The sequence below is a fragment of the Triplophysa rosa genome, linkage group LG4 (assembly GCF_024868665.1).
Source record: "Triplophysa rosa linkage group LG4, Trosa_1v2, whole genome shotgun sequence".
NCBI lineage: Eukaryota > Metazoa > Chordata > Actinopteri > Cypriniformes > Nemacheilidae > Triplophysa > Triplophysa rosa.
In genome coordinates this window covers 5236583-5361433 of record NC_079893.1, presented here as the reverse complement: position 1 = coordinate 5361433, position 124851 = coordinate 5236583, and the positions used below count along the sequence as shown (strand labels likewise).

Sequence of the window (124851 nt, the reverse complement as noted above, 5' to 3'; positions counted from 1 at the left end):
TGCGTTTTGTTGGTTTCTTGTTATTTCAGTCGTGCACTCCTTTTGCGTGATGTGCATGAGTCAGTTTCTAATAAAAGAGTTACGTCTTACATCTTGTGATTCCCATTTCAAGGTTCAGTGAATATAAAGGTTCGGGATTCCTAGAAGGAACATATTTGCAGAAGTGTAAGTAGGTGGGCAGCAGTTAGTGAAGTGAGACGCAAGAAACCTTGGTTTCATCGAAGGACCACTGCCAAATTCTAGTTAAAGGGCAGTTTTGTTGTTCACTATAGAGATGCCAGGAGACTAATGGCCCAGTTAACCGTGCAAAATGCAAATATTTAAAGTTCCAGTGTGTCATTTTTGGGGGGACCTATTGAGAGAAATGCAATACAATATACATAACTATGTCTTAAGAGGCGTGTAAAGACCTGAAGTGTTATGTTTTTCTTACCTAAGAACGAGCTATTTCTATCGAGATACACCGCGAGTCCCCTTGCATGGAATTTGCCATGTTGTTTCTACAATACAGTAGACCTAAACGGACAAACTGCTCTGCATAGCGTGTTTCGTAATGTGTTATCTCCTGCAACGAAGCGAAAACGTTACAACATCATAATGCTGTGTCAGCCAGCGTAGTGCTTCGAAAGGACGGAGGGGGGAGTGAACTGTTTGTTGTAGTTTGCAACCTCACCACTAGATGTCGCTACATTTCATACACTGGGCCTTTAATTAATATATATAAGTCATATGGCATTTAAGACAGGTGAGTGACTGAAAATAACCTGCTACAGAACAGGACCCTAAAAGCATTTTTCTCTATTGTATGTTTTTCCTTTAACCCCATTAAACTCTGAATCCTATCCTCATCACAGAAGGTTTGCAGAAATCTCTCCTACTCAAACAAAACCTTAGATTCCTTAGTTGCATTCAGCATCCAACAAGGTTTTGTTTGAGCAAGAGAGTCTGGTTCATTCACTAACCGAGCAGTGACATAGTACAGTGCCCAGCCGCTCAATTCAGTTTGCTTTTGCATTATACTGATTGGAAAAAGTTGAATATTTTCTGCATGCCTTGACATCACCTCTCTAGTTATGGTTCATTCGCTGGCTTTGTGTTCGTTTGTTTGTTGAACAAATCTGATAGACAGAAGGATAAGCCAGGTAAACAGCTTTATTCATGCTAAAGAAGCTATGTTTCATTCATGCCAAACCAGCTCTTCTTTTATGCCTCCCAAAGGGCTACAGTGGTATTTGTATTTTCAATAGAACATTAAATTCCTGATGAGTTTGTACATCTGTCATGCGTGTGGCACTGACATGGCTTCTGTTTAACATTGTGTTTGTATTATTAGATCCTTCAAACATGTTTGATCATTTACAGTGCCTGGTACTGTTTTTTCATTAGGAATCTGAATTTGGATCAGCATTTGAGCATGGACAAATGTAAACTTTAGTGGCCGTAAGCATTTGCCGGACGCTTTTATACACCGTGCATTTACTACATTTAAAGTCGTTATTTACATGATGCAGAACTTCCTGTAAATTAAACTAGGGCTGTCAAACGATTAATCGCATCCAGAATGAAAGTTTGTGTTTACATAGTATACAGTATGTCTGTGTACTGTGCATATTAATTTGGAATTTATAAAAAAACACACATACATGCATATATTTAAGAAAAATATCAAATGTAAAAGTGAATAAAGGTGTATATAAATATATATATAATTTCGATTATTGATGAACATAAATAAATACATCTAAATATTTCCTAAATATATACATGTATGTGTATGTTTTTGTTTATAAATACAAAACTATCATGCACAGTACATAGACATTTATAATATAAACAACTTTTATTCTGGATGCGATTAATAATCGCGATTAATCGTTCGACAGCCCTAAAATTAAACCCATGATCTTGGCATTGCTAGCACCATTCTTTACCAATTGACCATATTACAGATTTCAGAGAAGTAGTTTTTTTAGAGAAGTATTGGATGACTTCTTTCAATTTATTACTCAATGCTACATTTAAGTCACATTAGTTGGAATGTATCTTCCAAAGTGAAAGTAAGTCTGCATGGAAATGTACAGTTTAAAAGAACTGTGATCTGGAAACTGTCTCATCAGGCGTTACTTTCATTTCTCTAAAGTTACATATTTAGTGTCAGTCATGAATGATCTTGTTATTATGTCGCGCAACAGTTGCCACAGACAAATATAAAGTGATAAATAATTATATTTTTAATCTGCCTGTAATGCAAATGATTTTTTATACATTTTGTTCAGGCAAAAGAAACTGCCATATTTAGTAAACTAGCAGAAGTATTTGGTAATGTTTTTAGTCAGGGCATTTGCCACAAGGGGGCGTGCATCCTAATAAACTATTGACCCAATGTGTTAAATGTACCTAGATTTTTTACTCTTGGGTGGTGGTGAGTCAGAGATAGTAAACAATTTACAGATGCTAAACCATACTGTTTACCTTATATGCTCATAATGCTGTATTATGCTACAACAACGTCATTACATGTTACCTTGGGATAGTAAAAACATCAGATTCTTCAAGAGTAAGTTTACTTGGCAAATAAACTTGTCAGAATGAACACAAACACTCTCCAATAGACGCACAGTAGGTTTGGATTTGGAAAGAATTGGAGTTAATCCTGACAAAAAGCAAGTGTAGTGAGTTTTTATGAAAAATGTAGAGAATTTGAGTTAATGTTGTGTATAGGCTGTGTATAGTTTACAAGTCCACAGGGCAAATGTGACGGCACTCAATGCTTTTGATAAATATAAATTTATGACCAAACAGCATTGGTAGTAAAAAGGACATACTGTCAATCTGACAAAACCACAACATTGTCATGTTAATATAAAACCAGGTAGAGCTTGTGTGTCTATGTGCATTTCAGATTTTCTTTGTTTGCCTTCAAACACGTTTTCTTTATAAGTGTCTGGATCGATGAGGTAAATCCCCTGTAGCGCTTTGTCAGTTTACTCTGACAGACTGGTTACACCAGATACTGTTATTTAACAATTACAAGACAACAAATGTCAACTGCATGCTAATGTATGTGCGGTATATGTCAAAACAATCAATTATCACTTTGTGTTTTAACAAACTTAAGACTCTGTTTTGGACTCTATTATACTTTTAAAGTTAGCAGACAAACAGCAATGATGACAAAAGCTAAAAAATGATTCTGTCGTATGGTCCTTTATGTTGATTACAAGTCTGAGCATGTCAAATGTAACTTGATGTTAAGAAGAAATAACTAGATATTATTTGGGTGTGTTATTGCCATTCCCAGTTGTCCTAAAGGCTTGTGGTGTGTATGCAGTGTGTAATAGTGTGAATGTTTGCGTGTGTCTTGTTGGATCTTGTTGTGATTACAAATCAGACAATGTTACATCATGACATTTGCATGAATATCACACAAGATTTGTCTCTATAAATAATGCGTCCGAAGACGATTTAAAGACATACTTTGCGTTTATCTCAAATACCTCAAAACTCGACTGGTCAAAGTTTTAAACCTCAGCAAAGGATTTTTAAAAAAAATTATCCAAGAGCTGATAATAAAAGTGATTTGTCGATTAGAAGTGTTTCACTTTCACGCAGTTGATAAACACTTGTGACAAATCTTTGGATATGAATGCATATATATTTTTTAGGATCTTGAGACTAGCCGTGAGCTGCCGATCACTCTTTTTTTGTCACATTGTTACTATATAAAATTAATAAGTATCAGTTCTTTAAAACAATAATTGGGTAGTTGACAAATTTACTGTACACGTGTCCTATGTTGCGACAGCAAACATTTAGAAAAAAAACCTGTTAATAATATGTTATTTTAGATTATTAACATTATAAATATCATAAGAGAGATTTACAGTATCTTAATTGTTAGATTTTTTGCTGTCACACACATTTACGGTTTATTTGTCATCTACCCATTCTTAATTTTAACTTCTTTAGAAGTGTATATTCTAGAGGAATGAAACTAAGAATTTATTTATTTGTTGAGACAAACCCAGATGAATAATCTTAAAAACAATTCTGCATTCATAAAACTCTGTAAAATGCCCTATTCAAATGAAATACATTTTACTCTAATGCCCTCTGGTGGATGGTTGAGAAACTGGTTGAGGGTTCATTTGGATAGTTTTTTATTAATTCATGAGAGAGTTCTGCATCCAGGACAGAACCGATCTATAAATTTACATTATACGGATAAACCTGGGTGCACTGGGTGAACATTAAAAAAACTGATCGAGAATTACACGTAATTTATGTTGTAGAACAAAGAACAAAGTCTGTTCAAGTAAAGCAAACTACACACTTTAATTTACTCATAAATCACAAACCGCTATTCTAAAAACCCATTAGAGATTCTCGAGGAAAAACACGACTCATGCTAATCTCTTCTGGGTTTTAGGAGTACAAACCGAACGGTTGTAGATCTATACTGTAACAGCATCACGTAGCTCATACTCTGTAACATTATTGTGAAAATAAAAGATATAGTGATCATATATACAGTCCTGCTCACCATTATTGGCACCCTTGGTAAATATGAGCAAAGAAGGCTGTAAAAATAAATCTGCATTGTTTCTCCTTTTAATCTTTTATTTAAAAAATATACAATATTCCAACATTTCATTAAAGTAAAACAATTTGAAGTAGGGGGAATATTTTTTTCTCTAATACACCCAGGCCACAATTATTGGTACCCCTAGAAATTCTTATGAGTAAAATACCTCCCAAGTATATTCCCATTGATATTTACATAGCACACCAAGGTGACTAGAAACATGACGTTGTCCAGTTATGACTTCTTGTTGCACAGGAGAATGAATATTAGTAACACAAAGCCCAACCCACCTTAATCATTTATCACAATGGATAAAACCAAAGAATATAGTTCTGATGTGCAATATAGTTCTGTTGAGCTACACAAAATACAAAATGGCTTTAAGGAAATAGTTAAAACAATAAACAATGTCATTTCCAACATCAGGGCAATGATCAAGAAGTTTTAATGGACTGGAGATGTTGAAAATCAGCTTGAAACAGGATGTGTGTCTATATTGTCTCAATGCAAGAGTCTTCAAAGAGCACAGATGGAAAATTGCAGTAATCAGTTGAATTTTGGGGTCAGAAAGCATTTAATAAAAATAAAGGAAAACTGCACCTCCATCACCACAAGTTGTTTGGGACACTGTTCAAGAAACAAATCTTCTGCTCTTATGCAAAAATAAACTGCACCATATTAATCTGCCATACTGGACCTTCAACCAGGACTGGGGTCTATGGCCATATCGAATGAAAAAGAGTTTTTTTTGGCAGCAATAACACAAGATAGGTTTGGTGCACACAGGGATAAAAGAATGCCCCATGTCCACAGTTAAATATGTCACCAGACCTTCATTGTTGTGAACCTACTTTTATACCAGAGGTTCTGGACATTTTGTTAAGATAATGTCATCATGTTTTATATCAAATACCAACAAGTAAAAAAATCAAAACCTGACTTGCTTTGCTAGAAATATTATAATGGGTTGTGGTTAGATCGTCCATCAGCACATTGGTTCAAAATAAACATCAACATCAATAAAAAATGGGTCACTGAACACAAAATCAAGATACTGCCATATAGCCATACCAGTTCCCTGACCCGAACCCTATAGAAAATGAGTGATATGAACTGAAGAAGATGGAGGGACCAACATTTGAAGGATCTGGAGAAATTCTTTATGGAGGAATGGACTCAGATGACTCTCAATGTAATCTCAAACCTCATCAGACTGAAAAGAAAACACTCAGAGCTGATTTTCTTATAAATTAAGGTTGCGGGGTGAATTACATACAAGGGTGCCAATAATTGTGGCCAACATATATGGAAGAAAAACATTTTTTTCTCAATGTGATATTCCCCTCACTTCAAATTGTTTTCCTTCAACGAAATGTTGGAATTTTGTAGATTTTTTAAATAAAAGATTAAAAGGAGAAACAATGCAGATTTATTTTTACAGCCTTCTTTGCTCATATTTACCAAGGGTGCCAATAATGGTGAGCAGGACTGTATTGCGTTGTATTGTGCTCTGTAGCTCACAGATGGCATAAGTGTATTATTGCACATATGATTCTCTATCTTTGTGTTACCTCAGTCGGTCCCTCTGTGGCATCTGTCTTTTCTGTTTATACTTGCTACTGTATTTGTTCATCCACATGTCTGTTTATTTATTTGCCAGGCAAATTCCTTGTTCCCTGCATCTAGTCTAACATTAATATTTGCTTGTAGCCAATGTTGTCTTATCACTCACCTTCCCTCCCGTTCCAACAGTTTCGGATGGAGTCTGTAGTATAGGCAGATATAGTTGTCATTAGTCATTCTGATGATGATGATGATGAGAGCGAGAGAGAGAGCGAGAGAGAGGCTTTGAATGCATGTGAATGCATGTAATTTACTTTATCTCTCTGGAGTTTCAAGCAATGCAAACTGGCTGATTGCACCAAAAGAACACATACAAAATATATTTATTTTGTTAAATTGCACGCTTTGAATGGTGGTCAATAGAGGAAATGGTGTTGTTTTGACATCTACTGTACCAGCAGGAGATAACAGGCCCATGCTAACCAGCAATATTTGTCATGTTGTGTCTTAACACGGTTTTGTAAATGCTCCTCACTGGCCACATCTACAAGGCTCAAACTTGTGACTTCAGGCCCCAAAAAGTTTTTTTAATATATGCAATACCTCTGCAAACTTAGAATTTACTCACTGTGTCACTTGACTCAGACTTTAGCTGACGACTTACAGTGAGTCATTGCTCTACAGGCTGCACGTTGACTTTGCTACTATTTGCAGCTCACAAAAACTGTGCTGCAAGAATCTAAAGAATCTTATGCAAAACTACATACATGTATCTTTTTTAATATGAATGAAGATTCATAGCTAATGTAATTTACTTCAGTGGTTCTAAAACTGTTTCGTTGTAAGGCCCCCTTTGTGTAGAGTGCATCGCTTTGCGCCCCCCTCAAATAAAAACTTATAACCTTGATGTTTTTGGTTTAGTAATAATTCTATTCAGTTATACAATGCTGAAACATCAATACTTTTGGTGGTTGGTGGTCTTATTTTTCTGATGTTTGATTGCATAAAATCTATGATACATTTCTATATTTCATAAAATGCCACAAAATCTGTGGCCCCCCCGGATCCATCTTGGGGCCCCCTGTTTGAGAACCACTGATTTACTTATTTATATGGCATGTTATCAGAAATAATCTACAGGAACTCTATTCTTTGCGGATGTGTAACAGAAGTTACGTTTGGGCCACAAAAGCGTGCATAAAAAGTGGCTAAAACAACCCAGCATCGGTTATTTTACAACCCAACTGTTGGGTTTGTCCCTTTTTTATATTTTGACACCATGTTATGAATTAATTTTGCTTTTGCCATATGGTAATTATTTAATTTGCTTTAGCCTTTAAAAATGTGTTACTACTGTAGGTGGCCCACAACAACCTGAAAGAAGTCTCTTAGCACTGTGAAATTTGTAAACATTAGTTTTTACTTAGACTCTAAGATTCCAAGGCCTCTTGTTTATTCAAATCCTGTAATTTAGTTGTAAGGCCAAGTTTATTTTTCCATAAATTCTTGACATTTTTCTTTTTTCTTAAGACTCTCACAAGCAATACAATGATTACATTACGGTGGGGCGCTTGTGTGCTGAAATGTAATTGTATGCCTATAGCTGTGTGTATTTTGGTACATTCCATACATGTTATAGCAGACCAGATGGATAACACAGCATTTATATACTGTGCAGGAAATATTTGAGCTGGATAAGTCCACAGCCGAGCACTTTGGGGAAAACTGTCCCACAGATATAAAGTAGGTTATAAAGTATAATCAAGAATTACAAAGAAGAAATCCATCACACAAAAATACAGCGGTGTACAAAAGCTGGAGGACACATTAAAAAGCTCAGACTTTATTGGTTTTTCATTTAAACCTGGAAATAAACAGAAAGGGTTAGCATTTGAACATATTTAATATACAAAGAAAATATGTATTTTGGATATGTAGATCAATAAGCAAATGTAAGTACTATAAATTAGTGGCAGTGACCGGATTAAATCCTTTGTACCAAATGTCAAATCCATTGAAGCACATGAGCTCTTTGGATCGTTCTTAGCTCATGCTGGGATGACACTGACCATCAGGTTTTGCACAAACTTCAATGCCAGCTCCATTGCAAGCTCTCATTTATGCAAAAAAAAAGATTAAAATCTGTCATTTAACTGTTATTAAAATAGAAAATAATGTAAAATGTAAAATTGACTTGGACCCCACTGTAGATATGCAGAAAAGTACACACAGAAATGCCAATTTAATGTACTGTATGGACGAATCAGAACTAACAAAATATCAAAATTGAAATAAAAACCTGTCTTTCTGAATGTGTATGTGTGTTGTTCCTGGCTGTTGTCGGAGCTGTGGCGTATCCAGGACACCATGTGTGCGTTGCGTCAGAGTATGTGTTAGGCCCACGCTCGCTCCAGATACTGGCTCCATACCCGTCAGAACAGAAACTGTACCAAATGCTCGCTACCGTGAGCCGCTCAGCTTCACGAAGCCAACCGCACGACCCCAAACTAGTGGATCGAACCTGAATGCACACACACACATGAGCCCTCACGCAAACCCCCCATTAGATCCCCACGTTTCATAATAAATCATTATCAGACAGTACAATGCGTCTCCACTCTCAGCTTAATGGCTAGCTGACTTTTACAAATGTCTTTCCACACATCCTCCGGCCTAATGGCTAAAGAGCTTTGACACCAGGGTTGCGCCATTGTAAATCATTCAAGTTGGCGTCGAGCACCCCGATGATTTACACCCGTGGAGGGAGTGGGATTAAGCTTTAACGAACCCACTTTTGTGTTGTGGCATGCTAAAATATGTTGTATTGACTTGCTACGACCTTGATGACAGTCTTTAAAGAAGTCGGAAGGAAAGTTTAAGGGGAAGACTGGATGGGAGCCAAACCGATTCCTGTTGAGATTTAGTAGATTTTATTGGACTGTAGAGTAAGTCTGAGAGAAAGTTTAGTCTCTGTATGACTAGGAGTGTAATAGCTAAGCAAATTAGATTCAGAATTGACTTTAATACTTAAAAGCAAATTTTCGTGCATTTTGTGTGGTTGTGAAAGGCAACGTTTGTGAATCACGAGTTTGTGTGGGGTGCTTCAGGTGCAAATCTTGTGGGCAACATGTGGGAGCCCTAAACAAAGCGTTTGTAACATCAGACGGTGCAGTTGCTGCATGTATTCATTTTCTGCCTGTTTGTTTGATTAGGCTGATTTAACCAAGAGATCAGAGTTTGGCTGGTTAACATGGTCCACTTAGCCCCTGCCGGTACCGAAAATGCCTCAAATACAAGGTTATGTGGGCGGAAAACATCTTTTTCCATTAACGGTGATTCAAAAGAAAGTTTTCTGACAAAATTGTTCTTTTGCAAGCAACATGAAGCGCCTATCGTACACCCGGCGCCAGGCGTGACACAAGTGTATTTGGCTAGTTTCAGCCCGACGCAGTTATCATTTTCACATACTGCGCCACGTTGTTTAAATAGCACATGCACATCTGAAAACGGGGTGTGTTCAGGCGCACTGCTGTTGCGTTGCTATTTTGAGGCAGCTGAAATAGAGTGCGCTATTGACCGACTGAAACCTGGTCTAAAGTCAATGGAGCAATATTGTTTTGCTAATTAAAGTGCGCATTAGTAATCAAAGTGTGTCGCAACTCTGTTTTTCAACGGCTCTGGGTAAAGCCCTTTTGGACCATGCACCTTAGTGCGCCGACCATTTTTTTCACTGTTAAACTATATCAAAAGTGGATTCTGAAATAGACTTGCATTGAGTTAAATTGATTAGTCACATGATATTTACGGCACAGGTGATTGGCTGAAAACAAATTGCCTCCAGAATCGACAGCCCGTTAACTTAAGATGACTAGCGTTGAGGCAGCTATTGACATGAATGAAAATGTTGAAGGGATTGTTCACCCAAAAATGAAAATTATTTGATCATTTACTTACCCTCATGTTATTCCAAACCTGTATGACTTTATTTTTTCTGCGGAACATAAAAGAAGATATTTTGAAGAATGCTGGTAACCAAACAACATTGGTCCCCATTGACTTCTATTGAATGGACACAAAACCACTGAGACTTTTATCAAAATATCACAGAATATAGTTCTTTTGTGTTCCACACAAGAAAGTCATAAACAGGTTTTGAATGACATTAACGTTATTTTGGGATCCCTTTAATAGCTCACTTCAGGTATTAGACCTCCATGGGTATGACAGTTATTGCGTAAAAATGATTTGCAATTCAGATCATTATCTCTGCCTTGTTTGTGTTTTATCAGTGTGATAGGACTGATTACTGTTCTTGACTCTGGCTGCCTTATTAGTATAATTATTGGATTGCCGCTTTACTGCTTTGCATAGCAAATCCTCTTTCAATGGATTTTCAGTCTGTGTCGGAGTCTGATATGTTACAAGGAGGGTCAGCCAAGGCCGTTGTCGCACCGCGCGACTGTCAGGCTACCGGAATCGCTGAACTGCTCACACTGCACAATAATCTTTCTTGTCATCTGTCATGTCCTTGTCTTAGCAGTGTGCATACTACATGACAGAGTGCAGACAAGATGCAGGAATAACAAGATCTTTGTCAAACTGAAGAGACTAACAAACTGAAGACTGTATTCTGAAACCCGGCAACTGTTCTTTAAAAGACAAAATCAGTGTCAAATATTATTTTAAAGAACATGCCACGTGTAATATGATAAATATTCCATATTTTTAATCAAATGTAAGATGTTATGGTATCTACATCACGCTGTAGAAACAAAAAGAAGAATTCAATAATTATGAAATCATTTATATCTGGTATTTTGGCCAGTGAAGAGATGCCTGCTGAGCTTCAGATGTTACGCCGTGCTCTATGAGTTTCTGTAACGCACCTTGCACTTGCCCTTGATCATTTGTATTCAGAGGAGCTCTCAAATTCTCTCCCCATTCATCTCATTAATTGGCTCATCTGATGTAAATGACCACCTTCATAAGGGAAATTATAAGTGTGGTGACTGGTAGTCACATTTTGCCAGAACAGTAGTATTTTAGAACAGCAGATGTTGTAAAGGACATGTTGCAAACAAATCAGAATATGCGAAAACGGTCTCCGTCCTGGAAAAAGTCCCCTTATATGTGAAGTACACCTTTGTATTTGTGTATTTTGCTAAATAAACAAAACCTAGCTCATTATTTGGAATCGAAAAGAACTGCAAGTGAGAGACTTTGGAGTTTAATGTAGCCATGTGCTGAAAATTGAAAACACTGACAATCATTTATAATTTTGTTATTCTTAACAGCCAATTTTCATTCGGGTTTTGCTGATTTGTTTGCATTCTGTAGACTCCATATAAAAATATTGCAACCCCTTAGTCAACAACGTTAGCACACTATAAGGGACAGTTCATCACCCCCCCAAATAAAATCCATTACATTGTTACACCTTAATACCCTCAATGCCATCTTAGTTCACCCAAAAATGAAAAATTGTCATAATTTACTCGCCCGTTGTTACAAATCTGTATACATTTCTTTGTCCTGCTGAACACAGAGAAATATATTTGGAAAAATTATTGTAACCTAACAGTTCTTGGCCACTATTGACTACCATAGTAGGAAAAATTACAATGGAAGTCAAAAGTGCCCCTGAACTGTTTGCTTTCCTACATTCTTTTAAAATATCTTCAAAATATCTTCTTTTGTGTTCAACAGAAGAAAATAATGTTTTATAAATTTTTGTTCTGTTGAACACAAAATAAGATATCTTGAAGAATGTAGGAAAGCCAACACTTCTTGACCACCATTGAGAAGAAAAAAATTGCTTTATAAATTTCTGTTCTATGGTAGTCAATGGTGGTCAAGAAGTGTTTGCTTTCGTACATTCTTCAAAATATCTTCTTTTGTGTTTAACAGAACAAAGAAATTTTCAAAGCAATTTTACCTACTATGGTAGTCAGTGATGGCCAGGAACTGTATGGTTACAAGCATTCTTCCAAATATCTTTCATTGTGTTCATTAGAACAAAGAAATTTATACAGATTTGTAACAACTTGAGGGTGAGTAAATAAAGACAGAATTTCCATTTTTGGGTGAACTGTCCCTTTAAGACAGCAAGATTAAGGGTATTAAGAAAATAATGTTATACTGTCGATAAATCTGTTAACTGGCAACCTACAAAATGACTGATATCACATATGAATTTAGTGTCATAATGAATGTAGGGTCTGAAATTTCTAGTAAATAAATGACTTTGTTCAACAAAGACTTTTTTTCTCAAGCGTAAGGCTATGACAGATTCATTATGTGTACAGTATGTGCATGTTGTGAGAGGTCATGCATGTACACGAGGGCTCACGTGCAGTGTTGTTGTGTATGAAGATAGACGCAGAAGGATGTCTTAGAAGTGAGATTAGGAATAATTATTACTAATAAAGCCAATTTGCATAATTGCATAATTAAAGTAAACATTGCCTTCGTGTCTTGTTCTTAATTGTGCTCTTCTCACACTCCAATCTCTGTGGGATACAGTTTGAAGTGCTTTGAATATACAATAATTAAGTTAGACGACAACGTTGTGTTCTGTTTCGATGCATCATAGTCTGGACAAAACCATCAATGCAAATGCAATTGCAAATCACAGCTTCCCTATTAACTTAATGTATGTTTATGTGTGTCTGCGTGTGTGTGAGAGAGCACATTTGTCTGTGTGTGAAGGGGGGTGTAAATGTGTGTTTTATGTAATGTAGCATGGTCTGTTTGGTAACAAAAGTGGTGACACTGAAAATTGGGTTACCATGGAGACAGAATTTTCCCACTTTTTTCGTGCTCATGACAGACTCATGCAAAGACTTGCATTTCTTCCTCATTCATTCGTTTGTTAATTTTGTCTTCATTTACTTCTGCACTTCTGCATGTTTTTGGTTCTATGTAGCAATGATATAGTTTGATTTGTGTTTTTGAGTTTGAACTGCAACTTATGATGACGATAAACTGTAAACATGTTTAATGTCATTAAACAATTAAGGTTGTTCATTTTTGGATGGGGGTAAATAATGATGCGTGTTGAAACCGTCCAAGAAAATGGTCCGTGGTAACTCAGTTGCCAAGGAAAAAAACCTGTCTGAAATGCAACAGCCGTTCTCAATGGTAAAATTGTTTTATTATAGGCATTTTAGACAATTACCTGTGATTTTCATCAAGTCAGTTCTGGGCTCTCATGTAATAAGTAAACAACTCCTAAATTGACCCTGTTTAAATTGCAAAAAGTCTGATTTAATACATTGAAAATACATGTATCTTTGAGTGACATAATAAATAAAACATAATTTATGAATAAGTGTGTTGTTACAAATACTCTGGAGCTTTTATAGTGTTTCCATGCCCACACAGTACAGTACAACTTTATTAAAGTAATACTGAATAAAATGAGTAATTTTTTAGATATAATTTTTCTGTTCTGTATTTAGATATTGCGTTCTGTTTGTTACATATTTTATGTTCCGTTCTGTTACATATTTTAAGCTAGAATGTCTTGTCATGTGGAATGTCAGCCTAATGTGCTAAAATCACATTTGAATAGATATTTTATTGATAGGAGTACATGAATAGAACTGTTAATGATCTCATGAACTCATATCAACTACAGTACTGATTTTTCTTGGTTCAGATGTCCCTCCTGTCACAGATCTTTAATACGTAATGACAATGTTCTTTAAACTGTGTGAGAAAATGAATGATAGTCTACTGAAAGCCGTGACACAAAAATACGAACCCTTCACTTACATCCTGTGAAAAACACTCAAAAGATGCAACCAGTGCTGTAGTACTTGAGTCCGGAATCGAGACGTTTTTCTGTGGTCTCCCACTTGTCTTGGACTCGTTGGTATCTGCACTCGGACTTGTCTGGAGTCCCATGATATTTTCTCCTTCCAAACAAAACCATTGATGAAGCATTTATGTTTGCTTTATTTGGACTCTTGACTTTCATTAAGTTAATTCTCTTTCCTCTTGGAGTAGGTTACTTTTTGTGATGGGTGTCAAGCTGTAAAAAAAGATGATAAATAATACTAAATGGAATTATACAAAATGACTGATTTGAGTGTTGTGGTTCACCACGCTAAGATACTGTGGCAAATTAAACTGTTACTGTGATACTGTGCCTCAACAATTGTATTATAGCACACTGTTATAACAGACAATGTAAACCTAACGTTCAAACACAAGAATCAAGAACCCAACTAAAGAAATTACTGATCACAATAATGATGTCTGTTGAAACTTCTACATTCTTTCAACATTAATTGCGGTGGCAAAAGTGATGTTCAACAAGAATGGGAACATTTTCCATTGGAAGCCCAGAATGTGATTGTTACACTACAATAAAAAGACAAAAAATCTAAAGTAGCAATTCGGCTTTATGTGACTTTGGTGAAATTTCTATACCTAAATTAAATAAAATGACCTAATTTGATACACCTTTTTGATCGTTACAAATACAGTTTGTGGTCTTGATTTTTGAAGAGGATTCTTATTTCTGTCTCTGTCTGGACCGTCTCATTTGGACTTGGACTTGACTTGGACTCGAACCTCTTTAGACTCGGTCTCGACTAGTCCTGGTCTTGGACTCGACAAAGGTGGACTTGACTACAGCCCTGGGTGCAACTTATACAGCCCATGTTTGAAAAAAGCCGTTTTTGTACTCTGTGGTGAAGTTTGTATACAAATGTAAATTGTAAAAAACGGTGTTTGGCCATCATAAAAATATCAAGCCTGTCTTCAGAGAGCAAGACATACTATTCTGAAAAACAGTTAAATATGCCGACAAGTTCAAATGCGAAAATCTCTCCTTGCCAAAATGAATCAGAGCTTACCTTCAGTCATTTGGTATCCGCTCAAGCAAGCAGATAATAGGCATGGGTTTCCAAACTTAAGCAAACACACATGGATTGCCAATACACCCAGTATAGACATTCAAGTTTATGACTCATTAAAAATGTGTCTAGTGGTTTACATAGGCAAAATATTTTCAGGTGCATCTTTAAAAAACATGTAAGGAATGTAGGTTGTGAACATGTACATGCCGGGCTAGGCTTGTTAGAGGGATGTAATGATAATGGTATGGAATTTGCAAACAAAAAAATATTTACAAGGCATGATAATGTGTTAAATGTTTGTTCTGTGTTATCAGGTGTTGCGGTAACACAATAAGGTGCTATTTGTTAACAATTAGTTTATGCATTAGCTAACAATGAACAATACTTCTACAGCATTGATTAATATTAATTCATGTTAATTTTCATTTACTAATACATGATTAAAATCTAATGTTGTCACTGTTGACATTAGTTCATGCATGAACTAGCATTGCAAGCATTAATAAATGCTGAAAAACTAAATTGTTCATTGTTAGCTAATGCATTTACTAATGTAAACTAATATAGCACCTTATTGTAAAATGTTACCGGTGTTGCTTCACCTAGACTTTCTGAAAATGTTCTGGTGATAAGTAACAAGATATAGTGACAAGATACAGTCTGGTTGGTCTATAAAAGCTGTGCAAAGTGCTGCCAATGATTGCAAATTCCTAATGAAAATAACATGTGCATTTGCAATAACTCAAAGGTTTAGTCAAGTAACTTCAAAATGTATCTACACATATCCGTGTTGTTTTTATGCAGCAGCAATATGTCATTGGCATTGCACTCTGCCACCAATTGCACCTAATGTGTTGTGAAGTCTGAATGCCTTTAAATAGACTTGCATCAAACCGTTTTCTTGTGATTGAGTGAATGATCACAGCAGTAAAAGCCATAAAATCATTTGATTTAATTGCATGCGCTGGGGATCACCAAAGGCTCTTGTCGAGTTCATACAGGGAAATTACACAGCTGGGAGCGTCTGACTCATAACGAACCACCAATTTTGGGACAAATAGAGCAAGCCCAAAAATCACAGTTTTCATTCAGAAAGACAGGAGTCGGTTCGTTGAATTGTCTTGCTCTCTTTAGCACGTGGATGCGACGGTGGATGGGACGTGGTTTTGCAACATGGAGCGGGAAAATGACTTATTTAGTGAAGCGTCTTGCGATTGAGAATTTTCCACAGTTTTGACGCGCCCGTCGCGCGCAGGCACTGTTAATGGTTCTCATGATCATTTACGACTGTATGCATGTGCAACGCAATGTGTGAGAGGTTGTGAGTGAGTGAGAGAGAGAGTTTGTGGCGGAAAAAAAAGGTTTGAGGGAGTCAATGCAACGTTTACTCGATTCGTGGAGAGTGCATCTGAAACCAATGTTCTGAAAAGTTGCGTGCATATATTGACGCGCATCAAGTGCATAACCAAATGCTTTTTAAAATTTCTTCAAATTGACAGCGCAACAGCATAACGAAAGATGAAAGATAGCCCTATAAAACACACGTGTACGTTTAATTAGAGCGAATAAGGAAAACGAATTGTGTTGTATTTGGCGCGGAGCGCGTGGGAGGCATTGGCAAGAACAGTCTCAATTCCGCGCTGAGATGTTAAGGAGCGAATACGCGCTCGACACAGTTTTGACTGCGCTGATGTCTCGAGTTCAGTCGACGGTGTCGCAAAGGAATCTCTATCCAAAATAGACCCCAGCACCGTTATCGACGAATAAACCAGCGAATTGTTGTTTTCTCCAAAAGGATGTGATATTGACGGAAACCCACCAAGAGGACGCACGAGGACCTGTTCCACCAGCCCCATTGCGGAAAGCGCTCGAGACTCAAAAATAGAAGAGGAAAAAATAAAGGGGGGGAAATCCATTTGGATCGTTGTATTCCGACCGTACCACTGCACGTTTTTCCCTTTCCATTTTTGGCGAATCGCTTTAAGGAATGGTCACGGTAAACACAAGGGCACCGATGGAATTACACCGTTGAGAGCGCGGAACTTGACGGATTTGTTTATAAAGAGCAAGGTTATACAATGAAGAGTGGGGACACGGCGTAATTCTTTACTTGGAAATGTATAACCAGGATATCAGGTGAGTTGTTTTATTTTGACTTTAAATAAGATGGTGATAAATGTGAAATTCCCGGTTTATATGGCTAACCAAATGAGGGTTCGCTCTCTCGTGTTCAAAGGGAAGTCGTTGGAGCTTAACGTTGACGAAAGCGTCTGCTTATTTTTGTGTCGGTTGACATTATTTTAGCCGCCTTGATGCGCAACACCTGCTGCGCGAGCGAGCGCCCTACATAGAGACAAATCCAGCGCGCGTGAGGGGAATACCACACCGGTCGTCATTTAAACACGCCGGGTGTCTCGCTTACCTGCTTATCACTTACTGTCTTCTCAAAGCTAACTGACACTGATAATTTAAGAACCGTTATTTAGTGTTGCTGTCAGTCTACGAGGTTACTTGCGAGATATTTGGTTCTGTGCGGGGGAACCGTTACGCGTCCACGCAGATCAGTTTGCCCGCGAGCCCGTCGGTGTGCCATTTCTTTCATTATTCCACTGAACACGATGGAGAAGTTAGAAAAAATACACTGAATTGTCACATATATCTTAGCCTAGTTTAAGGATTTTCTTCGACTTTCTTTCAGAACACCGAACACTTAAGCTCCTGTCAAGGTGTCTCACAGAAGGTCTGAAAATGCGCCCGGGAACGCGCCTTCTTCTCTGTGAGGAAATCTTCGTGGATAAAATTCACAAAACGTCGCTCAGTTTCACAGATGGCACATTTCTACCTGGGCGAGTTTTCTTCACTGACACCTCGTGACACGCAAGGTAAGATACGTTTGAAATATTTAAGGTTGGTAATAGGTGCGAAGCGACTTGAGGGGAGATGCGACAGGCGGCGCCGTTGCTTCGCGTGTTCCGCCGACACGGGGAACGGGGGACTTGCAGATTTGGGTGCAGTCACGTTGTCCAAACACATTTTTGATGTTTTCCTCTTGCTTATAGGACCAGGCCTGAAATAGTCTTTCCTGCATAGGAGGATATAATTTTAGAAGCTGAAATATTCAAGAGCTTCCCTCCTCTATGAACACAGATACATATAGAGACACAGACGTATCTCTAGACAAATCAAACATTGACCTTATTTGAGTACAGAAATGTATAGCGTTAGATTTTTACGTTTGCTGTCAACTCCTGTAATATCTTAAACATAAGATTAGTGAGTAAGCAAACGGTTGGTCAAGAATAACAGATAGTGGTGGTTAGGAGGTCCTAGTACAGGTGAGTATTTTGAAGAGTATACTCGTAACTGTTGACCCCCACACAGTCAAACTCATAAATCCACCCACACTCGCTTGCGAAGTCACCTCAGCGGTGATGTTCTGCTAACAGAGGGGCCGGTCTGCGATTGGCATTTTACGCTGTGGTTTTGAATCATGAAAGATAGACTGTGACAGACCATCAGATCAGTGGTCTGTATACTTTGACGCAACGTGGAAATCTCGCTTGAAAACACTCATTGGCAAGACGTTTCTGGCACCTTTGCTAAAATTTTGGTGCGTAAAAAGCCACGTTTTTTTTTTGTGAAAGTTAACTTTGGACATTTGGCTGCCTTTCAACTATATGGGTTATGGGTATAGGTGGATCTCTAATGTGCTTGAAAACATGACACTTGTCTAACAAATCGTATAAGCGCACGAAGAATGAGTGGAGGAGTGATGCCTTGCATTTGCAAATGCTAAGTGCCACTCGAGGTTGGGCTTAAGGGCATGGGTGTTTTGGTGGGATAGCTCAGCGAGTATGCCAATTATGGACGGTAGCGAGTTTACTAAATGGGAAAGTTACAGGGCAACAGAGCACTGTCTGTCTCTTGAATCTCTAATGTGGTCATTGAGGCATGTACTGCTTTTGGACCCTCACAAACAACTGGTGCAACCATCAAGAAAGCAATTAGGGTAATTATGTGATTGGTACTAATTAGTATGCTCCACAATGCATCTGAAAGTTTTATCTGTCAAAAGCTAACCCGTTTAGTGTCTGTTGTTATTGTTTGCCAACAATTGGCAGCGCATCAATTCATTTTTGGTGTCGAACAAGTCCTTGCTTCATTTATGCAAATATTCCAGTTTAGGAGGATTATGCAATAAACCGCCAGTAAGCATCACCATCTTTTACACAAACATCATGATTCTTCTTAAAGTATTGCGAGGTATTATCCTGTGTGACATGCTACAATATACCGCATCAGTTGTACCATTTTAAATATCACTTTTCGAATTCTTTTATTATATTTGCTGTTGTTGAGCATATATTAAGAAAGAGATTTCAGTAAATAAAGACTTAAAAGTCGAATTTGTTACACTGCAGGACTGCTTTGGTTAAATGTAAAATGGTGAGTTAAAACTTAAAGCAGCCTTCAAAATGAAAATTCCACCATTTACAAGCCCGTTTGTCATTTCAAACCTGCATGACTTTCTTTTTTTCTGCAGAACAGAAAAGAAGATATTTTGAAAAATGTTGGTAACAGAAAACCATTGGTCCCGATTGACTTGCATTGGTTTTGTGTCCATACAATAGAAGTCAATGGGCAGCAATGGTTTTGGTTACCAACATTTTTCAAAATATCTTCTATCCATCTTTTGGGTTTTGCTGAAAAAAGAAAATCACACAGGGTGAGTAAATGATGATAGAATTTTCATTTTGAAGATGAACTGTTCCTTTAAGAAAAACACTGAGCTTCTAAAATACAGCTATACTTCAATATATTATTTAATATGTACTTTAAGAATAACCTATACCTTTCCTTATATAAATTAAAAAAAATCTCTTTTGCTAGAAAACCAAATTCACGTCCATGTTATTTTTCAGCTATACCTATATGTATGTAAATGCATGCATTTGTAGCGCATTTAGTGTAATACTTCAGGGTAAGATTGGCTTGTATTAGGATGGGTATTTATGAGGTTTTGTGATAAGCTCCATCTTTTCTTGAGGACTGGTGATATAAAATGGGAGTGCTCGCTGCAGCTGATGGTAGCACATTCTTATCACATCATTTAGGGCTGAGGACCCCAAACAAACTCACAAAATTCAAGCAAGCCTGTGGAGTTTATTTCATTTTATTGATTTCCGTGTCATGATAAATTCTGAAAAATTACATGCCCTGGGAAACCGATGCTATATACTAATACACATTTACGCTATATATAGTTGTGATTTTGTCAGTGGTTGAGAATGTTTTAGTTCTTGGTAACAGAGTTGGCATATACAGTATAAGCAGCATGATATTTGAATATAGTTAACTTTCCAAGTGTTGACCTTACATATTTTAGTTTGCATAGTTTTCCAAGTCTTCTGAGTACTTTATCATCTGTCATCGGTGGGTAAGGGCCAGAACTCTGCTTGTCGGTGAATGAAATGGAGGTACAAATATAACTGATGACTAAACTCCAGGAATGAAGGAGATGTATCCAGTGACATTTGTGATAGTGAGAAGTTGTGAAAAAGTGAATTTGCAAAGCTTATAGTCAAATTATACCTATACTTTACCTACACCTTTTCCATTTTTATTCCATGCAAATTCATGTCATATTCCAAAGCTTCATTTTGTGCCATTTTCTTATATTATCACAGAAAAGAGCAAAGTCACACAGGTGTGGAACAGTCTTTGGAAAGTCTCCCTTGTCTGACACGTCCTGTTCAATTCATGAATCTCTCCGCTAATGAGCTGATGATTCGAATCACATGTGTTAAATATAGAAGACCTACAAAACGTCCAGTGTTGTGGGTCCCCAGGACGAGGATTAAGAAGCACTATAGTTAAAACACAGCTACATCCGTACAGAGGTCGACTCTTGAGACTGAACCATCTTTAAGTGCGCCGTTGTCAGCGCATTAAATTTAACCACGTGTAAGCTGTTCCTCACTCATGAAGTTATAATGCATTTCAGTTAGTGCATGGTTTCATCAATTATTACTATAATTTAAGAGACAGCCACAGTAGCCATCTGGAGTCATCCAAGCTTCAAACGTAGCCCAGAACTGTAATAAACTATTGAGGAGTCCTATCGTTTAGGCAGGCCATTGAAATACGACCACATTGATATATTGTAAGATCACATCAGAGTTAATTGGTAATAAGTGAACCGCTGTTCCATGAAACTATTTAGACTAATTGAAAAGTATTGACTTTAAGTGATTGAGTAAAGATGAATGGAGTGGCATCCCATCGTAACCTTTAAAAGCTTGTCCTGCGCTTTTCGCTTCCCATTTCTTTTCAGTCCACTTATTGAATGTGGGAGCAAAGTAATGGGGTGGATGAAACGTATGTCATTGCATTGTTCGATTTGATCTAATTTACTGCCCCGAGCCAGATTTGCTGAAGCTTTAGGGCACAGTTGGTATTTGTGAGGCGCTATGATTGTACAAAGGAAGCTCATTCTCAAATGTTTCATCCACACAGGGGCTGAAGCCAGGAATGATGGGAGCTGTAGTCCGGTTCACAATCTTATGGGCTTTCCTGGGTTGGTCGCAGGCTGCAGAGAAGCCTCCATCCTTAAGCGTGGCTGTGATTCTAGGCCAAACCCCCACTGTATCCGAATCGGCCATGCGTCCGGTGCGTGGGGTAGGTGCGCCGCTGGAGGTGACCGTGCTCAGCGTCCAGGTGAACCAGACGGACCCGGGAAGTATGCTTACGCACCTGTGTGAGCTTATGTCCCGTCAGAGACTGCACGGGCTGGTTTACGGAGACGGCACGGATCAAGAAGCCGTGGCGCAGATGCTGGACTTTGTTTCGTCTCAGACGTCAATGCCCATACTGGGAATTCACGGTGGCGCTGCGATGACCATGGCGGAGAAGGTAAGCCTGCATCGTTTCTTTGCGGTGTGCGTTTTTTGTGTTTTGAACTCTAATATTGGTTTTGGGTTTAATCTCGCATCTTATTGTATTTTCAACTGGATTTTGCCATAAAAATAAACCGAAGCTGGCATAGTGTTGTAAACAAACAAATCACTTGCGCATATCAGCAAACCACATTAGAATATTTTATAACATCTGATTTGAATCTGATGTTTTCCCCCAAGAGAAAACTTTATAGCAAACATTCAGTGCCACGTTTGGGATTGTCCTGCGATGTGGCGTTAAAACGAAACACGATTCAGATACCTGGCAGATTGTCTTTATCACTGATGCCATCTGCATCAGACACAGCCTGATGGGTAGCCAGTCTTTCTGTCACTGTCCCTCGCCTATTTGTTTTGTGAAAAGTTGGCAGGGAGCTGTGCGTGTAGTCACAGATGTGGGGGTGTGACGGAATACCTGTGGCTGGATTAGTGACAGACCTGTCGGTGAGAGTTTAGTGTAGAAGCCAGCAAAGTTTATGATTGCGTGTGGATTCATCAGTGCTGTCTTTTTCAGACGTGAAGCTGCTGAAGTGTACTTGATGTTCATTGTGTTAACAAATAGCTCCATTTAACTATTAGGCTGTTTCTAAAAGCGTTCATCCCCTAAGCCGTAGAAACCTCTCGCTAGCGACCATGTCATCCCGTTGCATCATCTGGCTGTTCACTTCAAACTACCCTTCCAAATACTGATTTGATCATTTTAAGCCGTGATGAAATAACCTCAAAGTGGATTGTGCTGTTCTGTCAAAGCACTTCATTAGGAGTGATTCTTGAGGACAGGCTTAAACCACAAAATCGTTTTTCGTGCGTTCATTTTCTTGCAATTTGGTGTGATTAATAGTTTCGCTTTAGTGTTCAGAGTTGTTGGTAATGGTAAACATGGTTCAAAAAATTGACATCCTCCATTTTGACACGTTAGGCCCAGTGTTGCTGGAGAGCTTGTAGGGTAATAATTGAAGAGGCTCTTATGGATGGAAATCAGATGCCGGGGCTGATTTGAATGAAACTCAAACATTAAGAGGACCCCTGCTAGCTGTTTCCCATAACACATCTCATCCCTTCTTTAAATCATCTCCCCGAGTTACTTTCAATTCTCAAGCTGATACAAGCATTGGAAGTGCAAAATATTCCAGGCACAATGGATTTCCCGGTCTAACTCTTTATTTTAAAGAGTTCCTTAAAGGGACAGTTCACCTATAAATAACAATTCTGTCATCATTTACACACCCTCGAGTTGTTCCAAATCTGCATAAATGTCTTTGTTCTGATGAACACAGAGAAAGATATTTGGAAGAATGCTTGTAACCAAAGAGTTCTTTGGCACCGTTGACAACCATAGTAGGAAAAATGGCTGTATAAATTACTTTGTTCTGTTAAACACAAAAGAAGATATCTTGAAGAATGTAGGAAAGCAAACAGTTCTGAGGCACTTTTGACAACCATTGCATTTGTCCTATTATGGTAGTCAATGGTGGCTATGAACTGTTTGGTCACAAGCATTCTTCCAAATATCTTTCTCTGTGTTCATTAGAATGGAGAAATTTATACAGATTTGAAACAACTCGAGGATGAGTAAATGGTGACAGAATTTTATTTTTGGGTGAACTGTCCCTTTAATGTAAATAAAATTCTTAGTATAGCAAAAACTAAGCTTTGCACAGGCAAGGTAAAACTTTCTTTCTTTTACTCTCTCATGTAATGTACCTCTGTGCTTTTCATCCTGCTTTGTTCAAGTTCCACCGCATGTTGTTTTTCAATGAGCTTTGAGGGACGTGTGAGTGTTCTGGAAATGTGTGTGAGGGTCCTGGAGGATGCTTCGTTCTGCTGTACGCCCAGATTTTTTCTTTTCACATGATAAAAAATAGACAAGCAGGGACATGTCTTTTACCATGTTTCCTCCTGCCATATGGAAGAAAAGGGCAGAGAGGATTCGCACGTGTGCACTAACATACACTGAGGGGCCGGACGGAATAGTCGATGAACTTCTTTATGTGATTTGCATGCTTGACTTCTGGAATGAGGTCTGGGAAAATGTGGAAATGTGTTTAGGATGCATATGAAGGAACTGAGAGGGAGGAAAAGATGAGAGGGTAAGAGAGTCAAGCCGGCACAGTTAAACACTAAAGCTGTTTTCTGCCCCATTGAAGCTGCTTTTATCCCATCTGTATTGGAGAGGGGCATTATGGGAGAACTGAGTAAAATAGAGGGACTGACATGAATTAAATATGTAACGTGCTCACACACTGGCATGAGGGCACGCACACACAGTCCCTTTCTCTTTCGCTTATTTATCTCTCACTCGCCCTCAAATTTTCTTTTTGTACTTTGAACAATGGACTGAGGTTCACATTGGCAGATTAGATCATATGATGTCACCAACTGTGCCAAATAAAAGCTTATGAACACACACAGTCACGCACGTAAAACCCAGTTGATGGGGAACCAACTTTCCAGTGTGCTTATGAGACAATTTGATGATGTCATGGTAGTATGAATTTGATGAATTTTGATAAATCTTTTAGTGCATTGTATCTGTGAACGTCACATACTGTTGTTGAGTTTTCAAGCAAAACATACAATCAGACCGAAGAAGGTCTCTCAAAAATGTTTATTTTATTTTACATATGAAAAAAGTAAAAAAGCTACGCACCTGGAAACTGATTGGTTCTTTCCTGTTTTAACCATACATTTTTTTTGTGGAAAATAAATCGAATAGAAATGTTCTGTTCTGTTCTGATCTGGCAAAAATGAAGCATTAGGCCGTTGCCCACAAGCATTTTTGTCCAAGAGGCCTTAAGCTGTGTCCAGTGACTCATTTGAAACATGCAAGCAGCATCATCACTTCATACCAAATAGATTTCGGTCCAATTTTAGTGATAAAGTGATAAAATAAATTCTCAAAATGGGTAAGCGCATAAAGATTGTGTGTGTTAAAGATGCGCTACAAATAAATCTTGGAGTATTGTAACCTGATTTAATTAAACTGTGTTTTAAAGTACAAATCCTCATTCATCCCATTCTCCCAGTCTGTATTTGCAGAAGCATATTAAAACTTACTCCGCTTTTAGCATTTTTTACTTTATGAATATTTCTTAAAGGGTTTATCATGATGTGTTATAATCTTTCCAATGACCAGGCTGACACCTGTCCATCAAGTAAACAAGCGGAACAAATAACGTAGTGGCATCTTCATACTACGGCCAATTTAAAACATTAAGCAATGAACTGAGGTTCGTTTTGATTTCATCGTTATGTTGGCTAAAAAGTCCCTCTTCACCTGTTGCGTTAAGTAGATGCAGACTTAATGACACACTTAAGTGATACTAAAAGCTTATTGGCTTGAAAGGTCACCGCTGATAATGGTTGGGTATTTATGCCAAAGGAGGTACATATTATTTTGCCTCCCTTTTGCTTGCCAATTCTTGCCACGTTTTGGATGGATGCAAACGACACGGCATCATTTTAATATCTGTTCTGATTGGTCATTTCACTAATGAGAAGGCTTTGTTTTTAGCCACCTGGTGTTCGCATTTATTTCGGCATGAGCTTGAATAAACTTAGTTTACGTGAGACATATCACTACACTAGAAGCAGGTGGCAAAATAAAGGTTTGAGAGGTTAAAAAGACTTTGGAATGGTTTATTAATGATGCAGTGGTCAAGTGCCCTATTATATGTTTTATTCTAGTCCAGACAATATAACTTTGACCACAGACATAAATTGCAATGACTAGCTGTCCGCTAGATTGACTCAGATTGTGAATTCGGTTGGTGTGGGAATCATTAGGAGATCAAATCCCTCCGCAGAGTAGTTGTCACTTTGGGTGGGTTTACCGGAAAGTGCCTATTTTACGTGTGGCGCTTTGAACTATAGGATCAGAACATGCTTTAGAGGTCTTTTCTTAGAAGATAAAGCTTTCAGAGCTTTTTTGTCAAGTTTCAGTCTTTTCTTTTAATCTCCGCAATCCCTCTAGATGTGAACCTTGATTCCCCCTTCCATATCTCTCCCCCTCGTTCCCTTTTATTTTCTTCTTTCTGACTTCCTTCAGGGTTTATCAGAATAGAGGGTCTACACAAAAGGTCCCTTTCCCTGCCAGACCACCAACACGTCCTCACTTATTTTTTCTTGCTGTTCCTCTCGCTGCTTCTTTCCCGCGGGTTGTAGAGGACAATTGGGTAACATGGAGATTGGTGGGTGCGTTCAGGACCGAATGAGGTCATTTTCCCTCATAGTTCTGCCTTCACAGGAGATGACGGTCTATTTGGGAGAGGAATGAGAGAAAATACTCGAAAAACCTTTGAAAGCAAGAGCTTTTAAGAGCTATGTTTAGATTCACTGTTCTGCGGTCTTCTGCATTTTGTGCGACACTAACTTTATGAATATTGCATAGTCCAGGAGACACACAGGCTAATTCGTTTAGAGCGAAGCGTTAAGCTCATAATTGATAGTTTTCTCGGATTTGTCGTGGGCCAGAGGCTTCCATTGTGCGTGCGTTTGCAAGCGTGAAAAAATGAATCGTTTAGATAGACAATGAGAATGTGAGCGATTGCGAAAATTTGCTAAATCTGATCATATTTCTGCAGCTTGTTTTCGTAGGAAAAAAGTCACTGCTGAATATTTGTGTGTGGAATATGGATTATGAAGCAATTAATAGCTGAATCTGATCATTTATATGCAGCTTAAGTCACAGCTGTAAACTGATATATGGATCAAATTTGGAACAAATCTACCTGATAAATATCTACTGTGTAAAGCTTCTATGTCTGATCAATGTCCCAACACCGCAGGGAGTTGTTGGTTTAATATAGTTTTATTTATATTGCAGAGGATTTGTCTAATATTGTAGATGAGCTCTGGGAAATTGATTTGTCTATTATTTCTACAATGCTCGCAAGGCAGCATTCTGGTTAGGGATTCAATTTAATTCCTTAACCGTAAGTATTAAACATCTTAAATGAATGCTGCTTGAGTCGTTTAACATATAGCATCCATTGATTTGATAATTTCAGCCTTAGGCATGCTTTCTGTCTTTAGTGTTTATTGTACACACTTTATAATTTGGCAATTTATGATTCATGCTTAAAGTCCTGTTGACATTGCTCAGAATTCAAAGTCACTCTGATGGTCACTGAAATATTTGCATACTAAATTGTGATTTGGCTTTTTTTGTATGCTTGTTTACATATTAATTACAACGTAATATTTTCTTCATTCATTTATTCATTTTTATGCCTTTACACAGCAGCAGTGTTAAGATTAATGTCATGAGCGTTTCATTCATACAGAACCAGTCTGAAACATAGCATTACCTACAGTTTTAATGGGAAAGTTCACCCAAAAATAAAAAAATTGGCTAATAAATAGAAGAAATACGAAAAGCCATGTTCGGTGTTCGACCAAGAATTTTCATTTCGGTGCATCCCTAGTTGGCAAAAAGGTAAAAAATGCAACTCACTTTACATTTCCAGAAGGTTAGAATAGTCCTTGAAGGCAGCAAGAAAGTGTTAAAGGAGTAGTCCACCCAGAAACTAAAATTCTATCATCAATTTTCCACCGTCTCGACATTTTAAACCTGTTTGACTTTCTTTCTTCTGCAAAACATGAAAAAAGATATTGGAAAGAATGTTGGAAAACAAAAACCGTTGGTCCCCATTGACTTGCATTGGTTTTGTGTCCATACATTAGAAGTCAATGGGGCCAACGGTTTTTGGTTACCAACATTCTTCAAAATATCTTCTTTTGTGTTTTGTGCACCGAAACGAAGATTCTTGGCCGAACGCCGAACACCGAACATGGCTTTTCGTATTTCTTCTATTTATTTATAGCCAATTTTTTCATTATTGCATAAACTGAATGGTCAAAATGTGCTTTTTATATTTTGTCTAGCTTTTCAATACAATACAATATAACTTAAAATAAAATTGAGCAAAACAAGTAGGCTAAATTAAAACCAAAAAATTGAGCCCTCTCCCTTCTTGAATAGGCTATATTAGACTTATAACTGACTGCTGAAAAATGTACTGTACTTTGTAAGCCTACAACAAAACACTTCATTAAAAAGTGCCATTCAACATTATAATCTAAAAATATGAAAAAACGAAAACTGTTGGATTATTATAGGCTGCACTGCAAAATGATTTAAAGAAAAAAAAACATCCATGCAAGCAATTCTGACTGACAATTCAGTTCACGTCTCTCCTGCAAACTCCGCCCACAAAAGCTGACAGTTCTCTCAGAAGGTGTACTCGTGGCCGGGATGCACAGAACATACTTTGACAAGGTGTGTAGTGGTAAAGATTCTTTCATTCAGAAATTTACTCTGGCGTGGCAAGTTCCGTGCTGTGCCTTTCTCTGAGACTTTAAAATGCTCCACACACCGCCGACATGTTTGCCGCATTTATAAAGCGCGAAAGTCGCTCTCTCTCTCTCTCTCTCTCTCTCGCTCTCGCTCTCGCTCTCGCTCTCGCTCTCTCTCTCTCTCTCTCTCTCTGCGCTGGTTGCTGCTTGATCATTTATTCGGCCATTTCACTTATTCGGTGCATCCCTATTGCCAACAGTATTCATAGTATAGTCTAGAGTACACAACTAACTCCAATGACTTTACCTTTTCCATTAGATTACATAAACCCTTGGATTTCTTTGGTTTTTATGAGAACGCATCACTGAACATTTCTCTGCCTGTCATGATCATCACTGTTGATGACTGGTATACGTTATTTCGCTATGCTTTTTTTTACATTACATGGTATATTCTCTGTTCTGTCACAGAAGGACGAGGAATTCACTCGGCACTGTAGCTAAAAATACCTCGGCATATTGGGCCGCCATTGCTATCGCGCTGCGTTATTTAAACAGGTTATAACACCTGAAGATTGCCTAGGCTTGACAGAATCCTCTGAAGTGATGCCACTGTAGCGTTGTTTTGGTCTTGCACAGATAGATGATACAGTGGCTCGGTAGGAAGATAGGGGGCCAACGGTATCAGGAAATGACACATTGGTTTCAAGCGCATTGCCCACATGCTCCGCGTGTTATAGAATGTGTTTTAATGCGAAGGCTGTAAAGATATGCCTTTATCGATTAGGTTTGACCGAGGAATGAATCTTAACGCATTATTGCAAAATAAACCTCTTCAGGCTCATAATAATAATCATTCACCCACATTTAAATGGCTTGATTGTTAAACATAAGTAGCATGCTTGACTTGCAATTTAAAGTGATTTGACCACAAAACATTTTGCATCTGCATTCATCGCCTACTGTATAACCATAACTCTTGAAAGTGATCTTAATAGCAGGTGTTAGATGGTGTGTGCATCCCTAAGAACGCACCTTTTGTTAACAGCTGCAGGTCTGCCTTTGGTTGAGATACGGTTTGATAAAAACAGTGATAAATTTAGATAATGTCCATATTTGGTCATAATGGTCTAGCAGTCATTGCATGATCAAAGACTGCCTGGCGTAGGATTAGATGTTGAAATGTGTAGCTGTTCAAAGCGCTGGACCATGGTAGCTGTGTGTGGGACTGATCGCTTCCAATGAATCACTTCTGTACTCTTGTCTGTTCAGGCAGGATTGCATTTCTCACTTTCTCTTTCCCAACTGCATGTCAGTGCGTGCTTTATTTTGTTTTTAGATTTCATTATTAAAGCGGAAATGTTGAGATCTTATGCTGTTGGAAACAAAAATAAGTCCTTAGTGTTTTTATAATGTCTCCTGTAGAGTTTGAAGTGAGATCTCAAGAATGTGTGGCATCTGTGCCGAGGTTCAGTAGGATTTTATTAACCACACCAGCCGGTACAAAAGCATCAAGAGACAGGGGTTTGGCCATAGGGCTGTCACGATTGTCTTATCGCGATTGTTTGACCTCATTGCGATGGTTTCAGATCATCGCAATTATTGCACATCTCTATAGAAGACACTAGGGGGAGCTGTAGTGCATCTGCATATTGCATATTTTATTGTATATATTGTAACTAAAGCAAGGTAATACTTGTAAAATGTACCACCACAACACAATCACTTTAAAAAAAACTAAAGCATATACCATAAAAATAACCTGCAGTACAATTTAATATTATTTCAGTGTGAAAACCAGTCTACCAAAATCTCATTAACATAGAAGTAAACTTTTATTGTAGTCTTGCAAGTGAGAAAAACACAGACTAGAAGCTTTTCTATGACTGATAGCATTTTAATGGTGGCTTCAATTCACTCCTGATCAATTTACTTAATTTACAAGTATTTGGCGGTTGTATTATTGACAGGTAAAAGCCTAAACCTTAAGTATGATGACCCAATTTCTTCCTATGTATTTCCAAGAAAAAGAACATCTTTATATTCAGAACAATATGGTCGTTTCAAAGCTGAATAAAAAATGTATGAGAATTAAAAGTCAAAGCTCTAAAACAGACAATTAATCGTCATAATCGCAATGATTTATTAGACAATTAATCGTCAGCCAAATTTCATAATCAAGACAGCCCTATTTGGCCAGCTAATAAAAAGGTTTGTTTAAAGGTCCAGAGTATGATATTTAGCGGAACCTAGTGGTGAAGTTGCAAACTGCAACCAACGGCTCACTCCACCCCTCCCAAGTTTCGAAGCGCTACAGCAGCTGACACAGAACAAAGATGTTACGTTTTCGCTTCTTTGCCGAAGGAGATAACGTATTTACGAAACACACTCCGTAGAGCAGTTTGTCCATTTAGGGCTACTGTAGAAACAACATGGCGAATTCCATGCAAGGGGATCCTCGATGTATGTAGATAGAAATAGCACATTCCAAGGTAATATAACATAACGCTTCATTATGTAAGTTCTTTATACACCTCGGAAGACAGCATATGTATATTATATTGCAATTCTGTCAATAGATCCTCCAAAAAATTACACGCAGCACCTTATTTTTGGTGATGATAGTGAAGCAGTATTACACACTTCATCTTAATAAATGTCTTATTTTTTAGTTTGTTACAAAACCATCCATGCACTGGTGCTTTGAAGAGTTCATAAGACCAATATCCTGATATAAAGAACCTTTAATGTTAACACCACTTCGACTGATCTTCAGAAAATCATACAGCCAACTCAATAACCCAGTCGAGTGAAAAATGATTCCTGATCAGCACAAGGTTGCTTACTGGATCTAAGGTGCTGCATAGAACCATCGAAAAACCTTCATTTTTTTAGAGATTATCTGAAAAACCCTGCACTGTACAACCTTCCACAATTGTGCCCTTGAGCAAAGCACTTGAGCCTCATCTGCTCCAGGCAGACTGTGGTTTGGCTGACCTTGTCCCTCATCCCCTTCCTCTATCCGTGTATGTGTGCGTCTGCCAAAGATTCACAGAACGTTTCATACACATTTCATGCATACGACAAGTCATTATCGTCATTGATCGGTGCGTTTTCAACAGGAGGTAATTTTTATTAATTATACCAGCAATAAGAGAGGAGATGTGTTGCAGCATGGTAGTGTCAACACGTATTAATTGATGATTATGTAATCCGTATTAGTGTGTTGCTTGCCCGATGTAAAGCACATCAAAGGATCCATGCATAAATGTATGCATGCATACATGAACACATTTGCAGTACATTCTTTTCTACACTGTAATTGCACAATTTTGTTCTACACTTAATAAATGGTAATAGATGCGTGTAGTGCAGGTGTAAATGATTAATCCATAACCGGTTGAGTAAACAGTGTACTCTACATTTTCTAGCTATACAGCTACATCTGTCCATTTGAACCGGGTGGCATATACTGTACATATGTATGACAATCACTAATGTTTGGGCTGTCAGGTTGTGAAAAATGGCAGAAAATAGGGGTGGTCTGTGGTCTGAGTTGCTTGGAGGGAAAACATGGAAAAAGATGGATTAGGCACAAGCAGAACGGAGTTAAGTAAGCCAAACAGTTTAGAATAAGAAGTACATGCATATAGATAAAGGTGTCTTTTATTTTCATTGATTAAGGCCACATCCACACGAAGCCAGGGCTTTCCCTATTCAATCTTTTTTTTCCTTTTCACGGCGTCATCTCAAAACGATGTAGTATACATGCCAATCAGAGGGTGGCGTTTTCAGATTTACATATTTTTTCAGAAAAAATAACGCAGAATTCCCAAAACGCCAGATTCATCTGGACGAAACGCCGATACGATACAAAATCTTTATGTATACAGCCTCCGTGTGGATGGCCTCTAAAGATCATAGCTATTACTCCAAGCTTTCGTGTGCTCTCAAGTTGCCTCAAGTTATTCTGCACAAAAAACACAAAAAAAGATATTTGGAAGAATGTTTTTAACCAAACAGTTGTGGGGCACTATTGACTACGAAAGTAGGAAAACATCTACTATGGTAGTCAATGGTGTCCCAGAACTGTTTAGTATCCCACATTCTTTAAAATATCTTCTTTTGTGTTATACATAACAACTTGAGGGTGAGTAAATGACAACAAAATGTTGAACTGTTCCTGTAAGATTATGAGATCGCTTTACTGCTTGTGTGCAGTTGAGAAAAGTCAGCAATTAGCTGTCCAACATTTGCTAACAAGAAAAATGGCCTTTTTTATCTGTTTAAATGAAATAACAGTCTGGTTAGTAATAAGTGAAGAAATAGATTTGAGAGAGAGAAAGAGAGAGCGAGAGAGAGAGAGAGAGAGAGAGAGAGGTCCTCTTATGCAAGTCATAGGCTCACTGTGCGTGGGAAGTGTGCAGTATAAACACACATGCGCACACACACGCACACACATACATACACACACACACGGGCACACACAAATCTGGGTTCCATTTCAGAACAAGAACATTCTTCATTTATTTGTGTTAGATGCCATTTTACCAGCCTTCCTACTGAGTTTATTTTTGTTGGAAGTAAACGACGTAAATGGCTATTAATGAAAGTTTGGCAGAAACGTGTGATTTGTGTAGCGCTTATGAACATGTCAAAAGGTAGACTAACTGAGGTGTATTTTATTGGAGAAAATCATTTTGTCATTAAAGAAATGAAAGCATTCCCTGGTGATTTTTCATGAATGACGATGTTTGTTAAAAAGCCTCTTATGTTCTCTTCTAAATTTAACTTTAAAAAACTTTTTCCAAGGAAAATGTTAGCTGACTTGTTTGTGCTTAGTGCTAATATATTTTGGCTTTTACACGTATTACATATATCTTTTAACCAACAGCCACGGTGAGAAAATTGTTTCTCTCAAGCCTGAGTAATCTTCAGTTTCCATGTTCAAAACAGGCAGGAGGAAACAATAGAGAAGAAAAATGCAAAAAATCTAAAACAACTTTATTTGGTTTATACATGAATGATTTCCAAGGTGTTGCTACAATATGCGGTTGCTAATGTGGTCTGGATGGTTGCTAGGGCCGAGTCAAAAATAAAAACCCAAGTCTCCATCATACTGAGTCCTTAGAAATGCCCTTGGACAAAAGTTATCTCTGTTTTTATGAGGTATATGTTTTCTCGCCCAGATCACTTAGAATGGTATCATTCACGCCTGATGTTTAACACTTAGGGCCAAGGGCGAGGGGTTTTGTTGAGGCTTACATTTCTCTAGAAAGGTCATTTTTGACAATCCACATAGACCTAAATGTGAAATATGTAAAAATGTTAATGTTATGAATCAGTATTGATTCTATATAAGAGTGTGTGACTCACAGAAAAACTCGCGGCCTTCACTCCTACAGTCATCCAGTAGGTTTGACATGATCTCCTCTGAACACGTACTGTACAGTACACAGAGCGAGAGAGAGAGAGAGAGAGAGCGAGAGAGAGAGGAAGTGAGATAAACAGACCTCTTTTTTAACACTTTGATGCTGACTAAATTAGAACCAAAAGGGCTTTTATAAGCTGTTACCATAGGAAAATGTTCGACAGAGAAATTTGTATCTACATATAGTACACTGAGAAAATCAGTAATATACCTGTGTCACAAACCCACAATGTAATATCAAGAGTTTAATCTTTTATGTTATGTTATTCACTGAGAGGGCATCTTAATAATGCTCCAAGGCAACTGTATTTTTGTTAGGTAATAGAAATTGCAGCTCCTGTCCACTGGAACGGGGAAAACCAAGGTCTACATTTGTCTTAACTTCAAATCAGCCATACAAGCTGACAATTTTATCTTAAATCTCGATTTTACAAAAAATAGTATATATTTTTTTGGTTGGTCTGGCTAATTTACATATACTAGGTGGGTGTCACGGTTCCCTCTGTCTCTTCCCGTGTTTCCCCCTCGGACTTCATTACCCACACTCCTCCACGCTCCCGCACCTGTTTCGTGTCTGTAATCCCCGCACCTGCCCGTCATCAGCATCATCACCCATGGACTACATATACTCAATCTGTTCCTTTGTTTTGTGTCTGCTTTTGAAAGTGTTACGTTTTGTGTTAACTCGTTGGAGTTCCCGTTTGTTGTTGGATCTATTAAAAAGGTTTTGGAATCTTCCTCTTGTCTGCAGTCTGTGGCACCCTCACGTGACAGTGGCACTTCCGTCATTTTGGTTGATGCCATTTTGCCTATTTATTTTTATATGAGTAGTTTGTCTCCTTTACCATGTAATGCCTTAATTATGCTTCATATAACTGTATGTTCTGATTGGCTGTGATTTTGTCGTGTCACTCAGTAATTTCACCTTCATTGAGGACAGATAAATTACTCGTCTTTGGAAATCTTGTTGCATCGTGAATGCTAGGTGTTACCAGACATCATCGTCTGGGTTTTTAGTAGGTAGTTGATTGCCAAAACAACAAGACAACAAGATTTTTAAACGATGTGTTTGAAAAATACTTTATAGGTGCTTTACTTCAGTTTTAACTTTAGCAGTAATGGAGAGTTGTAAGATGAGTTTTATTGAGGAGCAGCTATAAACTTGTTTATGAGCCAGAGGATGGGATAAAAAGTTATCTGATAGATATACCGTATAATGGTACACAGAAGCAAAGAATAAGAAAGTGTACGTCGTGTCTTAGGGTTTTATGTAAATTGGGGCAGACAAACGTTCTGGCTATGTATCTTTTTCCATATGCTTTAAAAAAGTAATGTAATGTCAATTGCAAATGGAGATTTTTCTGTTTTTAGCACTGCATGCAGCATTAGCACACTGACCGTTTTCTCTGAGTTCAAGTAACAACGTATATTGTTCGCTTTATTTCCTTGAGCGTCCTATATCTGGAGAAGATGCTCTTCCGTTACAGGAGTTTCCAAAAACAGCAGACGCACATTAGTATCAGCAAAAAGACAGCGAAAGAGAGAGAATATCTGAGCGAGAGTTTAGAAGAAAGGCACAACAAACACATGGACGGAAGGAGGGAGAGAGGGAATTCGAGAACAAGACAACAGGGACAGCGGGTTAAGAACGAAAGGAAGGAAACACGACTGTATTGTAAGAGATAAAGTCTTTGAGAAGAATAGCGTGAGGGAAAATGGGAGAATTCTGAAGTGCTCTGAGAATATGAGACAGAGTTTTATTTCTCATCTGATATAAAGGATGTTACTCCTCCAAGCCACGCTTCAATGAAAGAAAAGACACAGCGAAAGATGAATAAACAAAAGGAGGTGTCATCGAATCTGAAAACTAATTACAGGCTGACAAACTAAGCTTGACTGCTCGGCTCTCCTCCGCACGACAGAGGCAGGGATGCAGATGAATATCTATAGATGAAGACGAATATTAGGAGATCTCCAAACACAGACGCAGCGTGGCGGAGTCATCATCTTCATAACATCGCCCCGCGTTTGGATTGACTCTCAAAGGCCACATTTCCAGCTGATCAAGTTTCTCAACAGTAGGGCATTTTGAATTGCGATGCAATGAATTGAATCCAATTTGGGAAACGAGAGGGGAGAGGCGAGAAGAGAGGTGATGAATTTAAATGCTTCGGCGTTAACCACCTCTCTTATCTTGGTCAAACGGCTTTGTTGCCATGGTGTCGCTACGGTGTTGCCAAGGCTACCGAAAGGGTTAGCACAACAGTAATGGGGTGTTGTCACGGTAACCCCAGCTGTTGCTATGAAGATTGCGGAGGTATTTTCCTCAGGAACAAGATTACGTGTGCAAACACATCCTAACACGCGTGCACTCGCAATCACACGGTTTGAACACACGGTTACTCTTAAATGGCTCGTATGCAGCCATCAGTATGCCAACGAGAGATCAAAATTCTTGAGAACGTAGCGCGTCACGGCGATGCACGCTAAAAGGATGTACACTCTTCCTTATGGTTCATACTGCTTTATAGTTATTATGCTGCAAAAGAGAACAAACCGTAGGGACGTCTTTGTTTCAGAGCGGCGAAGCAAGCACGGGAGAGAAATTAAGAAAGATATATAGCGGAGGAGAATGTGAGAGGGAAATTTGTTGGTTTTGATAGTTTGATCTTTTAATGAAGCTCTCATGGGTGCAAACCAAATACACATGGCATCGTGGGAACTTTTTCTACGGTATCGCTCTTCCTTCCGCAGCGCAGTGCACCATACCGACGTGAGCGTGCTCTTCACATTACATAACCCGGCTTAGAGGGGAATGTTTTGGACTATCCGGATAGGTCACCTTTACGATGTACTTCCACATATTTACAGATCCACTGTATCTACAGTCTTCCCACCGAAGAAAAATATTTACAATAATTTGTCAAGGCAGCATCCCTGGAAATTCCAAGATTCTGTTTACGTTCCGTTATATTTTCTCTCTGTTCCGTTGTTATATTCTGACGCATTATTCTTTTCAATTCCAACAGAGCTCTGTACGTTCAACTCAGGTGTGGGCCGTGATGCGATTTGGATTCACATTCATTTAGATTCCAAACCATCAAAATCACTGAAGGGTGACACAACTCCTTTTTTGATTGCCGTCTGACAGCTGCGGTCAGTAGCCATGTCTCTGCATCAGCCGGTGAATGGTAAAACCATCTGATTATTTTTCTCGCTGTAGGAGCATGAATTTAAAAAAGGATATTTTGCGCGCCGCCTCAAACACGAGATTTTTTAGAGCGCTCACGAAATGTTCACACTCCACACATTACGCTATTAAATAAATGTAGCGCACAAAATGAACACGAATAATAATTCTAACATGCTAACAGTGTTTGTATAATCCTTTGGTTCACCGCTGAGTGTGTTTAGGCATAATATAGCAACCAACAGTGCAGTAATGGCACGGTAGAGTGTGTGTCTGTGTGTGAGAGAGAGAGTGAGAGAGCGAGAGACATAGAGTTAAACAAGAGGGGAAAAAAGCAGAAATGAGTGAAAGAAAAAAATGGAGTGTGTGTTTTATAACCAGCAGGGCTTTGTTCTAATGGCTGGTCTCGTACTGTGCTTATCAATGCCGTACAAATACATTGAAAGGCAACAGCATGTGCCAGAGCGATATGCTTACTGTCACTGCACAAATCCAATGAAATATTGATCACAGCAGCCCCAGTCTCACACACACAGCCGTGTCAGTCGTACTCATCCAAAGGCATTGGATTAAAATGTTTATTATGCAGTGTAAATTGGTTAAGGCTGATTAACAATACATTGCTGCGGATAAATATCATTACTAATGAATGTGTTACGTAAGCCTTGTATATACTTAAAACTGAGATCGCTGGCCAGGAAAGTGTGAAGGTCAAATGAAAGGCACTGTCTCTAGTTTATATTGGTTGAAATGTTGAAAAATGTATTTGTATTACGTTCAAGTAGAAGTTTTGGGGACTATATTATATGCTATATGACCGACAGCTCAATGTGCTATTTAGCATATGTATTATATACTTCTCGAGCATCATTTTCTGAAATACTGTAATTGCAATAAACATTTTTTCAAAAGTGAACCATATTCTTATCGATATGATATGTACCTCTGTAGGGTCGCAGGAGGGCTGGACCCTTAATATGTTATGTTGTTGTGTTGTGTGGTATGTGTTATGTTTAGTTAATATTTAAGTTAACGCATAGGTCAGTGATGCTTTATGATTATTATGATATTTCTTGTGTTCTGATTATACTCACATTTGTTTTTCAAACTTGATTGAAATTATTCACCTCAGGAGAGTATCTCTAAAAACGTTTTAGCCTCTAAGGACTAAAGATAATAAGCTTTAAAATCCTCCGCACAACGGGGTACTTTGAGTGATGGTCTGAAAGAATTAAAAGGGAATCATAATTCTAAAGAAATGAGTCGGGTCTCTGCTTTTGCTTTTATCTTGTGCTGCCTGGTCAGCTATGAACTAAGGCCTTGTGCCACAGTCACAAACCAATTTCAATATGTCTTAAGGTGGGAGATGAAAGCTATAGGGCCATTAGTAGCATTGGAGGAAAGCAAAGCAGAACCTGCTTACCCGGGGTACTTTTTCAAGTACTCGCGCATGTGCGACCTGCAAATTTTGAATTTCAGATTACAGTCTCTCTATTTAGCACCAATCAATAACAAAGCTTCTTTGTAGACTCTTTTTAAATAAGCAGAACCAAATCTGCGGTCATCAAGTAACTGGGTTGTTAGTATCAGTAATACATTTATTTTGGGGAAAATAATTGAATAATTGCATTGCAGGCTGATTTAAGGTGTGCCCCTAATTTTTTAGCTTGCGCTCCTAAAAAATTGGCTACAGTGCTCCTAGTAAAAAAAGTTAGTCTGGAGCCTGTTACCCCTGCTTTAATATCTGCCATCAGAAGGACTTGCCAAGTGGGACATCATTAATTTAAGACAAGCAATTTGTGCAATCTCTGTTTGACCTAAAAATGACATGTGTTGATTGTTCCATAAGAATAAGATTGAAGTCATGATTAATTTGGCGAGTGTTTTGTAATGCATATTTGATATTTTGGAGCTTATTTGTGTACATTGAATACATTTGCATTTAGCAGATGCTTTTATTCAAAGCAACTTACAAAGGTGAGGAAAACAACAAAGTGATTAATCCTAGAAGGCAATAATACGAATAGGCACAAAAATCATTTTTAGCTATTCTAAGCTTATTTTTCCTAATAAACTTGATGTTTTAGAAAAACGAACATGTACGTTCATTTGTTGGTACATTTAATCCAGACGGGAAACTCAAGTTGTCGGAAGTGATTTTTCATTATTCGTCAACTATAATTCTAAATCTCATGTAGTCTTGATGTAGGCATATGCAGGGTTTAGAACGCATAAAATTGAAGTCATAATTCATTATTAGGGGTGTAACGATACTTCGTAGTACGATATTTCGCGATGCAAAAATGTTACGATGCGCATAGTAGAGAGATGAGGATATTTTACGATATGATGTTTAATTCTATTCGTTGAGCGGTCAAGACGCTACTCTGCGCTTGCGTGTCACGTGTGCTTATCTCACATATGGGGTAGAGAGAGAAGTCTCTGGGATAAGGGAAGCACAAGACACAATCTGTGACTCCACGTGGTTTACAAAGCGTCTTATTTTCCTTCACAATCGCTGGTAAAACACCGCAAACTTGAAGCGTGACTGCTGGTGAGTCACCCCGAAACTCATTACAAAGGCAGCACAAATGTTTTTAAATGCCAATGTTAATTTATCCGCTAACGTGAGCTGCTGTATAACGTGATATGCAACATAAAGTAGGTCAAAAGAAACCAGCGCTGTCCTGTACCGATTAGAGAAGTGAGGAAGTGAGTCGTACTGTACATTTAAAGATTGAATGACATGTTAAAAATCGAACCAAGTATGTGATTTGCATGATTGAAGAAATGTAATACAGTTGATGTAATATGTCTTTTTGAAAGGCATTTCTCATCCATTACTGTCTCAAGCAAAGACATTGCAGCTTCAAAGAGACACGAGCCAATAGTGTTTGAGCGTGAGCTCTGTCAGAGCGTTTCATTGGTTGAATGAACTGAATGAATACTCCCACTAAACGTCAATTGAGTCAAAATGAGTGTCGTTCATGGTCTAATATTCTCTGTGTTGCAACAATGCATATCCAGTAGTTACTGAACTTTTCTTGAAAAATAAAGGTGACCTGGTTGAATTGAATTCTAAGGTAAAGTAAATTATGTCAAAATGGTTAAATCTTTGTATGGAACATTTAATTACACTAATTAAATTAGTTAAACCAGATAGATTTTAGTAAATGTAATGTAGATTTTGTCGACTAAAATTAGACTAAAACTAAAATGATGGGGATGACTAAAATATGACTAAAACTAAATTGCATTTTAGTCAAAAAACTAAATCAAAATTTGCTGTCAAAATTGACACGGATCTTAATTCTATTTTCAGTTAAGCCTTAAATGTAAAAAGTCTTTATTAAGTTGTATGTGCAACAAAAAAAAGTTACTGAAGTTGTTAATATTTTGAAAATAAATGTTATTTGAATTTCAGTTTTGTTTCGAAATTTTGTTCAAAATATCGAGATGTGTTTCGTATCGTGAGCCCTGCATCGAGATTTGTACTGAATCGTGAGCTGAGTGTATCGTTACACCCCTATTCATTATACAGTAACATTGACTTACACGGAGTAAACACGCCAAATAAACATTTGACCCACTTGAAAAGCTTATTTGGAGTAAGGTAGGCTAGTTTATTTAGTATGGTGTGGAAATTTTTCAAATTAGCAGTGTTCGGGAGCGTGCAATTTTATACTCGACGGCGATTACATTTTCCAATGCTGTATGATGTTATGGCAGCAGAATAATGGATTTAATGTCTAATCTGGTTTGGAGTTTACCCAGTAGGAGGGATTTCTGGAGCACCTTAAAGAGCTCTGAATAATCTGAATAAACTAAATCATTTGCAGAGCAAAGACCTATTTCTATGGATTCCTCCAAACATTCGAGTCTGTGGGGCGTATCTGATAAATGTCACTTCCAATTTTCGTTCCGTCCCTTGATGTGCCATCTGTACGATCGCGTCTTCCGATCCAAATGAGTGACCACAAATTTTGATCTCCAAAGTTTGTGTGTGCACCACAATGAAGTGTGTCAGTTTGTCTTTGAAGCTGCAATAGCGTCGGTCAAGTTGGAAAAACATTTCGGCGCACCCCAGAGTGAATTATTTAGTAACTGTGGGGTCACTTAGTGAGAAATGTCTTTGCAGACATTACGTTGTGGGGAGCTTGGGGAAATTTTGAAAGAAAGAGCCAAAGATCACACTTTGCTGTGAATTCATGTTTACATTCAACATGAGGCAGACGAATACTACAGCAGTAGATGCTGAAAAACAACGTTTGGGGTTATTTGTTCTTCAAAGCATCTTTCGGGCCATTGTGGTTCTTCGTCAAGTTTGTGTTTCTTCGCTCTCTGTGGGCGTACATGTGTGAAAAGTATGTCAAAGCATTAAGTCATGTAGATTCCATTAGATTGGCTATGTGTGCATGTGTGTGTGAATAGATATGCTCTTGAGCAACTTTGGTGTTTTATTCATGAGTTCCCTGAAGCAGCTATTTCTCTCCATCAGCAGGGTCTTGAAGCTCTAAGAATAACGTTCCCGTGTTCACGAGCACAAACATTACATTTGGTACTTCACAGAATGGAGGAATCTTCAGATCTTTTGTGTAGTTACATGCATGGTATAATATCCAATTGATCATTACAGAGCACAAATAAAAAATATGCGTTAACGGCAGGATTTTATTGATTATTGGTTTTCATTCATAAATAGTCCAGTCCATTGTACCTTGTTTAATTATATGCAATATTTTTGTCCTTGAAATTTGAATTGTCACCGCACTACTCAGTCAATGCTTTTACTGTCTTGATTTTTGTAATAAAAATATAATAACTTTGCCTCTAAAACAGATTCCTGATGCCACATAATCTGAAAAATGATGTTTTTTTATTAGTTCAGGATAGTGCTGTCAAATCGATTAATCACGATTAATCGAGTCAAAAATTCATGTTTGTGTTTATATTATACACGAGTGTGTGGCGTGTATTTTTATATGCATAAATAAATACACGAACATAGATGTTTATATTCATAAAATATAAGTAATATATATTTATACATAATCTAAATTATACTTAAATATAGATTACTTGGAATGCACAATAAATAACAAGCAGTATTTCCAGTAGAATTTTGAAACTGTGGCGCTGGATGACGTCACACGCTAATATTTGGCTAATATGGGCAGGACCTTGATACCGCGCTCCACGTCGTGCTCACTACTGCGCAGACTCTGGCTCCACTGACGATTCCTTCAGGCTTCAGACGTTTTTGCGTAACATGTCAGCGCCCATCGTCGGACGTTTTACGATCAATTCTTTAAAATGGAAGGAAGCAGCGTCACGCTGTCCATCTATGTCCGTCTATGCTTTTGCCCAATAAAGCCATCATCATTTACATATTTTCTGTTTCTGTTGTCAGTTTTGTTTTATAACCAAGACACATCGGCTGATAAAATCACCACACACACCTTAAAGAGCAGAGATTTTGGATCTATTCTGCCACACAGTGCATGCACAGCCTCTATATTTGTAACCATGTGCTTATTTGCAGACGAACTGTGTTCGTGCTTGTATATCCAAACAGTTGATAACAGTGACACGTTTTGGAAATGCTGTTTTGTACTCTTTCATTCACAAGCCGGACACCGTACGGTGAACTGAATGTGCTGTTTCTCTCTGTCAACCATGGAGTAGATGCCGAGAGAGGCATTTCCTGCACCGGGAAAGTGAGACCTTGCGCTAGCAGCGCAGTACTGAATACATTTTCCCACTGAATGAAAGCAAGAGTTTATCCACGGGCCACCACGACAAAATGAATATAGCGGAAACACTGAACAAGTTATCTATTTTGCAAATAAACTCTTTATATGCACATGTATGTGTGTGCATTTATATACAGTATTTACACATATCAGTATACACACCACACACATACTGTATACTATAAAAACACAAACATTTATTTTGGAATTCGATTTGGCAGCGCTAGTTTTGGTTTATCAGATACCGTAATGCAACCTTTCTTAAATTTGTTTAATAGTTTTTGGTGAATAAATTTAGTGAATTACTGCTAGTTCACAATCATTTAATAAAGGTTACAGCAATAATAGCAAAAATGAATGTTTACGGTTATAGGATAAGTTGAGAAGCTTTTGAGGATAAACTTGACCTTCAGCCAGGTTCACATCCATGTCAGAAAGCCTCCTCACAAGTAGGCATGGGCCGAATTCCGGTTTCAAGGTATACCGAGGTTTGAAAGAGTCAAGGTTTCAAAACCAAAAAAAATTTCTGTGATACGTTTGAGCTGTGTTTACACAAAAATAAATGATTAAGTCATGTAATGCATTGTTTGATGTTTAAGCCTAATATATGACAAAAATAATTTTTTTGAAAAAGTATAATTTTAAGGCTTTATTTTTACCTGACATATATGTTCTATGAATGTTGGTTAGAAATAAAATGTATTTGTGTCCAGTTGAAAAGTTTGTATATGCAGACATTTGAAAATAACACATTTTAGTGTTGTAATTGCAATATCGTGAAACCGTGGCACTTTTGCTGAAGGTTACCATACCGTCAAAATCTCATACCGGCCCATTCCTACTCACAAGCACATACACGTGGTCAATTGAATACAAGTACTTTTCCACAATTGACCGAATACACATTCAGCTGCTTTTCACGATCAAATCAATTCCCAAAAGTATGCAAGCAAAATGTTTTTTTTTCCCCTCATTGAATATTCTGTTTCACTTGGAAATACATCACACTACAGGCATAAAATAGGTTGCGAAAGCCATTTCACGTTCACTTTAACATCAAAGCCCATGTCATGAAAAACACGTTTTTAATACTACGAAGACACACTCAAATGTACTTGCGGAGGACTCGAAGCCCACTTCAGTATGCAGAGCTCAGCCAATCGTAACGGAGGTAAATTACAAATGCTGCAGTCCTTCAAGGTACAGTAGTTAAAAAACATTAAGTGTTTCTAACCTAGTAAACCTTGAATTTCAGCTCTGGTCGTGTTGTGAGAGAAAGCGAAGGGAGTAAAATAGGCTGAGTAAGCCGAGCAGATTTCATAGATTTTGTCCAGCAGGACATTAGATTAGCCCTTAGTGACAGGAAAGCTCAAAAATCATGACAGACGTCATGAGATGGAGGGGGAGACGGTGAGGTCACGTCAAAACAGAAAAGGTACGAGACGATGATGGGACACATGAAAAAGGGCTCCTTCCTGCAGCTGTTTTAAGCCATAAATATATCATTTTTTAAAAGGAAAATGGACAGGCACCCCTTTTTATTTTCTCCCTTCTATCTTGGCTTATGTGGGCGGATGGAAGTCAAATGATCAGCTTATTCTTTCTGCCAGCATGCGTTGTGATTAATCACAGTAAAGTGATAAAAGACTTTCAGCAAAACCATAAACCGAATCATTTGGTTTGAAGTATTACAAAGGCTGATGCTTTATCAGCAGAGTGATTTAGATGTTACATTTTTGCCATATTAGCTGGCTTTAGTTTGTGATGAATTTGTGTCCACATGGATATTTCATATATTAACGCAGTGATGCAAGAAAACCTCATCCATAAGACTTGCATAGTTTTCTCCATATGTTAGTTTTAAGTGAGAAAAAGTCTTGCTTTTCGTGATGGTACAATGTTTTTTCTTTTGGCACACCACCTTTATAAATATACTGTAAATTACTGTATGCTTTAGTTTGAACATTTGGAATTATTTATAAACCTTGTTCACTAGGGTCAGTGTCTGTCACAGATTACTTGCATAACTTTTAAAATTTCAAGGACCCACCATATTCTCCAGAACGTTTTGGACCCAATTTGGCCATATGCTTCTCATTTTCTCATAGTGGTTGTTTTAAAAACATCTGATTCTTAAAGATCCAGTGTATGAAATTTAGCGACATCTAGTGGTGAGGTTGTGAATTGCAATCAATGGCTCACTCCACCGCTCCCCCCTCCCTTTCGAAGCACTACGGTGGCTGACACAGGACTAAGAGGTTGTCACGCTTTTGATTCTTTGCCGAAGGAGATAACATATTTGCGAAACGCGCTCTGTTTGTCCGTTGATAATAAGTGTAGATAAAAATAGCTCAAGGTAATAAAAACATAACACTTCATTATGTAAGGTATGAAAACATAGTTATGTGTATGATATTGCATTTCTGTCAATAGATCCTCCAAAAAATTACACATTGGACCTCTAACACAAAAATTCTAACATTTACTGATGTGTAAGTACAGTTTCAGTGGGAACCAAGATACAATGAAATTTATGTAGCACTTGACTTCTTACAATTTCACAGCACACAAGCCCCAAAGCACCAGATAAACCTATCAATGTCACTAATCCAGTCAATTATTGGACGACTCGTTCACCGCTCAACCATTGAGACCAATCCCTAACATGCATCCTTGAGCCTTTTAGTTTTTCCAAAACATCAGCATGATCGATTTCATGCACCTGCTTCTCTAATGTGTTAATTCAACCTAAACTGAGCCAGCTGGTTCCTCATTGCGGTAATCGTCTACTCCATTGCTCAATCTTTGTTACCTTTCTTTCATTCCAGCTAGTGTAAAGCATCACTGGTGATGATCGGTTTCGTTGGTCGTCCTGGTGCACTGTTGAGCGAATCTTCCTTTTTTGCTTGGAGGGTGCTTGCTGGCTCCAGCTGAGGAGATGACAACAAGACAGTATTCTGGCTTCAAGATTGAGTCGTTAAAGCAGAGTCTGTCTTTTGAGTCAAATTTTCTCTCTTTAAATATGACACTGGCACCAGTTCTCACCAGGTAAACATTGAGGCTCATGATAATCATTCTTATTTAAAACTTAAAAGGGTTTCAGCTAGTCCTCGACTCAGTTTGCGTTCACTAAAAATGTTCATGAGGGTCTTTAGATTTGCACAGAATTCAGATGTTCATCATTCACAAATGGCGCTTTTCCCCTGCATGGTACCGTCAGGTTTAGTACGACTCAGCTCGGTACAGCTCACTTCACTTCGGCTCAGTTTGCTTTTCCACTGCAGTTTAGTACCGCTTCAAAGTGGGTGGGATTATAAATTTATCGTCATAGTTGCGCTGCCTCTACTGCCGTAGCATCATCGTAAACACGACACAAACAAACGCACAACACAGGAGTAATGGAGCATATCGATGGCGGATGGGAGCAAAACAAAATACTGCTAAAATACCAGAGAGTTTGGGAAATCTTACAGCAAAGAGCAGATAACGATCATTTGGTTTGCTCGACGGAGCACGAGGCTAAACTAATCTTGCATTTAGCATTGCGTTAAGGGTCTCAATAATGATCATCTCTGTCCAATCAGTGATCTGTGTGTAAACACGTCACATTTTGGTATCGGTGTGGTATGCTTGGAACCTCAACTGAGGTGGTACTAAAAAAAGTATCAGTACTGTACCCAGTGGAAAAAAACAAAAAGTGAGCTGCCGTACCGTGCAGTACTATGCAGCGGCAAAAGACCAAAAGCTTTGCACATAACATCCTCCTTGTGTGTTTGTTAAATTTAAGTAACGCTTTATCTAAAATGATTTAGATTTACTCTTGTTGTACTGAACCTATATTATATTTACATGTCGGTAGTTGACGAATAAAGCATACATGTGTGCTATGCTGTTACATAGCAAAATTTAGAAAACAAACCATTTTTGCTGTTACACGTATAGGATATATTTGCACATTAGTCTGTCAACTACCCATTTACACATCGCTGCTGTCCTACTAAAACCTCGTATCTCCATATTGCGTGATTTTTATTTTTGCCATAAATCATTATTATTAGTCACCCCTTATGTTTGTCACTTGGTTTTGCAAATATAAAGAGTATTAAAAAGTCCTTATTAACTTTGACAACACAGTATTTAATGATTTAAAAGTGACATAGTTTTTTCATTTCTTAAAACAGCGAATTTCGACATCCGAGATTCTGGAACGACAGTGACGACATTTGGCAGATGCTTTAATGCAAAATGACTTGCATTTGGGCTTTCACATAATAAACAAAACAGCAAATGTGTTAATATTTAGCTACATTTGTTCAATGTAACTGTTCGCCCATTTGCTTGTATTCTCTATACATTTTGTATCGTTTTTATAATAATGATTTCAGATACCAGTAATAGTTCAGTAAATATCATCTCAATCCACATTTGGATATGCAAAATATTCTTATCCATTAAATAATCATTGGGAGATGAGCAAGATATCTAAATTACATGAAGTGTTTACAAAAAAAGAAATACACCCTCATAATTGGTTCAGTTATTGGACCTGGATGTTTTGTGGAAGTGGTTCTTAAAGGGCTTTTTGTAATCAATCTTACATTTACGCATTTGGCAGACGCTTTTATCCAAAGCGACTTACGTATACTATACATTTTTACTATACATTTGTTACTTAGTATGTGCAATCCCTGGGATCGAACCCATGACCTTGGCGTTGCTAGCGCCATGCTCTAACCACTGAGCCACAGGAAGGCTTAATATCCTCATATATGTATCTTAGAATCTAGTAACGTTCAGTTGTTTCACATAATGCGACAGGTGTTTTAGGAATCCGAAAGGCTGTTGCTGTTTTCACCTCTTTCAGCATCTGGTCATTTTTATTCATTGCGCAAGAGTGCAATTAATTAATTGGCGCGTCGTGTGTATGGTCTGTGTGTGATGGCGGGGTGATGAAAGGTTTGGTAAGTGTGTCATAACTAAACGTGCGTGGGGGTATAAATGATTTTGATTAGACAAGAGTCTTTTATTCAGTCTGTTTAGCCACGGTGTTGACGTGTCTGTATTTTGTGTTTGTGTGTTGTGTGAACTGGATGGGGATTTGTTGTCACATCTCTAGACAGAACGCTGACAGAACATTACTCTGGGTAAGGTAAACAAACACGAAACTTCTCAAACTAATGTGGTTTGATTTTAGCATACATTTTGGGGTGTAGTGATGAAGTGTGTTTATCTTTGCTTGTGTTGAGCGTATTATGCCGCGTTCACACTGAATGTGAAATTTGTTCGAGTCTTGCATGTATAGGCAGCAACCAGAAAAAAATGTGGATGAAAAAGGTTGTTTTATTTACACATCATGGACATTTACACACATATTTGCACCGTTATTGTTGTTTTTGTTATTTTAAAGCTGTATTGGACAGAATTGGATTGTGTGAAATGGTTATTAGCATTCCTTCTTTTCAAAAGGTCACACCTTGGCATATCGATCTTGTATTGATCACACATAGAAACAGGATGCTAAATCACAGGTCACCAAACTTGACCTTTGGAATGCAGCGAAATGGGAAATTATTTTGCAGGTGCTGGCATTTCCAGACTAATCCATTTGCATGCGTATGAATTAGGGATGCACCGATATGTACATTTTGGCCAATAACCGATAATTCTTTAACATTGGAAGCCGATAACCGATATTTTGGCCGATATACAGTATCTAAATATTAATATAAAACTCTGTGGGTCTGAAACAAAAGGCAAAATGTGGACAACTGCTTTTATTTGAAAACACTGACTGCAGAAAACAAGGTAACCATTAGTTCTTCAACCTTCAAACCTTTCTGTGTTATTTAATAAACAAATTATAGGTGTTCTTCCAGAGCAACCCAGAATTTTTTTTTAATAGCTATTTAATATAACAGGTCTCAAGACAGAAAGCATTCAGACAGCAGTCTGATTCAAACAATAAGTGTTCCTATAATTTACACATTCAAAAATACTGTAAGTGAATGATCACGACATAAATACAGTACTGTATTGGATTTTAACTGTGAGCAGCGTGCAGCTAAAGAAGTTTAACCAGAGGAAATAATTTATGATTTATCCGCTATAATATATCGGCCTAAATTTGATTACCGATGTGGTCAATAATTTATCGTGCATCCCTAGTATGAATGGAAGTCAACAAAACAACAAGTCTTGTGTGTGACAGCGGCATCACTTTGTCTTTTAAATGGATAGTTCACCCAAAAATGGAAATTCTGTCATTATTTACTCAAACTCATACCCATTACTCATATAACACTCTTCCAAATATCTTTGTGTTCAAATGAACAAAGAAATTTATACAGATTTGGAACAACTTGAGGGTGAGTAAATCATGACAGAATATTCATTTTTGGGTGAACTATCCCTCTATATGTTTTGTTTAAAATCATTTTTTTAACTACATGTAATACTGTTATAAATTCAAATAAACTCAATTTTAGTTTTAGAAAGTTGAATCAGTAGCTCCACTGGTTCAGTTTTAGTTGTTGTTTTTATTTTTATTTTCATTTGTTAGTAAAAATCTACATTTCAGTTTCAAACTTGGTAATTATATTTAACGTTGACAAATCACTGGAACATTGACTGTTATTTGCATCCAAACCAAGCAAACATTCAATATTAGATTAATAAAACCTGGCAGAGGAACGTTCAAATACACTTAAATGCACGCAAGAGTAGTTTTGTATTTGTAGAGTTTGCTCTGACACCCTACAGTACACTGCAAGTGAAACCTGTGACTAAATGAGTGTCAATAATGTATTAACAATTTGAATTAAAAACAAAATTATACTCAACAAAACATGATTGACATCAATACCCTTACAGTATAGGCAGCGTTGTTTTCTTTTGTATGGCGTTCTGGATCAGTTGCATGAACTGGATGTAGTTAACCTGTCTGAGAACGTCACCTGCATGTCAATGCTCTCCTAACAGAAACCAAAAAAGAGCAACAGCACAGGTGCAGTCAGCCGGAAATGGTGTTCAGGATGCAGGCTGGGATTAAGAGCATAAACAGGGCTGGTCATTGGTGTAGACCTGGACACATATCTGGCCAAACCAACAGCTTTGCAAACTACTCACCTTTTAGCTGAATTCACATGTACAATATGTTAGTTACCTTTAATTAAATTATAATTTAATAAAATTACAATGACTAACCCGTCTGATGCAACGTCTCTTTGACATGTAAGGCAAGTCGGCCAATAGCCAAATACATTTTAACCGGACCCCTCCAGCCAGCCATATAAAAACCATTTTAAACTAGCATAGCAGCGGCAGTCACAGAAATTGTAAAGAGGTGCTTTTTTTGTCCGTTTCCCTCCCAGAAATCTTTCCTTTTCCCAAAGCACCCCGGTTACGGGCCCACTGGCTCGAGTTTTTACACTTCAAAGGAGGAGGATAGAGTTTGATACAGCAGTCGAGTGGAAACGTCTACTAGGTCCAACAGTGATGGCAAGCCCCAGTGATTTAATCATTGTGTAAATGAATGTACATTTTAGCAGTCTTAGTTTTGATTAGCATTGTAAATTCAACATGAAATTAAAATGAACCCCATTCGCATCTGTAGTATACGTTCCTTTTCTCATCCAGCGTGATTTATACAGCCTCATCTCACGGGGATTTGTAACTATTTTACGAGGTGGCCAGTTCGTACAAGGTTTATCGTAAAATTTTCAGGAAAATAGCGCCCCCTTTGTCATTGTCGTGAAAGCAGATTGTACTAAAAGGTTTGAATGAGATCATAAGGATTTATACAAATCATCCATCTCACTAAATAGCTATGAATTATAGTGAGATTGTGTTGGATTTTTTTATGCACATTATTCTAATAAAACACTCTTTGTCTGTCTACATGCAATAATTTGTTGCAATTTTATTTTTCAGCAGATGTCATCAAATTGTCTTATTTATTTGTACACAATTTTGGTATACAATAATCGATTCCTAGAGTGCAAAGTCAAGCATTACCCTACATTTTCTCATTATGAATATCCTCAGTTTTGAATCTCAAATGGTAACAGAAGTACAATGGGTTGCAAATGCAGTTTCCATGTCGACTATTTTTATTTTATTTATTTATTTATTTCGAACAATATATATATATAAAACAGAGTCTATGTTGGCGTGTAACAAAAACAAAATACATAAAACATTAAATCACAGGAATCTGCAACAAAATTGAAGTAAGTCTGAAACCGGAGCAGGATGAAGCAAAAGCTTAACCAGTTCCACAGGATTCCACAGATTTCCCCCCAACAATTAGTGTAGAAAATATGAGGAAAAACAGCAGATGTAGTTTGTGCCCAGGCATTGCTATCTAATATGAGATTTGAATTAGATTTTTCCATCGCGCTCTCATTACTCCTCATCTAATAAGGGAAGGGATCTGAAGAAATGCTTACGTTGGTTGAATGGCACCTCACAGGATAAACTCAGTCTTGCTTAAGTCGCATGATGCTCAAAGTCTTACAAGTTTATTGGACTATGAGTTTTCCACTGTAATGAAGTTCTAATGAATTCTGGGATTTTGAGTATTTGGGGCTTTGAAAGGCCTAAGGGAGAGAATAATCGAGACATTAAAAAGACATTGTTCTGCAAGCAGAAACAATAATGTGTTTCCGCTCTAAAAGAGAAGCACGGCACTGAATGCTAATGTACATGCATACATACACATTGAATCCTAAATTATATAATATATCCCTCTTTTTTTGTTGAAGAAAGAACACACACAGTATGTCGTGTGACGTATGGCAAAATATAAACCCCATCTCTCTCTTTCTCTCTGTGTGTGTGTATTATGGAGATATTTGATGGATGAGTGGATGTTATGATAAAGGACTTTGAGAATGGAGAGATGTCAGGGTGGAGGTGTGCACGTGAAGTGAGGAACATTTTGGTGGCTGATGGTTAGGTGGATGATGGATGGTTAGAATAAACAAGTGCAGTGTTGTGATGAAAGGATGTTTGTGAAGAACAGTGGAAGGAATGCATGATTGCTTCATGAAGAGATGCTCAGATAGAGAGCGACTAGAGCCTTCTGATAGATGTTTTGATAGCGAAATGACAAGAAAAAAGAGGTTGTTTGGTTAATAGATTTGAGGAGATGAGAAATAAAGTTATTTTAAAAGTGACAGCAAAAACAGTGAAGTACTTTCAAAGACCTTAAGTTACTTTTTGATGAATCGGAATGAATAAAACACTAAGAATGAATAAAGCTCCAATGACAGCCGGCAGTAAAGGGACAGCTCACCCAAAATTTTTAATCCTGTCATTTACTCGCCCTCCTGCCGTTTTAAACCTGTATGAGTTTCTTCCACAGAACACAAAAGAAGATATTTTAAAGATAGTTGTTAACCGAACATCTGTGGCACCCGTTCACTTCTGTTGTATGGTCACAAAACCAATGCAAGTCAATGGGTACAATCACCGTTTGGTTAACAACATTCTTCAAAGTAACGTCTTTTGTGTTCTGAGAAGAAGAAAGTAATACAGGTTTGAAATATATTATATTTTGGTGAATTATCCGTTTAAAGCAGGGGTCGCCAACTAGCAGACTCCGGTCCGTAAGATGCGTCAAAAGTGGAAACCTCAAACGGCATTATGAAACTAACGTTAGACATAGACACTTTGTAGAAACTTACCCGCATCGGTCCGAGGTAAGGGGACGGAAAATAAATGAGCTCAAAGCCAAGTATGAGCGATCTACATGGGTCCTCCCTCACTCACTAAGAATACAGTGGATCTTAGGATAACATAACAAGCCCTTTTACTGATGGGGAAATGGTAAAAGTGTGCATGGGGTCTGCGTGTGAAACACTTTCAGATGGAAAAGAAAGACATGAACTAAAAGAAAAAAACCAACAACCTCCCTTTCAACTGCAACAGCCACAAGAAGAGCCGAAATATTATCAGAGGATGTCCAGTCACAACTTGATGCTTTTTGTTAATCTCAGTTCAGCAGAAAAGAACACTTTAGTTTTCTTTTAAAGTTGTTATGTTGAAATGAATGTATGTTCGGTGCAGGTTTAGAGATGAAGGCATTTTGCACAAGGCATTTGTTTCCTTCATTATATTGTTGTCAGACATTGTTACTGGTTGATCTTAAATATTTCATAACAAAGCAACTGAAACAGCATTAAAAGATATATTTTGTGAAGGATTACTTGTGTCGTTTTATAGATATGAAAAGACATGTTTATTCATATGAGAACATAATTTTGTTCAATAGAAATGTTTTCTATGTTCATTTCATTGGTCTGCCAAAAACCATCAATTCATGTTTTTAGGCATTTAATTGCCTGGACCTCGGCTGGTAAGGAGGGTTCATTTACTGGACCTAACGCAGATTTAGTTGAAGACCCCTGCTTTAAAGGAAGGCAAAACGGATTCAATGCTGTTATGAAATACGTAAAAAATATGCCTTTTAAATATAAACAGTAGTGTTTGGACTAATTTATCCAGGCTTAACAAGCCGTCACTAGTTCAAAAGATGCATCCAAGCCACATTTTAGGTTTCTTGCCTTCTTCTAACATCTCTTGTCCAATCAGGCTTGATGACTGGAACTGTTATATGCAGATTATCAAACCTAGTGACATGTATTTTAAGGAAAGATATCGAATCTGCACTTTTCAAGTAAAGCTTTTCACAAAAAATGATTAGGTTTTTAAACAGTACAGTAGATAAATTGTTGAAAATGAATCCAAATGTTTTGTGACACTATTACTGGAAAATTATTGTTTTTGGAAATTGTGCATAGCTAATGTGATGATCTACCTGTAGTTAGGACACCTGTATCAACATGTTTTGAGGTTTTGGCATGTCTGGGTTTTCTGTTTCCTTTCTTGTTTGTCTATGATGTTTGTATAAATAGCTTCCTTATTTCATAGTTGTTTGTCATGTCTCGTTAGGCTGTTAGCTTTCTGAGTCTCAGTTCATCTCTTGATGTTGTGCACTGTTTTTCTGTATTTTTATTTTTGCAGTTTAATAAAGATGCAGTTAAACCTCCTCTCTGAGATTCTATTACTGCATGTTACAGAAGACCTGACCAAGAATATGGGTTTAGCATTCTTTAAAGGATTTAGCTCTGGCAAGCCGGGAGTTGAAACCCAAGAGCTGCCTTTTGTTCTTGCAAAAATCCAGAAATGCAACAAGTCTGCAGCACAAAATCGAAACAAATTTGTGTAGTACTTCGACCAATGCAAACGTGACACAAAAATCAATGTAAGAAGATTTACAACTGTACACCTGTATGAACTTGAGGGAAGCGAACATGCACACCATTAAAAATGACCTTGAGACTGGTTGGTTGAAAGATTGACTGGATTGATATTTTGATGTTTTATGAAATTAAATTCACAAATTCTTCAAATGCTGTTTAAAGCCCTAATCAAACAAACCCGAAGCGGCTTATCAAAGTTTTCAAGATTACATGAAAATTACAAGCAAATCATGTTTCGTTTTTAGTTGGAGCAGCTTAAAGGAACAGTTCACCCAAAAATGAAAATTCTGTCTTCATCCAAATCTGTAGAAATGTCTTTGTTCTGATGAACACAGAGAAAGATATTTGGAAGAATGCTTGTAACCAAACAGTTATTGGCCTCCATTGACTACCATTAGGAGAAAAATTGCTTTATAAAGTTCTCTTGAACACAAAAGAAGATATTTTGAAGAATGTAGGACAGCAAACAGTTCTGGGGCACTTTTGACTTCCATTGTAATTTTCCCTACTAAAGTAGTCAATGGTGGCCAAGAACTGTTTGGATACAAGCATTTTTACAAATATCTTTCACTTTGTTCATCAGAAACAAAGACGTTTATACAGATTTGGAACAACTCGAGGGTGAGATTTTTAGTTTTGGGTTAGTTTTTAGTTAACTGTCCCTTTAAGACACTCCTGATTTAAAGGAATAATTCACCCAAAAATGAAAATTCTGTCATCATTTACTCACCTTTATATTGTTCCAAACAGTCAGTCACTAACATTCTGCCTAACATCTCTTTTTGTGATCCAAAAAATAAATAATTTAAATGGCAGGCTTGGAACAGCATGAGGGTGAGTACATTTTCATTTTTGGGCGAACTATCCTTTTATCATAAAGAATGAAATGTGGGAAATTGTTGAACGATAACACGGTAATCTTGAGCCATTTCAGGCCTCGAATGTAGTTGGATGTATGAAAAGCAAACGTGTCACTATAGTTTAGCAGTTAATCATGGCCTGAAGTCATAGACATCAGACAACACTGAATTTCCTTTTTTGTGATGCTCTGCCATAACCGTAGTTGCATCATGTATCTCCTTATTTGCTGTCGTTTCCACATCAAACACCCTCTGTTGGATTCAGATTAAACGATTGTTTTAAACAAACAAAAAATTCTTTGTTAGGCGCCTAAGCAGAGTTGTTTTTAGTCGTGCTACCTAATGAAGACTCATCCGGTAAGTCATTGGAGTGGATAAGAGCCAACAGTTTAATCATCGACAATGATGCATGGAACACAACTGGTTTTTCCCATATACCATTGATCTTTGGGCCATTATTCTCCTATATAATTGTTTGGCTTGGATACGGTTCAGTTGCTTTCTCACTGTCACCTCACGTCTGTCTTTATCTGATTTATCCATCTCTGTTTGGCTAACTTAACTGGCTCATTATCTCCTACGCCTGAGATTTCATCATTTGCTGTACCCTGTGAATGCAAGAGTAATTTTATAATGCTAAATGTCTGCCATCAGCCTGAAAGTCTTTCTTCTAGAGGCGAGAATCAGAATAAATCCCAAGACACGATATTATCTCCGTAGTTGGGTCAAAATACCATGCAAATCTCAGTATTGTTTATATGCCGCAATATAACAAGTATTGCATTACATTGTGATTTATTAGTTTTGTTTTATCTCGAATGCAGTAAGACAGACCCTCAGATGCCATCACCAAATGGAAAGGCTCATATTTAGCTTGTTTTTCTGTGTACTGCGGTAAGAAACAGCGTTGATCTGCATATGAATGTGAATGCAGATGGGGCATTTCAATTCCCAGCTGACACAGTTACTGTCACAACATTTACCATGAAGATTTTAGCTTGAAGAAGAAATTAATTGCCCCGTCTAATGAACTTATGCAAAACGGCAGTGCAGGATAATAACATTTTAATTCAAATAGCAGAACCTGGGTCGGTGTACTTGGGTCGATTTAATATCACGGCGACTTCAGATGCTCCCTGTGGACCTCGAGTTGAGAATTTCCAATTCAAAATGCTTCAGACGAATGCAAATGTAAGAGGCAAGATGCAAAAACAAAAAGTAGGATGCGCTACTGTATTCGTAACAGGAAGCGAGCTGCTTTTTGCGTGTCGTGGAGCGGATGTTTATTGAGTGCAGTTGCGAAGGGAAGGTGGGATTTTAGCCTGCGGGTTGTTACAGATCGTGCCAACTTGTCACTCATGTGTGAAGTTCTTGGAGCAGCGAAGCGGTTGTGCTGAGAATGCTAAACGTATAGTGACAAGCTTCCAGGATTTTGGCGGTAGCACAGGTTGGAAGGTTAAGGGATGCCAGGTGGCTCAGATGGGTAGAATTATGGTGTTTTTTAGCTCATAGATAAAGAAACGTTGGAGGCGCCTTTGCCTTTCTCGATTTGGATATACAAAATAAATTCTGTCTGATTTTCTCTCCAATTGCTGAACTTCTCCCTTTGTTTCGCTCCCATTCATGGTGCTGCAGAGCATGCATGAAAGCCTACCTTGTTTCAGAAGAACAGGTGGGAAGGAAAACAAAAGGGAGGCATGGTGCTGCCCACATCTGACAGAATGGCATCCATCCTGGAATAACAAAGGACTGGTATTCCCTAAGACGTGTTTGAATGTGTAAACCTTGATCACGGTAAGGCATTGGCCCTGCAGATACTGTATTACATCCCCCTTGATGCTAAAGGCTTCTTTTTGTACCGTTCCATACCTAGACTTTTCCAGGGTTGGTTTCCTTCAAAGGGACCCCAAGGTTCTAATGCATCTCTTTATATTCAAGGGTAGGTTGAAGTTCAAGACCCAAAGGGCCACCCGAGTGTAGACGGTTATCAACCGATCTATTCCAGCTGCCCTTTCTTAATCAGATCTGAGAGGTGGTTGAGAGGAGAATTGCTCCTTCAAAGATATTAAATTACAAAGATAGCGAAAGGGAATGACTGTAGCTCAATTGGTACCCATTGTTCAAGCAACATCAAGGTCACGGGTTCAATTCCCAGGTAACGCACAAACTGATAAAAAGTACACCTCATATGTAATGTAAGAGACAAATGACAAATGTATACGAATAAAAGCCGTACCTGTTGTTAAATAAGAATGATGGGAAAGCAACCGGTTGAGTCAGAGAGACTGTCACACCCCCTAACGTCTAAAAGAATTATAAGATGCTGCTCTCCAAGTGGCTTTTCATTGCAGGCGCGAGAGCTTCGTACAGGTTTATCACAACAACATCAGAAGTGCAAATTTGAAACCTGTCAACAAAACATTTATTTTCAAATATTGGCGTACATGTGCATGATAATGTGTTGTTCTGTGATCATACATGAATATAAACTCTGGTTTCTGTCCATGCCATTTGAGACTACTTCAAAAGATCCACATGGTTGTTGAATTATAGATAAGATTTTTCCAATAGTTCTACTTTTATATTTGCATGACATTCCAGAGCTGGAAAACAAATAAACAAAAATAGCCAAAAATGTCAAGTGCAGGTTAGGGGGACAATGTGGTTTATATTGGCGCTCGAAGATTGTTTTCATTAAGCGATATGCAGAAATCCGAAGAAGATGACTGTTCGAAGGTCAGGGTGCGTCGATTAACAGGCGACAGGATTGAATGCACTTTAATGGAAAAAAGCTTTGACCGCACACCTGCTCTGATTAAAGCTATTTCCAGCTGTACACATCTTTTGTGTGTCTGCCCGCATGCCTCCAGCTCTCCGGCTAAATCCCGTCCCTCTTCACCTGCTTATCAACTTCTTACCAAACAGGCAAACCTCTCGGCACCCAAGGACCAAAAATTATTTTTATTTGCCACTGTATGATTAAGTTTCCACATCTGGTCTTAGTGCAAGTATTTTTGATTAGATATGATTGTGTATGGGTTTACACCTGAGACGTCAAGATTTTCTGTGGGGGTTCGTGTGTGTGCATGTGCTACAACTAATCTGGTTGCATCCTGCACCTTAAAGTGCCACATTCACTGTACGATTAGTACTATCAAATGAAGTAAAATAAATAAATAAAACTGTTAAGTGCATTGTTGTGTATTTGCATTGATTTATTAACTTCTTAGTGTATCTGGGACACAGTTTTAATGTCTCTTGAATTGTTTGCGCGAGGTATTTTTAGAACGTGAAATAATTGCTTTACGTGAAGTTTGGTGCACGCTCAGTTTTGGATCTGCGTAGATGGATTGCCTTGTGACTCAGTTACACGCCGTAGATTAAATTTGCTCCGTAGGTTCGGTTACAGTTACAGTTTAACTGAACTAGATGAGCGTAGTTTTTCCTCATGCTAATTAAATTGCGTTTGGCCTCTTTTTTTTATGCCGCAGAAGCGCGATGTTAATCCTTGTCAAGCACCTCCTTCTTACCTGGTTACTTGCGTGCCACTGTTTGCTGAGTGTTTTGAATCTGTCACGGCGCAGTGGTGGACAGATCAGCGCTTGTGTGTTTGCGCAGCGCGTGAACTATGATATTCATAAGCCGCATTGTCGTCCATTGATGTGTTTGTGTATTCAGAGATATCAAGCTGTCAGCTCGTGCGGAAGCAGACATTATTCTTAACTCACTCAGTGACTGCTGGGTGACAGTGTGCAGTAATTTCTGCCTCTCTTCGGTATTCAACTGCTCCCTGTCGGATCCTGGTACGTCTTGCCTTCTATCTCGCTTGCTCCTGCTCTTTCTGTTTCCTCTATTTTTAGGGGTTCTCAGTCTTTTTTGATCCAACACCCATTTTTTCCAAAATTACACCCATGAAAACATTTAAGCAGGGGTTGGGAGGGCACATTATAAACCTTCAGCTCGGCTCATGCATATTAATTGGGTGAGGTAACACACGCCTGGTAGTCAGCGCTGAAATGATGTGAATAGTAAGCAGTTTTTTACCATAAGGCTTCAGTATTTTAAAAGAAAAACATGATTTCTTGCATGTGAGTATTGTTGCAATTTGTTTTTGATCTTGTTAGGTTTTTGTATTATTCTTTTATACAACAAGCCAAGGGCTTAATGACATCCTCCTTTAGGCAGTGATATCATTTTTGGGGAAAAAATAAAAGTACAAACATGGGAAGGATGGATGGGATTCTGCAAATATTCCATCCTGTTAAAAAGACAAATCGTAGCTTTAAAACCAGCTTTTTATTTCAATTCTGTTGGTTTCCATCTTTTTAGAAATGTTAATTATTTTGTGGTTATGTAAGAAGTGAACTAAAAAATAATGCAATCATAGTCAATTACATTCAATAAAATAAATTATATTATATTATTATGATTAAATATTAAATTGAAAAATGTAAAATAACTAACAGTAAAAAAACGAAATATGGCTACAAAAATGTTGCTCAAAAATGCAAGATAGAGTTAGTAGGAATCTCCGCTCTGGTTTTATTTGTTTGTAATTATTTTTTGTTCCAATTTTTTTCTGTGCTATATACTGTATAAGCCCTATTGTGTATCTGAATTTCCTTGTATTTTTTTTCTATTTCTGCCTTCTCTCCTAAGCCCTTTCCACAAAGAAATCCCGGAAAATACATAGATAATTGTTCCGGAATTTGTCATGGGATCGTTTGATTTTGGTTCATTCATACTGCCAGTGATTTTCTGGAATCTGTGCATGCGTTCACACATATCCTGTAAAGACACGTGACTTACATTTACATTTATGCATTTGGCAGAGGCTTTTATTAAAAGCGACTTACATTGCATTATCCTATACATTAGTTTCTAAGTATGTGCAATCCCCTGGGATCGAACCCACAACCTTGGCGTTGTTAGCACCATGCTCTTACCACTAAGCTACAGGAAAGCTGTAATGGACTATAATGTTATATTATGTGCATTTTTTTAGGTGGCTCAATAACACGGTTTGCTTATTACCAGCTTCCTTCCATATTTAGTACCAAATAGGCATAAATAAGCTCTATTTTTTGGTTATTATTATGCAAATAAATAAATAAATACTTTTATATACTGTATATGTATTGGTAAATGCAGAACAACAAACAGCAATGAGGCGCAAAAGTTAGGCTATACGCTAGCTTACGCTAAATATAAGATCAATGTAAATGATCATATGAAAATAAATAAAAGCAAATTGTTTAGGCATGTTTGGTGCAAATTTACAGAGTCTTAATACAAATTATAACCGAATGCTTTAACGAAAATTAGATGGTGTTTTTGCAACTGTAACTGTAAGGCACTATCAGGCCCGGATTAAGACTTCAAGGGGACCCTGGGCACAAGTGTCTTGTAGACCCCCTGTCCCCCCCCCATACACATGTGCGCACAATAAAGTTTTAGAAGTTGTTGAAGGACAATATCAACACTTGTACACATTCTCCATCATACAGGATTTACACCACATGATGAAAGCCGTTCTCATTTACATATTTTCAGTTTCTATTGTCTTTTACACAGCCTCTGTCTAGGTAACCATGTGGATATTTACTGATGAAATGTGTTCATGTTTATATATTCAAACAGCCGATAACAGTGACAGGTTGTTGGAAACGCTGTTTTGTACTCGGTTCATTCAGGAGTCACCTGTCGAATGTGCTGCTTCTTCCTGCCGCTCACTGAGGCGATCCCTGCGCAGGGAAAGAGAGACTGAATGAAAGCTAAGGTTTATCGGAAAGTCGCTAGATTTGTCGCTTTGTGCTTCTCCTGAACAAAAGCTGCTAAAGGGCTTGTAAAAGTTACTAAATCAAGAGACAGACTTGCGTACGTTAGAAACACTGTTTTGTGTGCGCACTTGCGTGTGTGCGGGCCAGAGAGGCACACGGCGCCTGAATAAGGCGAAAATATTGTTATGTGAAATTTTGTCCCCCTTGCTTGGGCCCCAAGCGCGCATGGGCCCCTGGGCATGTGCCCTTAATGCCCATTGGATAATCCGGCCCTGGGCACTATTATACTGCGCATTTTCCAGTAATATGATGTATAAAAACATGAGCTCAAAAACGGAGTTCATTTAGAGTATCATTTAGATTTTATAACCATTTCAGAACAAGCTTGCGCAGAGCGAGTAAAAAAGCTGTTAATACAGCAGCCTGCACACAACAAAGACTACAAAAACACTTATGTGGGTCTATGATCATTATGTTTATATATTATTTACAATGTTTTTGTTGAGAAAAAACAGCACATCAAAATTTTGGGGTGGAAGTAATGCCGGTGTCTGCAGAAAACCTTGCGAGCTTCTCCGCAGCACAGTACGAGCACGTACACACAGATAAAGACTTGACTTAAAGGTTGGTAAGCGATCGAGTTTATTGAAGACCTTTGTATTTCTGTGTTTAATTATTTATTTTAAGTCATTTTAAACTTTAAAACTGCTTTTAGAAGCAGACAACGTTGTCATCTCGTTACAGTTCGGTGATTAGGGCGTCATGCTTTAATGCATGATTTGGTTAAGTACGAATAGTATTTTTTCATTTTCAAACAACTGACGAACATAAATTACTCACTTAACTCTTGTTTTCATAGCCAATTCATTTACGATTTATTATAGATGCGTGTCATCACTTTTTACGGCATTGCTCCGGCCTTTTGTCCACACAGGGTGCTTTCCGAGACGATCCCGTTAATAGGTCCCCTTTCCGGATTCACTTTTCGTATTAATCCGGGATGCGTTTGCGTTCACACAGGAGGCACTTTTTAGCAATTTTACGGCAATTTTCTGGGATCAGCGGTCTGTGTGAATGGGGTTCTACTCAGATGTTTACTTTTCTCTTTGTCTCTTCTTCCACCTGTTACCTCTGACTCGCCCTGTCTTTTTCAATCTCTCTCTCTCACTCTCTCTCTCTCTATTTCTTCCAGGATTCCAGTTCTTCATTTTTCCAGTTCGGAGCCTCCCTCCAGCAGGAGGCGCTGTTGATGCTCGCCATAATGGAGGAGTACGACTGGCACGTCTTTTCTGTGGTCACCACTAAGTTCCCAGGTTACCAGGAGTTCATAGCTACTGTACGCGTGACAGTGGACCACAGCTTTATTCGTTGGGACCTTCAGAGCGTGGTGACGCTGGACGGCGTCGGCGAACCCGAGGACCGGGCCCACGTGCAGCTGAAACGCATCCAGTCGCCCGTCATACTACTCTATTGCTCCAAAGCCGAAGCGGCGTTGGTCTTCGACGAAGCCCATTCGTTGGGGCTCACCGGGGCTGGTTTTGTGTGGATTGTTCCAAGTCTCATAACAGGAAATCTCGAACATACCCCAGAAGCCTTTCCAATGGGGATGATATCTGTGGCGTACGACGAGTGGGATTATCCCTTGGAGACGCGCGTGCAGGACGCTGTGGGAATTATCAGTTCTGCAGCCGCTGCCATGTTTCGGGAGGAAGGTCGGATACCTGATGGGACAGCAAGTTGCTCCGGCCAATCAGAGAAGCCAGAGGTGCCGCCCAGCGCTCTGCGAAGGTAAGCTGACTTGTGCACTTGAAAAAAAATGTAATGCCTTTATACACGCCATGCATTGACTGTTTGTACTCTCCTAGCGATTTCAACAGGTGTTGACGTGATGAACGACAATCATTTTTAGATTCTGTGATCACAGCATAGTTATGCAGGGCCTGCATGCTGTGTCTTTTGGCTTTGCGAGCTGTACTACAGATTGGCCACCTACTTCTCTGGGCAAGCGGTCGCTTTTACAAGTCTTTTTCACAGGCTAACAGAACTCTTGTTACTCAGTTAAGCAAATAAGTTCATCTTTCAAGAGTGCATTGTTTTGAAGGAGCACTTACAAATGAGAATAGTACTTAAGGAAATGAGAATAGTACTTTTGACAAATGTGTTTAAAATGGGGTGAGGTTTCCAGTCACATGAGTAATCTAGAAAGTGCAGTTTCATTGAAAAGGTTAAAGGAATGCCACTTTCATGGTTGTCTTTATATTGAGATGACTATGCAATTCAATAAACATTTACATTTAGCATTTGACAGATGCTTTTATCTAAAGCGCCTTACTGTGCATTCAAGGTATACATTTTTTATCAGTATGTGTGTTCCCTGGGAATCAAACCCACAACCTTTGCGCTGTATGACTTTTATGTGACGTTTTGAAAAATGTCTCATGAAAGTTACATTTTGCTTTGAGTGTATTTTGTCTTTTTGTTGCCATCTCTGCAAATCTCTTTGCATCTCAATGCCGTAACCACCGACGAACAAGGAGCGCTTTCAGGCAACAGATTGCTTGTTTCATTTTGAGATGTGCTGGATATTTAAAGAGACACAAAGATTTCTATTTTGGGTCCCTTGTAATTCTTCCTGCCCAATTCCTTTTATATCTCGGTTATTGGATTGAGTTCCGTTCCGAGCCGCGAGGGCAACGTTGCGACGTCTACGTGGCCAGGAAGATGTCCATATCAGCACGGTCATGGGAAACAAAGCTACTGTTAGTTTGGGTTGTAAAAGCACTTGCTGTGGCTTTTTTCAGAAAGCACAGTTATCAGGAGTTGCCATGGGTTACCATCAGTAGCTGTTTGCTGTGTTGGTATCCGTCTGCTCCGAGTAGGTGTTCCTTTTGATCTCTCCCTCGTTGCTAAGGCTGTCTGTATCTGGGACACTGCAGACTCTTCAATGTGAGAACATTTTGCATGATGCCACCATCCAAAGAGCTAGTTCTAAATGCCTTCGAGATTGATGCACGGAAGCATTGTGCTACTTGTTAAAGCAGATGACACAAATATAGTATTTTAAGCAGCATTATTATATTAATATATATACAGTTGGCTCTATATCTTAAGGCAATCATGCAGATATATACATGGATAAACCCAAAGACTGTTTATGAGTAGCAGGTGTAGATCTGAGCACGCCTTCTGTTCTCACCGGGGCAAAACCCAATTTCTGACAAATGTATTTGTTAACTTAATTAAGTCTGTTAGTCCCCCCAATAGACACACGCTTGTATACATACTGTACAGCTGCCCGCAAGCATTTAGTCACTGTTATGTACAATGTACAGTAGGAAAGATATGTTAACATCACTGTTCAGTCTTTTTGTCGCCTGGCATAGAGGAGTATAGGAATTGCATCACTGGTGGTTGCTCGAAGACTTTATACTTAAAGCACTTAAAGGGACAGTTCACCTAAAAATGAAAATTCTTTCATCATTTACTCACCCTCACGTCATCCCAAACTTGTATGACTTTTTTTGTCTGCAGAACACCAAAGTAGATATTTTGAATAATGTTGGTAACCATTCTTGTCTTAATCTTGGTTATTTATTTTTATGCTGTTTTATTGGAAAGCACTTTGGTCAACATGAGTTGCTTTTAAATGTGCTATATAAATAAATAAACAAACAAACCAAACAACATTGGGGCCCCATAGACTTCCCCATAGATTGTATGGACACAAAACCACTAAGAGACATTTCTCAAAATATCTTCTTTTGTGTATCACAGATGAAAGCTTTGAAGACGTGAGGGTGAACAAATGAAAAATAAATCATATTTAAAAATAAATATTTACAATGATATTTATTTTTGCGTAAACTTTCCCTTTAAATTTGATGCTTCAAATCTCACTTCTAATGATTCAGAAAAAATGTAAGTGAGCTTCAGTGATTTACAATGACTAGGTAAAAAAATATATATTTTTTATTCTTAACCAACAGAGCATTATGTGATTTAATAAGGTTTGCATAAGTAAAGGTCAGATAAAATTTCCGATCAATGTTGTTAAAGGATAAAAAATGTGTCTATTTAATTTGTGTGGCTCAAATCACTTACATAACGAAAGGTCAGATTACATTTTCTGTCAGCCTTGTTAAACGATTAACTTTTTGTGTCTTTAATGTGTATTGCTCAGATCAAGAAAGGTCATATTATCAGCCTTTACAGTTCAGATTATCAGCCTTAGCAGTTTGATTCAATGATGTATTATGTTTCTTACGAAGCTGCTGGCAAAATGGCCAAAAGCCCATTACAAACATTTTGCGCTTGGCGAGTGTTTGTACACCGCTCATGGCTGTGGTAAATTAAACATGCTGTGTACCCTAACTAAGCTCAATTTTTAAAGTTACAAACACATTCCTTGTTTACTTTGAATGTCAGACAGATGTTGATCATTTAGATAAATACATATAATATAGTCATCTGTGTATGTATGGTTGTGATGGGCTAACTAGTTCTTTGAAGACGTCTGTAAGCTCTGCCAGCGCCTATGTTTATGTGAGACCTTTCGCTGTGTGTTAAAAGCCAAAGCCGGACTTGCCGTATCTGTTGGAGCACAAATTATACTATATGCCTTTATACAGAATACGCTCCCATGCCATCGACAAGTATCGTGTTTTAAGCGCCTGACTGATTTCGCAGCCTAAGGCTTCCTTTTGTTATGCCAGAGCTGCGGTGACTCCTTCAGTCGAAATTATTCACAGTCTGACACATTAACTGTTAATAGCATCGAGATCGTATTATCATAGACACTGTTATTTTGTTTTGTTGTCGTCTCACTCAGGTTTAATGTAGTCGCAGACGGGGTGAATTTTAAATGCCGCTTTTGCGACCTTGAAGGGCGATGGAGGAAGAAGATGCTACTCATAGGGTGAAAAGTGAGCAGTTGAGACGGTCCGTGTCATTTTGCCATTTAATAACGTGGTCCTGGGTGGCGCATCCTCATGATTCATTTTCAAATCTAATTTGAAATTTATTGAGATGGTACCTTTAAATATTGAAATATTGAGATTTAATACGCTTTTTAATTTTAGTTTGCTGTCATGCGCCCAAGGACTAAGAGTGGGAACTGTTCCTTTGTTTGATTTAACCAAACTTCACATGGTCTGAATTAAACACACAGAAAGGTTTATTTGCCACAACAACGTTATCAAGGTAACATTCTGATTTATTCGTAAAGCCTTTCAGGTGCGTGCGTGCGAGACGGTAATTCCCTGCTCCTTTCAGATTATTCACTGTAAGTGCTTTGCCCTTCGGTGTGAATACGGAATAGCGATGCTCACTTCAGGATGCAACTCAACTATACTACAGTTAGATTTATGCATTTAACAAGGACAAATATTTTATACCATATTTACATACATTTATGTATTTAGCAGACGCTTTTTACTTGTGCATTCAAGCTGTATGTTCCTTGGGAATGAAACCCGTGACCTTTACGCCTCGAACACAACGCTCTACCAGTTGAGCTTACATGAACACTCGGGAACATATCAATTCGTGTTAAATACTGCATTTCTTACTGTACAGTGTGACGCAGATGTAGATTCTAGGAGGACTTCATCTGAGGGTATTTTCCACGTTTGATATGCTTTTAAAACATTAAACACCTCAGCGTTGCGGGAACACGAATCTGTTCTCCATCAGACGCTTTCCTGCTCGCTACATGTCCTTTGATTCTAGCCTTGTTTACTTGCCTCGCTTGTAGGCAAGTCAAGATTGCCGCGAATCGATTCTGAAGCATTATGTTGTAGCCTTCCCTTGTTGTTGACCTCCTATTTATTGTCTTTCAGCGCTCAGAACAACATAATAACTGCCGGGGCAGTTCTTATTGGTCACGTTGGATATGTCAGCCTCGGTGTTACTGGCAAAAGATTTGTGTTCACATAAGTCTTATGTGTTATCAAAATGCCATTTAAAGGTTCCTGTTATTCAGTTAATAAATTGGCGTTTCGGTCATTTGTGATCTGACAGAGTCTCTAAGTGTCAATAGATAGTCATTTCTTGTCATAAATACAGAGCTGTTTTTCACATTGTGTTTTTAAATACAAATCTTTTTTCATGTTGCGTTATACAGAAAGTCGTATATTATCGGGTGGTTGGATGCTAAGATGTTTTGTGCACCTAAACATGTTGCCATGTGGTTGCTAAGGCATTTCTAGATTGTTTTCTATTGATGAAAAATAACCACCCCCAAGTCACTATGATATTATGTTTCCTTGGAAGCCACAGGGGCGTCGCTCAGTGTTGAAAGGGTAGTTCATCCTGAAATGAAAGCTGTCATGTTCCATCCCCATGTGACTTTTTCCATAGACAAGATGAAAAATTGAATGTTAGTGATTGACAGCTCCAGTGACTGTTCACTTTAATAACATGGAACAAAGAGCAAAAATCTTCTAAATGTCTCTTTTTGCTCTCCATTGAAGAGACGAATGAGTCGTTTTTGGGTAATCTAATCACCTAAAAACGTAATATACATCCGACTTGTCCTTAGCAAACTGCATGAATTATGGCCACATGAGGTATGATTCATGTCCATTGCACAAACAGTACCTGATGAGTTATGCATTCAAATCACTAAACCCTTAAAGCGTTTTCTTTCTTTTTTTTATCAGGAAAAAGTTATAATGATTCGCAGCGGGAATCTAATTGTATGGTAATTGTATCCTTGAGTGGACAATGCATTTTCAGGGCTGCCAATTAATTTTGATCGAATTCACTGCGTGATATGCCGATTAAACAAAATCATTGTGAGTAATTACATATTTGCTGAGAAAATCCGAAATGAAGATGATGATTTTTTGACTAGATGTTACAAAAAGTCCTTTATTCGATATATTGTTGGCTTTTATTCATGTATCATTGAACATAATCATTGCTCTGCTCCATTGTTGGTCTTTATAAACATTCCAAAGGTTGTTACATTTCAACTCTAATCACTTTTATAAAGCATACAACTTAATTGAGTGTTTCTGTACTTAAAAATCAAAGCATCGCAGATAGCTAAAGAAGGTCTGTATGTAATTAAGTAAAAATGTAAAAATTTGGATATCACTTCAAGGCGCACTGTCCAAATGAACCACACTGCAGAATAACATGCGTACAATACTGTATCTCTGCCTTCGCTGAAGATTAGCTCAGCTGTGCACCACTCGGATGGCACAAACACACACCAACTCTCGTCGGGATTTAATTAAGAAACAGAAACATAACAAGAAAATGGGATTTAGCTCCAAGCAGAAATCCAGAGAATGGGGTCGGAGCTACACCTGCTCCTCGGATACAACTTCTGTTGTAAGTGTGTCATTCACGTATTAAAGATTTCCACAGCAGAAGAACGAAAATGGATTTTTTCCACACAGCTGTCTTAAATAACATCATTCTGCATATCTTATCGCATTGGGGGGGAGTCCAGGATATACTGCTGTAGAGACTATGCAGGGTGACCTTCTGGAATTAATTGAAAGCTTAATACTAATTGTGTTATATTAAGTTCACGGTTTGGAAAATGTCATAAGTGGCGATTCGAATGACTTTTTGTACACAGAGCCTCTTTTTGCGTGATCCCAATTAACGGTTAATTGCTATTCCGAGATTAGATGTAGTTAAGTGCATATTAGGTGTTAATAGTTTCACGTTGAGCCACGATTGCTATTCTTCTCTCTGTGCGTATCATCACAAACTAGGCACAGGATTAAAAATGCGGGTCGGCACGAAGTAATCTTAGCTAATGGTTGCTTAGAGGTGCATTGCTACTGCTCATACAGAGGAATAATTATTAGGGTTGTTAATCTACAGATCAGCTGTGACGGTGAAGACTAAAGAGCATTCTATATATGTCAGAGATAATGTTAAACAAATGCTTTAGGAAAAGGTTACAGAACATCGTTCGAGTCTTGGCTAGTCCCGGCGGTGTTGGTTCAATTATTAGGAAGTGGAAAGTACTGCAAACCCCCCAGACGGCGTCTAGAAAAGGTCATCCCTCAAAACTCTGCACAAACAAGCAGATTCGTGAGCGAAGCCACAGAGGAGTCCAGCGATCACTTCGAAACAGACACAGAGTCGGGCAGTCGAGAATGGAGTAGAAGGTGAAACAAACGGCATTGTTAAGAGCTTTGCATAGCACCATATGGGAGAATTAGGCGCTATTCAAAAAGCGCTGTGTCAAACGGCATCTGGCTTTCGCCAAACAAGCAAACAGTAATAGTGATCCGACTGCTATGTGCACAGGCAAATGAGACCGGGATGGAACCTCTCAGGTTCGTTCTTGGGAAAATGTGCCTGATAAATGCTGAAAAAAGGATAGTTAAAACTTTAATATTTAATATAGAATATTAAAATTTATCGTCCCACCTCAAGCTTACATCACCAGGGCTATAATCACTAGGAATTTAATGAGTCTGGTCCTGTTTCCACTTAACATTTACAATTAGTCATTTAGCAGGCGCTTTTATGAGGAACATCACAGGCAATTTACCATATAAAAGCAATTGCCATACTGCAATGCCAGCCGTTTAATAGTGGAAAAGAGTAACACAGAAGGTAGAGCAGAGTACTGTAGGACAGAAGATAGAGCAGATGTTAAATGGCAGACAATTAAAATGTATTTATAAGAAGTGCATTTGATTATGGATTTTGATAATGGTTCCATTCATTTTTTTTAGAAAGAAATTACTCTTGGTGCATCTTAAATAAATTGTGACTATGTATGAATTTCTCGACAAATCTGAAATTTGAATAACATTTTGTTTTTTTAATGGATGTATTGAACCACATGGATTCTTGGGAACTCATTGTCATTCCAGGTGGAGACCATATGAAGTTGATTGTAAAGATGTCCAGATTGTGCCGAGCTGTTGACACTTTGATCCCGCAACACAAAGCGAAATAAACAAGGCTGAGAATCAGCGGTTCTGAAATGGCAAACTACGTCATCCTGTTAACCTGATCATTCTGGAGCACGTCTGCCTGAAAAACAGGCCAAAATAACACCTGAAGAGTGTTCGTAAGATGCTTCTGTTCCCCTTCCGAAGAAAAATGTGCCACTGCTAGGGGTCTCTACCAAAAAATCAAAATCTGCAGATTTGGAATATTCATCTGAATAGCTTATCCGAGTTCTTTTTAATGTCTTGCAGAATACTTTCCTGTTGAAAAAAGTTTGGAGTTTTACTCCTTGATTGATAGCCGAGCACAAAAATTATGCAGAATTTGTCCATTCAGATGAATTAATCGCGGGTCTTAATGCTTTTGTAAGACACTGTGCGCGCCACTGCGTATGTTTTCCCTGGCTCATTAAAGATTTCTGTTATGGGTACAAACACTTGTAATTCTGTAATAGATAGATTTGTGTTAGTCATTTTCGCTCACCAAGGCATTTTAATGGAAAAATTGGGAAAATAGATAATGCATCTAATGGGGTTAAAACCGACGTTATTTAGTTGATGTCGGATGGTTGTCTACCTCACTTAGAGCTTGTTTCACTTGGATTTCATTAAACGGCTTTTATGCAGGCCCACAACAGCTTGAAAGCACTTCTAGTAAATGAATGAATGAATGAATGAATGAGGCATTTATATAGCGCTTTTCTGTGTATTGCTGTACACCCAAAGCGCTTTACAATCATATGAGGGGGGTCTCTCCTCAACCACCACCAGTAAGAACAACTTAGTGTGTGAGAACAGTTCCAAAAACTCTATTGATTTTAATACAGAAGAGTTTACCATTAGAATGATTCTAAGCTAAGGGCGAGATACTCTTTTTAAAATAAAAACTAATCAAATTAACATGGAATATAATCGAATGTTTATTTATAATCACCATTTCATCCTTGTACACAATTTAGCATTTAGTAATTTTACCATTTTATAAAGGTAGTAAACATAATATTTCAAACGATTAATCGCGAATAAACGCATCCAGAATAAAAGTTTGTGTTTACACAATATATGTCTGTGTAGTCTGCATATTATTTTTGTATTTATAAACACATACACAGTTATGTATACCATATTTACATGTATTTATTTATGTATACCAATAATTTAAATGATATATAAATGTTTATTGTTTATTCAATTTTTTTTCTTAAATATATGCATGTATGTGTGTTTTTATAAGTACAAACTTAATATGCACAGTACACAGACATATATTACGTAAACACAAACTTTTATTCTCGGTGTGATTTATCATGATTGTTTGACAGCCCTAACAAAATTCTGACAAAGTAAAGTTTATTTAATCACTATTTCATCATCTGCAATTTATTGCAACGCATTTAAGGAATTTATTCATTTGAAGCTTTTGGTTGAAGTTTGTTTTTAATCCACATTTCTTCGTCCGTGTGCACAGTTTTTTGCAATGCATTCACTGTAAAAAATGAAAAGTTGACTTAACTTAAAATGGCAAGGCAACTCGCTGCACAGCTTTTTTGAGTTTGCTCAACTTTTGGCCAAGTATTTCACCTAACTCAATTAACTGAGTAATGTCACATGACCGTCAATTGAAAAAAAATATTCGAACCAACTTAAAATAAATATGCAACAATCAAATTTCTGAGGTCATCAACTATGGACTTAGTTGACCCAACTCAAAAGATTGTTTTATATAACGTTAATATATAATTGTTCTATTGTTATATACACACTCTACTTAATAGATATATTATATACACACTCTACTTAAGTAACTGCTTAAACTGTTTGTGTTTTAAACATTTTAGTAGCGGCCTCACTGTGTTATTTACTTCAGACCTCAACACTGAGCACATGAGCCTCAATCATGGTAACAATCATCAAACATCATTAAAAAGCAACTCTAAATACTAAAGGTAATTTACAATGACAACAAAAACAAAAAATATAGCCAGCAAACACTAAAATAGCAAACATTTTAATCATTTTAATCGGTGAATTGAAAATTCTGCAATGCATGCTGGGAACTTTCAAACACTAGAATTGTTTTTTGAGATTACACAGTTTGGCAAGTTGGTCAAACTTCTTGACGCGCTTTGGACAATCACTTAGATACATTCAACAAAAGAATCTTTGTTGGTACCACATTTAGACTAATTTTGTTCAGCATACTCAAAATAATACATTCTTCTTCTTCTACTAAAAGTTACTTTATTACCTTTGTTGGGAGAACAATTTGAAGTTGTATTTTTTTACAGTGTTCCTGAAATGTATTCATTTTGGCATTTTAAAAGCAAGTGAACAAAAATTCTGATAAAATGTTCATTTTTATCTCCTTTAAATCTCCTCATATGCCACTTGTTGCAGTGCGTTCTGGGAATATCTTTGTTTTAGCATTTAAGAAAGAAATGAACATGAAATTCTGAAGTTTATTTCTAATCACCTTTTCTACTCGTACTCATTTTATCACAATGCACGCTGTGAAGTTACTAATTTAACCATTTTAGAAGGAATTACCTTAAATACCCTAAATGCCTTAAACCTAAAATCCTGCCCTCATATAGATCTCATTAGGTTATGGAACAGAAGCTATATTACACATAAACCTTAAAGCCTGCTGATATTGATCTGTTGTGGAATTTGTATGTTACAGATATATGATGGGCGTCCGTCTAGGGGGTAGAGATCATTCATTCATGGACGATGGCTACCAGATGAACCCCAAACTGGTTGTCATTGTTCTGAACACACAGAGGGACTGGGAGAAGGTAAGATAAAGAGCATTTAATCTTTATATCCCCCCCAATCTTCATTACCTTTGCCTGTAAGGGGCTTCGGAGACCACAAGCAATCAATATTCTGTTTCCTAGCTCAAAGCCTTTTTGTGGCTGTCAGTGAAAATGCAGTGGCCGTCACTATTAGAGGATTTCATTTAGACTTTTCATTTCACAGCCTGAGGTTTTTTCTTGTATGCATTATGACTTCAAACATTGTTTACTTAGTCAAAAACGGTCAAATGTGCCTTATTAAGGAAATGGTTTCATAACAGATTACAAAATAATTTCCGTCAATAAACCGGAGCACAGTGCACGGCGGTTCGTCTCTGTCATATTGAAATGTGCGACTTCCGTTCCGTTCCGTTTCTGTTTGTCTTTCTGTTTTGTCTGTTAACATAAACAATTTGCTTGTGTTTTCTTTACACTGATCTTTTCCTTTCCTTTTCTCTGCTCTCTTTCTTTTAATTAGCTTCGTATGTTCTCCAACTTTATCTCAGAGCTTCACACACTCGTTCTCTTAATCGTTCGCTCACTCGCGCGCTCTTTTAATGAGTTGTTTTTTTCTGAGGTGCGTTAGATGCGGTGTGTTTTGACAATACCCTGCAGTGTGTGTGAAGAGACACACACGTGCACACATTTCAACCCTGCAGTGATTGTGTGAAATGTGTGACACTAATCATTTCTCACTGTAGCGGGGCTAGAACACGATGCGAGCTTATAGACGAACCCGTGCACATGACAGAAGGCACGACTGTCGAACACAACGTACGCCACATGAGTTCGTTTTTACATGTGCTAAACATACCTGGCTAACTTGATGTACGCTGACACATAGGTAGTGCGCTTAAGCGTTTCCAGTGTTTGTTCTACAGTGTGATATGTTGTAATTCTCTAATTCTTGGTATATTTTACAAGACTTCGAAACGTGTTGTGAAAGTCTCAAAGTTGTATACATGTAGTTTTGAATACAGGTAAAGTATTTGTAATGTTTTTATTTTTTTCATTTCATTTCTCACGCCACAGAACCGTTTTTGTTCACGAAAAAACAAATTTGTTTATTATTTGTTTAAATATTCCACTTATTTAACATTGTCTAATGTAAATATGAACTGCGTAGATACTTAATGCTAAATAACCGTGACATTGTGTGATTTTCCAGGTGGAAAGCATAAGACCATTTCAAAATTATTTTAGTTTTTCTGAATTGAAATGTGTTTTGGTAAAATGATCATTTTTGTTTCGTTCTGTGAACTACTAACAATATTTCTCCCAAATTTAAAAAATAATTATTGTTTCTATTTGCATTTATTTGCAGAAAATGAAAACTAGAGAAACAAGTTCATGTTCACTTGTAAGCAATGCAACAGTAATATTTCCCCAGTTCAAAAAATATTTTTTTATGTTATAACCTCGATATTTATCACAGTTTTCATGTGTCTTGTCGTGCTGTCAGTCTTTCACATTGCTGTTGAGTGACTTGATGTCGCTCCCGAGGTTTGATTTTTGTTGAAATTCAACAGACACTGGACTGGAATGGAAACAATACATCTAGAAATGCTGATTAAATGAAAGTTTGTAATGGTCCTAATTTTTTTCTGCGACTGTATATACGTACATCCGATATGAATTCTGCAAAAAATCATACGGATAGCCACCTCAGAAATTAGTTGCAAATTGCCATGAGATTGTGTTGGACTATTATCATAAGAAATCTGTGATCCATATATTGGTCATGAACCACCAGTTATGGACCACTGTGTGTGTGTGTTATATATTTAGCTTAGATGGGTATATCTTGGGACATCCGTGATGATTAGCCTGCCAGCAAGCAGGTTTGAAAGTCTCATGTGTTGTTCTAATAAAAAAAGCTGGATGAGCTTCAAGCTTTGATGAGCAGAGAATCCCACATTTTTCCCAACACTTTTCAACATAATCAAAAAGACAGTGTTTGAAGAACCTCCCAAGCATGTTTGTGTGCCAATGCTTGTGTACTTGTGTCCTCAGATGGGACGATGGGAGAATCACACGTTGAGGTTGAAGTTTCCGGTGTGGCCACGTTACAACTCGTTCGGGGACATGGATGCCGATGAGAACCACTTGAGCATAGTGACACTTGAGGAAAGACCCTTTGTCATAGTGGATGACGTGGACATTCTCACTGGTACCTGCATGCGTAACTCGGTACCGTGCAGGAAGCACATTAAAGAGTGAGTTTTATTACAGCAACTTTACAGGAGAACTTTGAAAGATAATTCCAGTTTTGAATAAACTAGCGTGTACCCCAGGCATTATGCATTCTGTCTTTGTTAACCTTTTAGCCGGAGAGCTTTCTTTGCCTGGGAAATACAGGAATTATTGTGCTGTCTCTAATGTGGTTAATGCTCTGCTCTTTGGATGTTATACTGGGAACTTATTAGATTGGGTTTCCAAACACAATAAATGTTTATCTTTAAAGTTTCCCAGCATCAGCTGTGTTTCAATAACTCTGTCTAAATGTGCTGCAGTAACACCACCCAGGGTTCCTACATCAAGAAGTGCTGCAAGGGCTTCTGTATAGATATCCTGAAGAAGATTGCAAGGAATGTCAAATTTACCTATGATCTTTACCTGGTCACTAACGGTAAACACGGTAAAAAGATCAATAACATTTGGAACGGCATGGTGGGAGAGGTTAGTCACTTTTAAGAGACGTAAAGAGTAAATCCTCACTTTTATGTACTATTTTCTTTTGTGTGTGTGTGTGTGTGTGTGTGTGTGTGTTTCCCTTCTGTTTCCCTCTTATGTGTATCTGTCTAGCCGTCTGTTTGGCCATCTCTCTCTGTTTGTCTGTCCATCTAGAATATTTGTCTGTCTCTCTGTCTATCTATAGCTATCTGTCTTTCTTTTTCTGTCTGTCTGTTTGTCTATTCGTCCATCTCTATCTGTCTGTCAGTCTGTCTATAGCTATCTGTCTATCTCTCTGTCTGCCTGTCTGTCTGTCTGTCTGTCTGTCTGTCTATTTCTCTTCCTGTCTGTCTATCCATAGCGATATAGCTGTCTTTTTTTCTGTGTGCCTGTCTGTCAGTCTATAGTTATATAACTATTTACCTTTCTCTTCCTGTCTGTCTGTGTATTTGTCCATCTTTCTATCTGTCTGTATGTCTATCTATATCTATATAGCTATCTGTCTTGCTCATTTTGTCTGTCTATCTGTCTGTCTGTCTGTTTATCTACATGTATAGCTATATAACCCTCCCTTCCTCTCTCCGTATATTTATTTATCTATCTATCCCCATTATTATTTAAGAGTTTATCTATCCTTTTCTAAGCGTCCATCAATCATTTATCCATTCCTCCATCCATATCTAACATCTGTCCATCTCTTTGTACAATGTCTTTGACTCATTTCTGTCTTGTTGTTTTCAATGCTCTGCTCTGTAGGTAGTCTATAAAAAGGCCATAATGGCCATCGGCTCATTGACCATAAATGAAGAGCGTTCAGAGGCCATAGACTTCTCTGTCCCATTCGTCGAGACCGGCATCAGTGTGATGGTGTCCCGTAGCAACGGAACGGTGTCGCCCTCCGCATTTCTAGGTAATAGATAAAGTAATGCGTCTGAATTCCCTCTGGATTCTGTGTTTTCTATCTCTGCCTTCCCCCATTAATCTTCTTTGCTCTCTCTTCTCTCCTCAGAACCCTTCAGTGCTTCAGTGTGGGTTATGATGTTTGTCATGTTGCTCATCGTCACAGCAATCGCTGTTTTCCTCTTTGAATTCATAAGTCCTCTCGGTTTCAATAGAAACCTGGCACAGGGCAAAGGTATGAAACACAACCTCAACCACACAATCAACCAACCTCTGCTTTGATCATAAACGGAGCGTGGTTACAATTTTAAAATGTAAAATGTGTACTGTAAACGTTTAAGAAACAAGCACTGTGACTGTCTGTAAAACCACAGCGCTCTTAAAACTTCCTACTCGCTTCTCACTAACTTTTTTGTCTTTTTAAGACCCACACGGGCCCTCCTTCACCATCGGTAAGGCCGTCTGGCTTCTGTGGGGTCTGGTGTTCAACAACTCTGTCCCGGTACAGAACCCGAAAGGCACCACAAGTAAATTTATCGTGTCCGTGTGGGCCTTTTTCGCTGTGATCTTCCTGGCTAGCTACACTGCCAACTTGGCGGCCTTTATGATTCAAGAAGAATTTGTGGACCAAGTCACAGGCCTCAGTGACAGAAAGGTAATTTTTGGAATGGGTACAGGATGTCTTCTAGTGCCAAAAATACAGTGATCCGGCTAACGTTTTGCCACACCTGTTAATGTTTATGTGAAAATGTGTATTTTATTATTTTTGTTTTTTTAACAATTATTTTTTTTATGACAATGTAGCTCATTCTTATATACAAATATTTCATATACTTCATATAACTTATTTTTTATAAAAAAAGTATGATTACATGTATTAAAAGCACACATATCAAATGATAGAATGCATTTTTTTGTTGATACTTCAATGTTAATTTTTAGCCGTAATCTTAAAATTTAGAAATTGAGGCTGTTTAAAAAATGAAAAATTTAACTTCTACCCAACCTGACCCTTACAAATTACTTCCGTTTGTGTAACCTAATGTATTCATGTTGATTCAGTTGTAATAAATTATTTCTCTGACTTGAATATAACCAGTTCACTTAGATGTTACCACAAGAAGCACAGTTTTTAGGCTACCTGACAAAACAATTTTTACACTGCTGTCTAGATTGGCAGCTCACCAGGGCCCTTACGTCATTATATATTTACAACATGGAGTGCCTGATCTGGTTTCGAGGTTTACCTCTTCAAATATATATTGGTGTTTGAGATTTCTTTTTGTGGATCTCAATTTATGCGTTTTCTCAATCTTGTTTGTAGTTTCAAAGTCCCTATTCCTACTCGCCACCGTTTCGCTTTGGGACGGTGCCTAATGGGAGCACAGAGCGAAACATCAGGAAGAACTACCCTGACATGCACCAGTACATGGTCAAATACCATCAGAATGGAGTTCTGGATGCACTGGTCAGCCTTAAAACTGGGTATGGCTGAGATTTTAATGCCGTTTATTTGCATATTTAAGTTATTAATGCATTATTTTGATCTTGTTTACAATGGCCTCATGCCACATGTACAGAGGGATTCAACTAGTAAAAACATTTTACATATTTGTAATTTCATTGCATATTGAAAATTGTAGTTCTCTTTTTAATTTAGTGACACCATATGTTTAAGCTGGCATTCACGAGTCCATTCAAAACCTGATCCTTCTTATCCAAATATAATTTGGGAATGTCCAGTGAATACAAAGAAATTTGACCAAATCTGACCAAAGGAGTTAGACTGGAATAGAGCAGAATCTTAAATATTTCTCTTTTTTCATTTTGAACATAATGTATTTGTACTATATTATTAAAAAAGCACTTTAAAAAGCTTGCAGGAAATAGAAGATATAAAATTTGTTGAATAGAGAGTTCTCCCAAAAATTAAGATTCTGTCATCATTTACTCACCCACTTGTCATTTCAAACCTTTATGACTTTGTTTCTTCTGCAGAACACAACAGATATTTTGAAGAGTCTTGGTAGCGGAACAATGGCGGTACCCATTTTGTGTCCATGCAATAGAAGTGAATGGGTCCCGGCGTTGTTTGGTTACCAATATTCTTCAAATTATCTTTTTTTGTGTTCTGCAGAAGAAAGAAAGTCATTGAGGTTTGAAATGGGAGAAGGATAAGGAAATACTGACAGAATTATTATTTAAGGGTGAACTATCCCTTTAAAATTCATTACTGTATTTGTATAAAAGGCAAAGATGTCGATTTTCCAAAGTTGGCCACTACTGTACATTTTAAATAAATGGTTGTTAATATAAATGAAGTTTTAGCCACTTAGCTACTTAATGTTGATTTTCTGTGGTGTGGTAACACAACTCATTGATTTATACAGAAAACTGGATGCTTTTATTTACGATGCTGCTGTGCTCAACTATATGGCGGGACGTGATGATGGCTGTAAGCTGGTCACTATTGGCAGCGGCTACATCTTTGCCACGACGGGATATGGAATCGCCCTGCAGAAGGGATCCTACTGGAAGCGGCTGGTCGACCTCGCTATCCTTGGGATTATTGGAGACGGTATACTTGTTTTCCTGTTATGTTGGCCTCTGTTTTGCCGTGTATTATGCATTGTTACTGTAGCATAATGACATGCTGTCTATATAGGGATCTTCAAGGGTAGTGTTCTAGTAACTGATTTAAAATTAATTCAGCTGAAACCGTTTTTTCATCCAGTTGCATTTATCTTTACACAGAAAATGTTCACAGTCACAATGAATTGTGGGATTGCCTTATAAACCACAAATGCATGCAGTATTCCCTTAGCTTAAATAGATATATGAGACCAGAATATTTTCGAACAGCCAAAGCATTAGAAGTGCACATATTATGCCTGGAACGCAGGCAGCTCACCGGAGTTTGGAGCACAGCCAGCCCGTCACTCAGTGTTTATCCGTGTGTGTGCGAATGAGCATTAACTGTGTGATTTTGTGTTGTGCGCTAGGTGAGATGGAGGAGCTGGAGGCCCAGTGGCTCACCGGTATCTGTCATAATGAGAAGAATGAAGTGATGAGCAGTCAGCTGGATGTGGATAATATGGCTGGTGTGTTCTATATGCTGGCGGCAGCCATGGCTCTGTCGCTAATTACTTTTGTCTGGGAGCACCTCTTCTACTGGAGGCTACGCTACTGTTTCACTGGCCTGTGTTCCGGTCGACCAGGAATGCTCTTCACTATCAGCAGGGTACGTGACGTACGCGTTACGGTAAATTAACTAGAAAGTTTCGTTCCCGAAGGCGAGCATTATCTTGACACATTAACATGTCACGGTGCCTGTTTGCCCACGATCAGTGTAGGGATCGCTGTTTATGCGCTAACAAACACGTTTTCCACAGCGAAATAAGACCGAGCTCATATAACAGAAAATAAAGCACCAGCCACTAGAATAAAGTTATAGGGCATGGTTGTTTGTCACAGGAGGATATATAATTTTATTCCGTCTGGTTATAGTGTTTCAGAACTCGGCTTATGAGATCAAGGAAAAAATGTTGCAAGACTATATTGAGAAATATTGCGCTAATATATCTTTTTTGTTGTTAAATTCTTCTTATGTACTCAGCCTGTTTGTTTAACCTCTCCTCCTCCATGCTGCCTACAGGGGATTTGGAGTTGCATTCACGGCGTCCATATCGAGATGAAAAAACCACCGGAGTTGGGCTTCAGCCCTCAGGCCAACATGTTGCACCTGCTGAAATCCGCGAAAGAGATCACCACCCTGGGAGTTACCTCACCCAAACAGCCCATGAGTATCCTCCCTAATACATCTGGCCTGCTGGATTTAATGGGTGGAGGAAAAGGCAACAACCTGTCCCAGAAAAACGCGGCCTATAGCAACACCAGCACCATGCTCAGCAACCGTCTCAAAGAGCCACTTAACAACACACTGTTGCCAGGGCAACGTGCCCTGAGCATAACGGATGCTCAACCAGGTGTTGCTGGAAACGGTGGCTCGGGAGGCGGAGGCGAGACTGCACGACCTCCCGCTTCCAAACCACGTGCTCTGTGGAAGAAATCGGTCGAGACTCTACGACAGACACAAAGCCCGGGGGACAATTCCCCCCCATCTGCCGCGCCGGCCTCCGAGACCCTGCCTATGAAAAGCCAGAGATACCTACCCGAGGATGCACCCGCCCGTTCGGATGTGTCAGATTGCTCTGGCCGAGTGGACCTGCAAAAGCAGCAGAAGTTAAAAGAGACGCTTCGTAAGCGTAACCGCCAGCCACGAGACCTGAGCGACGTGGAGCTGTCGACGCTCAGGAGTCAGCCCAGCCAGCAGAGCAACCACAGCGCCCAGATCTACTCTCAAAGCAGCCAGGGGAGTCAAATATACACCATTGACTCCATCGACCAGGAGCACGGACTACACTACCCAGATATCTTCAGTGATCACCGTGACAACATGCACCGCCCACCCTCGTCCTCTGAGCAACAGCCAATCATCCAGCTCAACAGCAGTCTGCTTACCCAGGCCCACGAACCCGACGTAATGCAAACTGCGATCGCAAAAGATAAAAAATACAACACGTACGGGAAGCCCGGGGGAGCGGGGAACATCGCCGGTGGGCCCGCTCAGGACCCACGACAGACGCACTGCCGTAGTTGCCTGTCAAAGGTGTCCAGTTACTCTGGGCTTTACACCGTACGGTCCCCTCAGTATCGCTGCGATGCCTGCATGCACTCTGCGCACCTCTATGACATCAGCGAAGATCAATTCCTCCGTCCAGATGGAAGGGGTATTGGTGGTGGAAGTGTTGACAGAGCCTTCTCTCCTTATCTTCCCCAGCCCGATGCTTCCTTCACAGCCTATCTTCCCCAGAGCGACCAGGAAGGCGACGGTCTTATTAGCCACTACCAGAACGAGGGAGTGATCATCCGCCGCCAGCACTCTTACGAGAACCTGCCCCAGAAGAGTTCGTCGCGTCGCGTCAGCCTGCAAGACAGCACGCCGTATGCCAACATTCCCTCCGCGACACTGATCCCAGACAAGCCCCCCAAAAATCCGTCGGCGCATCTAAACCACACGCTGGCGGGGGTGGGCGTCAGCGGACTCGGGATCGGCCGTCGCAGCAAGTCGATGTATCCGGCTCGCCCGACGGAAAATCCGTTTCTCCAGACGCTCCGTGACGATCAGCGTCTGGCTCACGGCCGCAGCTCCACAGACATTTATAAGCAGCTGGTACCGCTCACATTAGGCCAGGCTGACGGCAACATGCTCGGCATGGGGATGCCGACCCCTGACCTCTATTACGCCGAGCACGTCATGCCTTATGTAGCCCCTCCCCCCGTCGGTACATACACGGCCCCCAGAGCGTTGAGCGCTGGGGGCGCTCGCCGTGTCTACAAGAGGATGCCGAGCATCGAGTCCGATGTCTGAGTGCGAGACGGCGTGTGTGAAAAACTCATGCATGGATACTTCCACCAGGATACCACTCGAAAGCGGAACTTGTTAAGCTTTATGACTGCAGGGCAAGAAAGTTTGGAATATGTTTTGTTTCCCTTCACAGACTTATCTGTCTGAACAAAAGTCAGAGTTCAACTTTTACATCAGGTCCTCCCCTCTTGTCGAGCGGCAGCTCTGTGTCTTCCAGAAAACATCTGAAATGGTGGGCAGGACGCTCTCGCGCCTCAGAGCCGAGGAAGAGCAGCAGAAGCTGCTTGGAAGTACAGGGGCAGCTCCAAAGAGTTTACTTTTTTCACGCAACACGAGCAACCAAAAAGTAAATTGAAATAAATATCCACATTCTGCACTTTTACACGCAAACACACACACGAGGCACAAATGATGTCAGATCTGTGAAAGAACAAAGTTAGTTATAAAAATAGAATCCCTCGACCAAAAAAACACAGTCATGTGTTCTGAAATTAATGATTACGTCTTTGAAAAGAGGCAGAAGAACGTCTGTTATGAATGCATTTCGGGGTACAAGCTGCACTGAGGCACGAATCACAAAGACTACGTAGAGTTAAAAGATTAGATTTTCATTCCAGCCTGAACTGTGACAAAATGCACTGCCTGAATGATTAGCCTCGGGTGAAATCTCTGAAATCGAGTGCGCTAGAGAATTTCACAGGAAGGAGTTATGGTGCACACCAGACCTGCGATTGCTTGGACTTGTTTGTATGTTTGAGGACGTCAATGGAGGAAAAGGTATTTGTCCCTCCCTTCCCCTATATCCGACCTTACATGCGTGCGAACGCGGGACGACACGCCTCCACTCACAACACAACCGTGTAGTAGTGTCGATGTTAATTCATCCAAAAATTCTTACATCGAGCGCATTTCTATAGTTGTCTAGAGTATTGAAAAAGAGATTACACCCTTTTATACACTGCCAAATATTTGACAGGGTGGGCAAAGCATATTTGTAGAGTTAAAAAAGTTAAAATAGGATGAAATGAAAGAAGCGAGGGGAAGAGAGAGATATTTTTGTGGTCGGAAGGGACTTGTCGCCGGAGTAAAAAAAAAAAAAAAGAGTAAAACCCCACACCAACTAATGTCAATGCAGAATCACAGAAATATATAAAAACATACCTGTTTGCCTCGAACACACAAGCACATCAGTTCCTGTAGAGTCCAACCACGCAGTCATACTTCACGAATATTTGGGTTGATTTGAAATATAAATGGTCGTTCCAGCGATATGCACAATATCAGGTTGCAATATTATATTTATCTATGAAATTTCCTAGTTTTACTATGTTTTATTATTAGTTCCTTTAATTTATGAATTGTTATACGTGTGGAATTAATTTATAATTGTGATTTAATTGCGTATATATTTAAAAAAAAAAGATAACAGCATGTTAATCTTCTCTATGGTCAAACTTTTAGAATTGTTCTTTTCGATTTTTGATGTGAATGGGAGTATATGTTTACAGTGAATGTGAAAATATGGATTCATCTCAGATGTGATTTTGATTCTCATTTGAATACAAACATAAAACTGTCGTATGGAAAAATGTCAAGCGGATGGCGCAGTTTTTTCAGTAAACTGTGTCTACAGTTGCGTGAGGTTGATATATCAGGATATATACTGGGTTTATAACTCAAGTGGTCCTCCTCGCGACACAAACGTGGCTTGAAATAAATAATGAAGTATACATTGTGGCTACGGAAGAAGCATTTTTAGGATAGTCAGTCTATCGCTCAGGCCTTGTCTGTATAATACATGTCTGCCTCAGATCATAACAGCTTTTGTATCTAGCCGGCCAGCATTTACACTTCCAAAAAAATATCCAAGTCAGTTGTTACTAATTGAATTAATACACATGAAATGCGGTCATATTCATGTTTCTTATTTTATACATCAGCCTCCATGCGGTAGGCAACGTAGACCTGTTCATTTTGTGATGTACATCAAGATCTCGCTTGAATGTAGACACCATTCAGATCCAAGACACTGTAGAACATTTTATGTCAAGAGTAGATGGGTTGTGTCTAGGTGGTTGTGATTTATGCAACCTGTATGAATTTGTATATACAGGTAGATTTGACTTTCATCAGAATAAATCTATTTGCACATTGATCTGTTTTACATCATTTACGTCACTTTCATGATACGAATTTGATCCCCTGGTAGCACACCAACAGGTTATAAAAAATAGTGTAATAATAACGTTCAATTATGGTAATGTTTAATTTCATTCCTCGCAAATATTGCTTTGTATTCTTTCAGTTGTCCCCATGTTGAATTATCATTTTTCACAAAATCAAAAAGCTTTTTTTTTTACATGAAAATTGTATGTTTATTAAAAGCACCTAAAAATACTAAATGTGAAATGGAACGGAATAATTCACCCCAAAATATAAATACCCAACTTGCATGCCTTTATTTTGTGGAACGGCAACAAGATGTTAGTGGCAGAATACGAGTGAGTGGTTTCATTCAATTTCATTGTACCAGAGGCCTTGACCAGGGGCGGACTGGCCATCTGTAGTACCGGAACTTTTCCCGGTGGGCCGATAAAGTTTGGGGCCGGAATGGCCGGACGTATTATAAACGCGAATGCTCGCAACGCATAGGCATTAGCGAGTCGGACACGTATGTAACGCAATGACACGTTACATACAAACACCCCCCCCGTCGACAGAAATGGTGGAGGGCCGATGCCATCGAACACAAAACCCCCCGTCGACAGAAATGGAGGGGTGCCGATTCCATCAAACACCCACCCCCCCACCATCGACAGAAATGGTGGAGGGCCGATGTGGGCTGAATAATCCAGGGCCGATTTTGCTTTCCAGTCCGCCCCTGCTTATAGAAGTTTTCTGTTGATCAACTGTGCTGTACTAAACTAGCAATATTGTAGCTCTGTCGCATTGCCCTTCATGATCCTGTCATCAGCCCAGTCGTGTTGATACATAGTTACTACGATTCCAAACAACCCATTCATTTTAAATTAAACAAAATCATTTTGATAACAGCAACACGATGGGGTCTGGCAGATCTTTCAAAACAACGTTGCTCTGAAATATTATTCTGTAATTTGCGGTTGCCAAAAGCCCCTGACAAATCTGGCATCCCGTGGCACAAGAATTGGCTCAGAAAAGTAAGCAACACTTTGATTCCAACACAAATACTCCTGTCCTTAATAGTGACTGTATCAGCACTTTTAAGACTTTTGGATTGTGACTAATAGCATTAAAGCGATTTAACATGAAAAAAAAGCAGAAATCATAAACAACATTTCCCCATCCCATGTATGTTCGTTTTTGTTGTGTGTATTTTTAAAGGCATTACAATAAAGATGTCAAAATTTGTTATACTACACAATAGTAAAACATGTATGTGCCAGGTGGTGTATATACTGGTTAAGCTTAGGTTAGTGTCTTAGAGTATAGAGACTGTACTGTGTGTATGTACACTGGCAGTAGACAGATGCTGTTTATGTGGTTCACTGTGTACGTGCCTCAACTTCCTAAAATCAGATGTCTAAGACTAGTTTGTGTGCACCGTGTGTGAGTGTGTGTGGCTTTTGGGTAAATATGAAATTGTTTCCTGCATGAAAAACAGTCATTTTGATTTTTCTCACTCTTAGTTTGAGTAAAGATATAGAGTTGAATTAATAACGAAATATCTTTGGTTTTATATTAAATGAATTGTGAATTAATAATTTTATAAATTTATAAATAAAAATTCTGTGAAAGGCAACTTGTTTTTTTTGAATGTTGGGATAAACATTCTGTTGCCTTTGACTGAAGAATCCTTCCAGATTATGATCTGAACAGTGAAATATCTCTGACATATGAATATTTTCCTTCATAATGTCTTCATGCATGTTATGTTTTTTGTTTGTTTATTTATCGAGACCTTTTGGAAAGCTAAATAAAGCAGAGTTACAATTGATAGTATCATTTCGTCAGTGTTTTAATGGATGCTTTAAAGATCGCTTTGCATGCTTTTCAGATTTCAACAAGACGTGACCTCCTATTTCTTGAGAGCACTTTAATGGCAGAGAATTGACTTCATGAAAGTACCTCAATGGGAGGCAGTAAGTGCACTACAGAATTGTTTGGTTTTAAATACTGTAATCCAGATGATTTTATAATGGTTGTTGGCTTGTCGTTTGACACATTATAGGTCAGTTTGAAGGATGATAGGATTTTAGCCCATGTGACTAATGATACGAAACATGCTGTTTTAATGAAACGTGCAAATGAGTACGCCTAACTGTATAATGGATATAATCTGCATAAATACATATAATAAGTTATATATTCTTTAATGTATTCACATTTGCGATTGTATACTCATATAAAGTTGCATTACATTACATTAAGGATTAAAACTCAGTTTTATAATCTGGTCAAACTGGGGCATGTTGTCACGGTCATTACTGTGTTTTATAGGCAATGTTTATTTCACACAAATGCTTGTCTCTGCTATAGTTGTATTTTAAAGACCTCAGTCTAAACTCTCTTAATATAGAATCGTTATTATGAGTCATGTTTTTCAAACTCTGAAATCGTCTATTGTTTTAATATGAGTACACAACATATTAAGGACAAGTTATCATAAAAGGTGTAAAAGCTGTATCTTTTTGAGGGGGGGGATAATAACAATGTAAACGTTGAATGGCTTTATTCTAGTCAAGACCTTTTGTATGTGCCTATACAGAAATTGACAACACTCCTAAAAATAAGGATTCCTTGTTGGAATGTGGTTCAGTAATGTACCATTAACATCCACAGAACTGTTTTCTTGCACAAAAGGTCCCTTGTAGTGGAAAAGGTTCTGCAGACTATGAAAAGGTACAAATGCTTTGTTTTTTTAAAGAAATGTACCCTGATAAATATCAGCTAGTTATTCGTGTGACAACTTGCCCTGGTGTATTTAAAGTGTGTGCATTTTTTTGGTTAAAGGAACAGTTCACCCAAAAATAAATATCTGTCCTTCATATATTCACTCTCAAGTTGTTCCAAATCTGTTTTCTGATGAACACAGATCATTTTTTGGAGTAATGCTTAACCAAACAGTTCTTGGCCACCATTGACAGGAGTAAATGATGACAGAACTTTTATTTTTGGGTGAACTGTCCATTTAATTCACTCTCTTTGTTGTACTTTACCTTCGTCCTCTTTCCATTCTCCCTCTTTATTTATTTCTTTTGACCGTTTTATTTATAATCTCTTGTTATGTTTTAATGTATATCGAGGACCAAACGCCTCCATACAAACATTCCCACTCAGAAAATCTGGAGTCTGTCTATCGGTCTCTGCGTGCGGTGTCAGAGCGCGTTTAGTTACGCGCACGGGTGAAAGCATTACTTTTACTCATCACTGGGCACTAAAAGGTCCAGATGTCTTGTGGAGAGACTCGGTCGAGGCGGTGCAATGAAGAATAAAATGCGTGCACTGAAGACGGTCCATCATGTAAGTTTGGATCATTTGTACTGGCTTAAATAAACGAGCACAAATAAAAAAACGTGAATGCCCAGTCAAATCATCCTAATCTAATCTAAACTGTGGCATAATCCATATGCACAGCAACTGATACAGTAATAATGCGCGCGCACGTTATAAACACATTTACATTGATGTTTTATCTGAGGGGATCAGTAGATATTAATATCACACACGCACGAGCACGTCACAATTTAGCCTATGGAAGCAATGTGCTTCCATCCATTGCATTCAAGATATGCATTAATGCGCGTTCCATGGTATTCGAACCCACGTACTTTACGCTCCTAACGCAAATCTGTACCAACTGAGCTGCGAAATGTGAGGAATTTGCGTAACTACTGCGCGCACGAGTTCATGCGTGGACATGTTGTGCCGCTAAGCAAAATGGCAATGACAGATTTACACACACAAACGCAGGATCGTGATCAAGTAGTGCAACGGAAGTTCAGCCTCTCGCATCAACTCGTCTGCAACAGTGCGAGTGCACGCGCGTTTGATTTTAAACGTGCACGAGAGGTCAGTGAATCTCGGAAGTGTGCTGTGAAACCCGATTACAATCATGTCACTAACACGATGCTTGCGAAGAACTGATCATTTCTCTTTGTACTGTGTGCGTGTGTATGTGGGCACGGGAGCGCGAGAGACCCAGATCTAGCCATTTTTAGATAAGTCATTTCTCATTGGCTTAACGTACCGTGAGACGCTGAACGTTCACGTAGCGTTTAGGTGTGTACTGTACTCGTGTGGGTGTACGTGTGTGTTTGTGCCAAACAAAAGGAGATGAGTGATCTGCGTTGCGCTTCGAACGAATAGTGCATGTCTGCGCGTTTGCGAGCGAGTATTTCTGAGTTTTTGCCAGAAGTGCGCGCTCTGCCTACACAGAGAAGAAGCCATGAAAATTCATAAGGGCGCGACGCCTACTCTCCAACACTAAAAATACAGAAGGAGATAGTTGGAGGCAGAAGAGGAAGAGAGAAGGGAAGAGCATCGTACACGTGGCGCACAAAGCGAGGCTTCTGTAATCTTCACACTAAGTCACAACCTTTTTTCTCATCTTGTGCATGTGTGTTTCAGGTAAATGTGTCTGACTTTCAATTCGGTTCTCCAAGTGTGATGCGACCAAAATCCAACTTCACATTATGTGGTGAAGCAATGTACAGGATATTGGATCTGATGTACAAAAACATGAGTGTCACAGAGGTCATGGGTTTGATCCCCAGGGAACACACGTGCAGATAAAAATGTGTAGATTGCACTGTAAGTCACTTTGGATAAAAGCACCTTACAAAATGCATTAATGTAAAAGTAATGTTCCTGAACTTGTTGCAAGCGGTTTATTTGTGTACGATATTTATTTTTATTTTTTTGTCTTCCTCATCTCCGAAAGGACCCTCCAGTGACTCAGTCGACTGGCCGAACATGCCATTGGATAATGCAAGCCAATAGGCAATAACTACTTCGGTATTGTTTCAGCAAACTAATATTGTTTTAGGATTTAGAATAAAAGTGTACATTATAATTTCATTATATTTCTATATAATATTGATATTTCATTGTATCAGAGTAGCTTTATAATAAATATAGATAAAGAACAGGCAAAAAATAAATACATAGTATATATTACAAAATACAAGTACATTGGCTGTACCAACTCGCAAAACAGTAAAAATATCAAATATTTCAAAATACCTAATATCACAAAAGGTGTCATATCAAAATATGAACACATGATATTGGTAATGCTTACTTTAACCCGTAACAGTAATTGCCACATTGTGGTTATGTAACTATTAAGTAAATATAAAAAAGCTCAGGGCCACGCTATATTGTCCGACATGTATACTAAAGAAAATCAATAACTTTGTCAACATACCAGTTGCTGGGAGAGATGCAAAACATAAATGTGTCCTAGTGCTATTATGAACGGATCATAAGCAGTATCGTAAGACATTATGGTTGCATTATACTGTTTTAAAGCTAGCTTTGCAATGCATTATATAAAAGCTTCAAGTACAGAGTTACCTAATTTCACACTAAACCTCAAAGTTTTTAAAATAGGCAAATTAAAACGCGTGTGCGTAGACCGCGAGCACTGTCATGCACCCGGAGAGTGTCGGTCCATGTGAATATGCTCATTCATAAAGTCACTTGGGAGGCAAACTGCACAAATAAAGCAAAGTTATGACTCTAATTATGCGTACAAAAAACATACCAAATGGGAACTGTTTATGCAAATGCACATGCAAATGAGCATTATTTTAGGTGGGTTCCCAGTTGGAGGCAGAAATCAAAATGTTTAGATTAAATATAGCGCCATTAGACGTGCCGTGACGCGGAACGTGATGAAATTTCATTTCAATGAAAGACTAATACAGCGGAGTGGTCATATGGGCGCAAGCTGCCTCAAGCGGACGTGTGCTTGAATAGTAAATCTGTAGTGTGCAATATGAAACGATTCGGAGATCTGACAACTATATTGGATCAAGAAAAACAGCTTAAGCTCCTGCCGCTATACTGTATAAATGTTCAAATATAAAGAATTCATCTCACACTTCATTACTCTCACTTGTTATGGCTTTTCGCTCGTGCCTTGTGGGGATAAATAAGCAATAATTCTTTTCATGCATCCGTCAGTAGATGCCAAAGCCTAATTTATATCTTACAAATGCGTGTAGAGAAATAAGAAAGGATGTGCAGAGGCTTGATGAAACCGTGAAAGTGTCTGCAGCCTTACGCAGGTGCCCCCCTACATGTTTAATTCATGCCGAGCGTTACATTTATTTTTTAATGTGATATCCTAACATTTAATATGCATCTCTTGAGCGTTGACTCGAGTGTGGGCTGCAGCGATGATGTCATCTTGACATTCTGAAAAACGCAGGCCAACTTCAGAAACAACACATGCCAGGAACATCGCAACGGAAAAAAAAACACATGGACAAAAGCTGCCATGGAACCACCGTTTCATTTTTAATATGTTTATGTGATAATATAGCCTTTCTTTGAGGGAAATTGTAAGTACAGAGAGGGGAAAATGGGTTCAGAGCACAAAATAGGCCAACGCAGAGGAAAATGTTATTGCTTGGAGGTTGTTCTTTTATAGCTCAGGAGATTTTCGGTTGTGTTTATTTAAAAATCAGCCGATCCTCAGATGTTTCTCCAAAATATTGATTCGAAGAAATTAAACGGAAACAATGTTGAAATAAAGCCGCGAAAAAATTATGATCAGTTTTTCTGATTTTAAAATGTACTATTTATAGGTATGTGTTTAAGTAAAAAGATCATTTTTGTTTCATTCTGTGAACGACTAACAATATTTCTCCCAAATAAAAATATTGTTTCTATTTGCATTTATTTGCAGAAAATGAAAACTGGAGAAACAGGTGAAAATAACAAGAAAAGATGTGCTATCTTTTTTCAGACCTCACTTTTAAGCAATGCAACAGTGATATTGTATTTAGAAAAAAGTTCAACAATTATTTATTCATGAGATACCCTCGAGTTTTCATGTGTCTTGTCATTCACATCGCTGTTGGATGACTGTCTCTCCTGAGGTTTGATTTACTTCAAATTCAACAGACACTGGACTGGAATGGCCACAATACATCTAGAAATGCTGCTTAACTGAACATTTGTATATGGTCTCTTAATTTTTTCAGAGGCTGTACATTAAAATCATGGAGGTGTAAAATAAATAATCTGGGTAAATTTGGTGAGAAACCTATGAGTTTATATTAAAATGTTTAATAATATTCACGTTTGATATTACAGAATTTGCAAATCTGAGCTGAGTTTGTGACATTGTTGAGATCTCTTCTGAAACAGGAGAAATATTTCAGACGCAAGCCAACGCTTTCATATGTTCTCCATTTAATCTCATTAATGTATTATAATTGAGATACTAAAGAGATCTCATCTGCGATTTTTCTTATGACAGACTCAACCCTGAGTCCCCACCGGAGCCTCTAGTGTGCCGCGGCTCCATCAATAAAGTCTAACTTTCCAGAACGTTACCGTAATTTGGAAATATTCAAGCAGGTACTTCACTTTTGATCCTAAGAACTTGCTTCTCAAATACCCTCCCTATGATTTCTACTTAAAATACCATTTAAGTCTCGCTAATTGCTCTCCAGAGGACAGAATATCAAACCCTTGAGTGATCTTCACTTTGAGTTCACTTTGTCAGGCGTACCTACTGTGAGCGGATCCAGTCCTGGGGCACAGGACACGAAATAAAGGTCTATCAGTAATTTCACTAGCAGTGGTCACAGCTAATTACTTCTGCCGGTGTGTGTGTGTGTTGTAGAAGGTTTTAATAGGGCAGAGACGAGGTCGGCACTTAGAAGTTCTCTTCCAGGGAGTCTCTATTAGACCCAATTGTGGCGAGAACACGTTTTAGAAACAGATGGACCAAAGTTTCCAGTTGGTCTGTAATATTAGCCCAAAAACACACGCTTTTACAGTATGTAGGGCAACCTGACCAAAGGTTTCAAATGAACTGACAAAGGTTTTCAAATTGAGCCTGACGTGTGTTTTTAATGTGCACTTTATTTTTCCTTATTAAAAAGTGTTGCCCCTGAAGAAGTTCCACATGAATTCGGTCACATTAAAACATTTCGAACGATTTCTAGGAAATCCAATGGAATATTGTCCACATGTGATAACGTATTTTTTTTAAAATAAGTTTAAGTCACGCACTCACATGAAATGAAGAATCATGTTGGATCAGTAGTTTAATAAAAACGGGAGCGGATCGGCTCATGGGGGCCGTCGAACAGTGCTACCCCATTTATCTCACTTACACCCCCATATAATTGGAAATTAATCAGGGGTGAATGCAAATAGGGGATTCGTAAGTTTCCATAGCTCAAATGGTAGAAAATGCTGTTATACGTGTCAAGGTTGTGAGTTTGATTCCCAAAGACCACACGTACTGAACCAGGGCTGGACTGGAACTTAAAATCGGCCCTGGCATTCTTGGCGGGGCAGGGGGTGCCAGCGGCGGCGGTGGTGTTGTTTGCGTTTCGGCCCATGCGTTTGGAAAAGTCCCGGTATGCCTGATGGCCAGTCCGGCCCCGTACGGAACCCTGAATACACTTTTTTCACCCTGAATATGTTTGTGTTAAAAGCATTTGCTAAACATTTGAAGGGTACTTTTTCAAAGTCGATGGACTTTTTCTCACACCTCAGGAATGTAGTCATATGGCCTTATTATTTGAAACTTTTATGGTGCTCATTGGAATTTCATGAAAAGTACCACAATCTTTACTAATTCTCTTTTTGTGTTTCACAGATAAAAGACAGTGATCAGTATTTAATGCAACATGTTCGGGCAAACGATACCGTTAACATAGGTTTCCGACTCCGATGTACACCTTTCACCTCCTCGGTCGGATGTCTTGCCCTATACAAGAGCTCACACAGATGTTTCCAACAATTCGACTGCATGCATTATTAAATTTCTTCCTACTGTGATGCGTCTTCAAATGGATCTTGTCAGGGAGCAACTTCACAGAACGTTGGGCCAGAAACCCTCAGAGAATGCTGTAGGGTACCTTTAAGCGACCTGTGGGAGGACTGATTCCCATTGAGAGACGCAGCGAGCAGAAACCAAGCAAGGAATCGGACCCTTGGGGAGCCTGTCCTCTTTTAATTGGCAGTGGGCAATTACTGTACTAAAGTTAGAGGGTTTTTTCAGTCTTGCTAACTCATTAAACATATATTAGAGGGTTTGGAATGACTGTGGGGTTTCTGGGACATTTGGCTGGGAAGAACCGAGGGAATGTGTGGGAGAGCTAGGCAACTTGACGGCAGTTAGAAGGTGTGGAGACCAGCAGGCTTTTTCTGTCACTGGAGATGGAGCCGGATATCTCACAAAGAATGAACAATGCCATGCACCGTAAGGTCCAAAGCTGGATTTTGAGTGCCGACAAGTGTTATTAAAGGTAAAACCCTGTTTTAAAGTTTTATTGACTGTGGATTTTAAGACTTAGGAGAGATAAAGTGGGGTTTTCTTAGCTTAGTATATTGTTTGTTTCCTGTGAGAAAGAAATATCACAAATTAAATCTCTCCAATGTCTCATTTGTTTCTCCTAGTGAGCAAGGGGAAAAACGGAGAGGAAACACAATTCTGTCCTGTCTGTGTGGTATAGGATGCAGAGACAGCTGTAAGTAGGCCATACGTATAGATTTACCTGAAAAAGCAAAAAACACTTTTTAATAATTAATTCCGTAATCTAATGTCTCCTTTAAAGATTAAATGGGTCATATGGCGCGAACACGTGTTTTTCTGTGTCTTTGGTGTGTTATAAGTTGCCCATGCATGTATTAGATACGTAAAATTGCAAAAATGAAAGTGTCGGAACAAAAGATGCATTCTATGTAAAAGCGAATGCTCACCCAGACCTGCCTGAAACGCCTCGTGTAACCACACCCCCACAAATCTACGTCAGTTCGTGGTATGAGTTGACTAAGACCGCCCAAATGTATACGCAAGTAAGGTGGGCGTACCTGTCAGTACAATTGCTCTGGAACCTGATGTTCCAAATATGGTAAGAGGCGTTACATTTCCGTCACACGCTTGCAGTATTCGACCAATCACTACGCACCGGTTAACTGGCCAATCATAGCAGAGCATTTTCAGAGCAATGAGCTTTGTAAAATAATAGCGCGTTTCAGAGAGGCGGGGCAAAGAGGAGATACAAACATGCACGGTATGTGGAAAATACAGCGTTTTTGAACCTTAAGTCGTGTATACACATTGCATTACATCTAAAACAAATTATATTATTCGTTTTAGCCGTGTCATATGACCCCTTTAAGAGATCTCAACAGGGTCTTAAAACGTGAAAGGTCAGAGATTTAAAAATGAAAAAAAGGTTATTATAGTTTATTAAAACTACAACTTTTAAATATTTCCATTTATAGAAATCTAATCAAATATAGGCTTAAATATTAATTGGAAAAAATATAAAATAAACGAATATTAAAATGTTGCCTTAGCAATAAACTGAAATAAGTTGAGGCACTGAAATAATTCATTAGAAAATATATAAATGAAATGTAAAAAATTAATAAAACAATTTATAGTAATATAAAAATAAATTAAACAAATATAGTCATATAAAATAGTATAAATAAATAAGACATAAAATCATATCCTATAACATTTAATTATAAATTGTAAATTATAAATTGATTACACACATAATTGCTAGAAATTGAACTAAAATTTACATCAAAATAAAAAATATGAAAAATACAATAAAACTAAAAACGAATTTATAATCTTATAAAACTCTCTCTCTCTCTACTGTAAACCATGCAGGTCTCATATCATTGTCACTTGCTATGTGCCAAATGTTCACACACACACTCACTTAACCGACTGCTATCCTGTGTCATGAGCTACTCTTTTGACTTCTGGAACTTTGATCCATTATCACTTTAACAAGCACACACACACAGGTCCTGAACTGTTAACAGAATGATATTTATTCAGACAGACACCCTCTAAGAAGCTCTGTTATGTAGGTAGCGGCTAAACCGTTTAGGGCTTTATAAGTAGTTAAAAGAACTTTAAAGTCAATGGGGTGATAACATTGGGGTTATCGTGGCCTAATGGTTAGAGACTCAGACTTGTAACCCAAACGTTGCCGGTTCGAGTCTCAGTACCAGCAGGGATTGTAGGTGGGGGGAGTGAATGATCAGCGCTCCCCTCCACCTTCAATACCACGGCTAAGGTGAGACCCTTGAGCAAGACCGATCCTCCCAACTGCCCCCCGGGCACCGCAGCAATGGTGTTCACGGTGTGTGTGTTACTCACTGCTGTTTGTGTGCACTTGGATGGGTTAAATGCAGAGCACAAATTCCGAGTATGGAACCCCATACTTTGCCTCACATCACATCACTTTCAATATCACTTTTTCTCTTTCGTTATGTGATGGTATTTTCTGGACCTGGTTAGAACGCTGGCAGCTGCATTCTGAACTAACTGTAGTTTGTTAATTGATGATGCAGGACAACCACTAAGCAGTGCATTACAGTAGTCAAGTCTTGAGGTCACAAATGCATGAATAAGCTTCTCTGCGTCAGCAACACATAGAATATTTCCTAATTTGGCAACATTTCTAAGGTGGAAGAAGGCTGTTTTTGTGACATTTGAGATGTGATTTCCAAATGAAAGTTTGCTGTCTAATATCACGCCTAGGTCTTTAACTGTATTTGTTGGAGTACAGTACAGTGCAGCCTTCAATTTGCAGGTTATACTCCGAAATATTCTCCTTACATGTCTTTGGTCCGATAAGTAATATTTCTGTTTTATTAGAATTTAAAAGAAGGAAATTACTAGTCATCCAATGTTTTATATCTTCGATGCACTCTGCCAATTTGGATAGTTGGAAGGAATCATCTGGTCTTGATGAGATATATAGCTGAGTATCATCTGCATAACAGTGGAAGCTAATTCCATGTTTTCTAATAATGTTGCCAAGGGGCAGCATGTATATGGAGAATAGCAAGGGTCCTAAAACCGATCCCTGAGGTAATCCATAATTTACTTGCGTTAGATTTGATGATTCCCCATTTAAATGGACAAATTGACATCTGTCTGATAAGTAAGATCTGAACCATTGTAGTGCCTGTCCCTGAATACCGGTATAATTGTGTAAGCGATCTAAAAGTATGTTATGGTCTACAGTATTGAACGCAGCACTAAGATCAAGCAGGAGTGAGATGTTACCTTTATCTGATGCTATAAGCGGGTCGTTTGTCATTTTAACCCACGCAGATTCAGTGCTATGATGCGGTCTAAAGCCTGACTGAAATTTTTAAATTTATTTTGTAAGAAAGAGCACAACTGAGTGGACACTACATTTCTAGTATTTTAGACAGGTAAGGGAGATTTGAAATCGTTTCCTAGTTCATTGGGGTCTACATTTGGTTTCTTGATAAGAGGCTTAATGACGGCCATCTTAAATAGTCCTGGGACATGGCCTAGATTAATTGACCAGTTGATAATGTTATAAATGGGCTCAATTGCAATAGGTAGTAACTCTTTTAATAATTTAGTTGGTATGGGGTCTAATTAGCATGTTGTAGGTTTAGATGTTACAATGTTTAATGAAATCTTCTTGTTTTATAGGTGAGAAACACTGTAGCTTTTCTTTTGAGGCAATGGTTGGTACTAATTCATAGGACAACCTATGAGCCTACATACCAATCTCTGGCTTTATGTGCAGGCTTTTAGTTCATTTTAGTGACTTGCCAGTAAATTCACCATAGTATGTGTTCAGTCGTGTCTGGTGGGGTATTAATGAGATTTCTCGATCTAGTCAGTGATGGAAAAAGCATGTTTCACCAAACTACATTTATATTTGAAGTGTTCATTTGCGATAACTAGATCAAAAGAATCATGTTTTCATTGTGCATTCCAAGTAATATCTGGTTTTGCAAATAAACTCTTCATGTATTTATTTTTAGTGAAGTAAAAACTATAACAGATTATAAATGAAAATCTGTTTGATATATTGTTATAAAGAAAAGTTTTAGGAATTTAAAAATTAGAAACTTGAAAAATAGGCCCCTTTACCTGTGTGCAATCCCATAATGCACTGCAATAACAAGTGTCCACCCAATGTACATTCAATGTTTTTTATTCACTCCGTCAAATGGACTTTATATTAGTGAAGGAATAAAGGAAATAAATGATGGTATGGGGAGATTTTAGACACCCAAAGATTTTATTTCTTAAAAATATGTTTTAACTTGTTGGATTTTCAATGTTCTCAATGAAAGTCCTCATCTACAAAATCCTTATGACATTTTATTCATGTATGTTTGTTTTACAAGACAGATGAGCTGAGAGAGAGAGGAAATGGACCGAACTTGAACCTGCTTCCCCTTGAGCACATGCACTACCCAGTATGCCACGACTCCAACAGAGAAATATAATTTGAAAAGTTGTCTTCCTTCCTTGCGGGTTCACGCTGGGGCAGAATCACCAGCGTCTCCCCAAGACCAGCTGTTTGGCTGAATTTCCCAGTCCCCTTTACAAAAACATTCCAATCAGTGCCATTCATACCAAATGAGATGTATAAATGCCAGAAAGATGCACCATGTAGTGCCCCAGCTAGCATAAAATACTTGCAGTAACATGTACGGTTTTTCCGGCTTCCTCCAGATTGTAGCGTTTGGCAGAAGCGTAGCCATCGATTTCACTGGAGGGGACATGTTGAACATTGAAAGATTTCAATGTTTATTGTCTGAACATTATGGGAAATTATCTTTCGTTTTTCCGCCTTTCAAATGATACTTTTCAATCTGGCCGACCAGGAAATGTTAATAGGCGAAAGTCAGAGCAGACAACTGCGTGAGCTTGTAGGATCACCAGCTGTCCTTCTCTTCCAGCTGTAATTATTTCTCAACCAGAATTCCTCATTTTAACACGTTTGATGGGCTAGATTAGAATTTGATTTAAACGGATCAGAAATCACAGGGGACGACGCAGCTTTCGATGTGTGCCAATGCCTTCGAGATTTCTGGTAATCTATGAAATTCCAGCTTCAATAAGAAAACCTGAATTTGCACTCGGGCCTTCATTATACAAAACCCTGAGCAGCCGTCAGCTATTGGCAGTTTTATGAGTCCTGTCTTCTCTTGTTTTGTTGAGCTGCTTTGCCATTTCACATGCAGATCACTTTTTTAACATTTACAGGAATCAGGAAGCATGTACATCAGGATCATTATCCTTTAAAGTAAGTTTAATCTTTAATTTTCCCAGAAAGAAATACAGTGCCTCTAAAAAAAATATATATATACAGTATATTTACATATATTTTATATATATATATATATTAGAGCTTGATTATTTGTTAAACAAGTAAACAAATACAGTTACAACCTTCTGAACTAAAATGTATTTTGGGAGAGCGTAAAGAAATGTGGAGACACTGACCTGTGGAGTGATCCGTGAGCATTAACCATTGTGCCCTAGAGCAAGACACCCAGCTGCAGGTAGCTCTAGGGCAAATGTTATTTAAAGTATACTATAAATGTCAATCAAAACATAAATATTACATTTAACATTGCTAGCAATAAGTCAAATAAAAGCATTGTCAGTTTAATATAAACATAATGGCATTGTATTTGACATGGGTATACAAACTCCCTTTTAATATACAAACGAACAAAATAAATAAGCAATTATTTTATTTCAGTTGTGATCAAGAAGGCTTTTATTTATGCATTCCTGAACTGTCAGATGTATAAACCACTTTATTGAAGATTGTGTTTTGGGGGTTGAGGTCAGACTTGCTCATTTCTCCTCCCTGCTAAACGCAGGATGATCATCTTGGGCTGCTCCTGTGGTCACCATATATTATTCAAAATATAGTGCATAGGTCCATGCTGAGTCCTGCGAATATGTGCGTGTGATTGAGAGAGAGAGAATGTTCCGGCTGTGAGAGCTCTCATCCCAGACAGCACACCCTGCGGGAGATAACGGGAGAAAGATAGAGTAAAAGAAAGAGAGAGAGAGCGAGAGAGTGCATCTGGGGAATGTAAGACTCAAACTAAAGTTAGCATATTTCCTGTCCATTCTGATAAGTGCTCTCTCTCTCTCTCGTCTCTCTCTCGTCTCTCTCTCGTCTCTCTCTCTCTCTCTCTCTCTCTCTCTCTCTCTCTCTCTCTCATAATATACCTCATATCTCATAACATAATAGATATTTTTATCAATGAAGGGCCGCTTATCAAAACGTCTTATGTCTCAATGGAAGTCTATAGTTAAAGCATACAAGAATGAACTAAAACTGAAGGATGAATATATTCATCAGGAATTCATTAGATTGTGATTAGTGGTCGTTTCATCCTATGAAGATGGACCTGAATGTGAATTTGCAGAGGACTGTGGCAATCTACCCCCTCCTGCAACACAGCTGTCACATACTTTTGAGGAGACTTGGACCTAGAGTCTAAAGGTCAAGTTCACCCGCGAGATTATGGTAATATTTATTTTATTAATGCTGTCATTTATATTACATTAGGTTGAACCGGCTTTAAATCACTGGGCTGACTATTATCTTTTCCCTTTTACTTTATTTTGTATGCGGGTATGTGTTTTTAGTGCTATGAAACATGCCAAAAAATAAAACTGTTTTATTACTTTACTTTAAAATGCATTTCAAAATGCATTTTTTGAACGTAAAACAATGCATCAAAAACAAAGGTATTTTGCTATGAATAAACATGCGTGGCCCACGTGATTTAATTATAAGCAATTTCAGAGCAAGTTAAAGCTTTTGACAAAACAAACGTTTTAGGAATAACCTGGACTGATGAACCGTGCACAGAAAAACCAAGAAAGCTATCAATAAAAGATTTTGAATTTGATTTCAAACATCTTATCTTTGTAAACCCATCAAATATGTGTCCTTCCTATAGATATACAAAGATGATGTTGATAAAAATAGGCTTATGTTCACTCGTGTTTTTCTGAGATGCAAGTAATCTCACAGAAGCAGCCTGAGGGTCCTCGCTTTGTCTCTGACGCTATCTTTGCCATACACACAGAGTTGCCCTTAGACAGACGTAATAATATTTTGGAGGCGCTCCGGGGCTTGGTGTTGTAGACCATTCAATACATGAGAGGAGCAAAAGCGTTGCAGCTGGAATGCAGTCAAAGATGGATGAGAGAACCTCGGGTGCCAGTGAAAGATGGAGGCAGACACGTTTCAGAGGAGAGATGAGGTGAGGTCACAATCATCTTCATTTTGCTCCAAACCTGTCTGACCTTTTCATTCTTCAAACGTTAAAAATCTAAAAATAATAACCTTGCTGTTTTCCATACAATGAAAGTGAATAGGTGCAGCTGAACTTGAAAAATGACAACAAATAACCACAAAAATAGTCCATACGACAGTCCATGCCCTATATAATTCATGTCTTCAGAAGTCATACGATAGCTTAATGTGAAGCACATTCTGAATTTAAATGATTTGCTCGTTTTTTCATTCTCACATAGCGCTCAAATGTCATTCATGTTCAGGTACACGTAGATACACGGCACACTGCACCCATAGTGGGGTGTCAATCTTGTCGTGACACATTTTGAGGTGCTTTTATCTCATTTGTGGAGTTCGACAGCTTCAGTCCCCACTGATTTCATTGCACGCAGGACATCCTGCCTAAAATCTCATTTTGTATTCTATACAAGAAGGAAAGTCAGGATGAGTAAATGATGGCAGAATTTACATTTCGTGGTGTGTATTAGGCTAACGTTACTCTATTTCCATGCCCTTTTACTACCTTGACTCTCTCCCTCTCTCTCCTTCTACCCACTCATAAAGCTTTGTTTGTGATTTTTCTCATTCAGCACAGCACCAGTGAGCTCATCTTCTTTACAGAAATGTATCTCTCTCTAAGCCCACCCTTCACATTTCTCTTCAAAGAGACGGAAACATCACCTCTAATTCACCTTTTTACACATACTGCTCAAAACAGATCCCGTTTGCTCATTTACACACAACCTATGTCGTCGAGACGGGATCTGCAAGGGCAATTTAGTTTTTTACGCACTTGATTTTTCACGCTTTTGTCGTCACGCTTCTTTATGTTGTTAACTGCCGCCTCCTAGAGGGGGATGACGGACATTACGTGGCGTTACAGATAAAAACAGCCCCGGTTTATCTTTGCTGGGAAGGATAAATATTACTTCTGGATATGTAACGTGTTGCTATGGTGACGGGCTCATGATCATCTTTACAGAAACGCGGCGAAACTAAGATGATTAGGAAGACAGCGGTGTAAAGGAATGCAGAGCCGATGAGATTGTACGGAGCGGCGGGCTGTTACCATAGTGATAGTGGATTGTTACATCTCTGATGCGCGCCCACTCGGCGCGGGCGCGCTCACGACCAACGTGAACTGTTATTTTATCAATGAAACAACAGGTTGCGGAACATTAAGGACTGAATGTAAAGAGCTTTGTGGAGGAGAGACGGTTAAAGGTAAAACGAAAATGAAAGGTACAAGATTGTTCTAAAAGAAGAACTAGAGGTGCAACAAGGATTTTATTTCAAATATTTTAACTTATACTGTACGTTACAAAAACGTATTCATGCCAACCACACAAAGATTTAAAAAAAGAAATTTTATTTCTAGTTTACGTTTATATGTAACTTACCTAGATGGCTGCATGACTGAGGCCAAGACAAATTTCCCAGATATGGGACAATAAAGTGCTCAGTGCCGATATTCTATTGGCACCAAAGGTTTAGACTTAATGCAATACATTTTATATTTAATCTTCACAAATAAACTTTTCTTAGTGACCATTACTGCACAGATTAGCCTGCGATGCTCTTGGAAATTATATCCTGGCCCTAACTTTGAGAGCAATTCTGTGACTTGGCATGCAGTAAATGTGAATGTGTAAAATTATTTGGAGAATTCACTTAACAGTCAATAATAAAAGTTACGATTGAATGCCAAAATGTTTTGCATCTACTATGATTTCATGTGTATGTTCTTCCAATAAATATTTTATTACTGTATGTATTACTGTACGTCTTGGTTTAAAGATAACATGGGCCTTATGCTGCATCTAATCAGGAATATCTGTTATCTTATGTGCAGGTCACCTTTTACAGTTTTACACAATGTTTGATCACAATTTTGCTTCTTGCAGTTTACTTAAATCCAGTGCTCGAATTGAGGGAGGCTGGGGGGGTTTGGGATCTCTATAAGAGGTCAAAAATAAGCCTATGGGGTCCTTCAGATATAAGGACCTATATAAGGAATAAGATACAAAAAAATCGTGAATGAATTATTTAGAATAATTAAGTGTATTATGTCTATTTGACTCTGTATTTTAAAAGTACAGATTTTTGCCCCCCCCAAAAAAAACGTCTCACGGAGACACTCTCCCATCACCACCCCCATAAGATTTATGCATTTTGCAGAGGCTTTAAAAAAATAGAAATGATTTAAATTTAAATCAAGTGCTTTTAGACAGAGTATAACTAACATACTCAACACTAATACACGAGCTGGCCTTAAATATCCTATTTGTCATGTCTACCTCATAAAAACATTAGTTGTTAGTTATCCAAGAATTATGCCGTTTTGATTCCTATTCAGATAAATTCATTAAAGTGCTGAGAAACAGCCGAACACACGGATGACAGCAGCCATTTTGAACGCATTGTCATTAACAGCTGTTGTTGACAGGCTGTCAATTAAACAGTAACAGATTGTACATTTAACACAACACTGTGTTTAGTCAACATATTGGTGTTTTAATCCCACTTCCCAGGATGTTATGATAATCGGTTATAAAAGTGAACAGTGTGCAATGTCTGACATAAGACTACAACGATGGCAGAGAGATACGTAGTTAAAAGCTTGATTTCTTTAATGCAAGAATCATTATTGTACATTAACAATTCAATGGTCTCTGCACAGCTTTTTTTTTACAATATGTACCACAAGTCTATGTCAGCACCTACAGGTATTTACATTACATAATGTTACACTGGAGACAAAGGTGCTGGGGAAAGTGTGTGAAAACAGGATGAATGAAAAAGAGAATGAGATGCTCTGGAAGAATGCTGAGAAACTGAAGTATTGAAGAAAAATAAGATGTGCATGACAGCAGACGTATGGCTATCGCAGCACTTGTGCCTGCTACTGGAGCAGAATTAAACGAAGGCAAACGAAAATTATGAATAACATCGTCAATAATATTAAAAAATAAAACTTGTTGCTTTTGATGCCGCAGTGTGGTAACTGAGAGCTGGGGCAGTGACAGATGCTGGAGGAAGAGGCAGGTACCACACGCAAACACACCAACACAAAACTGACCATTCGCACCCTCACACACACATCAGACATGTACTCCCATACAGTAAAACACACACACACACACAATTGAACATATGTAGCTCAATATATTGCGAACATGCACACAATGATGTTTTTCTTGTTCCTGCGTTCAATCGTGTCAGTTCAGCCTTTAACACAAATCTTACACGCACACAAACAGTCAACTCACACAACAATATAGTGAACGGTGTTGTGTGTTTGTCAACAGAATCCTATGGAAGGGCACTTAGGCCTCTGCACTGAGCACCGCCTCCCACTGATGACCTCACTGGGCTCTTGTGACCAATCCGAGAATGTGCTGGGCTGTGGTGAGCACTGTTACTGGTTGCTTTCATTTCCTGGCCTGAATAAAGATGCGAGGATGAGTGAGGAGTGGCATTTTCTCACTTCGCAGTCGTTTTTCTTAAGAGCTCAGATCAGCCTATTGCGTTTGTGAGTGGGCGAGTCTGTAATGACATCATTGCACTGGGCGGAGCTTCGTTTCCGATTTCCGTTGTCGAGGTGCAGCGCCATCTCCTCGGCAATGAAAGTGTTGAGGTCCACATCATGAAGGCCGTTTCTGCGACGGCTGGGGGCAGAGCTAGCGCTCAGGTGTGTAGGTGAACCAGGGGGTCCAGAGCGCATACTGATACTCGCCATTGCTCCGCTTAGACCTTAAAAACACAGAAACCAAGACACAGCGTTAATGATTGAAGTATTAATTGATACAACCCTTGACAATGCCATGTAGACAAAAGGCAAAATGCTATTCGATGTTTCAAGCAGGGTTAAAATGAATAACCTAGAAAAAATGATTAGGTCTTTGCTTTAGTTTGCAATAGTACATGATACGCAATTCAACTAGACCAAAGCATGAAACCACCAAATAATAAACACATTAACAAGTCTCAGAGGAATCTAGTTTCATGTGTCAAATGTTGTAACGCAACTTCCGTTATACTTTTATATTCTTATAGTGTGAACATTTCAATTTCACAGCACTACACCAAAGAACTAAGTGTCCTCACCATGAAGCGCAATGGCCTCCCTGAAGGGCTGCAGATCGGTTTCTACAGAAGAACTTGTCTCCGAGGATGCGGGTCGGCTTGGCGACACCATCGTCAGTCTTGGAGGAGCTCTGGAGCTCCGTGGCGGTGGGGCTTTACCACAGAGGAAGCTGATGAGATCCTCACGTCGAATCGTCCGCCTCCTTTTCTTCACCCATGCCAGGACGTCTTTGTTCCGTCGCTGATGACCGATCTGGATACCCAGCTCATAACTGCGCTGATGGGCATCAACGCTCTCTGGAAGACAAAAAATCATACGCTACAAAACCTTATCAATGCTTCCTTGCGGTGTACGCCCAATGATACATCACTTCCTTAACTCAATGTCCCCTAAATTCAAAGGCTGCCACTCACACAAAGCACAGCACGTATTTATGTGAAGGAAAAACTTAGTTTAACTATTTATGACAATGAGATGTGTTTAATAGGGATGTAACGATTCACCGTGAGCCGGTTGAAAATCTGTTATAATGAGTGACGATTCAAATCGGGTGAGGTGTGAACCGAATCGCAATACATTTTTTGAACAGCAGGGGCCGCTATTTTCACTGCAAATCTAAACGTGGACATGCTGATATTTCTTAAATGCAAAAAAATCCAAGAAAAGCTCAGACAGTATTAGTTTGTTTATATTAAAGAGAGTTTTTCTATTATTAAGTTGTTATAAAATTGCAGTTTAGTTTTGTTATTTGAAATAAAACATTATTTTATTATACAAAGAAACGCGAAGCATTTAAGAAATAATGCAAGGGAAGTTGTTCATTTCTAATTTGTTTCAACTCATTTTGTAAAAATAAATCATGAGTAAATCGCATCGCATCGTGAGCTGAGTGAATCGTTACATCCCTAGTGTTTAATAATGTCAATATGCAAAGGACACATCTATAACATCTAACAAAACTGCATGTTTTTAACACAATTCATTTCCATACATTAAATTCTTTCAGCATCACCTCCTCATTAACAGCTGCACTGTTGTTTTTTCCAGATTATTTTCAATTTAAAATCTGTAACAGGCAACAACTAAAATGCCTTGATACATGTTACACTTTCTTTCAGGCTGTACCTGGACCAAAATAAAGTCTGCTTTGCTTGAGATGGAAAACATTTGTTTAAAGCTTAAATGCATGAAATGATACAAGAAAAAGTATCTTATTTGTTATTTATGAGAAATAAAAGATCAACAATCACAGTAGACTCCAAGACTTCGGACACACCGAGGGTCAGGGTTCACCAAACTTGGACTTTCCTACGCAGTAGAATGGACGCGTTTTCACATTCGCTTGCACTTCCGGTCTCCCACGTACCCATCTGTATAAACAAAGGCAGTGGAGCACGAATGTGCGGTGTGACCGCTCCTTTACTGGGAAAATGCTTAGCCCCGTTACTCACAACCAGATATTTAACAGCCAAGTGCTAAAACATCTCAATGAGAACATCATATAAATAACGTACGCATGTTCTCAAAGGCATGTTGGTGCATGCTGTTAACTGTGATTAAGAGATGAATCGGGTAGATACACAACAACGGAGAACAGAATGAAACATACTGCATCTACATGTATCCAACTCATGCCCTTCTCAAGGCTACTGAACACCCTCGCATCCTGTCATACCCGCTTGTACAAACTACCAAATAAAGAAATACCAAATCAGTTGATATGCAAGCAGTCATGTCCAGTATACACCTCCCTGTTCCTGACAGCTCCTAATAAAGTGACAAATCACCCATGACATCTCACATCCTCCATTCATTATCCCAACCAAACTAATCATTTCTGAAGCATGCTATCAACACCAGCAGTGACTACATTACATAAGTCAACGGTGCTCCTTTCGACTTAACTATTCTGAATTAGTCATAACGATGAGAACTACTTCCACTATTACAGTTCAGACAGATTGTATCTGGGAAAAGAAACTGATCGTTTTGATCAGTCAGACATGTAGTTTCTAAACATGTGAACGAGTTAACAAATACTGGCAGCTGCTTAAAGTCTTCTTGACATGAGGCCATTAAGCAAGGAAGTACAAAACTACAAAGTTTTCAAACAACCGACCAGTCAACTCATGTAAATAGCTATTGACTAGTATCTTCGCATAAGTGCTTTAGAAAAGAAATGCAAGTCATTTAGTCATAATTGACAGATGCAGCTTTTTAGAGTGTGTTTGCATGTTACCGTCCTTCCAGCCAACACAAAAATCCACTTGGACAAGTTCGTCTCATAACAAGACTTGACTGCATGTACTCCAAGTCACTTTTGGTAAAAGCGCCTGCCAAATGCATTGATGTAAATGTAATGTAAACCTAATGGACAGTGTTGTTGTACAGTCTGTTGCTGAGGTTTTCACTCCTGGATATCTATAAAAAATGCTGAAACAAGCTGAAATTGTGAACTCTTCACAGCGATCTTACGCAAGCTTTTCTATAAGTTTGTGATGTGGAAATACCAACAGTGCCATGTGTTAAAACAACGCAAAACCTTGACATTCTTATGTTCACCTATACAGTGTACTGCAATACAACAGATTCTAAACAAAAGGGGAAACTAAAGCAATAGCAGATTAAACACACATTACATGCAATAATCGTTTTTACTTACCTTTATATAGATTAGTAACGGCAGTGGCAGCATTTTGAAATGGAACCCACAAGGAAAGCCCCTGTTGTTGTTGACATACTCTATCTGTGGGAGTGAACAGAAAGCTCAGGAAATGTTTACATTGAAGTGTAGGCACTTTATTTCCTGTCCAAAGAACATATATTTGCCTGCTGTTGTAAAAGAAAACTGAACTCTCTTCAGCTTTACATATTCGTTACCTTCACAACCCTTCACACGGTTTGTCTCAATAACCCAGTGAACTGCCATCCCATAAGCACTTTTGGACATCACAAGATGTCAAAGGCGTCTAGGATACCTAGAAATGCTGTCTACATAGACAGCACACTAAGTTTTGAGTCACAGCCATTAATTACACGATGTCTATAAATGTGAACTAAATGTGATATGTAGCCAGAAGACTCTACGCCATTTTGTTGAGTAGCTTTGGTTTATCTGACTGTACCGTTTAAACCCATCTATAAAAATATTGTGATACTCTAAACGTATACTAGCTTTATTCAACATTTAGTTGAAAACAAAAATCGACAAGACAACACAAAGGCGGTGTAACGTTACAGCGCTGACACAATAACTCACAATCTTTGAACTTAGCCTGCTAATCCTGCCTTCGCCATTTTGTTTCGCATATTATTATTGTTTTTATAAAACAGCATATTTAATGCGTTTATTGCACGTACTGTATCTACAATTGTTGTGTTTACACAAGCACTACGCGAGAACTCAAAATAAAGAAGCTTCGGGTAGTAAATCGAGTTATTTTCACCAGACGAACTCCTCCCTGCACTTCGCCATTTTGTTTCGCGGATAGACAACCGGCCGGGAAAGGTTTAAAAATATCAGTAAAGATCAATAAAACTGCCTAAATTGACTATACAATGTCTTATTAAGGAGTGTGAACGTGTAAAACGTGATATCTTTGGACTTTATTAACACAAAATACGAACTGATCCGCCAGTATGTCACTCCATAGCAACTTAGCATCGATGCTAAACTCGTAAACGCCACCGACCTTCAAAACAAACACACATAAAATAAAAAAAACTCTGAAATAAAAGTCTAAACGTGTGCTTTCATTACAAAACAAAACCTTTTTATATTCTCAACTAGATTAAATTAGACTCAACTCGACGATTAACCGTTGAGCATATCAGTTAGTGTCCTTTGTTTGGCAGTATGACACAATTAGCATGTTAGCCTCCTATGGCGACGCTACGTTATGAATTTCACACCTTTATACAATTGCGCGACGGCTGTGGCGGAGTTCTGGAAGAGGTGCCAGAGTTTTTGTTGGCTCTGCTCGGTTTCCTCCTCGCTCGGTTCCTGCTGCTCGGCCTCGGCTAGGCACTGCCGCTCCCATTTGGAGAACCAGTGCTCGGGTCCGTGTTCCTGGATCTCCGCTTCCCCCTCCTCCTTCTTCTCCTCCATGGCCACAAAAACGGTTAAACCGTTGCTATAATGCTGTAAAGTGCGTTTTGAAAAGTTCTCCGTGACGATTAAACCCGACCGTGGTCGTTTGTCGGTGGCGGCCTCATCGACAGCTGTTAGTTTACGTCTGCATAGCGAACGGTGCACTTCTCAGCGACAGCGACCTGGCTGCGACGCCACACAGTCGATGAAAACAACTTAACGTTGCCTGCCCTCAAACCCCGCCTCTCTGAGTTACGCTCGACGCTCGACTCTCGTTGGCCGTTGAAGCGCAGGGGCGTGGCGTGTTGACACCGGCTCGACTGTTTATTAGATGTGTCAACTGTATGTCATCTGTCACGGGCCAACAATGAATGCAGACCACGCCCATATTTATGTGAAGCGCTACACCGCATACTTGGGCCTCAAGTACACTGGGTAGGAATGCGGGATTGCGCAAGCTGCGATAATGAGCCGCTATTCATGCACTGAATGCTTTTGCAGAGTGTTTTCCGGTTACCTTTTGTTCATTAAAGTCGGCGACTGCTCAACAAAGAGAAATTATTTTGTTTTTTTAGTCTGTTGTTATTACCTTTGATGGCCTACAGAGGGCAACATAACCTTACACAATGCAAAGCAAACTATATACACAGATGTATTAAGCCACTACAATAAAGCTGAAAAAAAAAGAAAAAAATCAGATGAACTCTGAAAAATGTTATTGATGTTTATATTTATATTATATTTAATTGTATTGGCTTTAATATAAACTATGTGGAATTCTACTGGTAATGTGTTAGTTTTGTATCCTACAACGGATTTTCTTATGGTTTTAATCGTAAACAGCTAACGCTTCATAATGGGATTTGTAATGAAAACCATTTGATAATAAAGTATTTTGAAAATATATATATTTAAACTACAGTCTGACATTGTTTGACAAAATGCTATAAAGACACTTAAGCTTCATTATAACCTAAAATGCATCCGTGCATGGTTAAAATAAAATTCAGGCCACTGACATCACAGGAGCTAGACTAACTTTAGTGAAAAAAATAATTTTATTAAGTGACAATATTAAACAGTTGAAGAACCTTTTGTGTGATACATGATGCGTTTTCACAATGTGTGAGGATCATTTTCCTTATCATTATTCCTCAATTGAATTAAACATTGATGAAAGATACATCAAACTACTGATATTTGGATTAATTTATCACCTTCATTTCGTAACATTGCTGATCTAAAAACACATTCATTTCAAAATGTCAAAAATTAAGATGTTTTTAATAGTCACCATGTGGTTGTGGCCGCAAACGGGCTGCAGGAAAGATTTGTAAACATACAAATAATGGAAGATTTTATTTAAACTAATTAACCTTTAGTGTGTACACGTTTAACCTATTACAAATAGTAAAGACAGGTTTAGAGACGCTTTGCAATGCTTTTTTGGTTTAATTATAGTAGAATTATAATGGCCACTAGACGGCACTATTTTTATATTATTTTTATAGAGGGTTGAGTCCCAATGTTGAAGTATTTAGTCTTAGTGTAACACCGATATATTATTGCTACAGGTTTTCCAAATATTACCAGGAATTTTTGATATATTCAAGCAAGCTATTTTGTAATGGCTAACAATAGAAACACCCTAACAATAACCTCAAAAACTCTATTTTATCTAGTAAGAGGGAATGCAATAATTTAACATAAAATATACCGCATACAAAATCTTTAATGTGTGACCAATTACCATTTTATATGTTGTTCACAAGTGTTACATAGCAGCGTGTTACGTAGCACCAGCACATGTTAATCAAAGGACTTTGGAAAGTTCACACAGTGATATCATGTAACTCTTTGGATAATTAAAGGCACTTAAAGGGTGGGGCGACTATAGACCTAGACCAGCAGGACTCTTTTTAGTTCTTCTTTACGTTCCCCTGCCTCAGTCTTTCCAGCTCCATGGATGTATGTCAGATGAAAATGTTCCCACCTGGGGAGAGTGACGATACAGTGGTGCATGTAAAGGTGCCTGGTCCAACTTTGACATTCCAGAACATTCACTACTGTGTTAGAGAAAACCGTGGACTTTTCCGCAAGAGAGGTCCGAAGAAAGATATCCTGAGAAATGTCAGGTAAAGTAATATGCCACAAATAATTTCTTACTTGCCAATAAAGCTCATTTTGGGTAATTCTGGTTTGATTTGAGAGTTTTTGCACAAGAATGGTATAATGGTTTTAAATGGTTTTAGCTTTATTGTTTATTATTATAATTATAATTTTTATGGACCTAATGTTATTGAAAACATGACAAAAAGATGTTTAGATTAGTAAGGTCTTCGTATGCAGCAACCACTTTAGTAAAACTTTTAATCATTGTAAAAATGTATCAATATAATGAATAAAACTATATTTATTATTTATTAAACACACACACCCACACAAACATATATTTAATTTTTATGTAATATTAGGGTATCAGTCATATTTAATAAATAAATGTATTTATTTAAGAATTTTAAGTGCATTTGACACTAACAATATGAATAACGCTGAAGTGTTGTTTTCTTACTGCTTATATCAGTGGCATCATGAGAACGGGACTGAATGCAATCATGGGAGCGACAGGAAGTGGCAAAACATCGTAAGACGCCCATCAAAAATTATTTCGATGCATAACATACTCAGCAAACTTGATTTCTAATAACGATCTGCGTGTGAAGGCTGTTGGACGTGATCGCTGGAAGAAAAGATCCACGTGGTTTGCGTTCAGGTCAAGTTCTGGTGGACAACATGGTCGTGACCTCTGAACTCCGGCTCACGTCTGCCTATGTTGTACAGGTCAGTACATGCTGAGTTCTTCAGTAATTGTTCCACTAAGGTAAAAAAACACTCTGCTTTTCTGGAGAATCAAATTTTACATTTACGTTATGTAAATGTTAATCTAATATAATCATTTTAAACAGGAAACACAGGATTCTGTCTTTGTCTGATTCATTCCTGAATCTTTTGCTCAAAATGAGAGCATCTGCTGCATGGTGGTCACATTCATTTGCTTGATTTAATTTTTTACATTTGCTTTCTGTCTAAAAATGTTGTCTGTCTGTCTCTCCTTTGTAGGATGATGTCCTGATGGGCACTCTCACTGTACGAGAGAATCTCTTATTCTCTGGAAATTTGCGGTTGCCAAGGCAACAGTATTCTACTGCTGATAAGAAAGAAAAAGTGGAGGGCATCATCCGAGAGCTTGGGCTGGAGGACTGCGCAAACACCAAGGTTGGTCACAAATGTGTTTTTCTTTTTGGATCAATTCATTTTCTTTTTTGCATATAGAATAAATTTATTTAAAAAAACATTAGAAATGCAATTTGTAAAAAATGACTTAAATACACCTTATCTACATTTAGTCATTTAGTTTGTTTAAAATATTATTTTTAGAAAAAATTGCCTGTGGCACATTACATGTTAGATAAATCTCCTCACTTTCTCTACTCCTTCCTCCAGATTGGTACAGAGTTTATAAGGGGTGTATCGGGAGGAGAAAGAAAGCGTTGTAGCATTGGAATGGAGCTCATTACGTCTCCTAGTCTTCTGTTCCTGGATGAGCCAACCACAGGCCTCGACTCCAATACGGCCAACAGCATCATTTCTCTCTTGCACAGGTACAGACTTAAAGGTCCAGTGTATGACATTTTGCGGCATCTAGTGGCGAGGTTGCGAATTGCAACCAACGGCTCACTTCACCCCTCACCTCTCCCTTTCGAAGCACTACGGTGGCTGACACAGCACTAAGATGTCGTCACGTTTTTGTTTCTTTGCCGAAGGAGATAACGTATTTACGAAACACGCTCTGTAGAGCAGTTTGTCCGTTTAGGGCTACTGTAGAAACAACATGGTGAATTTCATGTAAGGGGAACCACTGTGTAGGTCATAAAAACATAACGCTTCATTACGTAAGGTCTTTATGCACCTCTGAAGACATAGTTATGTATATTATATTGTATTACTTTCCATAGATCCTCCAAAAAAAATACACACAGCACCTTCACACATGTAAAGCCTACAAAACTTTTACATACACAGAAGAACATGTGATATTTATTGTGATGTCATTTTATGGTCTTGCAGGTTGTCACGGGGTGGTAGAACTATTATTTTCTCCATCCACCAGCCACGTTACTCCATTTTTAGGCTTTTTGATCATCTGACACTGCTTCATAAAGGCGAGATGGTTTACGCTGGCCCTTCAAGCAAAGCCATAGGCTACTTCCAGAGTCTGGGTAAAATACACATGTCATGGGTTTGTGTTGGTTACGTCCAAATCCTATTTAACAACAGCACAGTGTTGAAATGCTTTGGGTTTCTTTTGATAGGTTATACATGTGAAGCTTTCAACAATCCTGCAGATTTCTTTTTGGACATAACAAACGGGGAAACATCTTGTTCCATGCCAACAGGTAGAAGTAGTATACATTGTGCATCTTTAATCTGAGGATTTGTATACTACAAATGATGTGACAGTTGTGATCTCAATCTCCTTCTTTCTCAGAGAAGTCTTTAGCTGAACTTTACAAAGAGTCTCAGTTCTGTAATGCTGTCGCTGAGGAATTGAAATCCACCACTGGCCCTTTGGTTCCCTCATTTGAAACCAACAGAAAGGCATCATCCTATGTCACATCCTTCTTCTACCAGGTGCGTGTCATAAGTAGACGTATTTGAAGCACATGTTGTTCTGTGTGTGCTAGTAAATGGTTAAACCGTTATGCTAACTTGACCTGCTCTTCAACCTTGTCCCATAGCTGTTATCAGGTCAGTTATGAGTGAATTACAGATATTATACAACAGTGAGCCATAAACCATGTCTGTTAAATGGTTTTATGTCTCTTTTGTGCGTGTATGGATGTCTGCATATTTTGTGGGATTATGCGAACATTTGCATGTTATTAAATGTGTGCGTTTGTGTTTAGTTGAAGGTGGTGGGATGGAGGACCGCGCTGAATATTATTAGGAATCCCCAGACTTCGTATGCTCAGTTGGGTATGAACATTGTCTTTGCTCTGCTGATCGGCCTCATCTACTACCAGATGCCCAAAACTCTACCTGAAGCCCTACAGAACAGGTACTGTCACATCCATCCATCCATCACTTTAAAGGTAGTCAAGATTTTTATTCACTACATAATTCCCATAGCACACAGGCATTAATGTGTGTGTGTGTGTGTGTGTGTGTGTTCATGTTTGTATATCCCGGTGGGGACCTAAACCTGAATACACACCAACACATGGGGACTCGTGTCACCGTGGGGACCAAAATTGAGGTCCACAAGGGCAAAAAAGCTAATAAATTGTACAGAACAATATTTTTTACAAATCTAAAAATGCAAAAAGTGTTCTATGATCTTTAGGTTTAGGGATAGGGTTAGGGATAGGGGATAGAATATACAGTTTGTACAGTATAAAAACATTATGCCTATGGACTGTCCCCACGGGGATAGTCAACCAAAGCCGCGTGTGTGTGTGTGTGTGTGTTTGTAGGATTGGAGCTTTCTTTTTCCTCATCATCAATATGGTGTTTGGCAACCTGTCAGCAGTGGAGCTCTTCATCAATGAAAGAGCGATCTTTGTGTGAGCCTGATATTATCAATTAAGATTAATATCATTTATGACATTTGTGATATCATTTTGGATTATAAGCAATTATTTCAGTTTATTGTGTATTTCTTTTAACTAAAGCACCAATGTTCTGTATGTATGATTGAATGTCATGTTTTGTTTGTTTTAGACATGAGAACTCTGGAGGATATTACCGTACATCTGTGTATTTCCTGTCCAAAGTGTTTGTGGATTTGTTACCAAATCGCATCGTACCAGTTTTTGTCTTTGCTTGCATTGCATACTACATGATGGGTGAGCACACATCTTAGATTAAACATTTTTCATACATATTTATATAGTATGTGAGTATCAACTAAATCTATCCATTTTATCTGTTACAATAATTTCAGACATTTTTCTTAATCAAGAAATTTTGTTTGCATTATTTGAATGGTCAAGAAATATTTTATTTTATTTTAATTTTTTATTTTTATTTTATTTTATCCTTTTATTTTATTTTATTTTTCACATAATACATTTAGCATTTTGCTTTACATCAATTTAGGCAGTAGTTACCAAATGAAAGATAAAATAAATAAAAAATAGAGAACACACACAGTATACAGTAGGCTGCATGGTATTATACATCATTAAATATATTTTATATATTATATATATTCAATACCATGTACATTGAACTGTACTGAAGAAAATGAAGTTTCATAAATTTGAAATTTCTATTCATATTACTATAAGCAGTGTGTATATATTTTATTTTCATGGGATGTGTGTTTATTGTCAAACAAATGCCATAAGAATCTCAACCACAGTAAAGTATACGTATGTATATGTGTGTGTAAACAGGGTTAAAGCCGGCATTCACTGCGTTCCTCTGCTTCGCATTGACATTGTCTATGGTTAGTCTGGCAGGGGTCAGTCTGGCTTTTCTGGTCAGTGCCAGCGTGAGCTCGTTCTCCATCGCCAATGTTCTCATTGCCCTTCCTTTTATCTTAATGATGGTAAGATTCCAGACATCCAAAGATATTAAAAAATATCTTCTGCATTTTCTCCATCCCAGTGACTCTCTCATTCTACATTGCAGGTTTTCGGTGGCTTCCTCGTGAACCTCAACTCCATGCTCAACTGGTTGTCCTGGCTCAAGTGGGCCAGTATCTTTAAATACGGACTAGATGTAAGAACAAGCTAAATAAAACTGCAACGCAATGAGAAATCCAGTTACAAAATACAATAAGGACATAACACATAATTCTGTGTTACTCTTTTGTAGGCTGTGACTATAAATGAAATGAAAGGTCAAGTCTTCTACAGCGGCAATGCTACGTAAGTTGATTATACAATCATAAAGCATTACATAATCTAAAATGCAATTTGAAAACCACAAATGTATTATGTAAACAGAAAAAAACTAACACCAGTTACAAAGAAAATATAAAGATAATGCTTAGAATAGCTAACAATCTGTCTATACCACACCATAATAACAACATATATGTCCATAAAAAACAAAATCTATTGCAAATGCCCTTTACACATATAAACAGAAAATCTGATAGAGGTAAGATAATAAAAGTTGAGTGACAGTTCATTGAAAGTTCAGACGATGACCTCTCGCTGCAGACCGAGATGTTACGACTGTATTGTCGACTTATCATGATAGACACCTACAGGATTTATGTAGTTGACAAAACACTTTTTTTACTTTAGGTAAGTTAATGTCATAGGGTAAAAAATGGCATACTCAGTCCAAAACTAACAACATTTTGATATTGACTACATGGAAGATTTGTACAAGAAATTATTGTACAATCGATATTCTCTGTATCTAACCATCAGACTGACAGGAGAGATGTATCTGCGATCTCAGGGAATCGATTACAGCGTGTGGGGCTTCTGGCAGAATCAGGTGGCTCTGCTGGGCATTATACTCGTGTGTATAACACTGGCATACATCCAGTTACGCAGAATCAACCGCTGGAAGTAACAGACAGACACACAAACAAGCATTCACATTATCTGTACTGTGTGTTGTTTTGTGCATTAACTTTATTTTAATGGCAGGCTATATTTGTTACACAGTTGTCAATGTAAATTGTAATGTTTTCATTTAACCCTAAACTTTCACTGCTGTGGCCATTATATTTTTTGAAAATTTAAAGTCCCCGTGAACTGGAAGCTGCGATCATTCTTACTTACGTATTCTGAAACCAGGGGCATAGCCACATGGTGGCCATGGGTGGCCACGGCTACCCCTGAATGATGGATGGCCACCTATCTGGCCACCTCTGTTGTGCGAAGCAGTTTTAAGATGTGTGTCGGAGTTTACGGAGTGCTGCACAGATCATTTAGCGTATGCACTGAAAGTAACGTGAGAACATTACTCTCACGTTAATACGCAAACAGTCTGAGCGCTATAGCTGAACAGCAGCTAACCGCTTCGTGACAGTGTACTGTACTGTCTGTGTACCATGGAAGTTCATCGCGAGCAGAAGGATCAGGTCAGTAAAATCCGACTTGTTTAACTGGATTCCATTCATTAATTACATTTTCGCGAAAGTTTAAGTTGGGGTACTGCAATGTTTATTTTCTATACGAAATGCTAACTTACTGCAAATGATAGCTAGCAAATTATTTTAAAATAATGTTGGCACATGAAAGCATTGCAAATCAATTGTTTACTTTACGTTCTTTGTGTATGTTTTGACCAGCAAACTATGTGTAATGAAGAATTGGTGTAAATTACAGTAGAAGTTTAAGAATTTCTGTCTGTAAGGATTTTTTGGTCACCCTAATAAAATCACTGGGTCTTACCTGGCCACCTCTAAAAAAAAGTTCTGGCTACGCCCCTGTCTGAAACGGAATTTCAAATGAAAAATAGTGGGCGTGGCTTGTGTTTTAACTGCGAATTTATGGACCTCAGCATTGTAAATCCTCCAATGTTTTTTATATTTTCTTTTTTTTAATGTATGGAAGTTTATAACACTATACTTTGCATTATGGTACATTTGCATCAAATTACAAAAACATAGTTAATGCTAGCGCGAGGGGGTTTCTTATACAGCATCTATAGTCACGGTAAATTTGACATAATTTTCTCTTTTGACTGCAGTTATCAGACTTTTTTTTCATTTTGTACAAAGTAGTGAAAACACTATTGTTGCGTTTTCCTTTTGCTGTTTGAGCCAATGAGAATACAAAAAATATAATTGTGGTAGACTCCCATTCACCGCTATAGAAGTTTACCCAACTACGGTGACTTCCAATACTGAGAAACCTGGAAATAGGTCCATTGGATGTATAAAAACAAGAGTTGGATTTTGATATGGAACTGGCAGCAGACTGACAGTTGAAGAGGAGGAGTTAACAGATGCTCCGCCCAAGCTGTCTAATTTACGTCATTTGAGATGGATATCCACTAGAGGGCGGATGTGAATTTTTAGATCTTAATTGAAGATTATGAGGGCACATGGATTTTAAAAAGAGAATGACCCACATTGTGCAATATTTCATAACAAAATAGAATTTTAAAGATTAGAATTTAGAACTTTAAATACTTTTAACTTTTAAAACCTTTGAGCTAACTGTTTAAAACTAAACATACACTGAAAAAGACATTAGAAAACTAGCACTTGTGCAATTAGTCTTTGGTTCTAGACCTAATGAGAAACAAATATTCCCCATGTTATAACTATCAGTATAATCATGTTTTTGCTTAACTCTTCATGAGCATGCAATACTTTTATTCCACAAACAAAATAGTATAATGCTTGATAATATATTTTCTTTACTTAAAGTCAGTTAATTTAGATGTTTCTACATGACGTACATTATTTACTTTAGCATTTTTTAAATGTAGAGTTTTTAACAAAATGTTGTTCTGTGTAAATTGTCGTTTTAATTTATTAAATACATTTTTTTATCTATTTAATACACATTTTATATATATAATAAATATTATGAAAATGAAAACAATCCGGCGTTTATGTGGTTAAAATGCACTGTACACGAGGGTATGTGAAGTGTGCGTGTTTAACCACTAGGCGTCAGCACTGATGTGTCGATTTGTTCCTTTGCCCTGATATGAATAAATAGGCAGTAATGTAGTTTGCTCCAAACAGTTCATGTTTTTCTCCCTCCCTCTCTTACTTTATAATTATCATATTACCATTGTACTTCCATGGTCCCCAATGTCTTATTTGGGTTAATATTAATATTTTGGTTAAAATTAATATATGAAAACATTGTAGGCATGCTTGACACATTTCTTTCTTTCTTTTTCTTTCTTTCTTTCTTTCTTTCTTTCTTTCTTTCTTTCTTTCTTTCTTTCTTTCTTTCTTTCTCTCTCTCTGTCTCTCCCTCCCTCTGTGTGTGTGTGTGTGTGTGTGTGTGTGTGTGCGTGCGCGTGCGCGTGCGTGTGTGTGTGTGTGCGTGTGCGTGTGCGTGTGTGTGTGTGTGTGTGTGTGTATTGCAGTCTTCTTGAGTTACGACCAGTCATGTTGTCACAATGCCATGTCCTAGAAACTCCACATGGTTGAGATGGATAGAATAAGAAAAGAAAAATTACAAAACACATAAAATAGCAAGAGGGAAAATGAGAGCCATGTAGTATATGAAAACACACAAAAATACTCTAAAATTAGTCTTTTTTTTTTAACATGGTTGGAAAGCATGGTTGTCTCAGCAGATGTCAAACATCACACCCTGGCCCGAATATTCAATCCAAATCTATGACCTGTTTGATCTTCTATTCAATTCATTTTCAATGCCGTTACCAAAATGCAGTTTGTAATGCATATTTTTATAATTTGATCTAGCCTATACATTGAATAATTTTTATATCATTTAATATGAAAAATACTGTTTTTTGTGCATTGATTTAGTTTTTTTTATAATATCTCTGGCCCACACAGCATCTTTGTGAACAAATTGATGATATTACATTACTGTATGTGAGAAGAAGAACTAAACTGTAAGAACTAAAAGACAACACACATCTGTTTTGTTTGTTTTTTGTTACTTTTTATTCATTCGTTTTCTTATAATGTCCAGTTGTAAATGTCACATAATCAGAATCAAATAAAAAGCTGCATTTTCACACCTTCGCAGATCGTATCCCATTGAGAAAGGCACAAACAATACTTCATCGTTTTTCTTCAACACATTCACATTGAAAAGCTTTGGCCGAAAAAGTGCAAATCAACATATCAATATTAAGCTAGATACATCACAACACTGTTGTTCATGTAAGGGTTGTCTTCGGTACTTTCCCAATACAACCAAAAATGGCCACAAACACAATACGATAATTTGACAAACAAATCATGTACATGATTTGCTTTGTGTGCATGTATGTGAGAGAGTTTTGTTCCTTTGGAAATCAGAGCCTCTCTCATATGAACAATGATATTTTTCTCCATCATCTGAGCCGCAGAGCTGCTATTTATAACCTGGCCTCATTACATTAGCACTCTAGAACTGTTTTTGGAACAAACTCTATGTCCCTATCTATGACAGATACGCTAGTATGCCCATTTTGCATATGCAAATGATTGAATATTATGTAATACTACATTTAGATTTCCTAGTGACCTCTAATAAAATGCAAAAAATAATATCACAGAAGCATCTGAGATCTTGCTTTGCCTTTGTGATGTTGCATGATGACAGTATTTCACTTCTTTAACATATCATTATATGTTGTCATATTGAGACAACTGAGACTCAGATGTGAACAGTCACATTTTTCCAACAGTAATCCAGTTTTAAACAACATATCATGTGTCAATTTGTGCTTCTTTTAAGTTTTTTGTGCATGTTTGTACTTCATTATGCAAAACGTCGACTCCATTCTCCACCTTTGTGTTTTTAAACCATTAGATTATTCAGAGATGATGCTTGGCATGTGATGCATGTTATTATCTTGTGCTTGCGCTGTAGAGAATGCTTTATGCTTACATTTAAAGACAGTTGAAAGAACACACGTCATTTGTTTTGTGTGCCGACTTAAGACGGATGCCAATATTAATCAGTATTCCCACAGTGTTGCGTTAGCAATGTCCTGACCTCTGGCTTTCAGCACCCCAGCGTGATCTCCCTTAAGATAATTGCCATCCTTCATCTTAATGGCCACTTTATTATAATCACAGAACTCAAAGTGAAAGAAGACGGGCGTGTTACTACTGCTAACCACAGAACCGTCTGCCTCCACCGTCCAATACTTCCCCACCGAGTCTGAGGAGAGAAATAAAAAATCTTAGAATCTGCTTGACAATAATGAAGTCATTAAAACAAAATAGATTATTTGTCTCACCGACCTCTGAGGCTGTAAGCATTGTTGTTGTTCTCTAATTGGAAGACGTCATAGGATGAGCGGTTGGAGTCGAGGGTCCCGGTTCCTTGTTTGCGACAGCCTATAAAGCCGTGTTCCCCGCGCAGGACGATCAATGGTCTGTTGATGAGCTTCAACACAAACTCCTCCTGCTCACCTATAAAAGATGGTAAAATCACACATATTTACCATCTTTTCCACATGTGGGTGTGGGTGTCAAGCTTACAAAAAACAATCATAAAGGAATAATGTGGTCCATATGTACAATTTGTTTTAAATTATGCAAGAGTAATGCTTTTAAAAAAAAGATATTTTTTGACATTTTGCAAAGCGCTTCATAAAAGAAAAAAAATGTATATGGGTTTGGAAGAACATGAAGTTGGTTAAAACACTAACCTGCGGTGTCCACGGCGGCTGCCAGCTGTCCGTTTTTCTTGGCTGCCAGGTATTTCCCATTACTGGCCTTCAGTGCAACCTTTGACCCCTTCCACTCAAGGTCAAAGAAACAGTTGGGTGACCTGGTTAAAGGAACAGTTTAATAAAGAGTGTTCACTCTGTTGAATTTAATCGGTCAAAAATGTAAATTCTGAAATAAATATTCACATAATGGCATAATGAACCAGAGATGCCTTCTGCAAAATAAACCGCTTGAAGCAACCTAAGAATTACTTGTGTTAGTTTAAGTCCTTCAGATACACTCGGGCTGTTCCATTTCTATGCCCTTGGCTTAGTTCTGTTTCATCTGGGCTTTTAAAGGGATGGTTCACCCAAAAAAGAAAATTCTGATGTTGATATTCTAGCGTCCATAACAGTAATCTATTTAATTACTGTATATGCGCTACATGTGCAGTGTATTCAGTTTTTTGAAACAACTACACAAATGAATTTACTAAGTTAGTTTAATATCCCACATTTTTAATAAACCACATGGGCTACTTTTATGGTTCTGAAATTTGAAATAAATTCACATTTTGGGGTGACCTGTTCGTTTTTGTTAACCTTACTTGGAAGAGGCAGTACACTGGATAGCTCCACTAGGGGTGAGGCTCCAATACTTTCCACTGCAAGAGCGAAAGGCACATCGCTTTGTCTGGCTATCCATCTCCATCTGAAACACCTCTTGGTCTGACTCCTCATCCTGATTGGCTGATAAATCAACCCCTAAAACATTCAATCACAATGTACTTTCAGCTTGCCGTCTATAACAGTGAAGTGTATCAATGTAGACTTTTTGGAGAAACTGGGAAACACAAATTGAGAAAATGGAATTTAGTAGTCATAAATAAAATATAATCTTTGTAAAAATCCTCTATATAGATAGATTTAAAAATGTGGGAAAAAGATGATGTAATCTCTTCTGCATTAGCAAGAATCAGACAAACCTCGTGGCCGTTTTATTCAAAGAGCATGCATGCACATGCATTTTTATTTAATTGAGGAAAGTGTCTATATTTTTATTCAAATTAATACGCTAGGCTAATATTTTGCAATGAATAATAAACATTTTCTTAATAATAATTAAATCCATTCATACCCTGGCGCGTGGAAATGTTTCTCTCGTTGCTGGCCGTGAGCACTATCTGCCCGTGACTTTGCTCGAGGACAAAAAGCTCGTCTTTGCCGACACGCGCGCTCCTGCCGGACTTCATGGTCCCGGTGGGTCCCGTGGGCGCGATGTATTTTCCCGTGGCATCTCGGAAAGCGACCTTACCCGCCCGAAACTCCAGCGTGAACCCGGTGCTGGTGTCCGGCTTGACCACCAGCGCGCCGCTGCACGCGAGAAAGCGGTTGTCAGCGGTCTGCAGATGATACCGGTGATCCAGGTACACGAGCGTGAGGAGCGAATCCACGCCCCACGGCACGTCCCGGTCCACGGAGAGCTCGTTGCGCTCGGACAGGTGCGCGTACCGCTTCCGCGCGATGCTGTATATGTTTACCTGCGGATGGACCGCCAGGTGCACGTTCCACTTCTCCGCGTGGGAGATGCTCTGCGCAAAGCACGAGATCCGGTCCTCGGTTCCACCCAGGTACCGCGAGTGGGGCTCGGATTGCATTGACCACCGGCCGTCGTCGTGAGCGATGACGAGAAAGCGACAATCCGGGCCGGGTTTCTCGCTGTCCGCGGTCACGTTGCCATCCTTGTCGGTGGCGAGGTATCGACCCAGGTGGCTTTTGATGAACACGGCGTTGGAGTCTCCGTGGTCCCCGGACTGTGCGAGGGTCCACACCTGCTTTTTCTTCATGGAGGTCGCAGACGCATTGATTTTAAAGCCGAATGCCTCCGCTGTGAGATATTTGTTGTCGGCATTTATCAGGCCGAACCGAATCACCAAAATCTCGCCTAAACCTTCAGAAGACATGGCCATGCTGTTTGGGCGTTACGGTTCGCTGAAAATCGGTAACTAGCGGTTCAGAGTGGGTGTGACAATGATACAGGATGGCGCGTAAGAGAGGATGCTGAGAGACAGAGAGATTCTGCAGAGTGAGAGAGAGACAGTGTGCGTCTCGTTTCAGACTGCGACAAGTAGGCTATAAATGTAAAGTTTTTCTTATCTTTCTTTCTTTCTTTCTTTTATTTATTTATTTATTTATTTATTTTATTTTATTTCATACTTGTCTCCAAAAGTGATTTTACTAATGAGCTGCAGACAAGCACCGTTATACTCACGTCAGCATCTACTCTGTTGCTATGGGAAGAAAACACCCTATCTAGTATATTTAGATTTATAAATACAATTTATAAATAAAAATTCGTACGTTAGTGTCAACAAAGGGAGATTTGTGGGTTGTAAAACATGCAGTTATAAACCATGACCTAATGGTTAGGTTAATTGAGTCATATTCAATTATTTATTTGAATAAAATGAAAACATGGCAGGTTGATCTTTATAGAAATCAAGAGCAATAAATAGGCTACATGACAGATTAACCATAAATACAAAAACAATATACAACAATAAAACATCATGTTAAAAATCATGTTTCTAATACAAATCAAATTGGGTTGCAGTTGGGTTGTTTTGATTTAGTAATATTAACTAAAAAAAAAATACAGCTAACTAATACAATAAAAACATTACGCATTAAAAAACATGATCTTTGACATGTAAAAAAACAGATGTATCTGTTTTTGCAAATAAACTCTTCAAATATGGAACGTATTTGATGAATTATTGTCATACAAATACCTTAATTTTACACTAAACTATCACAAATATACTGCTTACGGAGCAGAAACAGTGTACAGAAAAGGTTTAACTGCTTTTGCTTTACATGTTAAGTATGTGACGAATCAGTACCTGCGCGAAACATGAGGTATTTATAACAATGAAAAATAAGTATTATATCTGTGCACCCAAACATGTTCACTGTTCAGCTGAATTAAGAGAGGATGAAGGAAACAGGAACTTGCAAAGGTTATTTTCAGGGCAAACAACAGCTTTCCTCTTCCTCTTCTAAAGGGCAGGATACTGAATGAGTCCAGATAGAAATGGATCTCTTCATTAGTGTTGTCTGCACATCTTAACACATGAAAACATAAAGAGGCATCGAAGCGGTAAAGTTATTGAATTCATGACAATTTTCCATTAAAAATGTCATGCCTCAACTCAACATGTAAAATGACACTATAAAGAAAAATAAAATGTTTTTATTAAATGATCTTTTTTCTTTTCATGATAATTAAAAATGCTTTCCCCATCTCATGATTCTGCATTCTGAAGACTTGAAGAATATATTTGCAGGGTCCTTCCTTTGCAGAGCGGAAACAATTACAATCCTTTTCAATTGTGTGGAAGATGAATTTGGATTAAGGCAAAGCATTGCACATTACCATATTTACACTAGAGTGATGTGTTTCCCGAAAAAAACATAGCCTAAGTAGTCTAAAAAACTGTTAGGTTGCCTTAAAATATGGATAATATGAACAAAACAAGCTCCAGTGTCTCAATGATCCAAACACTTAGCCCAAAGCTATACATTTTAGATTCGCATCCAGATTCCCATGTCCGTTCAAAATAAGCTTTGAATTAACTATATGCCTCTAACTGTCTAATGAAACGTAAGTGATGCACAAAGCTGTCAAACTAATGAGCTTCATCTGTAAAGCCAACCAATTAGATCATTTAGTCAGATATTTTAACAATTTGCAGCAATTTATCACAATGTCTCAGAGGTTTTGTGTCCACACAATGGCGTCAATAGAGGACGATGTTGTTTGGTTACCAGTGTTTTTCAAAATATCCTCCGTTGTGTTCCGCAGAAGAACGAAGACAGGTTTGGAATGACATGAGCGTGAATAAATTATGAGAGAATTTTCATTTTGGGGTAAACTATCCCTTTAAGCAAGGTTCAGGAATGCTCATTTTCAAAAATGTAGCACTCAGCCAGATACCAAACAGCATGTTGCAAAGACTGAAAGTCAGAAATAGGGGGTTTTATGCAAATGGTAAATCAGATATGCCCAAAGGTTGAAGCATCTTTGGTGTCATGAAGGTCACATCTGACTGTAACTCACAGACTCAACAGCTCTCTCTGCTGATGATATTGTAGAAGTTAAAACACAAGCAAGAAATACATATATAACATACGATAAGAAATTACCAAAAATTACAGATGTTTAACCTTTCATCAAAAAAAATCTGACATCATTTATTTACCATCATTTTATTCGAAATTTGATATGATTTTCTTCTGTGGAACACCAAAGAAGATATTTTGAGAAATGTCTCAATGGTTTTATATCCATACAATAGAAGTCAATGGAAGCCAATGTTGTTTGGCTACCAGAGTTCTTCAAAATATCTTATTTTGTGTTCTCCCGAATAAAATAAAGTCATATAGTTATATATGTTTGAAATGACATGAGGTGGAGTAGATGATGAATGCATTTTCGTTTTTATCGAATTTTCCTTTTGAAGCCAAATCAAATAAGTAGATTAAAACATTGATTTTCAAAGGTTTTACAAAAGACTGCATTATAGTACACATAGTAACATGATCAAAGATTTTTTTCTTTAATTTCATGTATTGGAAAGGTCACAATAGATGAAGTTTTTTAAGACTATGTGTGCAGGATAAGGTGAAAAGGCTGGTCTTTGTGCGTGTTCTAACACATGTACATTCCTGAAATGACAGCCACCCGGGGAC

The 124851-nt window shown here is 38.3% G+C and overlaps 4 protein-coding genes and 1 long non-coding RNA gene across 6 annotated transcripts; 3 read left to right on the top strand and 2 right to left on the bottom strand.

The window, feature by feature from the left end:
• Window positions 1-16170: 16170 nt before the first annotated feature.
• Window positions 16171-85263, top strand: grin2ab (glutamate receptor, ionotropic, N-methyl D-aspartate 2A, b). 2 transcript variants are annotated; one of them, XM_057332328.1, is made up of 14 exons: window positions 16171-17151; window positions 17714-17897; window positions 21532-21927; window positions 61739-62334; window positions 72157-72271; window positions 74285-74487; window positions 74785-74950; window positions 75701-75854; window positions 75954-76079; window positions 76270-76499; window positions 77169-77329; window positions 78235-78422; window positions 78847-79085; window positions 79500-85263. In XM_057332328.1, exons 3-14 carry the CDS (start codon window positions 21547-21549, stop codon window positions 81273-81275), a joined length of 4335 nt encoding a protein of 1444 aa, XP_057188311.1. In that variant the 5' UTR covers window positions 16171-17151; window positions 17714-17897; window positions 21532-21546; the 3' UTR covers window positions 81276-85263. The 2 variants fall into 2 exon arrangements, with proteins under 2 accessions (XP_057188311.1, XP_057188312.1); XM_057332329.1 differs by lacking the exon at window positions 17714-17897.
• Window positions 85264-97590: 12327 nt separating this feature from the next.
• Window positions 97591-102592, top strand: LOC130553297 (uncharacterized). Its single transcript, XR_008962844.1, has 2 exons — window positions 97591-98806; window positions 99375-102592. It is a non-coding gene; the product is annotated as an uncharacterized LOC130553297 (long non-coding RNA).
• On the bottom strand, window positions 102104-107977 carry hapstr1b (HUWE1 associated protein modifying stress responses b). Its single transcript, XM_057332179.1, has 4 exons — window positions 107586-107977; window positions 106336-106419; window positions 103694-103969; window positions 102104-103339 (listed from the first exon to the last, which is right to left on the bottom strand). The coding sequence occupies exons 1-4, from the start codon at window positions 107779-107781 to the stop codon at window positions 103098-103100; spliced, it is 798 nt and encodes a 265-aa protein (XP_057188162.1). The 5' UTR covers window positions 107782-107977; the 3' UTR covers window positions 102104-103097.
• Window positions 107978-109725: 1748 nt separating this feature from the next.
• abcg2b (ATP-binding cassette, sub-family G (WHITE), member 2b) lies at window positions 109726-117154 on the top strand. The gene is made up of 15 exons (XM_057331852.1): window positions 109726-109898; window positions 110348-110407; window positions 110487-110604; window positions 110884-111039; window positions 111268-111425; window positions 111892-112043; window positions 112137-112220; window positions 112313-112455; window positions 112731-112882; window positions 113298-113387; window positions 113545-113669; window positions 114222-114376; window positions 114460-114549; window positions 114646-114698; window positions 115212-117154. Exons 1-15 carry the CDS (start codon window positions 109726-109728, stop codon window positions 115357-115359), a joined length of 1857 nt encoding a protein of 618 aa, XP_057187835.1. The 3' UTR covers window positions 115360-117154.
• A 1202-nt stretch (window positions 117155-118356) lies between these two features.
• fscn1b (fascin actin-bundling protein 1b) lies at window positions 118357-122237 on the bottom strand. The gene is made up of 5 exons (XM_057332834.1): window positions 121238-122237; window positions 120708-120864; window positions 120100-120221; window positions 119690-119860; window positions 118357-119606 (listed from the first exon to the last, which is right to left on the bottom strand). Exons 1-5 carry the CDS (start codon window positions 122067-122069, stop codon window positions 119401-119403), a joined length of 1488 nt encoding a protein of 495 aa, XP_057188817.1. The 5' UTR covers window positions 122070-122237; the 3' UTR covers window positions 118357-119400.
• Window positions 122238-124851: the final 2614 nt, after the last annotated feature.

Coding starts and splice junctions, on each gene's coding strand:
- grin2ab (XM_057332329.1), top strand. CDS start 21,547: ATGATGGGAGCTGTAGTCCGGTTCACAATCTTATGGGCTTTCCTGGGT. Junction 21,928..61,738: donor CGATGACCATGGCGGAGAAG/GTAAGCCTGCAT, acceptor TATTTCTTCCAG/GATTCCAGTTCTTCATTTTT. Junction 74,951..75,700: donor GGAACGGCATGGTGGGAGAG/GTTAGTCACTTT, acceptor TCTGCTCTGTAG/GTAGTCTATAAAAAGGCCAT.
- hapstr1b (XM_057332179.1), bottom strand. CDS start 107,781: ATGGAGGAGAAGAAGGAGGAGGGGGAAGCGGAGATCCAGGAACACGGA. Junction 106,420..107,585: donor CGTCGCGCAATTGTATAAAG/GTGTGAAATTCA, acceptor TCACTCCCACAG/ATAGAGTATGTCAACAACAA. Junction 103,970..106,335: donor CGTTACTAATCTATATAAAG/GTAAGTAAAAAC, acceptor TTTGTCTTCCAG/AGAGCGTTGATGCCCATCAG.
- abcg2b (XM_057331852.1), top strand. CDS start 109,726: ATGGATGTATGTCAGATGAAAATGTTCCCACCTGGGGAGAGTGACGAT. Junction 112,456..112,730: donor TCACATCCTTCTTCTACCAG/GTGCGTGTCATA, acceptor GTTTGTGTTTAG/TTGAAGGTGGTGGGATGGAG. Junction 113,670..114,221: donor CATTGCATACTACATGATGG/GTGAGCACACAT, acceptor GTGTGTAAACAG/GGTTAAAGCCGGCATTCACT.
- fscn1b (XM_057332834.1), bottom strand. CDS start 122,069: ATGGCCATGTCTTCTGAAGGTTTAGGCGAGATTTTGGTGATTCGGTTC. Junction 119,861..120,099: donor AGCCGCCGTGGACACCGCAG/GTTAGTGTTTTA, acceptor CATCTTTTATAG/GTGAGCAGGAGGAGTTTGTG. Junction 119,607..119,689: donor CAATGCTTACAGCCTCAGAG/GTCGGTGAGACA, acceptor TTCTCTCCTCAG/ACTCGGTGGGGAAGTATTGG.